Here is a 105,374-nt window from a genome sequence, read left to right as displayed (position 1 = left end):
CTCTGTTGTATAAGCTCCTAGAATCACCACTTCTGACCCTGGCATTGACTGTTTAGGGTAGTTATAATCAAATAAAAAACCACTTACCCAAAATAGCAGCATCTCTGGTGTCATTTGAAAAATGTATGTCCTGCACCTATCAGATTGACTAATGTGACAGAAAAGGAAAATGATATATGGTTAGAGAAGTTGTGGAAAAATTGGAACACTATTGCATTATTGGTGGAGCTGCGAACTGATCCAATCATCTTGGAGAGAAATTTAGGGCTATGGTCAAAGGATTATAAAACTGCTCATACTCCTTTGATCCAATAGTATTACTACTGGGTCTATATTCCAAAGGGATCATAAAAGAGAGAAAAGAATCCATATTTTCAAAAATGTTTCTAGCAGCTCTTTTTATGTTGGTAAAGAATTGAAAGTTAAGGGCATGATCACCAATTGAGGAATGGCTGAACAAACTGTCATATATGAATGTAATGAGATACTATTGTGCTACAAGAATGATGAGCGGGCAGATTTCAGAAAAACTTGGAAAGACTTATATGAACTGATGCTGAGTAAAGTGAGAAGAACCAGGAAAACATTGTACACAATAACAACAACACTGTGCAGTGATCAACTTTGATAGACTTAGCTCTTCTCAGCAAAACCGTGTTCTAAAACAATTCCAAAAGGCTCATGATGATATCATTTTCATGCTCTCCATATCCAGAGAAAGAACTATGGACTCTTAATACAGATCAAAATATACTATTTTCATTTTTTTTTGGTTGTTTTTTCTTTTGGGTTTTTTTCCCTTTTGTTTCAATCTTCTTTAACAACATAAAAACATAACGTTAACAACATAACAACATAATTAATGTGTAAATATGTTTAATATGATTGTATATAAATATCTATATTAGAATGTTTTCCATCTGAGGGAGGAGGGAGAGGAGAAAAGAGGGAGAAAAAATTGGAACTCAAAATCTTATAATAAATAAATAGTAAGTGAATTACGTGCATGTAACTGGGAGAAAATATTATTAAGTAGTAATTCCCCATTAAGTAGGGGGAAATAAATGAAAAATATGTCTCCCTACTTTTTGGTTTTCAGGACAGTTGGGGTTATGACAGGTACCTCATGGAGGACAGACTTTATGCCTTCTCCTACTTTTTCATTTTGAATGGGAGAGAAGGAGTCATAAATAGAATAAACAGGTATAGATGGGCTATGAGTTTTATCATAAATCACATTACATTATTTTCCCTACCCTTCTGCTCTCATATTAGCCAATAAATCTTCTAAACTTCCCCATTTTTTAAATAATAACTTTTTATTGACAGAACATATCCCTACGTAATTTTTTTACAACATTATCCCTTGCACTCACTTCTGTTCCCACTTTTCCCTTCCCTCCCTAAACTTCCCCATTTTTCCTGTGGACACCACCATGCTAGCAGAGATCCAAGTTCACATTTTATTGTCCTCCTCTATGTCCTTTGATGTAGAGAATCCAGTTAATCACTAAGTCTATTTCTACATCACCTCTCCCATCTGTCTCCTTTCTGCTCATACAATCACTGCTGTAGTTCAGGCCCTTATCACGTTTAAACTGGACTATTGCAATCATTTACTATTTGATCTCTCTACTTTCCCTACTCCAATCTATCCTTCTCCCAACTGCCAAAGATTTTCCTAATGTCCAAGTCTGAGCCAGTGGTGGCTGTACTGGAATCAATTGTTAAACTTTTGTTGTGTGTATCAGAAATTAGCAATGCTATGAAATCGGGGCTTGAATTGTTGTTTTGTTAATTGTCTGGACTTAAAAAAGTCATGGAGAAATTGTTAATAATGCAAATTATTAAGGTCATAATATGAGACCCAATTGTTCAATGTTTGCCAGCATATCAATGCTTTATTCTTTTATTTAATAAATGACAGTAACTTCCTATTAATTCTAGGATTAAATATTATTTGAATTTTACCTTATCCTTTTAAAATTCTCATTTTATGTTAGTTTTATAATATATATTATTGTGTGTACATTTATAATATATAACATATATCGTGTAGGATATAATAAAGCATGTATATAATTTATAAGTAAGCTTATATGCATATTGGGATAATATGCTTTAAAAAATTTGCTGATTAGGACACATGACCAAAAAATTTGGGAGATTGCTCTATATCAAGAAAATCTGGTACAAAAACCGAACACTTATACTACTATGAGGAACTTGAATCAGACATATACTTCAAAGCTAAAAATGAGGACTCTATGCCATTAAATATATTTAAGAAACAGCTAGATAGTGGAATGGATAAAGTGCCAAGTGGAACTAGAAGGATCTAAGTCCTTCTTAGATCTAAGATCCCCTTAGAAGGATCCTGGGCAAATCACATAACCCCAATTGCCTCTAAATTAATAATAATAATGTGTCTAGTTTTCCACTTTAGAGGAAATAGCCTGTTGTCTTTATAAATTATATTTATATTCTTTAAAGTTTATAAAGACCTCTAGAAATACAACTCTAAGAGGGGGAGAGAGGCACTATTATTATCCTCATTTTGCAGATAAGGAGACTGGGGCATACAAAGGGTCACACAACTAGCAACTGTCTGAAACAGAATCTGAACTGTCTTCCTGATTCCAATTCCAAGTATAAACTGGATTTTCTAACTACCTCTGTGTACCTTTCTTGAGCCACAGGATGAGGAGTTAACAACAATGAGGAATATGGTTATGCTTTGGGCATTCTCAAAGTGAACTAAAGGCTGGCCGTATCCTTCAGCAACAAGAGAGTTAAGAAGCATTTTAAGTCAAGAAGCATTTTAAAAGCACTTACTATAGACATAATACTGTTCTTTCTGGATCCAGTGCTGCTTTTAAGTAGAAAATGTATTTTGTCAGTAGCTTTAATGATCAAGTATTCAAGAGGAGAAACTTTTTTTTTTTTTTAGGGGAAACTAAGGAATGGGAAGAAGACTTTTTAAAATCACTTCAGCTGAACCAGCTACACCCAGTGAAAGAACTCTGGGAGATGACTATAAACCACTACATAGAATTCCCATTCCCTCTGTTTTTGTCTGCTTGCATTTTAAATTTCCTTCACAGGCTAATTGTACACTATTTCAAAGTCCGATTCTTTTTGTACAGCAAAATAACTGTTTAGACATGTATACATATATTGTATTTAACTTATACTTCAACATATTTAACATATATTGGTCAACCTGTCATCTGGGGGAGGAGGTGGGGGGAAGGAGGGGAATAGTTGGAACAAAAGGTTTTGCAATTGTCAATGCTGAAAAAATACCCATGCATATATCTTGTAAATAAAAAGCTATAATATAATAAAAAATAAATAAAATCACTTCAGCTTGAAATTGAAGCTTTTTAGTCATATAAAAAGGTGCTCTAAATCATTTTTGAGAAATGCAAATTAAGACAACTCTGAGATACCACTGCATACCTCTCAGATTGGCTAAGATGACAGGAAAAGATAATGGCAAATGTTGGAGGGGATGTGGGAAAACTAGGACACTGATACATTATTGGGGGAACTGTGAACAGATCCAACCATTCTGGAGAGCAGTTTGGAACTATGCTCGAAAGCTATCAAACTGTGCGTACCCTTTGATCCGGCAGTATTTCTACTGGACTTATATCCTAAAGAGATCTTAAAGGAGGAAAGGGGACCCACATGTGCAAAAATGTTTGTGGCAGCCCTTTTTGTAGTGGCAAGAAACTGGAAACTGAGTGGATGCCCATCAATTGGAGAATGGCTGAATAAGTTATGGTATATGAATGGTATGGAATATTATTCTGTAAGAAATGATCAGCAGGATGATTTCAGAGAGGCCTGGGGAGACTTACACGAACTGATGCTGAGTGAAATGAACAGAATAAGAAATCACTGTACATGGCATTGGCAAGATTATATGATGATCAATTCTGATGGACGTGGTTCTCTTCAACAATGAAATGATTCAGACCAGTTCTAATGAAGAGATCTCTTTTTATGTTGTCTGCCCATATTTACATCTGCTCACACGCAGCTGTAAGCCACAAGATACTGTTTTATTGAGGCAGTAAGACATGGACTGATGGCTATTGCCCTGATCAATTCTGAATGATTCAGACTAGTTCCAATGGTCTTGTAATGGAGAGCCATCTACACCTAGAGAGAGGACTGTGGGAACTGAATGTGAATCACAACATAGCGTTTTCAATCTTTTTTTTGTTGTTTGCTCGCATTTTATTTTCTTTCTCATTTTTTTCCGGTTTGATTTTTCTTGTGCAGCAAAATAACTGAATAAATATGTTTACATATATTGGATTTAACATATTTCTACCATGTTTAACATATATTGGACTACTTGCCATCTAGGGGAGGGGTTGGGGAAAGGGGGTAAATTGGAACACAAAGTTTTATAAGGGTTAGTGTCAAAGAGTTACCCATGCTTATATTTTGAAAAATAAAAAGCTTTAATAAAAAATTTTAAAAATAAATATACAAGAAAAAAATTTTTAAAAAAATCACTTCAGCTCTTAAATAAGTACATCACCCTCCCAACCTAGTCAATTTTAGGACTATGTATATATATTGAGAGAAAAAAAACAGAAACATACATTATATATCTTTATGTGTATATGTATGGAAGGTCATATTTTTATTTCCTTCTAAAACTTTCAGTCCTCCTAGAATAGGAATCTGTAATTGAATTGATAGTTTCCCTAGAAATCTTACTTGTGTTATGGTGTTATTTTTCCTTCATCTACTTTCCCATAAATTCAGAATTTCCTTGTTCTAAGATATACTTTTTTGTAGCCATTCTAGAGTTCTCTGCTCCATTGTCTGTATCACTATCACCTTTATTGTGTACTTAGAATCATAGAATTTTAGGGTTAGAAAGGCACTAAGGATACACCAAATACCACTGGTATTTTTACAGATGAAGAATATGAGAAGCCTAGTGATTAAAAGAGTTTTTCAAGATCACTCAAGGAGTAGTAGACAGCAGAGTCAAGGAGGAGGACTGATGCTTCCTGATTCCCAATCCAGCACTCCTAAATGGCATGCAACTTGTAAAGGACTCCTGGGCTGTCTGTCCAGTAGACTTTCAAAAGTTCCTTGGTATCCTAGCAACATGCAGAAACTTTCAGCATTGGCTATGACTCACTAACCAAGAGTATGTTATCCTGTCTTTATAGGTCTATTAGAATAGGTAAGAATTAACAGATTCCCACTGAGTCTACTCAGAGTGTTTAGAGTAAGGAGTTCCCTTTAAACCAGTAACAGAATGAACTTTGCCATTAAATTCAAGGATCTTTTGAACCTCGCAATAGGTGACCCAGAGAGAGGGGTGCTGAATTCCAGTGTCCTGTACATCTTGTTGCAGAGCATCATAGAACACCTCAAGCTGGAAGAGCAGATGAAGGTTCTTCCAGGGAGTGAGGAGGACTACCTTTCATCTACTTTCAGTTTGGAAAAGTTGACGAAGGCTCTCCCAGGGAGTGGGGGGGATTCCCTTCCATCTGGCCCCATCCAGCTTAAGTCTGAGGAGAAGTCAGAGGAGAGAGAAGAGAATAAAGTATACCATATACAATTTGATAGCATCAAAATCTTTGACCAGCGATTATCTGCAATGGAAAAACAGATGGCCTTTCTGGAGGCATTGCCCTCCACTGAGCAGCTGCTGGAAAGCAGTCATCTTTTGAAAACACCAGCCAAAGATATGTGGCAGATGTTGAAGCTCAAAAAAAAGGTAGAGGGAAATGAAGAAGGAATGACAAAGGTAAGAACATGTCTGTACTGAATGTTTTCTTCCCTCTCCTTTCTTCCCCTCTTATAATCAGTTAAATGTCCAGGTATCACCTACTGGATGGCATAGTTAGATATAGTGTTGGGATTGGAATTAACAAGATTTGCATTCTAATATGACCTGAGGGATTTATTAGTTGTATGACCCAGTCATTTAACCTCCGTCAACCTCAGTTTCCTCAACTATAAAATGAGAAGAATTATTGTATCTAATCCACAGGATTGTTGTGAGATAAATGAAATAGCATGTGTTGCTTAGTAAACCTGAAAGTATTATATAAATGCCACCAATTATTACTCTGTACAACACATTGAGTATATAGAAATAAACCACACTCTCTACTATTATAGAATTTACAATCTGATAGGAAAGACAGGATAGTATATAAATAATTGTGAACCCAGCAGAGTGTGAAAAGTACAAAGGAAAAGTCCAGAAAGTGCTATTACAATTTTGAGCAAGGAAAAATCGCTTTCAGTTAGGAGGATCAGGGAAGGTTTTGTAGAAGTGGCAACTGAATACAACCTTAGAAAGAAAGAGAGGTAATGTGAACAAAGATGGGTGTGGTGAGTTCATTCCAGGCATGGAGGATAGCATTGAGTCGGGAAAGGATAGAACTTGAAGAAAGAATGGTTTGATAACCTGTTTCAGTTTGATTGGAACAGAGGGCTTGAAGAATTGTGTGAGAAAAACAAGAATGGTAAGTTGGAGTCAGCTTATGTAGAGGTTGTGAAGTTTGTGTTTTATCTGGTAGATGTTGAAATCTCAGCAAGTGAGGGACTGTGGTCAAAGTTATGCTATAGTTCAGTGGTATCAAACTCAAATAGAAACAGGGACTAATGAGATATATAAATATATATGTAACATATATATGTATATGCATAAAATATTTTGGGGTCACATAATGACTTAGTGTTTTTTTTCTTTTTTTTTGCTAAGGCAATTGGGGTTAAGTGACTTGCCTAGGGTCACACAGCTAGGAAGTGTTAAGTGTCTGAGGTCACATTTGAACTCAGGTCCTCCTGACTTCAGGGCTAGTGCTCTATCCGCTGTACTACCTAGCTGCCCCTTTGACTTAATTTTAAAATGTAACATTATCTATATTTTATTATTTTGTTAAATATTCCCCAATTACATTTTAAAATATCTGGTTCCAAGACAAACTGGGATGTTTTCTGGGCTGCATATTGAATACTTCTGTTGCAGCCCAATTACCCTAACTGGCAATGCAGAAGGAGGAAATCCATCCCAGGAGTAAAGGGAGACCAGTTTGGACGTGATTACCATCGTCCAGAAAAGACATAATAAATCCTCATTGGCTCTTGTTTTATGATATCCCCATTGAACCAGCTAATGAGTATTTCTTACATAATATTGTTTTCTGAAATTTGCTGTTTATCTTCTAATTGAATCAATCAGCACTAACAAGCACTGTGCTAAACATTGGAGATTCAAAGAAAGATAGTCCCTCTCTTAAAAAGTCCAGTTTCTACTTGACAGAGATGGCATGTAAACAGTTATGTATAAACATGCTACATACAGGATAAATGGGAAATAATCCACAGAGGGAAGGCACTAGAATTAAGAGGGATTGATAAAGCTTTTTGTAAAAGGCAGGGTTTTAGCTGGAACTTGAAGGAAGCAGAGGGAAGCTAGAAGGTAGAGAGGAAGAGTGAGCACATTCTTTGACAAACTCATTCTCCAATTTGATTTAAAATAACAAATATTTATTGAGTATCTTAATTATTTAAGTAGCATGTTGGGTGTCATGAGGATGTAAAAGAAATACATGGTATATATGAACCCTTATATGAACTTATAATTTTATTGGAAAGCCTCAAATAGCAAACAAAGAATCAGGGAAGAATATAAGGTAAAAGATTAGCCTTTGACTCAGAAGACCTGGTTTAAGTATTGAATCTGATACATACTGACTCTGTGACCATGGGCAAGTCACTTAGGCCCTCCGTGGTCTCAGGCAATTCTTGGAGAATCTAAATCACACATAATTTGTTGAATTTTATCAGAAAAGGGAGTTTCCATACTACAAGTTTCCTACAATAATGAAATCATAGGTCTAATCCCAACCCCCCAAAAAATAAAGGATTGTATATTGTGTGATATTCATAAAGACAGTCATAAAGACACAACTGTTAGTTGTTATGCACACTGCTATCTATAGTTATCCAAAAGAGTTAATAGAAGAAAAAGGACTTGAGGAAAGGACCTCAGAGGTAATTTTTTTTTACAACATCCTCATTTTACTGACAAGAAATCTGAGACCTAAGGAAGCTAAGTAATTTGCCCAGGAATTTGAACCTGGGTTGTCTGAGTTTGAATCAATTCAACCTTCTTTCCCTTGTAAAAAAAAATTGACAGACAAAATCATAATCATAAAACTTCAGAATTCCAGAGTTGGAAGGAGCCTCATTGACCATCAGTCTAAACCAAATATAAAAGGAAATTCCACTATAATCTGACAAATAGTCATCCATTTTCTGCTTAAACAGCCCTCTGAAGATATACTATTTCTCAAGGTAATCTAGTCCACTTTTGAATAGCTTTATATATTAGGAAACTTTTCTTGATATCAAACCTAAACTTTCCTTTTTTTGCCACTTCTACCCAGTTTTCCTGGTACTGTTTCTCTGGAGACAAATAGAATAAAGCTAATCCTTCCATTATAAATTTAAATACTTGAAGACAACTAATATGTTCTTTCAGCTAATCCTCATAGGTCATGGTCAAAATTTTCAGAGTATCCATATATCTTGGAGTTTAAGGCTAGATTTTTTTTTTAGGACTATGCCATAAACCCAAATTGCTCTGATTTTCATTGACTGGCCGACAATGGTTTTCAGCTCAGGCCTCATTTGTTCATCATTTGGGCACAGATGATTCAGAGTGAGTGTAAAGTAACAATTGTTTCTGGACAAAAACTATCTATCTTGGCTGACTGTCTTTGAACACCTTTAAGCTTCTCAATGTCTTTTTAAAAAATGAACTAATGATAAGGAGATTGCAATACTCCAGATGTGTTCTGATTCCTGGAAGTTATGCCACATTTTATGTAGTTAAAGATAACACAGTTAGTTTTGCTGTAACTTAATATGTAATCTTAAAAATCATCATGCTATCCAAAATTGCACAATAAAAACCACAAGAATTATGGGGAAAATGTATATGGGGAAACAATACTCATTCACCAATGGTACATAAAAAATATAGGAGCCTAAAAATGGTAGCACATTCATATATGTTAAAATGTTTAAGAAATACATAAATAGGGCAGATAGGTGGAGCAGTGGATTGAACATCAGACCTGAGTCTAAATCTGGTCTCAGACACTTAACATTTCCTAGCTGTGTGACCCTGGGCAAGTCACTTCACCCCAATTGCCTCGGGGGGAAAAAGAAAAAGAAAAGAAATACATAAATATTCCAATAAATAATGGTGGCCTCAGTCTGCTGCTCAACCTACACCTCAGTTTCCATCGAAGATAGAAGGAAAGGAAAAGTATAAATGAAGAAGACCAATGACATCAGGAAGGTGAGGTCATGACTTGTAAGTGAATTGAATTTAAATAAGAGAGATCTGTGAAAAAAGTTATTTGCCTCACCCTCTCCTCCAGAATCATTAGAATCCAATGGCAAGACACAGGTCAAGGCTACTAGTGATCAACAAGGAAGAAGTCTAAGATCTTGGCCTTTTTAAGCTAAAGTTTTTCTCAGGTCTCAGTTTGTCTAAGACAACATCCATTCAGGGACAATTGGAGCAAAAATGGCCTAGTTTGCATTCATAAAACAATCCATGTGGGAGGGGAAGACCCTCAGAGTTTTTGACCAGAAGAGAAATAATTGCTATTTATTTGTTGAGTTTGCAAGGATACTTAATGGTTGTTGTTATTGATGATGATGATGAAGTGGTTGGTAGTAATATTAGTAATGTAGTTCTGATTTAGAGATTTTTGTCAATTTTTTTACTCAACAACTTTTCTGTATCTTACCAAAATTTACTTCTAGGGAGAAGAGAACAACAATTCTAATATCTAGGTATGTTTCTATTACTGTACTAAGCATTTTGAAGAATATAAAAAAGTATGACATTAAGTTTTTACTTATAAGGAACTTATGTCATTACTGAGAAGGTATCATTTAATTAAAAATATAAAATAAGTGGTATAAGAAGTAAATAACCATAGGAAGTGAAAGTATCTTAAAACACTATCTCTTAAATATATTCCCATGGGTCTTACTGCAGAAGTAGAGTATCAAAAAATTGCTTATCCTGAGGCCAGAGAAACATCTGGAAGTTAGCATGGTTCTGATTCCACTTTGAAGGGATCTATACAGATCACATTATGTTCTTGAGCCAATGGAAGGATAAAACCTACTAGAGTAGAGGGTTTGTGTTGCGGAGTAGAAGATACTGTGGCTCCATAAGTTGAAAAGTTGAGGGATTTATGTTATAAGAGCCTCTGAAAGTCAGTCAGAAGAGCTTACACTTTATATGACTCCAGAAAGCACACTTGTCACACATCTTGAAACGTGCAAAACTTAGTTGGGTAACTTTTAAATATATCTATTATTAAATTGAAGCTGTTCTTAAGATCCTGGGCTGCCTTCCTTCCCCTGCCTTCCTAAAAAGAGCCTTGATCTGCTATGATTGACTAGGTGAGACAGGTAGATTATTTATCCAATGACAACTTAAAACAGAAAAACAGAACAACTTAGGAAAAAGTCAAGTGGACAAGCTTGGACATGGCCGCATAGTCTCAAGAAGGCCATTAGTCAAGAAGAGGAATGCTTTATTGTTAATAAATGTTGCTCCTGTATGTACCTTGGTTGAAGTTGCTAAGATTCAGTTTGAAAGGAGTTGTTGTGGTTGCTAGATTCCACATTTGTTCAACAAGATTGGTTACACATATGTACCTCCTAGCCAATGAGAAAGATTGCTATGTAAATGAACACATTTTCAAAGAATCACAGATTTTTAGAATTGGAAAGTACTTGAGCAGTCGTTCGCTCCTACTGAGACCTGAAAAAGAATAAAATAATTCCATCTACGGCTTTTTTTTTTTTTTAATAGCCTTTTATTTACAGGTTGTATTCATGGGTAACTTTACAGCATTAACAATTGCCAAACCTCTTGTCCCAATTTTCCCCCTCCTTCCCCCTACCCCCTCCCCCAGATGGCAGGATGACCAGTAGATGTTAAATATATTAAAGTATAAATTAGATACACAATAAGTATACATGACCAAACCGTTATTTTGCTGTACAAAAAGAATCAGACTCTGAAATATTGTACAATTAGCTTGTGAAGGAAATCCAAAATGCAGGTGTGCATAAATATAGGGATTGGGAATTCAATGTAATGGTTCTTAGTCATCTCCCAGAGTTCTTTCTCTGGGCGTAGCTGGTTCAGTTCATTACTGCTCCATTGGAACTGATTTGGTTCATCTCATTGCTGAGAATGGCCAGGTCCATCAGAATTGATCATCATATAGTATTGTTGTTGAAGTATATAATGATTTCCTGGTCCTGCTCGTTTCACTCAGCATCAGTTCGTGTAAGTCTTTCCAGGTTCGGCTTTTTTTCAAGTGGTCATCCAGCCTATGCTTTGAGATTACCACTGAGGCAGAATTCATTATCTTCTGAAGAAGCACCCCATACATACACTTAAAATTGTGGCAAGTTCTAATTGTTGGGATGACTGATAACCTAAATTTGCCTCTTTTCAATGTATATCCATTGCTTCTGCCTTCTGGGACCAAGCAGAAAAACATCTAGTCCAATCTCTCTGGGAGTGGGAAAAAGGAAGGAGTTCTAGGGAAATAATTTTGGTAATGTAAAAAAACAAATGATAGCAATGAAAATTTATTTTAAGAAGAAAGAAAAAGTCTAATTCTTCTAGTCTTTTAATTAAAGTTAAGATATTCCTCATATGCCCCCTAAATCTTCTCTTTTCTAAGTTAAACCTCCTGAGTTCCTTCATGTAGCATGAACTTAAAGTCTTTCATCATCTTGAATAGCTTCTTCCAGCTTTTCAGTGTACTTCTTAAAATGTAGCACCCATTGAACCCAACATTTTGCATATGATTTGACTAGAGCAAAATATAGTAGAATTATTAGCTCCTGAATGCTCTGCCTTTTTTAGTACAGCCTGAGATCACAAAAGTTTTTCTTGATTGCCATGTCATATTATTGACACATATTGAGCCTGTAATATGCTAAAGTCCTCAAAACCTTTCAGACAGACTGCTTTTTAACATGCCTCTCCCAATCTATATTTGTGAAGTTGATGTTTAGAGACTTTACATTTATCCCCATACAGTCTCAAATTATTTAATTTAGTCTAAAGCTTTAAACTAATAAAAAACCATTTTGGACTCAGACTCTGTTCATCCAGCTTGTTAGTTTTCTGTCAGCTTCCTGTCATCTACACATTTTCAAGCCTGACTTCTCCCATGTCATTGATTTAAAAACACTAAAAAAAATAAGGTCAAGCATAGATTTCTGGGACATTCCAGTGGAGACCTCCCATTAAGTTGACATGAAAAAGGCCATTCAACCATTCAGGCCTTTCAGTACACAAAGACATATGTAGCACCACACCTGTAATAGATGATCAATTCATCAAAAGGAGTCAGAAGCTTTTTTGCTTTCTACTTATGATGCTTTCTTTCTCCTTACAGTATCAGTGCTCTATTAATCATTTTCGTTCTGAATTTGCCTAAAAGTAACATAATCTAGCACACACTTTCTTCTTTTCCACAGGAATAGCATGAAAGATGTTATAAAATGCTTTGTTAAAATCTCAAATATCTCTATCTTCATCCAATAGTTAAATAACCCTATTAAAATAAAAGATTAATATGACAAGTCCCATTCTTGATGAAGGCTTAATGACTTTTTTTGATGACTCCTTTCTTTTCTAGCTGTTTAAGATTTATTCCTTTTGTAATATTTTTTAATTCTGTCAAGTAAAAGTCACTGTTCTGTAGTTTGCAGCATTTATTTTCTCTCCTTTTTGGAAAATCAGCTCAATGGCCCTATTCCCGTACAATGGTACATCGTCCATTCTCCATGATTTTTCAAAGATTACTGATGGTAGGTCTGCTAGCAAACCATTGCCTCTTTTTAAGCACTAATGAATATAATGCATCTGGGCCAGATGACTTTCTGGCTCTTGCCTAACATTATTAGATGTTGACTCTGTTCCAGACACTAAGTGCTAGGGAATTTTTTTTTTTCTGTTAGTGTCTTCAGAATTTCCTTTTTGATACCCTTTATAATAATTTGAGTTACCCTGATGTGTCCTAGTATCAGAGCTAACGAGCATTGTACTTGTTCCCTCAGGCCTTCCCAGTTCTTTAGATCTCTTTTACAAAGCCTCTGTTGTTGATGTTGGGTAGAGGAATCATGGTTAGCTGGAAGGAAGGTTGAGGCCCATCTCCCCAGGTGTTACAATGCTCCCACTCTCATCTTTCCTCTGATTTGCCTTTCAACATTGTTGAGGTCCAACACACTCTTCAGAAAAAGAATTACAAGTCTGGACATGTAGAGATTCTAGCAATCCCAGACAGGGCTTCTGTGTGTTACTGAAGAAATTCTTAGAGAGGAGGCTCCTTTCTATCATAAAGCATATGGGATATATAGACCCCAAAGCCTATGTGAGAGCCTTGTTGTCAAAGCAGACTTGTAGAATGCTGTGGGAGACACAAAAAGACCCTCTTTACTATTGCTATATGTTGGTCTTTTTATGGAATAAAATATTAGGAGAGTTTTTCTGGGTTTTTTGGTTTCATTTAATTGACCATTTACTACAGGGGTCACTAATCTTTTTGTAAAGAACAAATGGTTTTCTTTTTCCTCAAATAATAATAACAGCTAGCATTTATATGTCATTTTAAGATTTCAAAATGCTTTACATATGTTACCTCATTTGATTTTTACCATAATCTTGGGAAGTAAGTACTATTATTTTCCCCATTTTATAGATGAAGAAACTGAGACAGAAGTCAAATGACTTGTGGAGGCTCACAATATTAGTAAATGTCTGAGGCGGGATTTAACCCAAGTCTTCCTAACCCAAGTCCAGCACTCCATCCTACGTACAACCTAAGTGTCTGAGGTTATGATCCTTTGGAATAAAAAGGAGGGGAGGTTAATATTGAGTGGCCTTGAGTGAATTTGGGGAGAGGATGTGGTTGCTTGCTTTTGGTCCCTCCCCACTAGTGATCCTGATAAATCAAGCGAGATGTGGTAGGCAAAAGGCTTTGAAATCATCTGGTCCATTGGTTGGGGATCCCTAAACAAATTTTACTCTCCAACAAACCACATCTTCCCCTTCCTGCTCCAGTCCAATTTACCTTGATTTGTTTATTATATCACCTTTGAGATAATGACCATACCAATATTGTTGACCATAACAACAATAGCAATAACCCTTAGTTTAAGTTTTACAAACTTAATGTATTTTACATACCTTATCTCATTCAATCCTCACAACAACCCTGTGAAGGAAATGCTAGCCTTATCTCTGTTTTACTTTACAAATGCCAATTCTAGTGTAATAACAAAGAGTCTTTGGGTTGTCTCCCTGCAGTGGGATATGGGACTCTTTCTTTTTCTTGGTTGAGCAAAAAATATCTTGCTCCCAAATGAAGAGCTCATTCACTATATTGTCTGGCATATTTCTCATTCATATATTGATTTTTGTTTGTGAGTACTTGGATAAATGGTTTTATTTGTTGATTCTGTGGTTTTTGTGGAATTGGCATTTGATAGAAAGGGAGTTTTTCCTTTGATATTGCTTTCCTCAATAAGGCATATATGTTAGGAGCCCAGCTTGAGCTTAAAAATTATCTCCCCTAGAATAACAATATTTAGGGAGGACATAAATATGATATTTATTTTTCCCTGAGAAAATCATAGTGATTAGACTTTGATCCCAAACTCCTGCTTTCCTTCCCATAAATTTCTCTTGGACAAGAGTAGGTGAAGGAGATTCTAGAGATGTTCATTTATGCACCTCTGCAAGGTACATCTCATTAGACCTATGCAAAACATAACACACACCATCCCCTATGTACAGATAAAGAAATAGAGACAGGGGTTAAGTAACTTACTCATGAGCTGCTAAGTGGTTCATCTAGAGTTCTCCATCAGTGATCCCTGGGCATTATCCACTGTGGCATCCTAGTGGCTTTGGAGCGGTAAAAACACTTAAGTACTTGCTCTTTCCTCAACAAGCATTTTCCTCATTCTTTGGTCTCCTCCTCTATCTCTCATATCAAGTGGACCCTCTCCCTTTTTTTTTACTTTTGTCATCCTCTTCTTCAGGCTATGGACACGCTACAGGATCTGCTCACCACTATTTGTGGTCTTCAGGCAGATATAAATTTCTTCACGACCAAACTGGAAGAAATGAAGAAAAAGATGGACAAGGTAAAAAATATCCCTTATGTCTTCTGTGCCAATTAAAAGATACCTCCTACTTCATGCAGTAGGACTTTGGTTGTGAGGAGAGCTGCTGTTAAGGAATTTGTCCTCACATACTAACAGAATATTTAGAGGGAACAAAAAGGGAAATCTTGGCCTCAGTCATTAGCCTTTGCCAGAAAGCAAGAGTCCTGTCAGGATGGATCATAGAACAGATAAGTTTTCAATAATGTTATTATAGTTAGTACTGATGTAGAATTGTAAAGTTTCCAAAGCACTTGATACTACCTCATTTTGTACTCACAACAACCTTGGGAGATAAATATTTTATTATCTTCATTTTACTGATGAGGAAACTAAGGGAGAGAGAAGGTAAGTGACATGCCCAAAATCATGTCGATAGTGTCTGTGATAGGATTTGAACTCAGATCTTCCTGACTTCAGCACTAGCCATTGCACCAAAGCTAAGGGAGGAGAATTTTGTTTGACCCAATTTTCACTACAGATCTTTTCCCTACAGTACACTCCTGTGTTCTGAACAGTTATTTCTATTTAGCTGTTCCACATGACAGCATCTGTGTAATCCTGCCCATCTCCTACGGAGCAGTACCTGCCTAAATTTGGCAAAGTTTGCTCAAATCTTTTCTGCCTCCAGTCCATGCCTTAAAACATAGAAAATATTAGTGAGAGACACCTAGACAAAATTGTAAAGTCAGACAAAGTTGAGTGCCTAGCACTCATCTAGACCAAAACTTCTTAAATTCTCCATAGGGTTGTGAAACTGAATGTGGGAATCATAAAATTAGATCTTTCTTGGCTTATATTCTCTTTTTTATTTATTTTTAAAAACATTTCTTTTTTTATATATTCCCTTTCAATGGAAAATAGTCTCCTCTTAAAACAGACTGTTTATTTCTGACTTTGTAACCCCTAAGATATAGTAGGTGCTTAATAAATACTTATTAGTTAATTGAATTTCATGCTTTTATACTACTTTTCTGGCAAGCTAGTACTCCAGGTAACAGACCTTCCCTATATTCCAACAAAATTTCCTTCTCTCCCACTCATCTTATTAAAACTCTGGCTTTCTGCTCCCCAAAGTGACAAAAAGCTGATTCTAGTAGGAGAGGGCTAGAACCCTGCCCCTTCTTTTGTCTCTAATGCAATATGTTGGCATTTAAATGGTGACTTTCTGGACATAATACTTTTTTGTACCTAGTGAGAATTTACAAGTTGCAAATATATTATAATCATATTTTGTTTCTTAGTAGACAAAAAATGTAATCTTATATATGGTTAGTATATGTTAGTGTGAGTTTTAGAATTATTTTTATTATTTTTTGATTTTCAATAGTATTTTATTTTTTCAAATACATGTAAAGATAGTTTTCAATATTCACTTTTGTAAGACTTTTTGTTCCAAGTTCTTCTCCCTCCCCCCTCCCCAGGACAGAAAGCAATTTGATAAAGGTTAAATACGTACTGTAATGCCAGAGAAATTGAGGCAAGATAGAGATTAGAGAGTTTTTAATATTTTATTTATTGGAGAGCTTAGCTGACTGACTGGATCAGACTCTTGTCTCAAAGTCTCCAGTATTGAATGTGAGACTCCAAGGTTTTTTTTAATAGGACTCCAGTGAGAAAAGAAACAAAGGCAGAAGTCAAAGAGCGGGATTTTTTTAAAAATTTTATTTAATAGCCTTTTATTTACAGGTTATATGTATGGGTAACTTTACAGCATTGACAATTGCCAAACCTCTTGTTCCAATTTTTCCCCTCCTTCCTCCCACCCCCTCCCCCAGATGGCAAGATGACCAGTAGATGTTAAATATATTAAAATACAACTTAGATACACAATAAGTGTACATGACCAAACCGTTATTTTGCTGTACAAAAAGAATCAGACTCTGAAATATTGTACAATTAGCCTGTGAAGGAAATCAAAAATGCAGGTGGGCAAAAATAGAGGGATTGGGAATTCAATGTAATGGTTTTTAGTCATCTCCCAGAGTTCTTTCTCTGGGTGTAGCTGGTTCAGTTCATTACTGCTCCATTGGAAATGATTTGGTTGATCTCCTTGCTGAGGATGGCCTGGTCCATCAGAACTGGTCATCATATAGTATTGTTGTTGAAGTATATAATGATCTCCTGGTCCTGCTCATTTCACTCAGCATCAGTTCCTGTAAGTCTCTCCAGGCCTTTCTGAAATCATCCTGTTGGTCATTTCTTACAGAACAATAATATTCCATAATATTCATATACCACAATTTATTCAGCCAAAAAGAGCGGGAATTTTAAGGGATCGAACATAAATTCAGTTCTGACAGGTTGAGAGTGAGAATTATAAATTCTTACTAACTGGGAGGCAAGGAAGTGTCCAGCTAGAGACAAGAAATCTAAGGAAATAGAGTTAAAGATGTCAATTAGGTGTCTGAGAGAACATATGGAGTCTTATCTTCTGGAATGTTAGAGTGGCTAGTACAGCCCCAATTATCTCAGCCCTAATGGACAGAAAAAGGGGAGCAAGTTTGCATACTAACTCAGAGAAGTTAAGATATTATAATTCAGGGAAACAAATGCAGGGAAACTGAGGTAGAACAATTCAAGGAGATTGTGGCATAATAATACAATTTTTTTTCCCTTTTTGTGGCTGAGGCAACTGGGGCTAAATGATTTGCCCAGGGTTACACAACTAGGAAGTATTAAGTGTCTGAGGCCATATTTGAACTTAGCTCCTCCTGACTTCAGGGCTGGTGCTCTATCTACTGCACCACCTAGCTGCCCAAATATGTACAATTCTTTTAGACATGTTTCCATATTTGTCACGTTATGCAAGAAAAGTCCAGCTAAGAAGGGAAAAAATCATGAGAAAGAAAGACAGAAACAAATACGCAAATAAAAAGAGGTGAAAATACTATATTTCAATCAATATCCAGTCTTCATAGTTCTTTCTTTGGATGTGGATGGCATTTTCCATTCCAAGTCTATTAAAAATTGCCTTGGATCACTGAATTGCTGAGAAGAGCCATATTCATCACAATTGATCATCATAGAATCTTTCTGTTACTGTGTATAATGCTCTCCTGTTTCTGTTTGCTTTATTCAACATTAGTTTATGAAAGTCTTTCCAGACTTTTCTGAAATCAGCTGACTCATCATTTCTAATAGAAAAAATAATGTTCTATTACATCCATATACCCACAATTTATTCAGCTATTCTTCAAGTGATGGACAGCCACTCAATTTCCAGATCCTTGCTACTACAAAAAGGGCTGCAAACATTTTTGTACTTGTCGGTCTTTTTCTCTCTTTTATGATCTTTTGGGGATACAGACCCAGTAATGAGACTGTGGGATCTGAGGGTATACAGTTTTATAGCCCTTTGGGCATAGCTCCAAATTGCTCATTTCACAATTGCACCAACAATGCATTGTGTCCCAGTTTTCCCATACCCCCTCCAACATTTGCCATTATCACTTCCTATCATCTTAGCCAGTTTGAGAGGTGTAAAGTGGTATAAGGTATATCTTTTTATAAGATTGATTGATAGGATCACACATTGATAAGATGCAAAATGTAGGACTGGGAGTAATTATAATAAGATAAGAAAATAATATTATAATGATTAACATTGAAAGTGGAAAAGCCAAAATAACTACATCATTTGTATAATAATAATGTGAAATCCAATTGTTTCAACTAAAATATTGATGATTTCAGGATACAAAATTAACACAAAAATTCCACTTTTTACTTATTAATAAAGATTAATAAAACATCAAAAAAAAGACATTGCATTTACAATGCAATAACAAGCTGGGAAATATCTTAGTTTTATATATATATATATATATAGAGAGAGAGAGAGAGAGAACTATAAAATTATAATGATTAAAATAAAGGAAGACCTAAATAGTTGAATTCAGTACTTATGAATGGGTCATGGGTCATATTAATAAAATAAAAATGACAATGTTCTTCAAATTAATCTAAAGCGTCATCATTAAAAAGACAATTTAGTTCTATGATCATTTATTAAGTACCTAATATATGACAGTCATTGGACTAAGCATTGCATGCAAAATGAAGCATTATCCTTGAGGAATAATTCCTGTTATTCATTTGAATGTATTTCAGTAAACATAAAATATTATTACAAAAATTATAATGAAATTTATGTGGAAAAATCAAGAGTTAAGAGTGGTATGATGAAAAAAATGCCAATGAACATTGCCTTACACTAAACCCATTATCTTTAAACTATCTGATGTTGGGAAATACAAATAGATAAGTGGAACAGAATAAGGGTATTCACACAAATATATATGACAATTACTGTTTGAGAAACCTACAGAAAATAAAGATTGGGGAAAAGGTTAGTCAATAAATATATTTGTTAAAATTGGTTAGCCATTTTTTTTCAGGAAGTAGATTTAAACTCCCATTTCATAATATATAGTTCAGTGAAGTCTACATAGATTTTATAACATAAAGAAATTACAAAAATAGGAAAAATATGGAATTGACTTTAATTGTGACTTTTTTCTATTCAATAGAAGGCATTCTTAGAAGCAAGCTAGAAATGCTTGATTCCTGTGACATTTTTTCTGTGAGATTCCCCCAGTTTTCTTTTTTGTTTTGGATCCTTAAAAACTTTAGTAGGAGAAAAAAACTTCTGGGCCTTGTAGTACTGGAGTAGTGAATAGCCTTCTCCACATGTGTTCCCTAAATATATACCTCACTTTGTACCCATTCTTCCCACATATACTGTTGTATATCAATAAGAGAATGGGCACTAGGATTATGGGACAGAATTTTCATAGCCAGTCATTCCTATGCCTTCTGTTATTATTATGCTTTTGAATGGGACTGATTGGATGAAATTTTCTCTGTACTGACATTAGGCCTAAGTCACAAATAAGTCCTATACCCAGAGCAGAAAGATGAGGTCTTGGGGCTCAGGTTGCAGGAAGTCACACGATCCCTATTCCCCGTCTTGAACGCCGAGTTGCAGGGAGTCATGTGGTCTTTGAAAGTCAAACCCTCAAGAAGTCACAACTATAGGAAATGACAAAACCCGCAGGAAGCAGCCAACATTGGTCAATGTTAGTTTATCCAATGAAAAGGCTTGGGTCTTTTCCTATTTAACGGGGTTCTACTTCTTGCTGGCCAGGTTCCAGGAGCACATGGCAGGAGTTGGGATGGATCCCAGCTATGCCTGGGCCTTTCCCTGCAGGAACTAAATAAATTCATTCTCTTTGTACCTGAAGATGCCTCTGATTGGTTGATTTGGGCAAGGGGTCTAGCACTTGTCCTACACACTTTTAATAAAATATAATTATGTCTATTGGCTGATCATTAATTTAAAATTAATTTACACAGTAAAATACTCAATGAAAAAATGCCATCCACCTCTAAACAGAGAACTCAAAATACATATCAAGGCACATTTTTTTTTCTTTCTTCTTTTTAAATTTTTTATTTTTTGCAAAACATGGCTAATAAGGACATTTGTTTTGTATGACTTCATATTTGTAATAGACTTTGTATTTCTTGCTTTTTCAATGAGTAAAAGAGAAAGAGATTTTTGAACTAAATCAAAATAAATATAATGTTCAACCTCAGAAATAACCAAAAAAGGAAAATTAAAGCAAAATCAAAGGTTTAGCTCATATTCATCAAATTGCAAAACTAATAAAAATCTAGAAAGATCAGTGCTGTTAGGGGAATGGAGAAACAAGTATAGTCATTAATTTCTGGGAATTATAATTTCTGGAATTATAAACTTGTAGAATCTTTTTGGAGAGCATATTGACAGCACTTAGTAAATATTAGAATATAATAATATCCTTTGGCCATAATTTCGTTATGGGACCAACATAATTTTTTGGAAATGTACCTTAGATGTGTTAAAAGAGAGTGAGAGAGAGAAAACAAAAGGGAATAGTGACACTTTCATAGTAGCATTGTATGTACTATAAAGAAAAAAAACTAGAAACAATTTAGATATGTAATAATGGGGCAATGATTAGATAAGTTACAATATACTAATATAATGAAATCCTTTAAAGCAATTAAGATGAAAGAAATGAAAAATAAAAGGAATAATAGAAAAACCTTTAACAATACAAAGCAATGAAAGAAAATCAAAAGAACAGAGTATAAACAGAGGAAACTTAAATGATAATGAATGGACCAATAAAAATTTTGGATAGAAATTTAGAGACTGTATTAAAAAATGGTTATGATATTTTTATGGGTTGAATTTAAGTGTAAATAGTTACAAAGTAATTTAAATTGATTGTATTGATTTTTCAACATTATTTATAATCATTTAAAATTTTTTTCTGTAAGTTTAATCAAGTAGACAAAAATAGAGAAAAAAGAAGTTATTTAGAAGGAAGGGACAGTTTGCTCCAGGTTAGAACATCTACTGAGAGTAGCAATGAGAACATCACTGCTGGAGCAGAAAAAAAGACAGCAGGTTCTGAATAAGGATCTTCTCAGCCAGGGAGGTCCTAGGGAAGAAAGATTTTCCGAAGAGTTTCTGAGCAAAGAATACCTGACAACTTCTAGCTCAAGAGTTAAAATGACTATGCAGGGGTCCTCAAACTTTTTAAATAGGGGGCCAGTTCAGTGTCCCTCAGACAGTTGGCGGGCCAGACTATAATAAAAACAAAAACTTTGTTTTGTGGGCTTTTAAATAAAGAAACTTCATAGCCCCGGGTGAGGGGGATAAGTGTCCTCAGCTGCCGCAACTGGCCCGCGGGCCATAGTTTGAGGACCCCTGAGAGGGTGAATTTGCCCTAAAATCTAGGAACTGTTTATCTGTACACCTTGTATCAGAGATTCAGGTATAGTTCGAGAGAGTTCTCACTCTCTTGAATTATAATCCCCACCTAAGAAACTTAGGAAAACATATATGTAGGATACTCCAGAGCGATAGGAGACCTACATCCCTTGTGAGTTTGCAGTTCACAGTGTTGTGATGGGTGGGGAAAGAGAAGGACGTTTTATTTAAAAGAAGACAATGGAATTAGAATGAATAACCTAGCCATCAGTGGCAAAGATATATGTAATAAATTTCCAGAATCATTTTAGGACCTAGTATTAGGGTTTCTCTGGTAGAGGTCCTTTTCTGTAAGTCTCATGGCCTCTTTGTTTACTTGTTACTTTAGAAGTAGGAAGAGGACAACATTTGTCTTTTTATTTTCTTTCTATTTCTCTTCCTTTGTCCACAAAATGACACACTTAGACTTACCAGATTTTTAAGGTTAGACTAATGAATAAATTTTTATCAAGTCCACTAATCTTTTTTACAATCTTCCCATGGCAAAATATGAACAACAATAGTTGTGGAAGTTCTCTAACCAGGTCCTTCTTCCCTTCCTTACTCATTTTCTTAGTTACTTGTCCCATCAGTCACCATTAACATCCTTGGAGGCCACCATACTTTATTTCCCCCTTTATTTACTCAAATGGGAAAAAGGAGAAAGAAAAGTCAAACATCCCAGATGGAATACAGATGAAGATTGAGTTACAGTGAGGTGGGTAACCAAACTGAAGAAAAAGATGAGCACTTTTATCTACCTCTATAACTTTTTTTGTCTCAAGATTTCCTCATAATATGTAAACTGTTCAACTATCCTTTTAACATTTATCATTTGGGAATTTTTCTTTCTTATACAGTTGAATCCATTCTTTATATACCACACCTCAAAAAATCTTAGTGCAATTCTGAGCTCTAATAGCTTTAAGAATATTTAATCAATCTATTAAAGCTTAAATGAGCACTAAAACTTTTGAGACATCCTATACAACTTAGATATCAGCTCATTACTTGCTGCAAACATTTTTGCCTCCCATTAGTGTTTCACTTCTAATTTTAAGTACATTAATTTTGCTTGTGCAAAATATTCTCAATTTTATTTTATCACAATTGTTCACTAATATTCTATGATCCTTTCTATCCTTGTTTCATTATGCATTCTTCCTCTATAGTTGTGATTGATATTTCCTTATTTACTCTTTTAATTTGTTTGTGAGGTGAACTTTTATATCTAAATCATGAATCTATTTGGAATTTCCTTGGTATATGGTCTGAGATATTCCAAACCTAATTTCTTTTAGTGGAATTATTCCAATAGTTGGTGTCTTTAAATTTATCAAATACTATACTACTGTAAAAACTGTTATACACTTCCTCATACTATTGTATTAACAGAGCATCATGTAATATATTTTAAAAGAATCTTGCAATTGGAATCAACAGCAACCTGAATGAGAATTCCAGCTCTAAGGGCAGCTAGATGGCACAGTGGAGAGTACTGGTCTTGAAGTCAGGAGGACCTTATTTCAAATCCAGCCTAAGACACTTAACATTTATTAACTGTATGACCCTAGGCAAGTCACTTAAATTCAATTACAGAGAGAGAGAGAGAGAGAGAGAGAGAGAGAGAGAATTACAGCTCTGATACTAATTGTGTTACATGAGTGAATCTCTTAATGTCTTGGAGCCTGAGTTTCCTCCAATGAACAGTAAATGTTCATTAATTGAGAAATTGCTGAATAAATTGTGATATGTGATTATAAAGGAGTATTATTGTTCTATAAGAAATGATGAGCTGGATGCTCTCAGAAAAACCTGAAAAATTTTCCATGAGCTCATGCAAAGTGAAATATATTGTGTACAAAATAATAGCAATATTATGGAGTGATCATCTATGAATGATTTTGCTGTTCTCAACAATACAATGACCCAAGACCTCTCTGAAGGACTTGTGATAAAAAATGCCATCTGTACCCAGAGAAAGAACTGATTGTGTCTAAGTAGAAATTGAAGCATACTTTTTTAAAGTTTTATTTTTCTTGAGTGGGAAATTTATGTTTTCTTTCACAGCATGACTTTTATGGAAAGGTTTTCTACATCTACACATATGCCTTCTCAATGTGGGGTAGGGAAAATGAGGAAGAGAAAAGAGAGAATCTGGAACTCAAGGTTTTAAAAACAAATGTTAAAATTGTTCTACCTTTAACTGGGGAGAATAAAATATCAAAGAAGAAAGAAGAAAAAAAAAAAAGCAAAGTTCCTGTCCTCAAAGAGCTTGCATTCTACTGGGGATTAAATGACACGTGCACAAAGATACAAGAGAAAAAACCCTGAATTTGGAAGCAGAGGAACTGGGTTCAAATCTTGTTTTTGTCACCTATTTATGTATATATGTGTATATATATATATAATTTTTTGGGGGGGGGGTCCAAATTTGTGAAGTCCCTGAAATCAGGGGAACCCCTCTGCAATGTAAATCACAATTATTCTACAGCTTACAGTCTTAGAGGGAACCATAGGCATTTAGGGGTTGTGTGACTGGCCTGAGACAGCACTTGAACTCATTTTCCAGAATTAGTTATATCTTGCTTCCTTTCCAACAGAATATAAACAGAATAAATAAAAATTAATTTGGGAGTTGGGGTGGGGGATACTAACAATTTGGGGAATCAAGAAAAGTCTTCTGTAGAACATGACCTTAAAGCACCATATTAATAATCAATCAGGGGCAGCTAGATGATGCAGTGGATAGAGCACCACCCCTGAATTCAGGAGGACCTGAATTGAAATCTGGTCTCAGACACTTAATACTTTCTAGCTCTGTGACCCTGGGCAAGTCACTTAACACCAATTGCCTCAGCAAAAAAAAAAAAAAATAAAACAAAACAATCAATCAGTCATTGTTATCATTATTTAATTAGTTAGATGTCATAATGGATAGAGCATTGGACTTGGAGTCAAAGAAACACTTCCTTGGATCCTTACTAGCTCTTGTGAGTCTGGGCAAAATCCCTTAACCCCAGGCTGCCATTGCCCATCCCATAGCTTCCTCATTTATAAAACTGGGACAGTAACTTTTTTTTTTTTAAATCAAGGTTGTTATAAAGATCAAATGAGATTATGTATGTAAAGTGCTCTGCAAACATTAACTATAACTGCTGTTTATTATGTGACTGATGGGGTGGTGATCCATTATAAGAGTAACAGAAGAGAAATGCAGGGGTTGGAGTGGGCAGGTTAGATTGCTCTCTTCAGATTACAGCCAGTTTCTCACTCACTATTCATCTAACTAGTGACAATGCAATAGCAGAGGTAACTGTAGGGTGCCTTCTTTTGAGGGTACTATGGTTAATTTGTCACTGCCAATATTTGGGGGTAAGGCTCGTGCTATCCCTCACATCAGCATACATAAGCAAGCTTTTACTTTTTCTATTTCTAATGCAGGCTACTCAGTCCTTGGCTGGAGTTTAACTGGGAAGAAAGACAGGGTGGAGTCAGAGAAAAGAAAAAGCCTAATGGTAAACTAATAAGTTTCTGGGTAAAGCCAGAAGTGGTAATGTCTGAGGATAGGCTACTATCCCTACTAAAGGGGGCTGCTCTTCTATTTCAAATCCTTAACACTAAAATATAATGTTAAAAGACAAATTCTCCTCCTCCAGGCCAGGAAGCAGGTGGGGCTGGGTGAAAACAAACTCACTCTTGCCTCTCAAGAAAGAAAGATTAGGATGAATCATCCGGAGCTTACTCTTTTGCCTTGTTTAACAGATCAACCCAGAAGAAATAAGTAAAAACTTAGAAGAATTGGAAGATCAACATGAACAGATCAAAAATCTTCAGTTTGACATGGTGAGATCCTATTTCTCACATAATTTTCTCTAGTTCCTTTTTAGAATTCTGAGGAGGTAGGGTGTAGGGGCTTTGGGGTAGAAGGTTCAAGTTCAGGAATGATAGTGTTTGCTATGAAGCCCTGAGTATATTACAGAGAAGATCCTACCACGACAGCTGCCCTTTACAGCACCTTTATTCCCTAATCCTATACAGGAAGAGGTCAAGAATAAGCTTCTCTCCTTTCCTGAAAGAAGTGATATCATGCAGTGGACTACCTTACATGATGCCATGTATTCTCAAGTGAGTGACTTGGACTTGGGACAGGAATATATGTTAGGAAGCAGAGCACAGGGCACAGTGACTTGGGAGGAGGGCTAACTGGCATCAGACTATATGAAATAATATAGAGATTAGGCAAGGCCCAGGGTAGAAAGAAGACAAAAGTCCAGAACTAAATGGGAGAGATATGGGGGATTACAGCATTAAGGTTGAGAGGGATCCACTGGAGACCATTAGCAAAGGGGAATAAAGGGTGACAACTGGGACCAGGGAAAGGAGAGGACAAGGGTGGTTACAGATCTGTCCCCATCCTTTTTCTATCCTGAAGCCCCAGACTGGATTCCACTTAGCCTAGTTTCCCTTGCTACAGATTTATTCCTTTCATTTCCTTTCTTTCTGGATGCACTTTGCTCTGTCCTGTGGTAACACTATTCTAGGCTGACACCAATGAGATTTCTGAGAAGGCTGGGGTTGGGACCCCTGAAGTCACCTCTGAAGTTACCCCTAAAGAGGCTACCTCTAAAATTGCCCCTGAAGTTACCTCTAAAGTTGACCCTAAAGTTACCTCTATAATTGCCCATGGAGTTACCTCTGAAGTTACATCTGAAGAAGCTCCTAAAACTTCAGAGACTAGTGCCCCACCTGTGAAGACTGCCAAACTAAGACCAGATACTAAGTCACAAACATTAAGTGCCCCACTGAATGCTCTTGGTAAGGCCCTTAATGCCATGGGCATCACTGTTAGTAGAGAAACTCTTAATTCCTTGAGCATTGCCATTGATCCAAGCATCCTCTCTGCCTTGGGCATTAGCACTGATCCAAATACCCTTGCTGCTATGGGCATCAAACCTGTCCCTGGTGCTGGCTTTGGTACTGACCAATCATCCATTGGTGCATTATTCGCCGGCCCCCCTGGCCCATCATTCCCTGAAGCCACTGGCCCATCATCTACTGGACTCACTGACCCATCATCTATTGGATACACTGGCCCATCATTCCCTGAACCCACTGGCCCATCATCTACTGGATCCACTGGCTTATCATTCACTGGACTCACTGGCCCATCATTCCCTGGACCCATTGGCCCATCATTCTCTGGAACCACTGACTCATCATTCCCTGGATTCACTGACCCATTATCCACTGGCCTTACTGGCCCATCATTCCCTGGACCTCATGGCCCACCACTCCCTGGCCCCACTGACCCATCATTCCCTGGACCCCCTGGCCCATTATTCCCTGGACCCCCTGGCCAGTTATTCCCTGGACCCACTGGACCATTGTTCCCTGGACCCACTGGACCATTGTTCCCTGGACCCCCTGGCCCATCATTCCCTGGACCCACTGGCCAGTCATTTCCTGGATCCACTGGCCAATCATTTCCTGGACCCACTGGCCCATCATTTCCTGGACCCACTGGCCCATCATTTCCTGGATCCACTGGCCTATCATTCCCTGGATCCACTGGCCAATCATTTTCTGGACTCACTGACCAATCATTCTCTGGACTCACTGGCCAATCATTCCCCAGTACCACTGGTCCATCATCTACCGAGCCCATTGGCCCATTATTCTCTGAACCCACTGGCTCATTCTCTGAACCCACTGGCCCTACCGAACCTGCTGACTCATCATTCCCTGGACCCACTGGCCCATCATTTCCTGGACCCATTGACCCATCATTCCCTGGATCTACTGGTCCATCATCCACTGAACCTACTGGCCCATCATTTCCTGGCCCTACCGGCTCATCATTCCCTGGATCTACTGGCCCATCATCTATCGAACCTGCTGGTTCATCATTCCCTGGACCCATTGGCCCACCATTCCCTGGATCTGCTGGACCATCATTTCCAGGACCTTCTGGCCCATCATTCCCTGGACTTACTGGCCCATCATCCACTGAACCTATTGGCCCATCATTCACCAGACCCACTGGACCATCATCCACCGGACCCACTGGCCCATCATTCCCTGGCCCCACTGGCCCATCATTCCCTGGCCCCACTGGCCCATCATTCCCTGGCCCCACTGGTCCATCATACACCGGACCCACTGGCCCATCATTTCCTGGATCCACTGGCCCATCATTCCCTGGACCCACTGGCCCATCATTCCTTGGACCCACTGGTCCATCATACACTGGACCCACTGGTCCATCATTCCCTGGATCCACTGGCCCATCATTCCCTGGACCCACTGGTTCATCATCTATTGAACCCACTGGTCCATCACTCCCTGCACCCACTGACTGGTCATTCCCTGGACTCACTGGCCCATCATTCACTCAACCCACTGGCCCATTTTCCACCGGCCCTAGTGGCCCATTATTCCCTGTATCCACTGGTCCACCATCCACTGGTCCCATTTTTCCACCATTCACTAGCCCTTCATTACCCCTTAGTCCCTCATTCACTGCAAAACCATTGGCTGTTTCCCCAGGCTTCACTTGGAATCCTTCATCTTTCCTTGCTGCTTTGGGTGTCATTCCTGATGAAGCCACCCTTAATGAATTAGGCATTGATCCTAATGCAGACAGCCTCACTTCTTTGGGTTTAAGGGTTGATCCAGCCACCCTTGTTGCATTAGCAATCCTCACTGGCAAAAGCTTTCCCTCTCGCCTTTATCCCTCAGCTTTATTTTCAACTTTGCCAGAGGCCTCAGATCTCACCACTGGCAAGGCTCCCACTCAGGGGCCCGAAAGAATGTTATCTTCAACCAAATTTTTTAAGCAGCTACCACCAGATCAACCTTTGAGTGTACAGGGAAAAAGACAAACTGCAAAGAAGTCTGTGGGATGCTTGATCAATTTACCAATGGAATGCGATAGCCTAAAGGAACAATTGGCCAAGTTGGACAATAAGGTACAGCAGCTTGCTAACCAAATAGGTGAGTGTCAGCTCTAAGCTGGACTTGAAAGACTCTTCCTTCCAGATTTCCTTTTCTCTCTGTCTTCCTCTGCCCTGCTTTCAAGAGTTATTCCTAATTTGTGCTTTTAGCAAATCTTCACTTTCAAGGTTCTCTTGGACTCATACCCCGGCTAGAGACTGAGATGAGCATCCTGCAGGACAAGATACATACGTTCCAGGAATTAGGACAAAAGGTTAGTAATCAGTAGAGAGAATACTGTCTGATAATATGGTGTGGGGATGGAGATGGGAATAGGGATGGGGATGGGGAAGAAGGAGAAGGAGGAAGAGGAGGAGAAGAGAAGAGGAAAAGGAGAAGAGAAAAGGAGAAGAGAAGAAGAAGAAGAAGAAGAAGAAGAAGAAGAAGAAGAAGAAGAAGAAGAAGAAGAAGAAGAAAAAGAAGAAGAAGAGGAGGAGGAGGAGGAGGAGGAGGAGGAGGAAGAATTTGATAACAACCCCCAGACCTCTTAAAACCCTATCACTGCTTTTTCCAATCTATACCACTCTGGACATATGGCACTGCACTGAGCTGTACCCACCTTGAGTTATTTTTTCTTTCTCTCAGAGTATAACTTGTGAGAAGCATTTGTTAAGGGTGGAGGAACAATGTAATCTGCTGGAAAAGATCATTGAAGCTCTGCAAGATAAAATGGAAGATATCAAGGTAAAATGGGGTCCTAGGAGGAGATGAGTGGGAAGACAGAGCAAATACCCATTTGCTTCTATCACATTGTCCCCAATAACCTCTGGTTCTGAGGAGTTCAGAGGTGACTTAAGAGGAGGACATTAAAATAAGAACACTCAACATTTGATTCTATCCTAAGTTCTGCCATATTCCTTTTGAGGAAATATCCCTACCCTATTTAGCTCCTCAGTTTCTCAGTTTGTCCAAAAAGGAAAACTAACATCTCAGATCCAATATAAGAAGGATATCTGACACTATTTTGTGAAATCTGCTATATATAAAGGTGAAAATCATTTTAATCATTTCAAACAGGCAGCCTTCAAATTAGGCAGTTCTTTACATGGCACATTGAATGGAGTACTAGTCCTGGAGTTAGGAAGACTGATCATTGGGAATTCAAATCTGACCACAGACAGTTACTAGCCATGTGACCCTAGGCAAGTCACTTAATTCTATTTGCCTCAGTTAGTGGAGAAGGAAATGACAAACTGCTCCAGTATCTTTGTCAAGAAAATCCTAATGGAATCATGAAGAGTAGAATATGACTGAAATAATTGGACAAAAAGTAAATGAAACTGGCTTTAAGCAAAACACAAAGGACCTCCTATTTAGCTGGGCTTATTTAAGATTTTAACTTTACTCATTGGTTCCCATGACTTGTCTAGGCAGAGTTTTAACATCCCCAAAGGTCCAAAAGTCAGGATGTGAGAAAGCACTATTAGGGATAGGAGAGAGGGCCAGACTATCTGGGAAGGAATTCCTTGATTTTAAAGCATAAATAAAGTCTTCATAGAAGTAATCTACCTAGAAAAGCGTGGTACAATGGAAAGAACAATGGCTTTAGAGTCAGCAGATCTATCTGTGGCACTTACTACATTGGTAATTGTGGGTAATTACTTTAACCCCTCTGCATTTCAATTTTCTCATTTTTTAAATAAAGGAATTAAACTAGATAATCTCTGAGGTTCCTTCCAATTCTAAAGTCATGATCCTGTGATTTTTTTCCCTAGTAAGCCTTGATACAATGGACTTATTTTAGGAAGTATTCAGAAAATATAGAAATCTTTCTAAAGCCTTGGATCATCCAAGGAATGTGCAGCTGTGCTCCTCCAAAGTTTAGGAGGAGCAGTTACTCTGTAACCTCAACACAACATTTTGATATGAAATCAGATAATAGCAATTACCAAAAGCCAAAGAAGCTATATAGATGTCAGGACATAAGTAGGATGGATTGTCATTAGTTACCTGGAGTCAGTCACTGAATTGACCAAACCTCTTAAGAGTTTCAAAGTTTTATCTTTAGAATATTACTCTTATTATATAAATTATTCTCTTAGTTCTGTTCACTTCACTCCTTATTTAATCATAAAAGTTTTCCCAGTTTCTCTGAACCTGCTGCACCTTACATAATTTTTTATACACAAGAGTATTTTGTTACATTCATCTACTATAATTTGTTCACTTGTTCATCAATTTCCAAACTGATGGACATTCCCTAGTTTTCTAGTTCTTTGATACCATAGAAAGTTTATGGTGAAAATAATCACTCACCTCTACTCTCTGGCCCAAATTTTATTGTAGTAGTTACTGATACTGAACACCTAAAACCAGGCTTTTTTCTCAGGTTTCAGTATCCCTGACAACCATTTCTACTGATGATTATTCTCAATGACCTTTTTAAGGGCTGAAATGAAGAACTTAACATACTCCTTGCTCTTCACTCCCTTTTTCAGCTTTTATTCTGTCTCCATCCTTCAACTCCTTTGAATTTTATTCCTTCCAAAGATATTACCCTGCCCCCACCCTTGCCTCAATCATTTCATAGTCTCCAGAACACCAATATGCCTTTCTTAATTCATTTATTCATATTCAACAAATATTTACAAAGCAACTACCACATGGAAAACATTTCTAGCCACCAAGGAAAATAAAAAATTAAGGTATAATTCTAGCCCTAGTAGAGCTTACATTCTAAAAGGGAGCATCTGACATATTCCAATGTTATTATGATACCAAATAATATGTGAGAAAAGCATGAGTCCCAAGCAAAGTATTATATAAGGTGTTGAGATAAGCATTGTTATTTATTTGGAGGATCAGGAATGACTTCCTGAAGGTCATGACATATAAACCAAACCTTAGCGGACCAACAGGATTTTAAGAAAGAGAGTGTTTGGGAAAGATATTCCATAACCTTTGCTAATCCTCAGAGGCAGGAAAAAAGGAAAGAATAGAATCTAGTTGATCAAACTGTGTTCTCTGACATTACCAAAATACTCAGTGTCATCAGTAGATTTGGGTTTTGGCAACTACAAAACTAACTGGGAAAAGTTGCTAGCATGCTAAGAATGCTTCACTATGACTACCTCAGACCAAATGGTACCTTAAAATAGACTAACCAAGAGGAGAGGGTGGGCCTCCATGTTAAATATTGCCTTAGAAAAGGGGAAGGAAAAAAAAAAAAGCCAAGTTCTGTCCTGGCCTTCTTACTTTTCCTTTTTACTTTCTTATTTTGTGAAATCCTCAGCTACTATGATTTAATTATCATCTTTATTCCAGTGACTCCCAGTTCTAAACAACCAGCTCTATTCTTTCTCCTAACCTCTATTCCATGACATTTTCTAAATAATTCTTTTAATCACTGAAAATTCACTTTTCCTCCCTCCTTCTTCATCCTCCTCCCCAAGTGAGAATGTCAAACAAATAACCCCCTGTTACAAATATGGGTAATCAAGTAAAACAAATTCCCAGATTGGCTATCTTCAAAAAATATGTCAACTCATAACCCTGTTACAAATATGTGTAATAAAGTAAAACAAATTCCCAGATTGGCCATCTCCAAAAAATATGTCAACTTGCATTCTAAGTTGAGAAGATTAAATTGACACTGTGCAATTTTTATTGATCCTATTTATAGTTCATTGATTCTATCCTGTAACTGCCTAAAGTCACAATTATTTGCCTCTGAATTTAGTTCAGAAATTCAGCTGGCCTGTAATGAGTTAAATTTAGAAATCCAGTTCTCCTTTTAATCACTGTTCTATTCTTGCTTCAAGGAAATCTGCTGTCCTTAGGGGATGCAGGTGGACATGGAGTGGGATCTGGTGTACTATCTTTACTTCACAAAACTATTCTTCAAGGATGTCAGATATTTTTATCCCACTCTCTATCCTGTCCTTGCAAATGGATTAAACAATGAATATTTCTTAGTTATAAGAAGAAAGGAGAGGGTTATTGCTAGCTCTTCACCCCCAGTTTCCATGAAGGAGAATAATAATATTGTTTCCTACACCTCAGCTATGTAACCCGTCATATTGTCTGTAAAACCAATTGTATTCTTTCCCCATTTATGAAGTCCTCTTTTTCTTAGGTCTTTGACCTAAAGTAAGACTGCTTTTGATCTGCTTTAACAGGTAGTGCCCTGGAGGGAAAGTATAATACATACACTTATCCAAGGTGTAGATGATGTAAGCATAAGATTGAGCCAAGTACTCCAGGAAAATTTGAGGAGGGAAAAAACTGGTGAAGGAAGTCAAGGTGGTTGGCTAGGAAAAGTTTCACAAAAGAATTATATTTAAGTTAAGCCTTAAAGAAACAGATATTTTAAAAGTATGGGGCAGTGGGGGGAATGTGAAAATGAGATAGAAATGCCCCAGATAAGGGATGTTGCTTGGAAAAATCTTGAGAGACTAACCAAGAGGACAGGGTGGGCCTCCATGTTAAATATTGCCTTAGAAAAGGGAAAGGAAAAAAGTGCCAAGATTCTGTCCTGGCCTTCTTTGTTTTTCTCTCTGCTTGCTTTCTTCATGAACTCATCAGCTTCCAGTCATTTAGGTTCATAATCTTATGTCCTCCTTGACTCTACACTGTTCCTCAACACATATGTCCAAGTGAAGGTTGTAGTTTATTTGTTTTTTTCAAGGATAAGGGAGGCCTGGGCATGTTTGTGAGTAGTATAGAAGGAACCAGTAATTAGAAGATTGAAGATTAGAGAAAGAGGAAACATAATTAATGGGGCAATCTCCCCAAAGAAGCAAGAAGTAATATAATCAAAGACATAAGAAGATGGGTTATATTTGCAGGAAGAAGGAGAGCCTCCTCAAACTCTGAAGTTAGGGTGAAATGTAGAGGAAGAAAGATTAATTTATGATGAATTGTCTCATTTTTTATTTTTTTTTTATTATAGCTTTTTATTGACAGACATATGCATGGGTAATTCTTCAAATTGAATTTTGGAGTTACAAAGCCAATAAAAGGCCAGGATGAGACATTTTCCAGCCTAAGACAACTCAGCAGAATAGGTCTCTGACACCAGAGTAGGGTAACCAGAACATACACAGCATTACCAGTGGTGGGCCTTGGAGGGAACTGCAGCAAAGGCAGCAACAGCAGCTTTGGGAGCTCTCAGCCCAGAAAGTAATGGGATCAGACAACTGATCAGACAGGGGACTTTTTGCTGGGACTGATAGAGCTGGCACTAAATGGCAATTCATTGCCCCTATGCAGTTCTGGGGTTCAGTTTTCAGGGCAGAGAGGAACATTTGTGATTGGTCAAAAGGGAGCAGGGACCCTGGTTATATTTCAAGGCAGAGAGGAGTACTAGTGCTTGTGGCTGCAGGAAAGCAGGGGACCTGGTCACATTTTCAGGGACAAGAGAAGCACTAGCACTTGCAGCTGAAGAAAAACAAGAGCCCTTCCTGGGTAAAGATAGACTAGGGACCAGAAGATCAGTAATCACACCTCTCCCCAAATTACACCACCTTGGAAGCACTGAAAACTTGCAACATCCCCAAACTACCCCTGAAAACAGCAACACCAAAAATCCTGAAGGTTAGAACAGGGTCCTAGGTGAACAAAGGCCAAATTTAATGTAAAGCTCAAAATCAAGAAATAGGCTAGAAAAATGAACAAACAACTATAAAGAGAACGAGAGAGAGGGAGACAGAGAGACAGAGACAGAGACAGAGACAGAAAGAGAGAGACACAGAGAGAGAGAGAGAGAGAGAGAGCACTTGACCATAAAAAATACTATGATGACATGTAAGACCAAAACATAAACTCAGAAGACAGTATGAAAATATCTTTAACCAAAGTTTCAAAGAAAAAATGCTAACTGAATAGAAGCCCAATAAGAGTTCCTGGAAGAGTTAAGGAGCTAAGAGTGGGAAAGAAAAAAATAAGGAAAAAAAGTAAGAATGATACAAGAAAATTACGAAAAGACTACAGTTGAGCCAAAGAGATACAGAGCAGCTAAGTGGTACAGTGAATAGAGGGCCAAGGCAAGAATGAGAAACTCATCTTCCCGAGTTCAAATTTGGTCTCATATTTGTGTCTCCTTAGGCAAGTCACTTAACCCTATTTGCCTCAGTTTTCACATTTGTAAAATCAGCTGGAGAAAGAAATGGTAAACCACTATAGTATGTCTGCCAGGAAAACCCCAAATGCATCACAGAGAGTTGGACATGACTAAAAAATGACTTAACAACAGGCACACACACATACATACTTGAAGAAAATACCTTAAAAACACAATGGATCTAATTACAAAAGAGACACAAAAATTCACTGGGGAAAAAAAGAACTCCTTAAAAAGCAGAATTGACCAAATGGAAAAAGCTTACTGAGGAAAATAATTACTTAAAAAATTAGAATTGGCAATTGGAAACTGACTGAATGAGACATCAAGAAACAATGTTAACAAAATCAAAAGAATGAAATAATAGAAGAAAATGTGAAATATTTTACTGGAAAATTACTGATCTGGAAAATAGAGTGAAGAGAGAGAATTTTAAAATTGTTGTACTACCTGAAAGCCATGATAAAAAAAAAAAAAAAAAAAAAAAAAAAAAAAAAAAAAAATCATCCTAAAAAAAAAAAAAAAAAAAAAAAAAGAACCTAGACATCATCTTTCAAGATATTATCAAGGAAAACTAAACTTTCCTGGTATCTTAGATGCAGAAGAAATTAAAATCACAAGAATCCACTAATCACTACCTGAAAAAGATTCAAAAGTTCAAAACTATCAGGAATATTATAGCTAAATTCCAGAGCTCCTGGTCCAGTAAAAAATATTGCAAACAGCCAGAATCAATTTAAACATTGTGGAGCCAGAGTCAGAATCACACTTCATGTTAAAGAAGAGGATCGCTTAGAATATGATATTCCAGAAGGCAAAGAAGCTAGGATTGCAACTAAGAAAAACCCATTCAATAAAACTGAGTATAAAACTTCAAGGGGAAAAATGGATATTTAGTGGAATAGAAAACTTTCAAGCATTCCTGATGAAAAGGACAGAACTTAATAAAGAAATTGACATTTAAACACAAGACTCAGGGGAAACACAAAAAAGTAAACACGAGAAAGAAATCATAAGAGACTCATTAAAGTTAAACTGTTTACATTCCTATATTGGAAAATGATACATGTAATTCCTAAGAACTTTGTCATTATGAGAGAAGTTAGAAGCAGTCCAAATAGAGAAGAGAGTATGAGTCAATTATGTTAGGAGGAACTAAAAAAAAATGTGAAAAAGAGGGATGCATTGGGAAAAGGGGGAAGGAAGCAACAGCAATATTGTAATGATGATCAACTGTGAAAAACTTAGCTGCTCTGATCAGTACAATGATGTAAGAAAATTTCACAGGATGCATGATGAAAAATGCTATCTCCAGAAAAAGAACTGATAAATTCTGAGTACAAATTGAACGATAGTTTTTTTTTTTTCCCTTTTCTTTATTTTGAATGAGGAAAATTATCTCACACACAAAAAAAAGGTATACAAGGAAGATTTTTTTTTTTTTATAGTAGAAAGAGATATGGGACAGGGACAATGCTTCTCATCACAGTTGGTTCAAAGAGGAAAGAATATATGCATACATACATACATACTGGATAAAATAGATTTCTATACCCAATTGAATGGGTATAGAAATCTATTTTATCCATTAGAGAAATAGGAGGGGAAGGATTTAAGAGAAAGTGTGTGTGTGGGAATAATAAAAGAGCAGATAAAGGGAGGCAGTAGTCAGAAACAAATTAGACTTTTGAAGAGGGACTGGATAAAAAGATAAAATCCTTTCCACAGTTGTTACTATACATATCTATATATGTAATTATATAAATGTACAAATAATTTAAATAACAAATATAGATATATTAAGTATATATCTATATCTATCTATCCATCTACCTCATACTCTCCTGGTTCTGTTCACTTTATTTTGTATCAATTCATAAAAGACCCCGAATTTTTCTGAAACCATCTTGATTGTCTTTTCTTTTCTTTTTTTTTGCTGAGGCAATTAGAGTTAAGTAACTTGCTCAGGATCACACAGCCAAGAATAGTTAAGTGTCTGAGACTAGATTTGAACTCAGGTCCTTCTGATTTCAAGGCTGGTGCTCTATCTACTGCACTACTTAGCTGCCTCTTTGCTTGTCATTTCTTAGAGGACAAATAGTATCACATTCATATACTATATTTTGTTCAATCATTCCCCAATTGATACACATTACCTCAGTTTTCAGCTTTTTGTCTCCATAAAAAAGTTACTATAAATATTTTTGTATGCACGAGCCCTTTTCCTATTTATTTGATCTCTTTGGAGTATAGGTCTAACAGAGTAATTGCTGTAGCTTAAATTTTTAGATTTTGTCAGCTCATCACAAGTTGTGTCTTGCTGGAAAGGTTTCAGTTAAGGGCTCATATATTGATTTATATACTTTCTGAGGACTAACCTATGTAAATATAGAGAGGATCCTTTGCTAGTAGACTAGCCACTAGGGAGTTAATTATTGGACCACTGAGACCCGTAAAACAAAAAATACAAAGTAGTTCTTGTTTTTTTATAGCTCTCTTTTGCCCTCACGAGGTAATGAAATAGCAGAAAAGGAAGCCAGGGTCATTTGAATTATGTAATCTTTAGTTTTTAGAATATTAACTTCTCTGCCATATCACTGGCAGGGAGGGTCTAAATGTAAAGTCCTTGTTCACTAGGCATATTATGGGAAACATTATATTGACGTTTACTTTCTCCACAGAAATGAAAATGGAAGTGTAAAGCCCCTAGTTGGTGACATAGCACACAGAGCAATGGGACTAGTCTCGGCTACTAGATATTGTGACTGCACATTGGGGATAAGAATACCTCCCAGCATTGTTGTGAGGATCAAATGAGATAATATTTGTTTAGCACAGTGTTTGGCATATAGTGGGTGCTTCCAATCCCCAGATAAGGAAGCTGTTTGCTGAATTCTTCTCTCAACTCTGAGATTGCTAGGTGACACTATAGTGCATAGAGTGCTGGGTCACATCTTCCAGATTTTAATGTGGCCTCAGACACTAGCTATGTGACCCTGGGTCATTTAACCATGTTTGCCTCAGTTTCCTTCTCTGTAAAATGAGCTAGAGAAGGAAGTGGCAAACCACTCCAGTATCTTTGCCAAGAAAACTTCCATAGGGTCACAAAGAGTCAAACCCAACTGAACAATAGCAACAACAATCTCTCAACTGTGCTTTTGACTCTCTAATCTTTGTCACCCATCTCAGCTACCTTTGCATCCTAGAAGTTCCCTCTGCCCCAGTGACCTTTTCAGTCTGGAACATCCCACCATTCTGCAGCCCCCCTTTCCCCTTGGTGAATTCCTCCTAAAACCTCCATTTTCTTTCTTTCTTTTTTATTATGAAAGCTTTTTATTTACAAAACATATGCATGGATAATTTTTCAACACTGATTCTTGCAAAACCTTCTGTCCCAAATTTTCCCTTCCTTCCCCCCACCCCCTCCCCTAGATGGCAAGTAGTCCAATACACGTTGAATATGTTAAAATAAATGTTAAATCTAATATATGTATACATATTTATACAGTTATCTTGCTGCACAAGAAAAATCGGATCAAGAAGGGAAAAAAAAAAAGTACAAAAGAAAACAAAATGCAAGCAGACAACAACAGAAAGAGTGAAAATGTTATGTTGTGGCTAACACTCAGTTCCCACAGTCCTCTCTCTGGGTGTAGATGGCTCTCTTCATCATTGAACAATTGGAACTGGTAAAACCTCCATTTTTAGGAAAAGCTCAGACCTCCATCCTGTAGTCTTCTCCTGATTGACCACCATACTCCCCAATACCTACTCATCTATCCCATCTCCTCTCTCCCCTCCCCTCCTTTTTCAGTTTCCTTTTATATGTAGTCTTCCCCTTTTAGAATGTAAGCTCCTTAAGGGAAAGAATGTGCCTAATACAGGGCCTAGCCTATAAGAAAGCACTTAATAAATACTTGTTGACTGACTGTAATGAATGACATTCTGATCGAGCCCCAAAACATTGCCTACTAAATGAGATCCTTAATTATGTAGAACATTTTAGTTTAATCCAGAAGGCTGATGATAAAGTATTCTTCCTAGAATTTGGCAGAGAACTTTTGCTCTTCAAATACAGAATGAGACACATTTTCAGGCAGAACCAGTGAATTTGTTTTAAGTGATTATACTTATTTGTTATCAGAAAAGGCATTTTTCTGGAAGAGGAATTATGAAGATGGGAGATAGTGATAATTATACCAAAAAAAAGAAGAAAAAAATTATGAGTGGAACAACAACAACAACAACAAAAAAAAAAAAACTAAGAAGAAAGCAGAAGGAAATTCAGAAAGAAACAAATAGGGCAATGTTGCAACTATCATTTTAAATTTAATACATACTTTAAAAAAGTTATACATTATATTCATAACATTGTATATAATTCTTTTTTTAATAAGAGGAAATGTCCATATTTATTGATGCTTATCAAGTTCATAACAATAAAAATTATTTAAACACTTCATCTTAGCTATGTGTAAACAAAAAGCCACACGAATGAAGAATGGCTATTATTAGCTCTAATATGAAGTTGAATGGGGAGCCCATAGAGCAGTCCAAACCTTGGTTAAGACATTGCAGATAAGAAATAAACTAGGCCCAAAATTGAATATGAGGAAGAGAATGGTCTGAATTGTATTGTGTAAATTACTCAGTGTTTTTCTTTTTTTTTCTTTTCCCGGTCAGCATTTAATTTTATCGTTTTCAATTATCTTTGCCAAATTAGTGAATGTAAATAAATTGGTATTTCTTAGTTTTTTTATTTATACTTATCCACTTATTATAGTCTGAATGATTTTTTCAGGAATGTTTTTTATTTATTGTGGAATGGATCTTTTCATATATTCTTTTTTCTTTTTTTAAATTTTTTTTCAGCAAAGAAAATATAAAGTATTTATTTACCCTCTATAGTATTTTATTTTTTCAAATAAATATAAAGGTAGTTCTCAACATTCATTTCTGAAAGAATCTATGTTTAAATATTTTTCCCCAAGTTCATTTGAGTATAGAGAGTTTTAATTCCTTTATCTGAAAACAGAGACTCTTATCTTTTGACCTTTATCAATTGAGAAATGGCTCTTATTTTTATAAGTTGACTTCTCTACATATTTAAGATATGGGGCTTTTATCAGAAAAAATTGATAATAAATTTTTTTCATAGTTATATTTATTGTGTATCTTCTCCATCCAATTTTTTTTTTTCTGTTTAGATTACTCTCTCCTTTCACCCTGTCCATTCTCAAAGGTGGTTTTTTTCTGATTCCCACCCCCTCCAATCTACCCTTAATTCTTTTATTGTCCTCTCTCACTTTATCCCTTTCCCCTTCTACTTTCCTGTGGTATAAGACAAATTTTTCCCTTTTTGAGCCATTTCTGATGAGTAATAGGTTCAAGTGCTCCCCTCTAACTCCACAATCTTTTTCTCCATTGTAAAGGTTCTTTCCTATCTCTTTTATGTCAAATAATTTACCCCATTCTACTTCTCCCTTTCTGCTTCTCTTAGTGCTTTTCTCTTTCTCACCTCATTTATTTTTAGATAATCTTCTTATCATATTCAGCATATATTCTTGTCCTCTGCCTATATATACTCCTTCTAATGATTCTAATAATGAGGAGTTAAAGTATAATTTTTCCACATAGGAATGTAAACAATTTAATCCCTTATTGAATCTCTTATGATTTCTTGTTTCTTTTTACTTTTTTATGCTTCTCTTGAGTCTTGTATTTAAAAGTCAAATTTTCTATCCAGCTCTGGTCTTTCCATCAGGGATGCTTAAAAGTCTTTTTACTTCATCTTTTTTTTTTTTTTTTTCTCCTAAAGGATTGTACTTCATCTTGCTGGGTGGATAATTCTTGTTTGTAATCCTAACTCCTTTGCCTTCTGGAATAACATATTCCAAATTCTCTTTAAAGTAGAATCTTTAAAGTAGATCCTTTAAAGTAGAATCTACTAAACTTTGTGTTATCCTGACTATGCTCCATGATTTGCAAACTGTTTCTTTCTGTCTGTATGCAATATTTTCTCCTTGACCTGGAAGCTCTGGAATTTGGCTATAATTATTTAAAGTTTTCAACCTAGGATCTCTTTCAGGAACTGACCAGTGGATTCTTTCAATTTCTATTTTACCTTCTAGTTCTACAATATCAGAGTAGTTTTTCTTGATAATTTCTTGACATTATTTTGAAATCTTTGAAAGATTATGTCTAGGCTGGGTTTTAAAAATTATTATAATTTTGGATTTTTTTAAGTCATGGCTTTTAGATAACCCAATAATTTTTTTTAAACAAATCAAACATTTACTGATAATAAACCATAATTTTGTGACTCCCATATTCAGTTACAAAGCACCATATGGGGTCACATAAACCCCATGTTTAAGAAACTTTGGTCTAAGCATATACAAAATACAAACATAGCCAAATCCTATTAAGCTGTCAGTAACATTTGCAGAGGTATTAAATAAATGAATAGTATCCATTGAAGTTGGACTATTTCCGATTGTTTAAATTTACCCTTGATTTTTTCAACCTGCAGATATTTTGTTATTGTAACTTGTCTTGTAACTTGCTGCTACTTCTTTTTAAATTTCAATAGCATTTTACTGTTTCAATATTTTCAATATTCCTTTTTGTAAGATTTTGAGTTTCAAATATTTTTTCTCCTTCCCTCTCTTCCCTCCCCCTCCACACCCAAGTATGTATAGATATACATGATCTATATCAGATTGTGTATAATCTGAAATAGATTATACATGTATAATCATTATAAACATATTTCTATATTAGTCATGCTGTGGAAGAAAAATCAGAACAAAAGGGAAAAACCATGAGGGGAAAAAAAGGCAAATCCAAAAAAAAGTGAAAATGGTGAAAATATTATGCTTCAATCTGCATTCAGTCTCCATATATGGATGTGGATGGCATTTTCCACCCCACGTCTATTGGAATTGTCTCCTAGTCCAGTAATTTTTAAATGATCTTTCCTGAATCTATTTTTCAGGTCAGTTGTTTTTCCAATGATATAATTTACATTTTCTCCAATTTTTTCAGTCTTGATTTTGTTTTATTGTAATTATTAGCTTCTACTTGCCCAATTCTAATGTTTACAGAATTATTTTCTTCCATGAACTTTTGTATCTCCCTTTCCCTTTGGCCAATTTTGCTTTTAAAGATGTTATCTTGAGCAAATTTTTGTATATGTTTTTTCTTTGGCCAATTCTGCTTTTTAAGGTATTTTTCTCTTTATTGGATTTTTGTGACTTTAAAAAACATTAACTACTTGGACTATTTTGTTTTTTAAAGTGTTATTTTCTTCATTATTTTTTGTGTTTCCTTTACCAAGCTGATGACAAGGATGACCCAAAGATAGTCTGCATCTTTCAGATGATGGCAGCCCCCCAATACCTCTTCCATTTTGAACTACGTCCCCAGTTTTGCAGAGTTGAACTTGATTTAGTTTTATAGTTATATATAATTATTCAAATTTGTTATATTGATCTTGTTTTTTCCAAATCATAAAATCATAAATTTAAAGATGGAGAGGTCCTGTTATAACTGAAGCATGAAGAGGTTAAGTTATCTGCCTATTGTCACACAGCTATTTAATGCCTGAGGTGGGATTTGAACTTAGCCTTCCTAGGTGTAAGTACAGCACTCCATTCACTGTGCCATCTGACTTTCATCCTGATATGGGGCCACCCAAATATCAGGTACTTTTGTTTAACTATTTTTATTATAATGAAAGTTTCAGTTTTGAGGTGGGTAGAGGAAGGGGAATATTTCAAAAAATGACTTATATAAAACAAAAATCAGCATCAACAAGATATGTTGAATTCTGAAGTAATATAGAAATTTCTGATTTATTTCTATGCCTAAGGCTTGTGTCAAAAAGTATTGACCACTAAGTGTCATGGGTGATTTGGAGCTATTTTATCCTTCATGAGAGGTAAAGACAACTTTGTTGGACTTCTCCAAGAAGCAATACACTTGCAGGAAAGAGCGCAAGAATTTCTGACCACTCTTGCTCCCTTAGTCAAAAATGTACATTTCTTAGGATTACTTATTAGTGACCTGGGCTCAGGAAAAGAAATATAAAAAAGAGGCAGCTAGAGATTTGGAGTCCAGTTATAAGGACTCACTTAGGCAATTATACATTTCTGGGGCATATGTTGCTGCTATGGCTGTTGAGATGAGGGAATAATACACCACCTTGCTGGAAGCTACATGGAGAGCTGGCAGAGTCCCTCCCCAAAGGCATGCTCAAAAGAGGAAGGAACCTTTCTCCTTGATTTATTTTTTTTTTTATAGCCTACCAAATGGACAACACTTCCTGACTCAGTCACAAATCATCTGTGACACAATTCTTTCCACTCTTACCCCACTCCCTATTTATAGGCTCAACAAAGCCAATCAGGAGTCATTTTATCCCCTTGTCTTTTAGCAAGGGACCACATTGCATACACCATGAGATCTTCCCTGTTACATAATGAATGATCTTCAGGGTTCTTCATTTCCTCCAGTATCTGGGGACCATGAGCCCTCTGAGTCCAAGCTTTTAATAAGCAGACCCTCTAAAATCTCTCAAAAAGAATAACCAGATTTTTCCTTTGAAATTAGGGCCTCAAACTAGCAGTGCTACAACTAGAAAAAGAAAAGGCAGATAAAATTTGGATGGAAGAACAAATGAGAGAGGTGAGTAGATGATGACACTTTCTCTATGCCCACCTTGCCCTACCTCCAAAGCCTGAGGACTATATCTAGGAATAGAGGCAATCACATTATTGAGTCTTAAATAGAATGATGATAAAATTCAGGAGATAGAGGGTAAATTGTCTTACCAAATATGGAAAGTTTGGGAAAAAATGGTTTTTGTTGTTTTGTTTTAGTTTTTATTTTGGCTTAAGTAGATTTACACACCATTCATAGCACAATGCAAATTAATTCTATACATTCTTTCATAGAAATCTTGCTTTAATACAGCAACTGTTTTGGGACTAATCTGCCTTTTTAGCCAGTTGATGCTAGAAGTAGTTCAGAGTGAGTTTACTCTAATGAATTTACTGTAAATGAATTTTTTTTTTTTGTCTCCCCGACCTCCCTTCAGGTCAGGGATCTCAATGTCCCATCCCAGCCCCAGATCCTGAAGATCTGGGAAGTAAGCATAGAGCACTTATGAAGTGAATTTATGGAGCAAACTGGAACTTCACTCCAGTTTAGTCTAGTCTTTCCCAAACCAAGGATAACAGACTCTCCCTTCACTTTTACTTGTGTTATAGATCTGCAATTGTGAGAAAAAGCAGGAACCTTTAACAAATTTACCTAAAAGTGATTGCTTAAAACCATTTCATGACAATTCATTAAATCCTGGAGTAATTTTTGCATTATTGTTGGTATATTTTACATTTGAGGTAAAAGATCCATAAAGCATTTCTACTTGGTTGATGTTTTTTTTAATTTCACCAGCATTTTGACCATTTAATGAATTTTTTAGCTAAAAAAAAATTAAAATATTAAAAACTTCAAATCAAAAAATTCCATCCAATCTTTAAGGTTCTGTTCTAAGAGAAACAAAATCAACATAATCCAGCCAGCATTGGGTCATAAAGGGCGTTCAGAACTGGTTAAGCAGGATCACAATCAACAAACATAGTCAAGGTCTGGTAGGCATGGCAAAGAATTCAGGGTGAAACTACTTTCAATGCAATCTTATTCAGATAGGGTCTAGGTGTGGCTTTAGTGCAAGTTTTCAGCATGGTAATAATGTCCCAAATACCTTTTAAGTACAAGAATACTCAAAGTGCTCAAAAGCAGATAAGATGTTTCAAAAACACAAATAGTGAAGTAAAAATGTTCAGTTGGGAGACCAAAACCATCTTATCATATATCCATATATAACTTGACAAGATTTAACATCTATAAATTAAATAAATGATGCTTATATTAGAAACTCTAGGTAAGTTTACTATTATGTAAACTGGTTTTTGGCAAATTGATTTTAGGTAATTTAATTTTTATCAAATAGGTCATTATTGGCCTTAAGTAAAATACCCTAGGTCCATTTGAAGGACCCTTAATGTGTGTCTGAATTGGCATGGGCAATCTAATTTGGATTTTGGGTTGTTTTTTGTTTTAATTATTTTTTTAAATTTTATATTTAATAAATTATATATTTTAAATTTAATAAAATTTTTAAAAATAATACTATGGTGACTCCAAAACCAGTATTCCTAACTCTTGAGTTTCCTCACTCCCCTTTGCCAATTTGTGACTAGGAGGATGGGCTTTATAGAAATTATGCTCGAGAAATAAGTGTGGATGTATGTGTTGGTGTCTGTGAGTATATCAGTGTGTGCTATGAGAAAGAAGGGATGAGTAGAGAAAAACCAGGGTTGGACTGGGATGGGATGAGAAAAGCACCTCAGTGTATTTTAGAGAGTTCTTAGGTGCCCCATAAATTATAACAAGTTGAAGAGCATGGTTCAGTCCCTTTAGTCTTAGTAGATGAGACAAAGAAGACAACTTTCTTTCACTCTCTCCCATCTCTCCTTTCTCTCTCTGATATTTCCCTCTCATCAGAAAGCAGACAAGAGTGCCCTAGCCTTCAAAGCAAACCAGGAGGACTTGGAGTTTGCAAAAATTCACTTAAATGACATGATGTTTGACATATTGCAGAAGATATCTATCCATGAGAAGGACTGGCGTAAGGTGCTGGAGAAGCTTTTCTTTGACATGGACTCCAAGGTCAGAAATTTTTCCTTTGAAAGAGTCAAACCAGCTGGGCTCAGACCAGCAGAAGCTGATATTGTGACTTTTCCAGGCAAATAAGCAACTACGTACTAGAAAAACTGGATTCTCTCCCCTTATCAGGCTCTCATATCAGGAATTGTAGGAAGCTAATAGCAACAACAGAGGTTATAGAAGAAATTGGGATCAGGACTTGGAGGAAGAGAATGTTAGAGCCAGCCCAAATAGTCTGGAGAGAACCAGTTGTTCAGTCATTGTATGGGGGCATTTTTACACCTCAAAAATTGGCAAATCAAGATGAGTTACTTTGTTAATTGGCTAGACTTTAAAAATGATAAAGAAAATATTAATAAGGCAGATTAAAATTTAAAATTTGTGTCATGTGAAATGCCCCTACTTTCATCTCTCAAACTGGTTGTTAACCAATGGTTAGGAAGAAAGTTATGACAGTCATGAAAGTAGGGAGAACCCAAATCATAGGCCCTGTTCTAATACTAAGCACAGTGAAAAGAAAATCAATCCCCTTTAATACTAGTGTCTTCCCCTTGAAATTATCTCCCAATTTATCTTGTATAAATTTTGTTTATATGTAGTTGTTTACAAAGTCTCTCATTAAGTGATGAGTTTCTGGAGAACAGGGGGCACATAGTAGGAGCTTAATAAATGCTTATTATCTGACTAGAAGCATTAGAACTGAATACTAATGTTAGCTTTGCCACTGACAAATTGTGTGATCTCGGGCAAATAATGTCATATTCTCTGCTATATTTTCCTCATCTGTAAACTGAGAAATTGGGCTAATTTCAGGCCTCTTTTAATGCTAGAGTTCTATAAATTATGACTTTCCATCCTCCTTCCTCTCATCTGTTCTAATACCTCATAGAATTTTATAGCTGAAAAATGCCTTGGAAGTCATCCAATCTGGGGCAGTTAGGTGGCACAGTGGATAGAGCACCAGTCCTGAACTCAGGAGGACCTGAGTTCAAATCTGGTCTCAGACACTTAACACTTCCTAGCTGTGTGACCCTGGGTAAGTCACTTAACCCCAATAGCCTCAGGGAAAAAGAAAGAAAAGATATCGTCCAATCTGACCTGATTATCTGACAGATGAAGAAAATAACGCTCAGAGAAATGATGCTTGTAAGTTCAGATCAATGATATATTGTGAATATGGAGCAGATATCAGCAGATGAACAGGATTGGACAAAAGGTGCTGGAGAAGTTTTTCTGCTCTCTTCAAAAATCTCCAATGACTCCCTGTCATCCTGGAGAGATAAACCTCTCAACCTAGAACCCAAAGCCCCTCCCAGTCTGGCTCATTTTTAATCCCCAAAAGGACAAATAATAAATGTATACTGTGTTGGGCTGGCATGGGGGAGGAGAGGGGAAGTATTCTTTCTTAACTTTCCAAGCATTTGTTTAGCAATGTCCTTGTTTTTCCGCCTTCTGTACCTGCTTGGATGTGGTATGTCTGAGGCAAGCCCCATCTGTTGTGTCTGGCAGGGATACAAAGCTGCTGTTACTTAGTTACTCACATAAAGGGGGTGAGGGTGGAGAATTTAGTGGGAAGTTTTATAGCTCTAACTATACCAGGCTGCAGATCAGCAATATGACCAGGTCCAAGTATCTTAAGCTGGAACAGAATTCAAGTTAATTGAAATGGTATTTTTGTTTGTTGTTGAGGCAATTGGGGTTAAGTGACTTGCCCAGGATCACAGAGCCAATAAGTGTATCTGAGGCTGTATCTGAACTCGGGTCCTCTTGGCTGGGCCATCTAGCTCCAATTCAAAGGTTTTAATGAGTACTGCCATGTCCTGAGCATTGGACTAAAGCACTCCTTGGGCAGGCATCGAAGGCCCTCCACAATCTAACACCAATCTACCCTTGTACCTTTATTAGAGGTACAACTCCTTTATAGGAAGGTATTCAGCTTCCTATCTGACCTAACTAGATAATCACTGCCCCCATTTTCCTGACTTTTAGCCTTTCCTGACTTATCCCTATGCCTGGGATGCCCTCCAATGCCCTATTTCTTTTTAAAAATCCTTATTCCTTAACCAAAACCCAAACTGTATCCTTTGTGATTCCTTCCTTGATGCTTCAGGAAGCATGGTGTTGTGGGTAAAGTGCCAGACTTAGTGTCAAGATGACTTGAATTCACATGTGATCTCAGGTACTGTGAAGATCTTGGGCCATTCATTTAATCTCTTAAATGTCTTAGTTTATCTGCAGAATGAAAAGGATGGATTTAATGACTGCAGTCTAGTAACTTCACCAAGTTATCATTAAGTTCCATTGAAATAATGGAAATAATGTATGGAATACACTTGGCAAATTTTGAAGTTTTACATAAATGGCAACTATTATACATTTTTGTATTCTAAATTTAACAAACATTTAATAAAAAGTATTTTATATACATAATAGAAACTATAAATATTATGCAATCAACTATTATTTATCTTTAGTGCCTCTTGTATATAGTAGGTATTTAACAACAAATTTTTGTTGAGAGAATAAATGAACACATAATGAATGAAGTATGTGATCAAAGTACTTATCTATTTGGATGGAAAATCCAAATCCTGCATTTAGAGAGAAAACTATGGAGACTGAATGAAGACCAAAGCATACTGTTTTTGGTTTTTTTTTCTCATGGTTTTCCCTTTTGTTCTGATTTTTCTCTCCCGACATGACTCATATAGAAATATGTTTAAAAAATTAAATTTTAAAAAAGTTTTTGTTTAAAGGAGTTCCTACCCTCAAATAGATTAAAGTATAGCAGGTATAATTAAAAATATTTATTAATTAAATAACTACTATCAAGTCCAAACATCCAAAGCTAAATCTCTGTACCTTTCTTTATCCCCCCATAGCTGAACCACATGGACTTAGATCCTGTGAAGAAACAGATGGAGCATATGTGGAAATTTATAAAAAAGAGCCTAATGGAAGGCCCTCGCTTTGATGCAGAAACTGCTGCTGGCTTTAGGAAGTGAGCTTCCAAAACTAGCTCCCCTTCAATGATCTAAACTCCCTTCCCTGAGCTTTTCTATTGTCACTTTGGGGAAAAGGATTCCAGATCCTCCTGTCCTTGAGTTCTTCCCCACAGTAGGTTTGAAGACTGAGAGAGGACCAGAGGTAAATAAAAGAAGAGACTGAAGACACTGGAGAGGAAAGGTTAGGGGTCACTGTAGAGGAGAAGGGCTCCCTATCAGGACAGGAAGAAGACTTGGCCAGTTATATAGTTCCTTTGCCTCTACATTTTAGCTCTGTCTCCAGCCAGCCATCAGAATCATTTCTAACGATTAAGGCATCTTATTTCCAAAAAGTTCTTGTTAAAACCCAGATATGCTTTTCCTCAGTGTTCCTCAAATAAGATACTCTACTCTTCTGGGCAATTTTAATGTCTGTCCCCTATACCTGGAATACATACTTACTCTCTCTGTCTCTGTCTCTCTCTCTCTCTCTCTCTCTTTCTCTCTGTCTGTCTGTCTGTATCTCTTTCTCTGTCTGTCTCTGTCTCTCTCTGTCTCTCTGTCTGTCTATCTCTCTCTCTCTCTCTGTCTCTTTTTCTCTGTCTGTCTGCCTCTTTCTGTAGTCTGTTTGTCTCTCTCTCCTTTAAGTCCCAACTAAAATCCCTTCATAGGAAGTCTTTTTCCATCCTTCTTAGCCCTAGTGCCTTCCCTTTGTTTATTATTTCCAATTTGTCCTTGTTTGTATGTAAGTTATTTGTGCATTGCCTGCCCCATTAGAGTATGAGCTTCTTGAGAGCAGAAACTGTCTTTCCCTTTTGTCACATCTTCAGCACTTGACACATGGCCTAGCATGTTTGCAGAAGATAAGTAGAAAGAAGCATCCTTGACCTACTTATATAAGTTGGCTTTGCTCTGTCAGATTAACTAGCCCATATACTCAAGAATAGTGAGGTGAGGATTTTTAAGTTTTGATGAAGTAAAGGTCGGTTCAGTGCCTCGCTTCATTCCCTTAAAACAGTAGCCAGAGGACAATAGGTACCTATTGATCTTTAGATCCCAAACAGAGCCTCCTTTGGGTCTTTGGGTCTGACCTACAATGTAGCCATCTCTTAAGGAGACCCCGAAGAACACTAACTCTTCCTCCCAATTATCTTCTCTGGGACACCTTTCTTAGTGGGTTCGTGAAGCTGATCACAACTTGCTTGGGGTGGGGTGTCTCTTTCAGGCAACTCTTTGATCGGATGAAATGCATTTCTTGTGACAGGCCTGTGAACGTCATGACAAGTCCGTGAGTATCACCCTCCAAGGTTTGCTGCAATTCAATATTTCCAACTGTGTCTTATTAAACCCTGCTGTTCCATGTAATGTGAATAGGGTTTCTGTGAGAAAATGCCTTTACTAGCAATATTTTCCAATCCAAAATGCCAAATAGGAAATTAAATATGCATAAAATGTCACCTTTTTTGACCATAAAAATAAAATTCAACTCCTCTGCTTTGCATCAGTCTTGACCAGATCCTCTCCCTCTTTAATCCCTATCCTCCAGACCTCCAGAAACACTAATTTATTTTGTCAATAGATTTCAAGCTCAGACATGTTTTAGCTCAATTAGTTTGTAAGTCATAATTCCTCCTTCATGAAAGTCCCTTCCCACCAGAGGGCACCATTTCACATGGTTTTCTCTGCTGATTAACAGATAGCTTTTCCCTGAAGACCTAGTTATCAATAATAATACCTTGCTTTTGTAGGATACTCTTTATTTCCAAAGAACTTAATTCTCATTCCAATGCTCTGAGTTAAATCCCACAGAGATGATCATCTGAGGCACTGAAGAACCCAGTCCCAGAGAAGTTAAATGATTTACCAGCTAATTAGTGACAAAGCTGGAACAAGGTCTGGGTCTTTCAACTTCTGGGTCCCTGCTTTCCAGTATACTATTCAAAGTCATGTCTCTTGAGTAATTTTAGCTTCTAGGAATTAACATAAAAGATAGAAAAAAAATAAATGCTCCCCGGCCTCATAGCGTTTTTGTTGTGGTTTTGTCATTTTTTTGGTCATATCTGACTCTTTATGACCCCATTTTGGGGTTTTCTTGGTAGAGATACTGAATTGGTTTGCCGTTTCCTTCTCCAGCTCATTTCACAGTTGTGAAAACTGAGGCAAACAGAATTGAGAGACCTGCCCAGGGTCGTACATCTAGTAAGTGATGCCAGAAATGAACTCATGAATGAGTGCTCCTGATTTCATGCCCAATGCTCCATTGACTGCACCACCTAGCTGCTCTATTTACAGCACAGAGAAATCTTATTCTGGGAAAGCTGTCAATAGGACTTTTGGTTACTCATCAAATGGACATCTTAAATTGAACAGGATTGTAAAAATCTAATCAGATCTGATTATGAATTTATTATTTTCTCCGTTCTAATCTATGAAATCTTCATTGAAAAAATGGACTCCCAACACTATTTCTCTCCCTCCCCATCTCTTTCTCATAATGATATGTATTTTGCTGAGGATTCCCGTTTATTTCTCTGTTCTCCTCTTTAACAGACAGTTGATTAGTGTCCGGAACTTAGACATAAGCCACCATGCCCGGCCAGTCAGTGCAAACAGCTACGAATATCTAAAACAGCTAAAATTAAGGTAAGTGGTAGTAAGTTCTGGTACCCCACACCCCCATTTCCCCAGACCTCTGGGACATGGATAGGACTTATTGGGTCCTCAGGCCTTACTCTTCCTTCTAATCAGTCACCCCTGGAAGAATCCTGGGTACCTAATCTTACTCTATAGAGCTTAAGGAGAACACTATCTCTATGCAGTCTATAGGACTCAAGGTTGAACTATCCCTAGAAGGTGTGTGGCCCACAAATGACTCAGAAACTTATGCTTTTCTGGGGAGGGGGGAGGAAGAAAGGAAAGTGTGTGAGTGAATGAATGAAATGTGGGGACTGAACACTGACTTCTGCCTCCAATTCTATTTCCACCCCACACTATTGCCAGATACCCAAATCACTAAGAATCCAAAGTCCCATCGAGTGGCCTGACACCACTGGAATTTTTCACCATTTGGGTGAAGATGTCTGATCCTGCTGGGACATAATTTGATAACAATAACCCTGTGCTTTCTGTCTTGGAGAAAAAAAACCCAACAACAACATACTTTGACTTGTTTGAACATGCCAAACCCCACACAATCTGGTTTCCACGTCTATTGCTCTAATGAAGCTGCCCTCTGGAAGGTCAATATTAGCTACCCAATCACCAGATTTCTGTTTACATTCTTCAGCCTCCTTAACCTCATGCCGATTTAATACTGCCAATCATCTCTCCTCTAAGGAGGAGAATATTCTCTCCTCCTTAGCTTCATAAACACTGCACTTTTCTTTCTCCTACATCCTTTTAAATTATTATAAACTTAACATTTTCATGTACAAAGAACAATAAAAAGAGATATGCTATCATGAACCCCTATTATATACAACTTGACTTTTTATCACAGTAATATCAATGTTGTGCTACTTGTCTGACCTTCTGCTCTTTTCTGTGTATTTAAAAAATTGATTGACATTGTTCCTTCTTTTTTGTATTACAAACACTATTCCCCTCAAAATTTTTTTTTTATTCTTCTACCACAAAGAGAAATCCTCCCTGGTAACAAAAAAGTATAGCCAAGCAAAACAAATCAACATATTGACTGGGTCTGAAAATGTATGTTTTGTTCTGTATCATCTCTTTGTTGAGCTCCTCTGACTCTTCTAAATATGTTTCTATCTCCTTAAGATCATAAGTTTAGAACTTTGGAGATCATCTTTTTCAACTCCTTCATTTTACAAATAAGGAAACTGAGACTCAAAGAAGTCCATTGACTAAATCACACAGGTTGCAAAGTTGGGATTTGAACCCAGGTTTCCAATGCCTGTTTCACTCTGCCATACTGCCATTTATTGGTTCCTCATCCTTTCCCTTGCCTTTCAAAGTGTTTCCCAAGATTCCATCCTTGACTTTGTTGAGAACAACAGTTTTTTCCTTGGGAATTTATTTATACATTTATACAGAATGTCCCAAATCTCTATCGCCAGCTCTTTTCTGAATTCCACACTCACATCACCAGTTGACTCCAGCACAGTTCCATTTGGATTTTATGTGTTTGAAACCAAGTTTATGATTATTTTTCCAAGTAAACTTTCTCCCCTTTATGTCTTCATTATTTCTGCATCACCATTCATCAGTCTCATGTTCTGAGCGTTAGAATTCTTTTGATGCTTCCTTATTCCCTCATCTCCCCTATCCATTCCTCTATAAATCTTATTGATGTTACCTCTACCACATCACTTATAAATGTCTCCTCTTTATTTCCCCTGTCACTATCCTGGCTCAGAATCTCATTAAAATTATAGACTTAATGATGAATGGGAACTTGAAAGCTGCTGAGGCCAAATCCCTCATTTGACAGATAAGGAAATGTGACTGAGAAATATTAAGTTATTTGCTCAAGATTATACAGAGAGTAAATAGCAGGACCATAATTCAGTCTTAGGATCTCTGACTCCATACCCCACTATTTCTTCCACCCATTTCCTTCTCTCACTGGCTTCCTACTACTTACAAAGTAAATTTCAGTCTCCTTTGCCCGATGTCCTGGGCTCTCCACAATCTGGCAGCATCCTACTTCTCCAGTCTTATTTCATCTTACTGCTCCTGAAGCATTCCTTCCTGAGTAAACTGAGACCTTTTGTCTGTCTCACAAATACATTCTACACTAGGGGCAGCTAGGTGGTACAGTGGATAGAGCACTAGCCCTGAGTTCAAATTTTGCCTCAGCCACTTATAATCTGGGTGACCCTGGGCAAATCACTTAATCCTAATTGCCTCTCTAAAAAAACAAACAAAACAGCAACAATTAATACATGCATATTAACACTCATATATTCTGGACTTTCCCTCTTCTCTACTTTAGTTCTTTCTGTTCCAGACATCAAAAATGTCTGCTTGTTGAATTCCAACCCACTCTTGAGAGCATAACATAAATGTTCTCTTCTTTGGGAAATCCTCCTTGACTTCCTAATTTCGCATATAGTGTTTCCCTTTACACTTTTTTAAAATTAAATTTTATTTCTTTCAATCACTGAAGATCTACCTTCTACAGGCAGCTAGGTGGCGCAGTGGATAGAGCACCAGCCCTAAAGTCAGGAGGATCTGAGTTCAAATGTGATTCAGATACTTAAGAATTCCTGTGTGACCCTGGGGAAGTCACTTAACTCCAATTGCATGAGCAAAAAAGAAGAAAAAAGAAGAAGAAGAAGAAGAAGAAGAAGAAGACGGCTTATCAAAAATTAAATGTTATTTCTTTCAGTCAATGATAAACTATCTTCTCTCCCACTGAGAAAAAAAGAAAAATAATCCTTGTTACAAAGATGTATAGTCAAGCAAAACAAATTCCCAAATTGTTTATCTCCTCCCCCCAAAAAAACCCCAAAACCCACTAACATCCTATGTCTTAATCTCTGTTCTGGATCCATCTCCGTCTATCATGAAGAGTATAGTATATTTCATCCTGAATCCTCTGAAATCATTGCTAGCTGTTGCATAATCAAAGTTCCCAAGTCTTTCACAGCTATTTGTCTTTAGAGTATTGTTGTTACTGTATAAATTGTTCTCCTAATTGTGTTCACTGCACTCTGTATCAGTTCAATCAAGTTTTCGTAGGTTTCTCTGAAACCCTCCTCTTCGTCATTTCTTACAGCATAGCATTATTTCATCACATTCATGTACTCTAAATTGCTCAGCAACATATAGTGCTTTGTTTCAATATAATATATTTGGAATACATTATTGGGTGTTCTAGATATATGTATATGTTTCTCATACCCCTAGTAGATTTTAAGCTTCATAAAAGCAGGGACCATGTCTTATGTCCCTCCCCAGATCTCTAGTATACCATCCTACATACAACAGAAATTTAATTAATCCTTTTAAAATTGAATTGAACAACAATGGACTTGTGTTTTGAACTGAGTAATCTATATCCCTGGTATGGTCCCCACTGTGACCAAACATTCAAGTGTGAGACAGCTTTGTGAAATGGTGAATCAGGGATGGGAGTACAGCTTGTAACCATAGAACATCTATTTTTTCTCCATTGTACAACATTAACTGACCCCCATGAATAACCTGAGCAGCAATTTATTTACCCAACTGAGTTCACTGATCCATTCCTGGTTCCCAACTAGAGAAGAAACTAAAACTATCCATATCCTTGTTATACTTTACCACTCTATACTTTCCTTTCTTCTTTTCCTGCCTTGTGGTTCCCTCCTCCCCCAAATCTCCATATGATAATGTGAAAATGATGATGATATAATCACTTATATTTATTTAGCTCTTTACAGTTGGCAAAAAGACTACTTTGTCAGGTAGGTAGTGCAAATATTATTATCTCCATTTTACAGATGAGAAATGTGTCTATGGTCACACAACAAGTAAGTGTCAGAAGTAAAACTCAAAACCATGTTTTCTGATTCACAAACACAGTGCTTTTCCCAATATACCATAGTGGAGAAGAAAAAGCAGAGATCCCAAACAAAAAGCATGAGAGGCAGCCAAATAACATCTCCCCAACTATCACCTCCAAAAACATCCTTCCCTACAGTAACTCTGATGAACATATCTCCAAAGACTGAGAGCTGCAGCTTGAAGAAAAGCAAACCTTTCTGTTTTGGTCCAGTTACTTTTATACCAGAGACTTTTATAAGCCAGTCTAATAATTTTCTCAAAAATCCTGAACCACCAACCTGAGTGGTTCTAATCTCCATTAGCCCTTCCCATGTCAGGCTGCCTGATGCATCAGGACCCAATATGACCTCCTGAGGTGCAGTCTGAGTTGGGAAGGAACTTGGTCTCCTCCTCACGTCACCCACCTTTTCCCAGGGAAATGCAACAGCTGCAATCAATGACTAATGCACCTGAAAGGGGGGACATGCCCACAGATGGCCAAGCACGTTTGGATAACAATTCAAGCCTGAGGCGAATCGTGAAGATGCCCAACCTCACCACTATTCACCCATATGGGGATCCATCGGTATTTCCTCCTCCGAATGTGAGTACAGCCTGCTTTTGGTTCATCAGTTTCCAGATGGGAGATTTCTATTTGGGATCCTGGGATGGGGATGGGTGCATGGCTCAATCCCTCTTCTCCTGTACTTAGACTTATCCCAGCCTTAGTAGCAAATAGAAAGAAGGTTCCATTCCAGGGCCTGTGAGGGAACTTGGGTAGTAGGAGAGGAGGAAATAAGTTGGAATTGGGAGTAAAGTATCTCTGGAAAGAGGAAAACTGAGCAGCCTTTGAAGGCAAAAGGAAAACAGTAAGGAAATCATCCCCTTTCTCTCTTCCCCTAAAGGGATTGAGTTATAACCTAGGGTCCGGGAACGGGCTGTTTCTTTCTCCCCAGAGTGAAGTGAACATACTGGGAGTGGATGGGAATTTGTATAAAGGCAGAATGGGGCTTCGTGGTACTCCACGTTCCTTTATGACTGAGAAGGACCTGGCAGGTAGGACTTGTGAAATCTCACCTTCCTTTTCACTCATGTACTTTTGGGCCAATCAGCTCCAAACAACTCTGTTAAACTCTGATATCTGTAATAAGGAAGTAACTTGGCATAGGTCCTTCCATCTAGAGCCCCCAATCTGTGGCGTTATCAAAGATGCAATATTGGTGCGATTTTCACGTCCAGGTTTGTCCCCACAGAGCAGAGGTGGAGAACAATGGGTATTACATAGACTATCAGTTGATATGTGGTTTTGTCATGCTGATGGATTTCTTTTCTTTCTTTTTAATTCTTTGTTAGAAGGGATGACATGTTGGAGAGGAGAAGGGGAAGGCAAATGTTAAGAAATGAAGATGATATAAATATTGAAGCTACTAATAAAAATAATAAATAAATAAAGAGATGGCATGCTATAGTAGAGAGAGCATTCTGCTTTAACTCAAGAGTAATTTGGATCAAATCTGCCATATTTGCTATTTATTGTCTCTATTAACTTGGGAAACTCAGAATTTTTCTCAGCCCTTTTTTTCCCTCACTTATAAAATGTAAAGTGCTTTGAAGACCTTAAAACATTATATAAATATTATTTATAGGGTAATGCAGTACTTGAATACAGTACCAGGGTATCAACATCTTTAAGCATTAGAGATTTTTCCCATCTTGCCAAGGACCCAAGCCTCAGGAGGAGCACATTAAGATTCACTGATAGACAGCATGGTACGATAGATGGAGCACTGAGTTTTAATTTGGAGGTCCTAGGTTCAGATTGCAGCCTCTGCCTCTGCTGTTTAGATTTATGTGATTTAGAGCTAGAGAAGACATTTAAGGCCAAATAGTTCAACACTTCCATTTGAGCATATCATTTAACTTCTCTGGATCACTCACTAACTTAAATTTAATTTGTAAAATGAGTGGGATGGGACTAGAATGTCCTCTAAGATCCTTTCCAACATTAAATCTTTGATCCTCTGGATGCAGACAAAAGGAAATGTTTTCATAAGCTTTTGAGCTATTAAAGTATAAAACTGCACTAAAGATTTTTGGGGCACCCAGTATAAAGCTTCCTTGGAGGCTGGATTTCCAAGTGATGTTACTCTGGTGGCAGTTGAGGTTTGCCCCATTTAGTGGTGACCCATGGCTAGCTCCATTTTGGTTGGGAAGTGGGTGATCACCAACACTCCCAACTCAAACCAGTACCAAATACTTTGCTTTATTGCTTCAGTCATTGAGCCACTAGTTGGTCCTCGGTCTAGTAGTAGGTAATGTGGAAACTACAAAGAAGTATAAGCTATGATTCCTGCCCTCCAGAAGTTTACAGTTTAGTTGGGAATTAAAACCAGATACACAGGAAACAATTTAGTGGCAGAGAAAGCAATGTATGATGGAGATATGATGGCAGAGTAAAAATGCACTGGACTTGGAGACACAGGAAATAGGTTTAAGCCTCACCTTTGTTATTACCTGTCTAGCCTTAGACAAGTTATTTAACCCCTCTGGGTATCAACTCCCCCCTTTGGAAAATGAGGGCAATTAGACAAAGTAATCTCTACAATACTTTCAAGCTGCAAATCTAGCTGATTTTATGGTCAGTTAAATTAGTGATACAGTAAGTGCCAAAGAACTCTGGAAAAGACCACACATTCCTGATAGACTGAGGAAGCCTTTAAGAAAGAGGATGATTGGATTTGGATCAGCTGAGAGCAGTGGGGAGGATAACAAAAGATGGATAGAATGGAGTGAGCAAAGATAGAGAGTAGGAAATAAATATTTCTTGTGTAGGAAACCCCTTTGATTCAAGGCAAGAGCACATGTAGGGAGGAAATAGGAGATGCAGTTGTGATCTGTCATCTCAGACCTCCGACAGGGGAGCAACTAAGCAAAAGTCTAGGGCAACACATGGCCTTGTTAAATATTGCTTTGGCCACGCCCTGGGAGAGGGGGAAGGGACTTCCATGGACAGGAAGAAATCAGAGAAATCTCACCAAACTCTCATTTGCTTACCCCTTCCTTCACTTCTCTCCCCTTAGGATTAAAGGTTCCAAAACCACCACCATCCCGCAAAGTACCTGAGTATTCCAGTATCTCTAATGTCCTCTACCCTGGTAAGTATTCACCTAATCCCTTCTCTCCTAGGTCCCCAGTCTCTGGACTGTTCTTTCTAGTTCCAAATCTATTCCTCATTACACCTCTTATCCAGAGGGCTTCTTTTGAGGTTCTAGCTTCTCCTATTCTCCTCCTACCCCAACCTTCTCTCCAGAGGAGAGGAACCACTTTCCATATACCTTGGAAGGGACACAGAATGTCTCCTTGATTTTGGTTTCCTTCTGGGAGTATAATTCCAGGACAGTTTTGGAGTGCTGAGGAAAATAAGTGGACCTCTCAAATTCCCTGTCTCACTCTTCCCTAAAAATAGGGCCATTCCCATTCTTCTTCAGGACATTCCAAACAATCTTTAACTATCCCAAAGGTGCTATGATTCTCTCCTTCATCTATGAGTAAACCTAAGGGAGAAGAGTCAGGAAAAAAAAGCACAAAATAGCCTAAGGTCAAGGGCTGAAGTGCTTGAAAGGCATATTCCATGATGGAAAGTGATTCAGATTTTATTGTATATAATGAAAAGTGGCAGGGCAGGTAGGTGGTGAAGAGGAGAGAGGGCTGGACCGAGAATCGAGAAGACTCCTCTTCCTGAGTTCAAATCTGGCCTCAGACACTAGCTGTGTGACCCTGGGTCATTTAACCTTGTTTGCCTCAGTTTCCTCATCTGTAAAATGAGCTGAAAAAGGAAATGGGAAACCATTCCAGTACCTTTGCAAAGAAAATACTAAATGGGGTCCTGAAGAGTCAGTCACAACTGAAATATGGAATAACACCAAGAGTTTCCCTATCTGGGAAACAAACACACTGACTTCCTAGCCCCAAGCAGATCATTTAACCTTTTAATGATCTAAACTAGTGATATCAAATTTATAGAGAAACTGTGTCCATAACACTATACATAAGGATTCTTGGGGAAGGCATATTGACTTAGAAAACCACATATAAACATTAACTACATTCTACTGTATTTTTATTATTTTGTTAACGATTTCCCACTTAGACTTTAATCTGGATGGGCCACTTGGACTTGTCTGCAAGAATGTGTGTTTGATCCCTCTGTTCTATGCAATTCTCTGATTCTGACTTGCATTGGGTGAGTTTCCTGAATATAGGAAGTTCCCTATACCAGTGAAATCACAGGTCCTCTCCCTATCTCCCAATCTTATATGCAGCTAGGTGCTGTAGTATATAGAGCTCTGGACTTGGAATTCAGAAGTCCTGATTTGAATATTATCTCAGACACTCTGGCTATATGATCCTAAGTAGATCACTTAGGCACTTCTCAGCCAAAATTTTCTCATCTATTAAATAGGGATAATAATAGGATTACTCTTAAAGGGTCACTGTGAGAGTCACATGAAATATTGTGTGTAAAGTGCTTTGTACACTTAAAATATACAAGCATTGTCATCATTATTATCAATTTACCTGTAGTTCATTTAACAGGAAAAAGTCTAGAACCCCTCAGCTTTTCTGCTGTCCTTGGTACCATCATCCTGCAATAGCAGATTGGATGAGGTTCTCCTTGAAAATTTAGGCAGGGGGCAGCTAAGTGGCGTGATGCATAGAGAACTGGTCTTGGAATCAGGAGAGTCTGAGGCCAAATTCAGCTTAGATATTTACTAGCTGTGTGACCCTGGGCAAAATCACTTAACCTGATTGCCTTAAAAAACAAAAAGCTTGGACAGGACTCACTTTAACAACAGCACAAGCTAGAAAGGGGGCCCTTACTTTTCCACTCCTGACTGTTTGAGCCTAAACATTGCTTCCCAGAATACCAGGAGGAGGATCATGAAGTAACTAACAGAAAGAACCTCAAACCAAGGGTCAGGAGATGTAGCAGATCCCTCAGGTTGCCTTGGACAAGCCAGCCATTCTTTCTGGCACTCAGGTTCTTCCCTGATGAAAAAGAGCTAATAATCCATCCCACTGGCCTCACAGGATACTGTGATGATCAGCTGAGAAAATATATGTGGAAACACTCTGGAGAAAAGCAAGCTTTCAGGGGCTAGGGAAATCTTTTGTTCCGTTACAGCCTCAAGCCCTAGAACCAGCCTGACTGCCCAGGTCCTGCAGCAGTTTTCGCAACCCATGATGCCTTCAGGAATTCTCCAGCATTCACCATCTTCTGCCAACTTATCTCCAAAAATACCCAGCACCAATAACAGGCCTACTACCAAAGCAACCACTAGTGGTGGCCCGTTCACCAGGAAGTTCGGCAAATCCAGCAAGTCCCGCTCTGCTTCTTTGCCTACCGGCGGTCTCAATCCCAATTCACGAGAAGAGGGAACCAACATGTGAGCCCTTTCTACTCCCCCTTTCCACTGGTGTGCCCCTCCCTCTCCCATTCAGAAGCCCTTCACTCATAGCTCATCCCCTAAAAAAACTCGTTCTGATAATGGATTCCATGGCCAAACATGGATGGATTTGAAATCAAAGAACCTGGGTTTAAAACTCAACCCTGCCAATTATTACCCTATGATTTTAGGCAGATGATTTGGTCTCTTTGAGCTTTAATTTCCTCATCTGTGAAATAAGGAAGTTGGATTAGCTGGGAGGGATCTTAAGATCTGGAAGGGAACTCAAAAGCCTTTTAGTGCAATCCCCTCCTTTTACAGATGAGGAAGCTGAGGTCCAGAAAGCTTCACTGACATAAACAATGTTTTTTTCAGGGGTAAAATTGGAACTTGGGCCCTTTGACTTCCAATCTAGTGTTTTTTCGCACTGTTCCAGCTCTCTTAAGGTTTTTCAGAGCATTTTACACATATTTTCTCTTTTGATCCAACCTCTGTGGCCTACCAGCCAGCCAGGGGCTTCCAAACCCCTTCCAAGGCTCAGCTCTCTTATTTAGTGGCCCCGGGGGATTACGGCTCATTCTGACCCTGCCTTGAACAGCTTTTCCTTTCATTCTAGCCAAGACCCTATTCCTTCTTACAAAGTTTAGTTTCCTGTCTAAATTGTCTTGCAAGCCAGTGACTCCTGGATTCCTGGTCCCTCCTCCCCTTGCTCCTACCACAGATGAATATTTTTGGAAACTTCTACTCAGAATAAAATGTAACTTTTTTTTTTCACTCTGGATGAAAAGAAAGTATCTTGGGACCACACACTGAGGGTGTGGTTTTGCCTTCCACGATTCATGGATAGAAGAAGGCTTCCTTCTTCCCCAGAGAGTTGGGGGAGAAAAAAAGGAAGAGCCCAACAAGAGACTGGCTTCTACCCTCTCTTCAGGGCCCACCATTCTCACTGCTGCGCTCTGCTTTCCTGCCTGCCTAGAGTTGGCAATTATTAGAGTCCCTCTGTCACCATGGCTTGAGGTCACTCCCCTCCCAACCCCATAGCAGATGAAAAGGCAGTCTCATCATGGCCACTGGTGGGTCAAGTAAGGACATTGGTTAGAGAGTATTGTACCAAGTGGAATACTTGCTTCTTAGTACACCTTAGGAAGGTATTGCTCTCTCAAGTCCCTCTATGTCTCTGACTAGCTGGAAAGAATAGAGGGCAAATCATCTTGAAAAAGAATAATGGGCGATAGTAGAGTATGATAGAGGTTTGACAATGGAGACCCAAAACTATCCAACCTTGCCAAATACTACCTGAATTAACTTTGAACAGGTCACTTCACCTCTCCATGGAAATGATAGTTTGAATTAGACAACTTCTCACGTCCTTTCAGCTTAAAAATCTATGATCCTCTTACAAGAAGAGTATTTCTCTCCCCCCCCCCCCCCCTCCCCCCACCACAATTGAGACTCACATAGAGGAACCAAGGTTGAATTTCATAAGGACTAGAATTCTGCATCCACTCTTTTTTTCCTACCTAGACACATGGTTCATTCTTAGGAGCCTCGCCTCTAATGAGAGAATGGCAAGGCTCCCTTTTCTCATGTTCATCATCTTAGCAAACCTCAACTCTGGTGATCAAGGGACAAATTTATGTACAGTTTAAGATTATAATTCACACTTAGGATTTCTCCCAAAGGAACAAAATTATACCCAATATACAATATGAATCAGAGGATATGTAATTTATTTCTATACACAAACAGAATTTCAGACATAGGACACTAATATCTGACAAATAACAAGATTTTAAAATTTACAAGTATAATTACAATCTATTAGGAGATTGATTTTTAAATTTCATCAAACATAAGACTGATGATTACACATTATGCATTTCACCTCATCTCTTTGACTATTTGAAATTCTCCTAATGCATATCTGCTGGTAAAATAGTCAGACTTGGACCAACTAAAAATGAAGTATTTGTTGGGGACTCCTCTCCTGCTGCCATTCAGCTCTGATGTGATAGGACTTCCAAATCTGTCCATTAGGTTGCATTTGCACCTGGATACATCCATTTTATTTTTTATTTTCAATAGTATTTTGTTTTTCTAAATACATGTAGAGTTTTCAACATTCATTTTTGTAAGACTTTGTGTTCCAATTTTTCTCCTTCCCTTCCTCCTCTTCCCTCCTTCCCAAGGCAGCAAGTAATAGCAAGTATAGGTTAAAGATATGCAATTCTTTTAAAGATATTTCCATATTTGTCATGTGCAAGAAAAAATCAAACTAAAAAACACAAGAAAACAAGGTGAAAATAGTATGCTTTGATCCACATGCTGTCTCCAAAGTTCTCTCTCTGGATGTGCATGGCATTTTCCATCCCACGACATTTCAAGACTAATACCCATTTTTCCTAAGATCAGGAAAGAACAAACATAAAAAAGCAACCCAAATCCAATTTCAGACTTGCCTGAGCAGGACGTGTGCTTAGATGCCAAGTGCTCACATCCACATGGATGCCAAGGTTGTGATTGGGACAAGCTGCTCCTTTCCCCAACCCCATCTTGGGAGGCAGCTTAAATTAGTCCTGACACAATTCACAGCCAGAAAAGTTGAGAGTTAGTCACTCCTTTTCATTTATCCATTAAATCATCAGCTCTTCTGGCTCCATTGTCAGTCAATAAACATTAAGCATCTACTATGTGCCAGACACTGCTATATACTGAAGAATTAAAAATCAGTCCCTGCTCTCAAGGAATTTATGATCAGATGGAGCTACAGCCAATATTGTATTTTTTATCTCAGAATGCAAGCTTTTTAGTACTGAGATACACATCACCTGAAGAAGGCCCCTAAACTCCTATATGATCTGAACTGGAACCAGGAATGGCAAATGTATGCACTCTTCATGGAAATAGCCCCTTTAGACCAAATCAATCTCACTACATTATGAGCCTTAATCCTTATTAGAATTACCATTCTATTAAATATCTATACAACAATCCTTTAAATCAAACAAGGCAGGAATGGATGTTATGCCCATTTCATAACTGAAGAAAATGACCTTTGTGTTGACCAAACTGAGGGAAGCAAAGGAGCTATGGAGAGGTAGGAAGCATCATGAAGTGTGAGTCCAATACTGGGGGTCATCAGTCAGATGGCAAAGGTTCAAGTGAAGTGAAGAGTATAATAGCAAACCTTCATTCAGCAGCCTGGCTGTTGTAACCCATCAATTCTAAAGAGCATTTATCCACTGATGAAAGGTGAAAGGAAAAGGATGCTATGATTATTTTATCACTGTTTTTGCTGCCAGGATCAATTTGTTTTCTACCTCCTTCCATATTTCCCTCTCTCATTTAGAAACTGACCCCTCCCCTCTTTACCCTCCACCAACAAGTGCCCTAATGCTGCCCTTAACCAACTAAAACTATTCTATCTCATTTCTCTTTATGTATGTGCACTTTCTTTTCCTTTCCCCTATGCCCATCTAAATTCTCAGTCTTATATATCATTCTTTCACTTTCTTGCTTGGTAGTGAGTTCTTTCATCTTTTATGGCCACTAGTAAGTTAATGAATTACCTTTTTCCAATAACATGTGTATTTTGTCAAGGTCTTAAAGCCTTAATCTATTTATGTGGGGAATGTGGGAATGAATTTCAAGGACTATTGTTTATTTTGTAATCCCACTCCAATCTCAAGCATGGTGCATTTTCCTATAGGACAATCCTGAGTGCTAAGGTATCTGGAGGGAAATATGACCCCCCCAGTCGGCTAAATAATCTCCAGCCATCAGTGCTCTACAAGCATGGAAATACTCTGGGGAAAAAGAGTTTACAAATCAGGCAGACAATGCACAGACTTTTGAATCTTGAGGGAGATCTCCCACAGTATTAAGTATTACAGGGCTATTCATGAAAACACCCTACGTTTGTGGATGAAGTAAAGTTAACTTGGGGGTAGGGATTATTACATGGACCTCTCAAATTCAACTATGAAGATAGCCACCTACTTTACTATAGCTATTGAGATAATATGCATAAATTTTTTTTAAGTGATAACATATGTAAAGTATTTTATAAACCTTACAATTCTATATAAGCAACAAGTCAAGGCAAAAGCCTTTATTAAACATTGTTGGCGGAACTATGAATGGATCCAACCATTCTGGAGAGCAATTTGGAACTATGCTCAAAAAGTTATCAAACTGTCCAAACTCTTTGACCCAGCAGTATTTCTACTGGACTTATATCCCAAAGAGATCTTTTTTTTTAAAAAAAAATTTATTATAACTTTTTATTGACAAAATCCATGCCTGGGTAATTTTTTTTATAATATTATCCCTTGCACTCACTTCTGTTCCAACTTTTTTCCTCCTCCCTCCACCCTCTCCCCTAGATGGCAAGCAGTCCTGTACATGTTGAATATGTCACTGTATAGCCTAGATACAATATATGTGTGCAGAACCGAACAGTTCTCTTGTTGCACAGGAAGAATTGGATTCAGAAGGTAAAAAATAACCTGGGAAGAAAAACAAAAATGTAAACAGTTCACACTCATTTCCCAGTGTTCTTTCTTTGGGTGTAGCTGCTTCTGTCCATCTTTGATCCATTGAAACTGAGTTAGATCTCTTTGTCAAAGAAATCCACTTCCATCAGGTTACATCTTCATACAGTATCATTGTTGACGTATATAATGATCTCTTGGTTCTACTCATTTCACTTAGCATCAGTTCACGTAAGTCTCTCCAAGACTCTGTATTCCTCCTGCTGGTCATTTCTTTTCTTTTTTTTTTTTTTTTTAATTTAATAGCCTTTTATTTACAGGATATATACATGGGTAACTTTACAGGATTAACAATTGCCAAACCTCTTGTTCCAATTTTTCACCTCTTACCCCCCCACCTCCCCCTCCCCTAGATGGCAGGATGACCAGTAGATGTTAAATATATTAAAATATAACTTAGATACACAATAAGTATACATGACTGAAACATTATTTTGCTGTACAAAAGAATCAGACTCTAATTATTGTACAATTAGCTTGTGAAGGAAATCAAAAATCAGTGTGCATAAATATAGGGATTGGAATTCAATGTAATGGTTTTAGTCATCTCCCAGAGTTCTTTTCTGGGCATAGCTAGTTCAGTTCATTACTGCTCCATTAGAAATGATTTGTTGATCTCATTGCTGAGGATGGCCTGATCCATCAGAACTGGTCATCATATAGTATTGTTGTTGAAGTATATAATGATCCTCCTGGTCCTGCTCATTTCACTCAGCATCAGTTCGTGTAAGTCTCTCCAGGCCTTTCTGAAATCATCCTGTTGGTCATTTCTACAGAACAGTAATATTCCATAATTTTCATATACCACAATTTATTCAGCCATTCTCCAACTGATGGACATCCATTCAGTTTCCAGTTTCTAGCGACTACAAAAGGGCTGCCACAAACATTCGTGCATACAGGTCCCTTTCCTTCTTTATAATCTCTTTGGGATATAATCCCAGTAGTACACTGCTGGATCAAAGGGTATGCACAGTTTGATAACTTTTGAGCATAGTTCCAAACTACTCTCAAAATGGTTGGATTGCTTCACAACTCCACCAACAATGCATCAATGTCCCAGTTTTCCGCATCCCTCAACAATCATCATTATTTTCCTGTCATCTTAGCCAATCTGACAGGTGTGTGTAGTGGTGTCTTGGAGTTGTCTTAATTTGCATTTCTGTGATTAATAATGACTTGGAGCATCTTTTCATATGACTAGAAATAGTTTCAATTTCTTCATCTGAGAATTGTCTGTTCATATCCTTTGACCATTTTTCAATTGAGAATGGCTTGATTTTTATAAATTAGAATTAATTTCATATATTTTGGAAATGAGGCCTTTATCAGAACCTTTGACTGTAAAAATATTTTCCCAGTTTATTGCTTCCTTCTAATCTTGTCTGCATTAGTTTTGTTTGTGCAAAAACTTTTCAGTTTGGTATAATCGAAATTTTCTATTTTGTGATCAGTAATGATCTCTAGTTCTGCTTTGGTCATAAAGCTGCTGGTCATTTCTTACAGAACAATAATATTCCATAACATTCATATACCACAATTTACCCAACCATTCTCCAATTGATGGGCATCCACTCAGTTTCCATTTTCTTGCCATTACAAAAAGGGCTGCCACAAACATTTTTGCACATGTGGGTCCCTTTCCCTCCTTTAAGATCTCTTTGGAGATACTAAAGAAAAGAAAGGGGCCTGTATGTGTCAAAATGTTTGTGGGAGCCCTTTTTGTAGTGGCTAGAAACTGGAAAATGAATGGATGCCCATCAATTGGAGAATGGCATAAATTATAGTATATGAATGCTATGGAATAATATTATTCTGTAAGAAACAACCAGTAGGATAATTTCAGAGAAGCCTGGAGAGACTTACATGAACTGATGCTAAATGAAATGAGCAGAACCAGGAGATCATTATATATGGCAAGAAGACTATATGATGAGCAATTCTGATGGACATGGCCATCTTCAACAATGAGATGATTCAAACCAGTTCCAGTTGTTCAGTGACGAAGAGAGCCATCTACACCCAGAGGGAGGACTGTGGGAACTGAGTGTGATTCACAACATAGCATTTTCACTCTCTTTGTTGTTGTTTGCTTGCATTTTATTTTGCTTCACTTTTTCTCTTGTGTGGCACAATAATTGTATAAATATGTGTGCATATACTGGATTTAACATATATTTCTACCATGTTTAACATATATTGGACTATTTGCCATCTAGGGGAGGGCATGGGGAAAGGGGGGAAAATTGGAACACAGGGCTTTGCAAAGGCTAATGTTGAAGAATTCTCCACGCATATGTTTTAAAAAATAAAAAAGCTCTAATTTTTAAAAAGGGAATGTTAAAAACTATATATTTGGAAAAATAAAATACTATTGAAAAAAATCTAGGATGTCAAAAGTAGTGCTAGGAAGGTGTGAAGATTGATTGGTCCCATTGTTATTTAGTTCCAGTCATGTCCAACTCTTCATGATCTCATTTGAGATTTTTCTTGGCAAAAATGCTGGAGTGGCTTACCATTTCCTTCTGCATCTCATCTTACAAACAAGAAATTGAGGCAAACAGGGTTAAGTGACTTGCCCAGAGTCACACAGCTAATAAATGTCTGAGGCTGGATTTGAACTCAGTCAGTCTGCCTGACTTTAAGGCTAGCTCCACTGTACCACTTAGCCACCCCTGCCTGACTTGGGTCCTTCCCCAAAATGGAGACTCTAGGAGTAACTCACCAAGGGATAAAAGGGACCAGGATAGAGGAGGGATATTCCAGGGTGAGAACACAAATCAGAAGTTCCAATGTGAGGAGAGTCATGGGGATAAAGTCCAGAAAGTCAGAAGCACATCTGGGAACAAAATGAAGGTTGGTCAAAATGGAAGTCCTAGGAGGAATTTTGCAATGGGAGAAGGGGACTAGTATAGTAAGCAGAGAAATATAAATGCTGTCTTTTAGTTCTAGTGGCAGTGGTTAGATGCTTTGTTGAGTGCTGGCCAGAGTGCCCCATTTATGGAGACAAAGTTGAATGGCTATATGATACTGGAGATACAAACACAAAATAGTCATCTTCAAAGACCTTACATATATGTACATGCATGGGAAATACATCATATACACAACTAAATAATTCACTAAGCATTTATTAAGCACTTATGATGGACACTGTTTTAGACCCTAGGAGTACAAAAATAAAAACAAAATAATCCTTGCCCTCAAAAACCTTGTATTCTACTAGAAGGAAATACAGCATTTACACAAGTACAATTCCATACTGGGACAATATTGGAAGGGATATGGGAAAACTGGGACACCGATATATTGTTGGTGGAGTTGTGAACTGATCCAACCCTTCTGGAGAGCAATTTGGAACTATGCCCAAAGGGCTATCAAATTGTACATAACCTTTGATCCAGTAGTGTCTCTATTGGGTCTGTATCCGAAAGAGATTATAAAAAGGGAAAAGAACTCACATGTGCAAAAAATGTTTGTAGCAGCTCTTTTTGTGGTAACAAGGAACTGAAAACTGAGTCCATCAGCTTGGGAATACCTGAATAAGTTATGGTATATGAATGTAATGGAATAGTATTGTTCTATAAGAAACAATCAGCAAGATGATTTCAGAAAAGCCTGAAGAGACTAACATGAACTGATGCTAAGTGAAGTGAGTAGAACCAAAAGAACATTGGACACAAGATCATGTGATGATCAACTGTGATGGATTTAGTTCTTTTCAACAATAAGGTAATTTAGGCCCTAATTACAATAGACTTGTGATGGAAAGAGCCATTTGCAGCCAGAGAGAAGACCATAGGGATTGAAAATGGATCACAATTTTCACTTTTTTTTTGTTGATGTTTGCGTGATTTTTTTTTTACATATTTTTTCCCTTTTTGATCTGATTCTTCTTGTGCAGCATGAAAAATATAGAAATATGTTTAGAAGAATTGCATGTTTAACCTATCTATACTGCATTATTTGCTGTCTAGGGAAGGGAATGGAGGAAAGAGAGGGAGAAAAATTTGGAACACAAAGTTTTGCAAGGATGGATCTTGAAAGCTGTCCTTACATGTATTTGAAAATAAAAGGCTATTATTAAAAAATTAAACTTGGGATGTTTTCTAATAAGTAAAAATCAAAACCTGTATTAAGTGCCTACTGTATACCAGGCAGGCATCTAAGTGGTACAGTAGCTAGAATTCTGAGTCTTGAGTCAGGAGGGCTCCTCATTGTGAATTCAAATCTGACTTCAGACATTTAATAATTGTGTGACCCTAGATAAATCATTTACCTCACTCCTTTGCCTCAGTTTTCTCATCTGTAAAAAAAAAAAAAAAAAAAAAAATAGAGAAGGGAATGATAAATCTTCTAAAATCTTTGCCAAAATAACTCCAAAAATGATGACATAGAGTTGGACATGACTGAAAAAAAAATTACTGACAACAGATGTATCTGTTACTATGCTACAAAAGATAGGCCCTGCCCTTAAGGAGTTTACAATCCAATAATGATCCTACACACAGACAAGGTTGACAGGTACCCCTCATTCTCCAGTAGATCTGCAAATTAGTCCAATGTTGTCTCGACTTTTGCCTAACAGAGGTTTAATGAGTCATAGTGTGTTGAAGGAATTAGAAGAAACATTTTAGACATTTCTTAGGGAGATGACTTAAGGACATTTCCTCCTCTTTTCATTCACCATGCTTCTCTTGTGGGAGAAATGACCCAGTTTCCAAAGGAGCTGCAGGGTGGAGAAGGGACTCAGTTTCAGGGGCCATGCTGGTAGTCATAGATCCAGCAGGAGGATTCTTCTTGAAATGAGCCAATGGACTCTCCTTGAAAACTAAAAGACTGATTCTTTTTGACACATACATGATTAAAGTAGTGGCGGGGAGTGGGGGGAGAGGAGGAAGGCTAAAAGCTGATATATGGTCTTATTGCTCAGAATGAGAAAGGAAAATAAAGAACTCTTCTGCCCCAAGTTCATCCCTTCAAAAGTTTACAAGTTCCAAAGCAATTCCAAAAGACTTTGGACAGAAAATGTCATCTGCATCCAGAAAACTTTTTGGAGTCTGAGTGTAAATCAACACATACTACATTCACTTCTTTTTTCCGCTTTTCTATCTCTCCCATAGTTTTTCCCTTTTGCTCTAATTCTTCTCTTCCAACATGATTCATAAAGTAATGTGTATTAAAAATAAATTATAATGGCAGATCAAAAAAAAAAGTTTATGTGTTTTCCTCAATATGGATAGGAAAATTGTTCTGACTGAATTGGTAATAATTGCCCACTCCACCCAGTAGCACAATATCATTAAGACCTAGGATGTCCTAAGGTCCCCCTGAAAAAAAAATTACACAATAATAAAAGAATTGAAAATAATCATTCTCAGTTTCAACTAGCGTAATTGGAAACAGTCAAGCAAAATAAAGTTCCCAAATTGACTGGCCCACATACTTTTTTCAGCAGCCTATATACAATTCCTTCACTTCCTTGCCACAAGGAAGTAGAAAGGGATTAAAATAAATTCAATCAGGATCCTGTAGTTTTGACTCTGGAGAAATCAAGATTACTCCCCAAAGTAGATTTCCATCCTCACCCCCACCCCCAGATTTAAATATCTTTAAGATATCAGCCCTGAAATAACTTGAATTTTTAGGTGTAGTACCCCCACAGCAAGCTACCAAGATAGTGGCATTTCCTGTAACTAAAAAGTCAATTTAGAGCTCCAAAGGAACACACACATTTTGGCAATACCACCTGGAAAACCCACAAAGACCACACTCAGAGAACCATTAGTCCTTTGGGCCTATTCCCCTGCATCCAACCAAGGAGACTCAGACAGAAGAAATCTGGTCTATTTTTAATGATCTCCAGAAGAAGAGAGATCATAATCTCCTTCCAGGACTATTCCAATGTCTAATGTCCCTCACAATTGGTAAATTATTCCTCACATCCAGTCAGATCTCTCTTGTACCCCTCCCCAATCTCATTGTGTAAATCTATTTCTCTTTGTTTTTCAATGGAATTGAACAGCTGGATCTTTTTATAAATAAAGTGAGGTTAAACAACTGTGCCAAATTCCATACTTGACAACAGAGACACATGACATTCAAGAAGATCAATGCCATCTTAGGCTGTATTAAGACAAGTGTAATAATGTCTAAGAGAAGAGAGATGATAATCCTTCTTCCATGATCAGCTCAATTCAGGATTATTATGTTCAGCTGTGGATATCACAATTTAGGGAATAGGAATGAAGGAATAATTATTTAAAGTATCTACCATTTTTAAGGCACTGTGCCTTAACAGATATTATTTGTTCTTCACAACAGCTCTGGGAGGTAAGTGCAATTTTTATTGTTATTTGAAGAAACTTAAGCAGAAAGAAGTTAAGAAGAGTCCCACATAAATATCTTAGGCTGGATTTGAATTCGAATCTTTCTGATTCCAAGCCTTCTGTACCATAAAGCTGCCTCCATGAATGAGTAATTAACAAGCATTAGCACCTATTTTGTACCAGGCATTGGGCTAAGCACTGGGGATACAAAAATTGACAAAAGACAGTCTCTGACCTTAAAGAGCTCACATTCAAATGGTGAAAACAACAAGCAATCCAGTATGCACAAACAAGCTATATGTGGAATAAAAAGGAAATCAAAGAGAGAAGATATTAGAACTAAGGGTTGGGAAAAGCTTTCTATAGATAATGAAATTAAATTATATTTGTAAAACACTTTGCAAAAATTAAAATGCATATTAATGCTAGCTTTTATTATTATTATTATCTACTAGGCACTGTGTAAAGTGCTGAGCATACTAATAAAGGTGATGAGACAATACCTGCCCTCAAAGAAGAGGCAGAATGGGAGCCAGCTTGTTGGAAAAGTTCCAGGAGAAGAACAACTAGGATGGTTGATAATTGTACTAAGGATGGGGCAGGAAGGAAGAGAGACAGACAGATAGACAGACAAAGAGAGAGAGAAAAAGAGTCAGAGAGACATGGAGAGATACAGAGACACAGACAGAGACAGAGAGAGACACAGAGACACAGAGACAGAGAGACAGAGAGAGACAAAGACAGAGACAGAGACAAAGAGAAAGAGAGACAGAGAGAAAAAGTCAGAGAGACACAGAGAGAGACAGAGACAGAGACAAAGATAGAGAGAGACAGAGACAAAGAGAGAGACAGAGAGGAAAAGGAGAAAGAGCTTGAGGGAAGAGAGCTTAGTCTTGTTTACAGCTTGGCCTGAAAGAGCAAACTCTGGGGATATAGCTTGATGCTTTGGAAAGAACATTATGGGCTCTGGAGTAAGAAAATGTGATTTTAAATCCTGCTTCTGATATGGAAAAAACTGATTCCCAGAGAAATCTGAAAAAGAATTGATTGTGTCTGAATAAAGATTGAAGCATACTTTTTCTTTTTTCTTTTGGAAAAGGGTACGTCTATGTTTTTCTTTCACAACATGACTTTTATGGAAATGTTTTGCAAAAACATTTCTTTTCTTCTTTTCTTCCCCAAGTTTCAAAAAAAAAAAAAAAAAGAGCAATGATGGCATCCTTGGAATAAGTGCATGACTTCCTATGATGACTAATCTGAAGTATAATATTCATTTGGCAGCTAGGTAGTTCAATGGATAGTGTACCAGTTCTGGAGTCAGGAAGTCCTGTGTTCAAATCTAGCCTCAGATACTTACTATTTGTTCTGACATTAGGTAAATCACTTAACCTCTATTTGCCTTAGTTTCCCTATTTGTAAAGTGAGAATAGTAATAGTACCCATTTCCTAGGGTTATTATGAGAATCCAAGTAGATTATAAATATAAAGTGCCTGGCCCACAGCTAATACACATTAGCTATTGTTATTTAGACAGTCATTTCTGGTGTTTTTTTTTTTTTTTTAAGTCAGTTTTAATTACAATCGCATGAAATTCTTGAATATTTTAAAGATCCTCTCAGATAATTGTTTCTTTGACTCTACCTTCCTAGTTCTTATTTCCCAAGAGTGTAGAGGATTTATAAGATACATTGTTTGTGAAGGATTTACAAGATACAAAGTTTTTAGTAGTCTGTTCTGGAGAACATAGGTAGGTATCTCTCTAATCCCCATCTTTGAGTTTCATTTTGTTTTGGTTTTGGTCTAGTCTAAATAATTTTATCAACTCTCCCAGATTTCCTTAGGGTCTCCTCCAATTCCCTGGAGTGCTGTGAGCTCCATGAGGGTAAAGATTGTCTTTTGCTTCTTTATGTAACCTCAACCTTTAGCATAGTATCTGGTACCTACAGAGCAGGCTAGGTGTTTTAAAAGTGCTTATTGGCTTGATGTCATCCTGCCAGCACATTTTTTTTTAAAGTTCAGAACTGATTTTGTTTGTGTAAGTAACACACAGTGTGGAAACTCATCTGCAACTTATTGTCTTAGAGAACTTCTAGAGAGCTTTGAAAAGCTAAGAAATGAAGCATCCTGGAAGCCATATTGCTGGTATGAGTCAGAGACAAGGCTTGAACATAAACATTTCTGGTTTTTTCTTCCTGACACCCAAAGAAGCCCTCTATGACTTACACCAGTGCATTGATAGGTCAGGATACTGAGGAAGTATTAAGTATTTAATACTTGGTGAAATAGTGGATACAGTGCTAGATTTGGAGGAAGATTAGAGTGCAAATTCAAACTCTTCTTACTAGCAACATGACCCTGTGTAAAGTGCTGAAACTCTTTTTGCCTCAAGTTCCTTAACTGCATCTAGCTATAATTATCTTTCTTTAATATCAGGGGATGGGGAGGATAAACAGAAGAAGCATGAGATAATAGAAAGAGCACTGAAGTGACAACATGGATTCTAACCTTGATTCTGCCTTTAACTATCTTGATCTTGGGCAAATCATTTAATGTCTTTGGGCTTCAGTTTCCTCAATTTTAAAGTGAGAGAGTTAGAGTAGAAGTAAGACTAGAAGATCTCTGAGCTCTCTTAATCCTTTAACATCTTCTGAAGGTGGGTTTAGAGGGAGCTAGGCAGCCTAGCAGATAAAATGCCAAACCTGGAATCTGGAAGACTTGAGTTCAAATGCGATCTTCGGACATGTATTAGCTATACAGTCCTGGACAAGTCACTTAACCCTGTTTGCCTTCATTTCCTTATCTGGAAAAAGAAATAGGAAACCACTCTATATCTTTGCCAAGAAAACTCCAAATGGGATCATGAAGAATTGGACACAACTGAACAATATTGTACACACTAGCACTTAATAGAAACTTAATAAATGCCTGTTTTTTTTTCCTTGCTTCTTTCCTGCCTTAATACCACTGCACTTCAGAACCTAAAAATTATAATGAACGTAAAAGGCAAAACTCATTCCAGACTTTGCAACAACAAACTGAGAAGGCCAAATATACCATATTACAGAACCTGGCAGTCTTTCTGAAGGTAAGAGCACTCTCTTACTACAAAGTCAGGTATAGATCAGCAGGATGATTTTAGAGACCTGGAGAGACTTATATGAACTGATGCTAAGTGAAATTAGCAGAACCAGGAGATCATTGTACATGACAACAATAATATTATATGCCAATCAATTCTGACAGACATGACTCTTCCCAACACTGAGATAATTGAGGCTAGTTTCAATGATCTTAAAATGAAGAGAGCCATCTACACCCAGAGAGAGGACTGTGGGAACTGAGTGTGGATTACAATATAACATTCTCACTCTTTTTGTTGTTGTTCACTTGCATTTTGTTTTCTTATTTATTTTCTTTTCTTTTTGATCTGATTTTTTTTTTGTGCAGCAAGATAATTGTGTAAATGTTTACATGTATTGGATTTAACATATATTTTAACATGTATAACTTATATTGGATTGCTTGCGATCTAAGGGGGGAAGAGAGAATAATTTGGAACACAAGACTATGCAAGGGTCAATGTTGAAAAATTACTCAGGCATATGTTTTGAAAGTAAAAAGCTTTTAAAAAATAGTTAGGTATAAGGCAGCCCAACTGGTACTTCAAAAGCCATGTTTTCTAGCATGGTTCATAATATGAAACAAGATCGAAAAAGTCTGGAGAAAATATATATCAGCACACATGCACATATAGAGATGTATGCACGTGCATCTGTGCATGTGCATGGGTGCATACATAAACCTGCATGCATGCTTATATACATATATTTGTATATCTGTGGATATAGGAAATCACATGTATGTGTAGTGTGTACATACATATATTTATACAATACAAATGTTTACATACAGTGAAGGTAGAGAGGAAAGAGAGAGATAGAGAAGCAACAGAGAGGAAAAAAGAGATTGAGAGAGAGAGAGAGAGAGAGACAGAGGGAGGGAGGGGGGAAGAGAGAGAGAAAGAGAGAGAAACAGAGAGAGAGAAGAGGAGAAGAGGGGAGGAAAGGGGAGAGAGAAGGAAAGGAGAGAATTATTACAAGTAGAGAATTATAGGCTCTGATCTTGGAGGCATGAAAAATGCAAACCATGAATGATTCCCTAAATAGTAAATCATGATATCACACTTACCTAAAGCTTCATGAAATGCTTTCATCTAAATTATCTCATTTGAACCTCACCACAGCCCTCTACCCTTATATAGAGGTATATAGGAGGATTCTGAGGCTCCTCAAAGTTACAAGTGATCCACTGAAAGTCACTCTGCTAGTAAGTAGTGGACTCAAACCCAAGTTTTCTGTTTTCAAATTCAGGGGTCTTTCCAGGCAATAAAAAGTTATTTTGTGTTTGCCTTGCTGCTGTCAGGTCCCACTTTTCAAGTTACTCTTTTAATACTCTTGATGTGTCACTTTAAATGGTCAGGGGTACTTTGGGAAGAGCACTGGATTTTGGTGGTAGAGATCCCTGACTTCAAATCCTGGCTTTGCTACTTACTAGCTATATGATTGTGGATAAATTACTCAACTTGTTTGAGACTCAGTTTCCCCATTCCTAAAATAAAGTTGGATTAGATGCACTCTAACTTGCTTTTTAGCTCTAAATCTCTGACCTTCTCCAATCTATTCCCTGACATCATCTTCCAATTTGAAATTTTCCCATTGGAAGTGCTTCTAACACCTTGATCTCACTGCTTCTAAATCTCAAAGGACTCTTTCCATCCCTATTTCCATTCTACTTCAGCCACACTTGAGTATGGCCTCACTTGAGATCTTATTATTAGTGGTAATAATGGAGTTCTTTCAGTTAGGCAGAGCTATTTAGAAAAATTACTTTATTTTATTCTTACAACAATATGTGAAATATCATCATTCCCATTTTATAAATGAGGAAACCCAAGTTAATTCAGATCAAATAACTACATCAGTATCTGATACAGGATTTAAAGCCCAGTTTTCTGACACCAAAATCCATTGGTCTTTTCATGGTATCAACAGACTCCAGAACATCCTGTAGCCAGATCTTTTAGAGAGAGAAGTGAATCTCTTCCAGAATCTTGACATTTGAAATTCTACAGTTTAGCTACAATCTACTGTCTTACCTTTCCCACCCCTTTGGTACTAAGTTTATTTTTTGCTCCTGGAGGCCTTCCAGCTCCCTAGTTCCCTTCTCCCAGGCTCACTCCTCTTCTTTTGCCTCCTTACCTAGTTTTGACCTATGGTCAGCTATTTCAATGGCTTCATCCTTACTCCCACTGTTACTTTTCTTATCCAAATACTTAAAAACAGAACAAAATAAAACAAAACAAAAAATCACAATGCATTTTGACTTGATTGAGCAGCAGTGCTGACTGCTGACAGAGTTACAAATAGCAAAGGTTATATTTCATGAGAATAAACTGTCCTTAATGTGCTTGACATTGTGTAAAGCAGAAACTCATGCTGGAACAGCTCTGCCTTTGTTCTCCAGAAAACATATTTATAGAGTGCCTTGTTGAAACTCCCCCCCCCTCTGAAAGTTTCTTCTGATGCCTCCTCATGACTAAGAGGTGACCCTGAGCTTTCAAAGATTTAACAAGAGGCCTGGCAGATTGGAGATCCTTATTACCTCTCACCTTGAGTGCTGCAACTGCCTTCTAACTGGAGATCGTCCCCCATCTCCACTCTCTCTCTCCCTGAAATCTGGCTGTTACCTCACTAACAGAAAGATCTTCCTGATTGCAGACATTGAATATGTCACTCCTCTGCTCTAAACTCCTCAATAGCTCACTACTGTTTGTGGCTGTTGTTCAATAGCTTCAGTCTCGTCTGATTCTCTGTGACTCTGTGACTATTTCTAAAGAGTTTGGGGTTTTCTTGGCAAAGATATCAAAGTGGTAGTAACAGGAACATTGTGTAATGATCAGCTATGAATAACTTAGCTTTTCTCAGCAAAACAATGATCCAAGACAATGACAAAGGACTCATGATGGAAAGTGCTATCCACCTCCAGAGAAAGAACTGATAGAATCTGAACGGAGATCAAAGCATACTACTTTCACTTTCATTTGTGTGTGTGTGTGGTTTTGTCCTTTTGGTCTGTTTCTTCTTTCACAACTATGACTAATATGGAAATGTTTTATATGATTGCATGTATCAAATTGTTTTAGGGAGAGAAGGGGGAGGGAGAAAAATTTAGAACACAAAATTTTGTAAAAACAAATGCTAAAAATTGTCTTTACACATGATTGGGGGAAAATAAAATCCTATTGCATGATTTTTAAAAAAAAGATACTGAAGTGGTTTACAATTTCCTTTACTAGCTCCAGCTTTTTTATAGATGAGGAAACTGTGACTTATTCAGAGTCACACTCCTAGTAAGTGTCCAAGGACAGATTTGAACTCAGGAAGATGAGTTTTCCCCACTCCAAGTTCAGCACTCTGACCACAGTACACCTAGCTGACCATTATGCTTATAACTTCTCAAATAAAAATCCATTGGGCTTTCAAGGCCTTCTATGGCTTCCTACTTTTAGCAAATACTATTACTTTCTACATGGGCTATACTGGACCACTCACCACAACCCTGGTTCATGTCTTGTGTTTTCCTATCTTTGCATCTATGCTAATGGTATTCCAGGTGTCTAGAATGTTTACCTTCTCTCCCAACCATTTCCAGTTTTTTAGAGATTACCATCCTTTGAAGGTTCTCTTTACTCACTTCTACTTCTTAGAATCCTTGCTCTTTTTTTGTGGTGGCAAGGAATTGGAAACTGAGTTGGAGAATGCCTGAATAAGTTATAGTCTAGGAATGTTATTGAATATTATTGTTCTGTAAGAAATGTTCAGAATTATACATGGCAACAAGAAGATTATACGATGATCAATTCTGATGGACGTGGCTCTCTTCAACAATGAGATGATTCAAACCAGTTCCAATTGTTCAGTGATGAAGAGAGCCATCTACACCCAGAGAGAAGACTGTGGGAACTGAGTGTGGTTCACAACATAGCATTTTCACCCTTTTTGTTGTTGTTTGCTTGCATTTTATTTTGTTTCTCTTTTTTTTTTTCCCTGTGGCGAGATTTTATTTGTGTGGCAAGATAATTGTATAAATATGTACACATATATTGGGTTTTACATATATTTCTACCATGTTTAAATATATTGGACTATTTGTCATCTAGGAGAGGAGGTGGAGGGAATTGGAACACAAGATTTTGCAAGGGTTAATGTTGGAGAATTGTCCATGCATATGTTTTGGAAAATAAAAAGCTTAATAATAAAAAAATAAATTTAATTTAAAAAAATAAAAAAGAAATAAAAGATCAACAGGATGATTTCAAAGGCCTAGAGAGACTTACATGAACTGATGCTAAGTAAAATGAACCAAGAGAACATTGTATACACAACAAGAAGATTATGTGATGATCAATTGTGATAGATTTGGCTCTTTGTGATGGAGAGAACCATCCATATATCTAGAGAGAGGACTGTGGGAACTGAGTGTGGTTCACAACATAGCATTTTCACCCTTTTTGTTGTTGTTTGCTTGCATTTTATTTTGTTTCTCTTTTTTTTTTTCCCTGTGGCGAGATGTTATTTGTGTGGCAAGATAATTGTATAAATATGTACACATATATTGGGTTTTACATATATTTCTACCATGTTTAAATATATTGGACTATTTGTCATCTAGGAGAGGAGGTGGAGGGAATTGGAACACAAGATTTTGCAAGGGTTAATGTTGGAGAATTGTCCATGCATATGTTTTGGAAAATAAAAAGCTTAATAATAAAAAAATAAATTTAATTTAAAAAAATAAAAAAGAAATAAAAGATCAACAGGATGATTTCAAAGGCCTAGAGAGACTTACATGAACTGATGCTAAGTAAAATGAACCAAGAGAACATTGTATACACAACAAGAAGATTATGTGATGATCAATTGTGATAGATTTGGCTCTTTGTGATAGAGAGAACCATCCATATATCTAGAGAGAGGACTGTGGGAACTGAGTGTGGATCACAACATAGTATTTTCACCTTTGTTCTTGCTATTGTTTGCTTGCTTTTTGTTTTCTTTCTCATTTTTTTCCCTTTTTGCCCTGATTTTTCTTGTGTAGTATAATTGTGGAATTATGTACAGAAGAATTGCACATGTTTAACATATATTGGATTACTTGCTGTCTAAGGGATGGAGTGGGGGGAGAAGGGAGAGAGAACAAAATTTGGAACACACGGTTTTGAAAGGGTGAATGCTGAAAACTATCTATACATATATTTTTGGGGAAAAAAATCTAACAAAAAAATCCTGTCTCCCTTCAAGACTGAGCCCCTGGGCCATGGTTCCTTCAAGAAGCATTTCCTGGTTCCTCCAGTTTTTAGTATGATCCATCCCACCTCACTATGTTTTTATTTTATATTACATGTATACACGTGTGTTTGTGTATATGAGTGTATACACCTATTATGTATATATGTGCATATATCTATATCTATCTATCTATATACATTTGTGTACGCACACACATACCTATATAAATCCTGCATTTTCTTATCTGTGAATATATTGTGTATCTTCCAGTAGAATCTATAGAATGGAAGCTTCTTGAGAGACAGGACTAATTTTTAAATTTGTATACCCATTGCCTAGTTTAGTACCTAGCATTTTGACTAGGGATTGGGTAAACAGGACAGACCTGCTTTCGTGGTTAATATAATGAGGAAATTTCCTGGATCAATGCAGATAAGCACCTGCTTAGCAATTTATTGACTTAGAAAGCTACTGAGAGGTAGCTTATTATAGTAGATAGAACTGGTTTTGAAATCGCTAAGGACTGGACGCTTGAACTCTTATACTCATAGATCTTGCCCTCTCGGGCAAATCATTTAATATTTCAGTTCCCCAATCTCCCTCTCCCCTTTAATATTTGGCACATAGTGGATGCTTGGTAAATGCTAATTTACACATCACCTCCATGAAACTTTTTTTTTTAGTGAACTCTATCCCTTTTTTCCCCTTTCCTATGATTTCACATCTTTCACTTTATGCCTCTTTAATGTGTTCTTATTATAACCCATTTTGTATTGTATTTATCATAGTGTTGCATATTTGTGTATATCTAAGTGGCTCAGTGCATAAAGCACTGGGCTGGAGTCAGAAATACTCAACATTCAAATCCAAGTTCAGACACTTAGCTGTGTGACCTTCAGCAAGGCACTTAACTTCTGCTGGCCTTATCCACTGGGGAAGGAAATGATAGACCATTACAGTACCTATGCCCCCAAATCCTCATGGACAGTATGGTCCATGGAGTAACCAAAAGTTGGCCATGACTGAACATTTGTATGTATTCCTATATCCTTGTAGTTAGATCAAAAAATGCCATGAGTGTAAGGACCATGTCTTAATCATCTTTTTATTCTTTTATCTTCTTAACATATATCTTAAATGTCTCCTTCAGGCAAATATCAAAGTGCTTTGTATCTAGTAGAAGTTTAATAGTTGTGGAATGAATGAATTAATGAACGAATGGGGTTTTAGTAAATGGAACTGGAGATACTTAAAAGTTGGTATAATTCACTTGAATTAGGGGGTCAGTGGGGAAGATATTCGTTTTTCTCATCCTGACCTCTGTTCATCTCCTCCCTATCTATTCCTTACAACTTTCCTCCCCCCGTTTCCCCTCCAAAGATCAGACAAAGCATGGATTAAAGTAGAGCTGTCTCCTAACCTTTCCAATCAAGTGAGAGTGATTGAAGTGCTGGGATTCCCAAGGCTTTCTCAGCAGTCTGGCTTAAGACAAGCAGAAGTGATCTATGACACAGGTAATTAACCTTGAATTAGGGTTTGGCTGTCAGTGAAAAGCCGTGAGTATCGACTGAGCAAGTGATTAAAGAAGGATGCCTGGAGCAAAATGGGAGGTTAAAAAAGCACAAACCAACAACAGGCACGTGAAGAGAGGAACTGGGAACCGTGAATTTATTCTTATTCAGAAAGGGTATTGACTGTTAGGGATCGCTATATGTGCAAAGATCTCGGTGTGTGTTTTTGTTGTTAATCAACATTGAAGATGGTTCTGATAAACCAGTTACCGGAGGGAGACAAAGGTTCTCAATGTGACCATAAGAGAGGCAGGCAAGTGGATGGAGCCGGCTCCCTGAATCCTGCTCATTCACCTAGGATAGGATCCAATGGCCCCTCTCTCATTTCTACCAACAAATTGTGAGTTGGAGATTTGACGAAAATGAGAATTTAGGAGGAACGACAGGGGATTTTCCCCTTGGGGACCTCTGCAGTGGATGGAATGAGAAAGCTTGGCTCACTATAGTGGCAGCTATACTAAGTAGTCCATTGGTCTCTAGATCTGACAAAAATCATTAGAACAGGGAAAGCAGAGTACCCTGGAATATCAGGTGGGAGTTTGAACTGTCAGAAGGCAGACAGATAGCCTGCACAGAAGGTGAGGGAGCTAAGATCAAAAAGCATAATAGTAATCTTTTATGTGTATAATGATTTACATTTATAGAGCATTTTCATGTTATCTCATGTGATCATCATAGCAATTGGCAAAATGGATGACCATTTTGTAGACCAACAAATGGGCTTAAGGTGGATTTAAGAGAGCTGGACCCAGTCAGAAAGATTCCATATCTGAGTTCAAATATAGCCTCAGACACTTAACTGAATATGACCCTGAGTATATCATGACCTCTGCTTGACTTAAGTTTCCTAATCTATAAAATGATGATATACCTATCCCTCCTCAGAATTATTGTAAGGATGAGGTAATGTTTATAAAGCACCTTGCAAACCTTCAAGTGTTCTATAAATAATACTGTTACCTTATTATTTTACAATAAATGAAAGCACTGGGTCAAAAATACAAAATCTCCTGATTGAAAAGATAAATATACTATTTTGTTGATAAATATATTGTTGATCAGATTTGTGGGTAATAAGTAGTGATGATGTTCTTCAAACCAACCAAGTAGGGCAAGTAGGGCCAAGGTCAAGTTAGAACTTCCGAGCTTCAGGATCAGAGATCTAGGCAGGAACATTGTATCTTGTTAGTTCATGACTGCCTGAGAAAGCCTCCTATACATTGTTAAAATAAATTCGAGAAAATTATTTTTGTGTTTGAGGACTGAATTTCAAGGATCCAAAGTGACTAAAATATTCAGAAGGAAAAGAAAGTTAATTACTAAGTTCATATGAGATAGTGTGGAATCCATGGAAATAAGTTTGGAGAAGGCAGAGAGTTATCAACTACAATTCAACATCATATATACTGCTATTGTTGATATGTTGATTAATTTTGCTGATTGGTTTTTTTTTCCCTTTTAAATTTTATTACAAGGGATGCCTCTCTGGGGAGATGGAAGGGAAAGTTAAGAAAAAAGATAATATAAAAACAAAAAATATTAAGATTGAAGGTTGACATATAAAATTATATCCTTTTCCAAAGTAGAATTTTGATGCCTTTGATTTTTAGATCTTTTAGATTGCCTCAGTATTTTTCCTCTTCCCTTTCTTAGAGTGCCATCCTTTATAACATTTTTCTTTAAAGAGAAGAAAAATTCATCAAAACTGATTAGCACATCAAATAAATGACATTTTACATGCAATATTCCCTGTCTGTGCATCTTCACCTCTGCATGAGTGAAGTTTTCTCTTCTCTCTGCTTTGGGTTCAAAGTTGTTCTCCATAATTTCAAAACAACTATTTCCAATTATTTTGTGGTGGTTTTTCTTTCCATTTATATATCCCAGACTCATAAGAGGACAAGGAATTGGATTCATAAAAGAGGTTGAAAACCTCACAGTTCTGGTAAATTCCAAATAGCTCAGTTTGAAAATCTAATGGAATTTGGAACTCAAAATTATTTTTTAAAAATGGTTTTAAGAATTTTTAACATGTCACTGGGGAAAAAAAAACATTTTAAAAAAGAAAACTTAATGTCTCAGGACTGGACTGACTGAATCCAGGAACAGGAGCTAAAAGAACATTTAGAAAAAAAAAGAGAACAGATTCAGATCCAATAAGAGCTACTTCTTTGTACATGTGAATGGGAGAACAGAGCTACTTTTAAGACACGCATGACTTTCTATTATAGGAACTACTGCTTGCCCTTTGAGGGAGTTGGCAAAGACCCAGATGATCAGGGTTTCCTTTCTTCTGGGTCAGAAGACATTTGGTCATTAAACAGGGCTTGCTGAACCAGGTAATACAATATTTCCATTCATCCAGATTCTGCAGCATGGAAAGTCTTGGAATGTCAGACCTTTGAATGATATATTTTTACTTCAGGGATCTGTGAGGATATTTCTTTAACCAACGTAGATCCTGACTTCTTGAGATGGTCTTCCTGAGGTTTGCTGATCCCATCTCTGTGAATCACATAGTAGGTCAATTCTGGTGAAAAGCTTCCCAAAATAGAGCTAGTGGACTTGGACCACGCTGCCCAAGGTGGGGAATGTGACCCTAAGCAGTGGCTGCTTTGTTTTGGATTTTTTTTTTTTTTTGTAGTTTTCCTGGGGGATCATACATTTGGACCTCTTTTCTCTCATGTGGCTTCCCAGTCTAGGTCTCAAATGTTCTTAAATGCCTCTCTATTCCCTGTCCATGTCTCCCAGGCATTTGTCCCTGAGACTCCACATGACTATCTCAGGATCTAAGACCTACATGTAAAAATAAAATGACATATACAAAGTACTTGGAGAATATAAAAGCCAGCTGCTGTAGTTAACCAGAGGAATGTTTCTGGAGTATCTGGCTTCCCTCTCCCAGGTTAAGGGACTACACCTCTCCTTCCACCTTTTCCTCTGAAGTTTACTGGACTCCCTCCTTCCCCAGACTTCATGGTCAGTGTGTGTGTCCCCCAGGGTATGTCTGTACTTCAATGTAGACACACTCAAGAGCCAGATTGCTGTTTTGGCTTTAACTCTCCTTTCTCTTAAGCACTGAGCTTACAGCCACTCAGTGTTTATCTTTAGGTAAAACAGGATTAGAAAGGAAAAAAATCAAGCCTTGGACCCAGGGGATGCATAGCCCAAACTTTTGCATTTAGATTAGGATTGGCCAAAAGCCAGTAGAGAGAAACAAACTGAGGTAGGATAGTGATTTTCTGGTCTTATTCTTCACCCTAGGGTGAGGGAGAAAATAGGGGTGAATGAGTAAATAGAGTGGGGTGCAGGAAACAGAGGAGTTACCTCCAGTCACAATTTCAGCTCATAAGTTGAAAACCAATATTGCTGAAGACTGAAGAGGGAGGAGAGGAAATCTCTTCATTCTTTAGAGAATGAAGGGAAAATTGTAGCTTAAAAAAATATACAGAGAAACACTCCAGATGCTTTTGAATGGCCTAAAAGACCTCAAAAGGATTCACATTTCCTCTGCTCAGATATTAAACACAGGCTGAAAGATAGAGAGGCCTCAGAAGCCATCTAGCCCTATCCCCTAACTACACATATTAGGGCCCTCAGGGACAGGATTTGAACCCAGGCCCTTTGGCTCCTGACTTCTCTCTCTGGCCTTTCCCCGCCCCCCCACCCCCCCTTCTGACCCGCTCACACACAGCAACATGCAAAGGTTATCAGAAAACAATGCAAAACCACAGAGTCTGGTGGGTTTGGAATTTCTTCTTCTTGTTTGTTAAAATGGGGAAAGGAGATGGGGACCCCATCCCCCTGGGCTCTGGGGAAGGCATGCAGGTGATCCCAGGGGGGAGGAGGGGGCTGGGGTGGGGAAGCCGAGAGTCCTGGAGTTTCCCACAGTCCATTTCTATGCAGGTGAGGCAGCGCTGGACAGGAGAACAGAAGACGAAGGGGGGCCGGGGGGGGGGGGGGGAGGGAAGTAGGGCAAAAGGCGAGGGTAGGGAAGCCTTTGGGAATCAGTTATTCACATGCAAAATCCAGCTGCCCTGAAAACCTACATGGAGTTTTGAGTAGAGACATACACATAAATACATTTTTATACACGCGCACACGCACACACACACACGCACACACACAGATGGGGCCCTGTGTTCCCGTGTTTGTACGCATGCATGTGTGTGTGTGCATAGAAGTACATGGAACCCGAAATCAGAAGCTGACTTTGTAGTGATTCTCTAGGGTAAGTAGGGAAGGGGAGGGAGGGCGGGCAGGTCGGGGGAGCTGTTTAGTCTTTGAGAAGGTCCCTCAGTCTCTAATATGAACCCAGCTTCAAATTAAATCTAGGCAGAGGAGAGTGTGTGAGAGTGTGTGTGTGTGTGTGTGTGTGTGTGTGTGTGTGTGAGAGAGAGAGAGAGAGAGAGAGAGAGAGAGAGAGATAGAGAGAGAGAGAGAGAAGACACAATCCCTGCCTGGCTACCAAGTCCTGTCTCTCCCCCTCCAGGTCTCCAGGGGAAAGGGGAAAGAAATCACCATGGGGGTGCAGAGGAGGAGGAGGAAGGGGCCCGCGGGAGAGGTCCTCTCCCCTGCCCCCGGCCCTGGGAGCTGGGCCCTGGGGAGGGGAGGGGGGAGGCCTCCCTTATCTCTCCGCCTCCATGGTCGAGTTGGCCTTCTGTTCTGAGGTGGCCTGCTGGGAGGCCGGGGGAGGCCAGTCCGAGGGCTGGGAAGAAGGGGCAGGAGTCCATGAGTATTGCTGCGGCTGCAGGGGCTGCTGCTGTGGGCCCGGAGGTGAGGCAGTAGGCCAGCCGGGGGTGGGGAAGCTCCCAAAGTGGGGGGGATGCGGAAGGGGTGGGGGCGAGGTGGCCGAGGAAGCCATGGGGCTGCTGCTGTGGAAGCTCTCGGAGGCCTTGAGGCGGGAGAGCATGGTGAGGGCGTCGGGGAAGTTGGGGGGCGTGGCGGGGGTGTTGGCAGGAGTGCACATCTGTGGAGAGAAAAGAGAGAGGGCCAGGTTAGAGCAAGTCCACCTCTGCCGCCCAGAAAGAAGGCGGAGGCCCAGCAAGGGCTCCGCCAGCCCCTGCCCCCGGCCGAGGAGCCAGCATGGACCTTCCTTCCTTCCCTAACCCTCGGAGCCCTAGCAAAAGGCCCGTCTCTGCTCACCTATTAGAAGAAGAATCCATAGAATCTTAGGATAAAATCACGCAGCCCAACACTCTGACCCGAAGTCACGGGCCGGTCAGTTCTTGCTTGCTATTTGAACTGTCCAAATGATTTCTCCGTGTTCCTCCTGGGATCCCCTCCTGTCTCACCTGGACACAACCTGAACACTCACCTCCGCCCTGGCCCAGGGCCCTTCCAGAATTTCACCTCAAGCACTGTCACAGCTACTTCTACGGGCAAATATATATTCATAAAAAAGACTGGATCTTTCAGGTTCTTCCTGATCCTAAGGAGTGGCATTTAGAACTTTCTAAGCCCTGCCTTTCTACCTGCCTCTTTCTCCTTATCTCACATCATTCCCCTTCACACACTCCACATTCCAGCCAAACGGGACTGACTGTTACCTGAACTCAGCGTGCCATCCCTGCCTCTCTGCTTGGCACAAGCCTGGAATGCATTTCCTCCTCATTTTATTTGTTCAGGTTTTTTTGCAATTATCTTCCTTCATGGCTTAGCTCAGCCGGTATCTTCTTCATAAATCCTCCCCGATCTCCAATCCCCAATTAATACAGTCTACTCTGAAGAGTCACTAATGGCTCAATCAAAGGCCTAACTGATTCCCCTCTGTACAGTTTCTAATTCTCAAATCTTGGCTCTCAACTACGTAAGCCATGACTTGCTCCATCTTCCATGAAACTAGTGTTCAAAGAGGTTTGGCAATTGTCAATGCTGTAAAGTTACCCATGCATATAACCTGTAAATAAAAGGCTATTAAATTAAAAAAAAAATAAATAAAAGAAACTAGTGTTTAGTACTTCACCCTGTGCCCCCAACAATCTAATTAGGTGCTTTTATAGGCCTGGTAGGGTCTGGAGGACTAGGAATCAGCCCAGGGGAGTAGGAGGCCAAACAAGGACCAGGAAACTATCTAGATTCAAGCCCCATTGAACATCAATAGGATGGGGGAAACAACCAAAAGAGCTTCTTCCTTCCCCTTTGGTCCTTTCCTTTTCCAGATGTTGTACTCTGGTCAGGAGACATTGCATCTGAGCCTGGGGGAGGAAGAGCACAGTAAAAAGAAAGGAGGGTTTTAACAACAAGGTCGGTTAGGAGGAAGGAGAATGAACAAAGGAGAAGGAATGATATTGGGAAATAATATCTAGAAGACTCCAGAAGGAGTAGCATAACTCTGTAGGGTTAAGGCCCTGAGGATTTTCTTATTCTAACATATTATCCTAGGAGATAGATCTTTCTAAGGGCATCTGTCTCCGTCCTGTCTCCTCCCCTCCTCCTCTTCAGAATGGGATGTAAGACCTTGGGTAAGACCCCCATGCCCCTCATCCAACTAACTAGGTATGCCCTGTTTTTCCCCACAATATGTTGATAGTCAAGCAGGGCTGAGAGGGAAGTGAGAGGTCAAGGATTTACTGGGCCTGGCCCTGTATGGAAACAGACTTTCCACCTCATCCCCCACCCCCAGCATCCTCCTTTATGGGAAGAAAGAACGCCCAGTATAGGTCTGAGTTCTAATTATGGCTGCAACAATAACTCGAGTGCTTTTGGGGAAATCCCCTCATTTCTTCTGCCCTCAGTTCCCTCCTCTGTGACGTTTGTTGCAAAACTTGTCAACTGATCAAAGTGACGAGACTGGACTGGAGTATCTCTAAAAGTCTCTTTTAGTGTTAACATTCTGTGATCTCTGGAATGATCACTAAGGACTCTAGCCAGCTCTAAATTTGTATGATGAGTGCCATGTTTTCCATTCTCCTTCTATTAGTAACATAGCACTGATCACCCCAAAGAAGGCTCCCCAGTTCCTTGAGGCTCAGCTCAGAACCTACATGTTTCAGTACTCTAGACTAGAAGTCTTTTTCTTTTTCTTTTCTTTTCTTTCTTTCTTTTTTTTTTTTTTTTAAAGGCAATCAGGATTAAGTGACTCAGGTTTTCCTGACTCCAGGTCCAGTGCTCTACCTACTACACCACTTGTCCCAAGACTAGGGGTTCTTAATTTAAAGGTTAATAAAAATAAAGATGTATATTTTTCCTAACCAGATTCATGGACACCTGTGAAATGTATTCATGGTCCCTAGATTCTAGGTTAAAAACCTTTGCTCTAAGCAGAAAGAAAATTTGTCTATCCCATTACACTCTAGGAACAGCAAATCATAATCCCTCTGTCCAGGTCACTTTTAGGAAACTTATCAAGCGTTAAAGTCTCCCCCTAAATTTCAGCACCCACCTATGGCCAAAAGCCTCTATACCAGAGGTTCTTAACTTTTTGTATGTGTCATGAATTCCACTTTAACAGCCTGGTGAATCCTCTAAATCCCTCCAGAACAATGTCTTTCAATGAGTAAATAAATGGAAGAAAATGGAAGATTTCAGTGGAAGATTATTAGTGAAAATTAGTGAATAATGTAATTTTTTTTCCATCCAAATTTATGAACTTGGATTCTAGGGGTAAATAAGCACCCTAAGTCTAGAACAGGGCTTCTTAAACTTTTTCACCAGAAAAATTTTCAAGCAATCCTGGGGTGTATGAAATATCTAAATCAATATTAACTGATAATAAATCATAATTTTGTGACCTCCCCCACATTCAGTTACATAACCCCATATGGGGACATGACCCACAGTTTAAGAAGCTTTGCTGTAGAGCATATCCTGCTTGAGGACATAGAACCACAGAACCTCATGGATTCTTCCCAGGACTATAGAAGACTGCTTAAGTTTTGCCAGACTGAGGCCAGAGGCTCAGAAACTGCAGGCAGTACATAGAAGCTGGCAGAACTTGTCATCAGCTACATTTCTTAACCCTCCAGACCTGGACCCATGGAGGTGCTATTGTGCCATAAAAAGAATATGGGATTAGAAATTAAGGGACAGAGCAGCTAGTTGGTATAAGAGATAGAGCACTAACCCTGAAGTCAGGAAGATCTGAGTTCAAATCTGCCCTCAGACATTTAACACTTCCTGGACGTGTGACCCTGGACAAGTCACTTAGCCCCAATTGCCTCAGCAAAAAAAAAAAAAAAAAAAAGAAAAGAAAAGAAAAGAAAAAAAAAAGAAAAAAGAAAAACAGAAAAGAAATTAAGGGACAATCTAACCCTGACTCTGTCACCAATTAGCTGCATGAGTTTGAACAAATTGCTTCCACAAAATTTTTTCTCATCTATAAAGTGAAGTAGTTCACCTACATGGATGATGAAGTTCTCCTAATTCTAACATTCTAAGTATCATTTCCCTTTTCAAGTCCAGTGATTAGTGCTAGGGTTCCCAGGCATGGCAGTTGCTTATTGGGGAGAGACTTCTGAGGCATCCTTTTGGCAACTCTGAAATCATCCCTTTCATGCATGCACAAGGTTAATGTTAGTTGGGAACCCTATTTTAGGATTCAGATACCTTGGAGACCATCTATTTCAATTCTGTCATTTTACAGGTAAAAAAAATCAAGCTCTACAGAGATTACAGGTGGCTTTCTGAAGGCCACAGAAATAATAATCATAAAAGATGATATATTTTAGGAGAGTATGCTTCTGGGAAAGTGTTGAGGAACAAATTCTGGACTTGGAGTCAAGGATTTGAATTCTGGCTGTGGCATTTATCAATTGTGTAACCTCAGACAAGCGACAATTTCTGAGCTTAAATTTCTTTATCTTTAAAATAAGAGGGCAGGACTAGATGACCTCTAAGGTCTCTTTGGACTCTAAAGCTGCAATCTTTTAAAGATGATTTAGCCCCTCACTTTCTGTGAGTAGGTACCAGCTTCTTTTGGGCTCAGAGGCAAATGGATTTCCCCCATCTCTCACTGTCTCAATAGCACTATCCCATATTGGAACTTGACCTATAAAAGAAGAAAAACAACTTGGCAAACAGAACACTTAAGAGACTTATCCCTCCCAAAGAACTTGATAATGATGTAAAAAAAATGGAAAGAAACTTACCATCTGATGATGGTGGTGGCTATAAGGGATATTGGTCTCTTGGAAAAAAGCACTGAGGGCTATCTGCAGAAAAGAAGAAAAACATTAACCCTCCAACATTCATTAAACACAATCTATCTCTCCATCCACCCATTACCCCTCCATCCCATCTCACTTATCCAGCTTAGTAGTCAACAAAGCTTTATTCCATACCATTAACATCCAACCTTGTGCTAAAATGCTCTAAAGCATATGAATTTAAGACAGTTCCTGCCCTCAAATGTTTAATATCTGGCAGGGAGACAAATTAATACACAGGCAAAGATGCTAGAATATGTTGTTATTTCCTTTTCTAATGTGATCCCCATTTTACAGATGGGAAACTGAGGCAAAGAGGAATCCAGTGACTTGTCTAAGGTCATACAGCTAGTATCTGAGGCTAAATTTGAACTCAGATCTTCCTGACACTAGACCCAGTGCTCTATCCATTGCACTGCCTAGCTTTATTGAAGAATTATATTGAAAACAAAGCAGTAGTTTAGTGTTTTTTTTTTCATTCAAGAAGTTCTTATGGAACACAAGATTTGTCAAGGGTGAACGTTGAAAATTATCCTTGCATGTTTTGAAAATAAAAAGCTTTACTAAAAAAAAGGAAAAAAAAAGAAGTTCTTATTCACATCACTCCTAAATGCTCATCCCAAAGTAGCAAAGACCGGAGTTCAAATTCAGCCTCAGATATCTACTACCTATGTTAACTTCTGTTTGCCTCAGTATCTTCAACTGCAAAATTATATTTACAATAGCATTTAAACCCCAAGATTGTTGTGAGGATCAAATAAGAGTATATTTTAAAAAAGTGCTTAGTGAAAAAAAAAAAAGGTAAAAAGAAAAAAGAAATGTGCTTATTAGCATAGTGCCTGGAACATATGAGGTGCTTTATAAGAAATGCTTGTTTCTTTTCCTTTCTCAACTGTAAAATGATACTTAGAGTTAAAGATGCAATGGGGTATGAGAATCACAAAAGACCTCATATAGAAGGTAGTACTTGAGTTAAGCTTTAATAAAACACTCATATGTTGTAAAGTACCATGTAAATGAAAGCAAGTTAGCTGCGGTTATTATCATTATTTATTAAATGCCTATTCTGTGTTTATACTTGAGCTAGGGGCCGTAAGGAGAAAAGGAAGAATAAGAGAGAGTCCCTGCAAGGCATTCATGATCTAGTGGTATTATCATCAGAGAATCTCATAAGTCATGGAGATGAAACAGTTGGGCAGAACCTAAGTTCAGATTTGGGTTCAGACATTTGCTATAGCTGTGATCCTGGGCAAGTCATTTGTTTTCTTCATGCCTCAGTTTCCTTATCTGTAATATTCTCTATCTCTAGGGATATTGAGAGGACCAAAAGAGATAATATTTATAAAGTACTCTTCAAACTTTAAAGATCTACAGAAATGGCTGTTACTATTATTACTACTAACTTGACACATGTACCCCTCTCTTCAACATGTCTAATCCAAAACAAACTCCAGCTTGTGTTAGAATCCATTCAGTAAAGAACTCACTGCTTCATGAGACAGACTATTCCCTCTTCTCCAGCTCTAGTGAAGATACCTTTTCAGCATGTTGAACATAAGACAATTCATTGGCTGTCCACCATGCCTGGAATTTTGTTGCTCCTCATCTCTGTCTCCTAACTTACTTTTAAATCCCAGATAAAATCCTACCTTCTAAAAGAAGCCTTCCACAGTCTCCTTTAATACTAGTGCCTTCTCTCTGTTGATTATCTTCAATTTCTTTCTTTATTTTTTTTCCTTGCCTTTCTTTGCATCAGTAGTTTGGCTGGCACATTGGGGGTTCTTAATAGATAAATGTTTATTGACTGATTATTACACATTTGCCTCCCCTATTATTTCCATCTATTTGTCCTAGGTCTATCCTCCTATATCACATAAAAAGAGAACACTATAACACATGCTTAACAATCTCAGAAACCAAATCTCTGCAGAAAAAAAAAAAAAAGATTATAAAGTTACCTTAAATAATGTGTGGATGCAAGGATAATTTTTCAAACCTTTGTTCCAATTTTCCCCCTCTTCCCTCCACCCCCCTCCAGATGGGAAGTAATCCAATGTATTTTAAACATGGTAAAAAATATAGTAAATCCAATACAGGTATACATATTTATATAATTTCCTTGCTGCACAAAAAAAATTAGATCAAAAAGGGAAAAAAAGAGAAATAAAATAAAGTTCAAGCAAACAACAACAAAAGAAGTGAAAATGCTATGTTGTGATCCATACCCAGTTCCCATAGTCTTCTCTCTGGGTAGCTCTCTTCATCACAATGTCATTGGAACTGGCTTGAATCATCTCATTGTTGAAGTGAGCCATGTCCATCAGAATTGATCATCATATAATCTTCTTGTTGCCATGTATAAAGATCTCCTAGTTCTGCTCATTTCACTTAGCATCAGTTCATGTAAGTTTTTCCAAACCTTTCTCAAATCATCCTGATTTCATTTCTTACAGAAAAATAATATGAAGCATTATTGTTCTATAAGAAATGATGAGCAGCCATTTTAGAAAAACCTACATACTTGCCTCTTTTCAACAGTGAGGTGATTCAAGGCAATTCCAATACATTTGTGATGGAAAGAGCCATCCAAATCCAGAGAGAGAGAGAACTATGGAGACTTGAATGTGGATCAAAGAATAGTATTTTTACCTTTTTGTTGCTGTTGGGTTTTTTCTCTTTTTGATCTGATTTGTCTTGCACAGCGTGACGAATATGGAATTAATGTTTAGAAGAATTGCACGTTTAACCTATATTGAATTGCTTGCTGTCTTGGGGAAGGCAAAGGTGAGGAGAGAGGAAGAAAAATTTGGTGAGGTTTTGCAAAGGTGAATGTTGAAAACTATCTCTGCATGTATTTGGAAAAATAAAATATGATTAAAAAAGTAAATGCTAAATTTTATGGTCTGAGCAGTAATTGGAGATCAGTGTGGGTGGGAGTCATCAAGGAAAACTTCTTTAGTGAATATACATAACAAGTCTCTTCTTACCTCCAGGTAGAGATGAGGAGATAAATTAGATTAATTGAGACTAAATGTGATCACTAAGGTCCCTTGTAGCTTTAATGATCTAAAGGAATATGACCTCATTTCATCAGTTCACTAAACAGCTTCAGTCCCCTGGCTTCCAGCAAACAAAATTCACCAAAATGCTTTCATTTGATAGAATGAAACTTTAATGATAGAAAATCTGGCAGTATGATAAGATGGTGAAGGAGGCATAAGGGAAGTAGATGGGCATAGGGAAGGAGAGAATGTCTCCAGCCAATCTCAAATCTGACAACCTCACAGGAAGGACCTGGTAATGAACTTTGGGGGAGCCAGATGGCACAGTGGATAGAGTGCCAGACCTGGAGTCCAGCCTGAGTTCAAATCTTGCACTTACTGGCTGTGGGACCCTGGACAAGTCACTTTGCCTGTTTGTTTGCCTTGGTTTCCTTACCTGTAAAATGAGCTAGAGAAAGACATGATGAGCCACTCCAGTATCTTTGCCCCCCCCAAAAAAAAAAACCAATGGAGTTACAAAAAGTCAGAGAGGACTGGAATTACTGAACAACAAATAAACTTTCCCCACTTTATCATTCTGTTAAGGGCATTTGATCTCTTAAAACTGTTTTGTTATTTGTTATATCAGTTAACATTCATAATAACCCTGTGATACAGGTTCTATCATTATCCCCATTTTACTGATGAAGAAACAGAGGCTGAACAGATGAAGTGCCCAGATTAGGGTCACAGAGTTGATAAGCCTGATATAAAATCTCCTTTATGCCAAATCCAGTGCTCTATCCACTAAGATCTAACTGCCTAATTTGCAATTTTCCCCCCCTAGATAACACAAAAAACCACACTGTCTCTATGAAGGAAATCTCATCCAAAGGGTCCCTGGTGAGGCTGGAAGTTAGGTGGGAGGAGGGGGAGAGGAATTAAAAAACCTGTTCATCTCACAGTGAACAAAGGGAAAAAGTGATTCTAAAATTTGTTCTCAGCGACCCAGGAATTGATTGAGCAGTCAGATGAGTAGGAAAGCATCCCAGAGATAAAAGGGGATTTCTAGACTTTGACTCTCCATTGTGATTTAAGAGACTTTGCAGAGAACAGAATGAAGGCGAAGGAAGATGCTTATCCCTTCTTGCATCTGGAGAGGGAGTATTCCTACACTTCAGTTTGATTGGTATGTCTCCCAGCATCCTGAGAAAAGATCTCCCTGCTTAAGAGTATGGAGCTCCTTGGAAAATTTTAGGAGACTCTTAACAATTTCAGTAGAGAAACATCAGTCCTCTCTCTGTTTCTGTCTCTCTCTGTCTCTCTGTCTCTGTCTCTGTCTCTGTCTCTCTCTCTCTCTCTCGTCTAAAGCTAACATCCAAAAGAAGGGGAAGGGAGGGGGGGGGAGGGAGAGTAGTAGTTAAGGAGCCAGCTGGAATGGCTAAAGGCCAGAACTAAGAAGGAAGGTCTCCTGGGCTTTCTTTGACATTTGCTATTTTCTGGCTCTGAACCATTTTCTGGGGCCTTTGCAGGAGGTTGGTAGACCCGAGAAATGGATGAAAATAAGGAAAGTCTGTCGGCTGTTGCGAAAGGATTGCAATATGGAGCAGGGAAACTGTGTGAAGGGTCTGCCTCTTGGCTTCATCAAATCCCCAAGCTCAGCAAAAGCCCCAAGAACAGGAGCCAACAGGTCCCAGCTCCTCCTTCCGCTCACCCCTGGGGGTTCCTTCCATCTTCTTGGAACCTTTTGGGTAGCGCTTCCTTGTTCAAGGGAGTGGCAGAATCCAACCCGCCCTCCCCCACAAGCCTCCTCCACAACAAAATGGTATGTCGTTTTTTAATTAAAGTGAATTAAAATTAATTATTCTGAAGATTTCACAATGCTTCCCAGAGATAATTGGAGATGCCCTGGAGTATCCCTGACCCACAGTGGGGGAAATCATTGGTCTCCAGAACCTTTTAAATGTTCCCATCTATTCTTTCTTTGCCCTAAAATCTCCCCCAAACCCCTTCTTTTCTCCCACTGAGCCTCTTCACCTTGCTCTGGGAGAGAGGTTCTGAGATATGAGTCTAGGCCCAGGGTATGTAATTCTTGAAATGGGGTCTTGAGAGACTGTCCTAAGAGTGGTGAGATCCAAAACCTTTATTCTTCAGATACTGGGAGCCTCACCCAAACCTGCGCAATGTCAATAAACATCACAAGAACACACCCTCTCCAGTCTCCAGGTTCCCCCTCCCCAATCTGACCTAGAGCCTCCTGAGCCTCCTGAGGGCTACACCTGCAACAATGCTCAATTCTTATTCTCAGGTTTCATTTCCCAGTTCTGGCAGAGAAATCTGATAGCTGTACTGGAAGCAGGGTGGCCGCACAATACTGTCCTGCCTCCTGACATCCGTGGGAATCCTTTAGAGGAGGCTCCCAGGGTCACACCCTAACCCTCACAGGCTATTCCACAGTCCCACCCAGAGCTGAAGTTCTTTATAAGCAGAGTAGGAGTGAAGTTAAGGGGTGCCAATAGATCCACCCTTAATAGAATTCTCTCTACAGACTTGCCCTTAGCTTCTACGCTAGCTTGAAATTCCTGCCCTTGAAGTTACTAATAGGTTAGATGACAAAGGAAGGGTCCCTCTCTCCATAAGGCTTCAGTTAAAATATATGTGCTGCTTTTTTTTAGAGAGGCACTAATAAAAGCATTGCCCACTGATTACAAAATGGACAGATAAAATGTAGCATGTGGATAGAGTGGGACCTTATTATTTTGTAACAATAATAGGAATTCAGGGATACATGGAAAGATATAGAAACTATTATGTGAAGAAATAAAACCAAAAGACTCATGATGAGAATAACGTAGATGAAAAGAAGGAAGCTGTAATGACCCATCCTGAGTAACTGTAATGACTAATCTAGGTCTCAGAAAACAGATAATGAAATGTCTCTTTCTCCTTCCAGCAAAGTGGCAGCTATGGCCATAGAATATTGCATGTGTTCTCAGATGTAGTCACCTGGTTTTGCTTAACCATTTTCCTTTATTACAAGGGGAAGGCTGTGTGTGTGTGTGTGTGTGTGTGTGTGTGTGTGTGTGAGAGAGAGAGAGAGAGAGATAGAGAGAGAGAGATGGGATAACCAGAATAGACTTAAATGTAAAAAACAAAATTCATCCATAAAATTTTCTTTTTAAAATTAACAGTAAAATAAATAACATTAATGTATTAGTTGAGATTTATGGCTCATTAAGCCTATTTTATTAGCATACAAACCTCTGGTCTAAATGTGTCAGATTAGTTAAGGCCACAAGGGAAATTATTACATGAAAAGCATTTGTGTAAAGTTCATGTTGGTGACTGAGAAGAACCTTCAGGATCATCTAATTCCCTCATTTTGTTGCTGTTGTTTCAGTCGTTTTTTAATTCTATATGACTCTTTGTGACCCTATTTGGGGTTTTCTTGCTAGATATTGGAGAGGACTTCCATTTCCTTCTCCAGATCATTTTACAGATGAGGAAACTGAGGCAAACAGAGTGAAGTGGTTTGCCCAAGGTCACACAGCCAGTAAATGTCTGAGAATAAGTCCAGGCCCAAGACTCTAAACATTTCCCCTCATAGCTGCCTCCCTCATTTTACAGATGTGGAAACTAAGTCCCAGAGAAGCAAAATGAGAAGTTACCTATGGTCACACAGCTAGTTTATGGCTGTGTTTGTTTTTTGCCAAGTTCTTTCTCCCACCCCATCTGTGAGACGGCCTGAGAAGGTGATCTGCGCTAGCTAGGAATGAAATGGATGAGGTCCAGCGATAGCGCCATAGTGCACGAAACGCTGAACCTAGAGTCAGAAAAACCCAAGCTCAAATGCAGCCTCAGACACTACATGTGTTGCTAACCTCTCTTTGCCTGTTTCCTCATCCATAAAATGGGTATAATAATAGCTCCTACCTCCTAGGGCTGTTCTGAGGACCAAATAATTGCAAGGTGCTTAACAGTGACTGATACATAGTATACGTTAAATAAATATTTACTACTACTACTACTACTACTACTACTACTACTACTACTACTACTACTACTACTACTACTACTACCACAAGACTTGATCCCAGAATCTTAGGGTCAATGATTTAGAATCAGAAGAGATCTTAGACATCATTTAGTCCAAGGCTCCGCCCCTCTTTTTTTTTTTTTTTTTTTTTTTTTTTTCCCTGCTGAGGCAATTAGGGTTAAGTGACTTGCCCAGGGTGGGTTTCACAGTTAGTAAGTGTAAAGTGTCTGAGGCTAAATTTGAATGCAGGTCCTCCTAACTCCAGGTCCAGTGCTCTATTCACTTTGCCATCTGGCTGCCCCCACAGTTGCCATTTTAAAATTAAGGAAACCAAACCCTAAAAGTTCAGTGACTTGGCCAGGATCATTCTGCCCACAGTCACACATCCAGAAAGAGATGGGATTTCAAAGCCCCAAAGATCAACGCTTTCCTTCCACTTCATCAGAGGTATCAACAGTAAAATTCCATTAGTCTAATAAGCAAAAATGTTTTTATTAAATTTTATTAAGTTTTAATTTGCCATGGCTCAGCAAAAGCTAAGATCAGAAATAGAACCCATAAACAGAATGGCAGCACTAGCATCTAATCCCATGCCCTTGGGCTCCAAATCAGTCTTCTTTCAACCAGGTCATTTCACCTCAACACTGGCCTTTCTTGATTCCTTGAGACAAGGCTGTCCTAGGCTCACTAACCTTGGTGGCTGTGAATGACAATTCCCAAGCAGGCTGATAGGGACAGCTGTTTGCAAGCAATCAAAGACTTTGGAGCTCTTTGGAATTAAGCTCCTAGAACCTTAAGGATCAGAGCTTTGGACAGATCCAGAAGGATCAGAGCTTTGGACAGATCCAGCAAGACTCGTTAGCTGATATAGTAGAAAGAGAACAAGACTGGAATTACCAGAAGGCCAGGTTCTAATCCCAGGTGGACCAATAGAATTAACTGTGTGACCCAGGGTTACTAAACTCCTTCTGTGGGCCTCTGTAAACTGATTTTTCTCCTGTTAATTCTAATAATCTATAAATATGATGGTAAACAAATCAATATTGAAACTGTCATCTTCACAGAACCCACTTAATGCTATTCTTCCAATCAATCAATAAACATTTATTAAGAACCTACTATGTGCCAGATATTATACTAAGTTCTGGGGATACAAAAAGAGCTAGAAGGCAGTAACTGTCCTCAAGGACCTTACATTCTAATGGGGGAGACAACATGCAAATAAATGTATCCTACAGGATAAATCAGAAGTGACTAAAAGAAGGAAGGCATTGGAATTCAGAGAGGTTGGAAAAGGCTTCCTAAAGAAAGTGAAATTTTAGTTGGGACTTAAAGGGAACCAGGAAGATTGGTAATTGAAGGGAAGGAGAGAGAGCATTTTAGACAAGAGAGATATCCATAGAAAATGCTTGGAGAGGAGAGATGGAGTGTCTTGTTTATGGGACATTTAAGAGGCAAGAATCATTGAATTAAAGACTGTATTAGGGATTAAGGAAAAGAAGCAGAAAGGTAGAAGAGGATTTGTTGCTGGATGTAATAGAAAGTCACTGGAGTTTATTAAATGGGGGGGTGGGTGGGTGATGGTGAGAGAGTAAGGAAGTCATATAGTCTTGAGAAAAAGAGAATGGGAAGACACAACCATTGTGTTGTCCAGAGGAAAGACTAACATGGAGATGAGCTTGATTTGATAGGAGGGGCAAACTGAGGAATTCTGAAGATACCAGGATTCCTGTTGCTTCAATTCTTCAGAATAAATCTATCCTTTTCTATTTCTATGAAATTTAATCACTTATACTTATAATCACTTTACAAATAACAAAACCAACTTCTTACATATTCTTCTGACCCTCACATCTACTCTGAGAAGTAAGTTTCACAAGTATTATCATCCCCTTTTTACAAATGAGAAAACTGAGTCTTAGTTTAGACAAGTCAAATGACTTTGTCCATAATTACACAGCTACTAAGATGATTCCAAGTGTTGGAATTTCAAAGTCCAGAGCAATGCTTTTCTTCTACTTCACCACATGAAAATTAATCCAATTAATATGACTCTTTTAATTAACTAAAGTTCTAATTTGATGTGGTTTAGATCAAAAGCTAAGATCAAGAATACAGCCCCAAAATTAAATGCCCAAGGTTGTCCATGAGAGGTGTCCATGAGGGGTTCTACACTCAGTCCAATCTCAATAATCAATGTTGACATTTCTATAGCACTTTATGGCTTGCAGAACACTTTGCATATATATTATCTCTCTCTCTTTTTTTTTTAATAGCCTTTTATTTACAGGTGCATATATATTATCTCATTCAATCTTCATAACAGCCTTGTGAGGTCAGTAGTGAATGTGTCACTAGACCCAATTTTCAGATAAAGAAATTAAGGGCACAGAAAAGTTAGTTAAGCAGCTTAGCCTGACATATACCGACGAAGTATCACGGTAGAGACTGAATCTAAGTTCTCATTCAAATTCACTGTGCCATAATTGTTCCTAAACTTTCCTTAAGTTCATCTCCAAGCTCGACAATATTCAAAACAGTCTGAAGCAGGGACTGTAGAATACTCCCTTAGCAAACAAATATTCTATTCTGGTCACCAGATTTTGCTCATTAAGACAGGAAGGGAGACTTAGGCAAGTTAGATTCTTAACAATAAGGGTTGGAACAGAAAGGATTTTGGGGTCACTCTGCAGTTACTCAGGAAATTCAATTCACTGTACATGTATATAAGTGGGTGGAGGGTGGGGTTGAACAGATGGTTAGCTGAGAAGGCTGAGATCTTTCTTCCTTCCCCTATCCATCTCTGCAATGTCCCCTTACTAAGCTGAACAAGGTTGAGAAACCATCTTTCTGGGCTGAGAGGATTAATAAACCTTCTGTCTTCAGCCCCAAACACAGCCCCTGGGAGAAAAATATGGTATTTGCATGTGGAAGTACATTGGGGGAGGTTAGGGGTGGGGGTGGTTCCATTATTTGTGATTGGCCAGTTATCCTGCCAATCAGGATTAAAGGGCTAGCTAGTATTTTGCCTTTCTTGACAGACAGCTCTCAAAGACATTTTAAGTATTACCTCTGTTCTCATGTTGTCTGCCTATGGAGGTTAAATTCTCCATCTGTGTCCAACACGCCATCTATTCAGGTACACTGAAGGAGATGAAATTTTCCCAGGATTTCCTTCAGGTCTCTTTTTAAAGTAAGAGCAGACTCCTTCCAAAATGGAGCAGCACTGAGGCTTCAAATTATGAACTGCTGTGAAGAATTATGTTGCCATTTTTTTATACCTAACTTTTTTTTCTTAGTATCTTTATCTCCATTTTACAGAGGCACAGGGTAGTTCTAAAGGCACCTAGCTAATTTCAAAGCTAGTTCAGGAATTTCTCTTCACTTTCAGAATGTGAGTTCCTGACCACTGTTCTCTCCTGGAGCTTGGGAGGGCAGGGAATTTATGCAACAATCTATATGAAATATCCACTTTGAATGGGACACTGTCATAACTCCTCCTCCCCCAACATGCTACAATGTTTCTAATCCAAACATTAGACACAAGATTCATTTTAAATAAAACATCTTGAGTTCTTAAACCAAAAGGGTCCTGGAATTAAGAAGAATTTAGGACATGGATGAAATCACAGACCCCAGTTTAACCCAAAAGTCAGGTAGTTTATCCCAGTCCCCATCAGTCTATGTTAAATAATAATCCCCTTAACTGATCCAGCGCCCAGTCCTGGTAGTAGAGCCAATAACAATTGGCTTGGGAAGTACCACTTGGGAAAGGGCCAGGTTTCCCTTTGGCCAGAAAGACAATGGCAGCATTAACAAGAGAGACCCATCAAGACCAGCTCGCTCTAGGGCTCAGGTTTTGAAGAACATTAAGACCACAGACAGAGCCAAATGATCAATGAGCTCCATCCCCAAGTATCCCAGACTACCAAGATCGGTGTTCATACTCTGGATTCAACGCACGGTAATACTGGCGCCCCTCCCCCCACCACTGCACTACTTATGTAAACACAACAGACTACACTGTGGTCCATGTAGCTACAAATGCATTCACTGTATCTTACTGCATCTGAATGCAGACACTCAGAGACACTGCACGACACAAGTCATGTACACACGGAAGTACACGGTACTGTATGTGTACAAACAGACACCAGGTGGCACTCCCGCTGCCACACTGCCTGGGACTCCTTTCCCCCAGCCTCCCAAAGAAGCTCCCTAGCCTGGGGGTTTACCACTTGGTTAGCGACACTCCTAGTACAGCTAGGTTCAGGCTAGCAAGGGCCAGGGCCAGGGACACAGTACCCAGAATTTTGGAAGGTGGAAGAAAGAAAAAAATCTCAATTCAAGACAGTTGGAGCTTCCTAGCACATATCACTCCCCCAGCCCCATCTTTCCATCCCTCCCCTTCCCTAATGCGCTCGCAGGCCCCCCGGGGCTCCTGGACCCAAGCATGCTCTGCCTCCTGCCTCCTTCCTCCTTCTCCGGTGGCTGCATTTCCGCACCCAGACCCAAGTCTGCGAAGCTGGAGGGGGAGGGTCACGCTGGAGTGTCACCCTCCCCAGAGAGCCAGTGTAACCCACTTGGCACCAGATTCCCACTTCCGCCGGCCCTGTCCATCCGCCGGCGTTGGCCCTTAGCCCTCTGGCTCACCCTGACAGCTGCGCCGAAGGGGATAGGGCCCGTTAGCCTTAAGTGAACAAAAGAAGCATGTTTGGGGTGATGTTGATGATGATGGTGGCAGTGATGGGGGTAACCTCAAATCCCTCCACCGCCCTCGGCCGCAGAGCCATCTGCCCTCGGGCTGCACAGCAAACGCCTCCCGAAGCAGGAGCCCTGGCCCTGGCATGTCAGTCTGCACGACGAGGCCTTGTGGAGCGAGCCGCTCTGACTCACAGGGGAAAAGGAAGAAACCAACGGCCTCACCTCCCCCTGGACATGGCGGAGCCTCGGGCCGAGGGGGCCAGCTTAGACACCATTTCCCCGGGGAAGTCGGGGGAAGTCCAGGATTTTTCCCTCCCTACGCGGGGACCAGGGGTTCTCTCCCTGGGTCACGATCACAGACCTGGGGCTGAAAGGAACCTCGGTGTCCATTTATCCCACTCCTCCCCGGCTCCCTCCATTTTCAAAGGCGTAAACTGAGGCCAGAACCGTCCCCTCCCTCCCGCCCCTTCCTGCTCCCGAATCCGCAGCGGGGGAGACAGGGTTCTCGGTGGGTGCCGTCGAGGAGGGCTCCTGGGGCCGCTGCTACCCGCGGGTTCTACCACCCCGGATCATCTGCTCCGAGCCCAGGTGTCCCCCTGACGGATGTGCAAATAAACGGTGCACCGGAGGGAGGCGGGGGTGGGGGAGGGGGCCTGGCGGCAGACAGCTCGGTGCGCGGCTCGCAGACAACGGGCGCGCGGACCCCGCAGACAGACAGACAGGCAGGCAGACGGACTGACGGACAGACGGAGACGTTAGTGCTACAAGCCGCGGCGTGTGCCGTGGGCACCCGGCTGCAAAACCCGGCGGCCTCGCCGCAGTGGCGAGCCGCACCATTTTATAAAGGCTGTTGGCGTCGATGCGGTGTGTGTGTGCACAAATGTGCAGCAGCCTACTGGAAAACGTGGCTGAGTGTGTTGGATGCAAAACATGGCAGTTCTCACACACACACACACACACACACACACACACACCGGTCTCAGCTTGTGCAAGCACACGCATGCAGGAAGCGCGCACACACACACACACACACACACACACACGCACGCACGAGGACTCACCTCGAATTGCCAATGTGCCGCCTGGAGAAGCTGCTTCGCCTGGTCCGCGGCGCACCCCGCAGTCAACACGAACTGATTGATCATCACCTGGTGCTTCAGCTCATCCATGTTCACCGACATGGTGCCGAGTGGGCTTCGCTCGCTCCCCGGCCAGACAACGGGAGGGATTTCTGGGCGAAGGCTGGGCTCTCCGGCTCTCCTTTACAGATCCACCATTACAGAGCCGGCTCTTGCTAATACAAATATTTACTGTAGGGTACTGACTCACCGAGCCTTGCCTCTCTGATGGACAGAAACGGGGAGGAGACCGAGCAGGAATGCTGGGAGCTGTAGTCTTCTCCGCGGACCCCCGCCCCCTCTCTTAGCCCAGATAAACACACGGAGCCCCACTCTGCTCTGTTGCAGGGTTGTTGGGCCGCCTCTCCAGAGGCGCCCCGAAATCCTCGACCTCTGATCTGGGTCACCCCCTAACTAGACAAAGGAATGATTTACGTCCGAAACGGCTGCGCTAGGACTTGAAATCCCGGAGAGGTTTCCGTCTTCCTTTGAAATTACCATTTTTCTCGGGGTTGGGTTTGAGTGACAGAATTGCCCGGGAGAATTTATTTGCCTGATGAATTTGGACCTCAGAAAAAAAACTACGAACGGCTGAACGCTCGAGGCCAGGATTATCCATCTTTACTAGTCAATGTCCCTCACCCACGCCATCCCCTTAAACTCGTACCCTGGGTACTCTTTCCCCCTTTCCCCCCTTCATCGACCCTGTTTTCTTATATAATATCTTTTGTGTGGGGGGAAAAATGTCATTGTTTCTGAGAATCCAAACTCCGCTTCCTTTTTCACCCTGGCCCTCCCACCATTGCAGTGCCTAAAGCGAGGCTGCAAACCCATGGGTAGCAATTACAAGAGCAATTTCCCTAGACTACACATCCCAGAAACCCTTTGTTTATTTGCATAGTTCTGTTAGAAATGATGTCAGATGAGTGAGCGTGGATTCCTCCAATGAAAGGCAACGGGGTGTTAGTACCTTACCATATAAGGTAAACAAATCTGGTGGCCCCAATGAATTTATGGTAGAGGTGGGAACCGGGCTGGGGGCCGTGGGGGTTGTCGTCACGTGGTCCTGGTTCTGGGACTCCAGCCAGCATGGCAGAAACGCTGAGAAAGGCGCACAGTGTTTACAATCAAGCACATGCGATTTCCTGTTTATGTGGAACGGAGAGATTCCATGGGCAGCATTGCTTCAGCGCAATAACAAAGAGAGGAGGTGGGAGAACGGATCCAGAAGATGACGGATGTAGCAGATGCTCTAGCCCCATTACTCTGCCTTTGTCCTCATTTGAAACTGGGGCAGTGCAGTGAGGCTCTTAAGTGTTCAGGAATGATTCCCTGTATCCAGAGGGTGCCAGGAAAATGAGGACTTCCTACCTCCTTCTGGCCAACTCGGCTAAGGCAGGAAGCATCTAATCATTTTCCATTACAGAGGTGGCGGAATTTAAGATGGGGAAGTCACAAACCAGGAAACACAGGTCTTTGGACCAACAGGAACAGTGTTCTTAGGTGATTTAGTCTGACTAAACTGGATGATGGAACAACAGAAAAAGGGTAACAGTGGAAAGAAAATATTATCCTGAAAGGTTGGAAGATTTATGTTGCAGACTTATTCTTTGTGTGACCTTGTGCCAATTATTAAAGACAACTTCTTCCTATGTACTCATCTACGAAATGTAAATAATAATGCCTTTTCTGGCGTTTTCACAAAGCTTTAAAATGGAAATTAAAGTATTTTCTAACCGGTAGTATGCTATACAAATGTTATATATGTATGTGCATATGTGGGT

At 38.5% G+C, this 105,374-nt stretch overlaps 2 protein-coding genes across 2 annotated transcripts; one reads left to right on the top strand and one right to left on the bottom strand.

The window, feature by feature from the left end:
- The first annotated feature begins 5,071 nt into the window (after window positions 1-5,071).
- Window positions 5,072-62,213, top strand: C1H16orf96 (chromosome 1 C16orf96 homolog). The gene is made up of 16 exons (XM_031945499.1): window positions 5,072-5,788; window positions 15,163-15,267; window positions 25,856-25,936; window positions 26,132-26,275; window positions 26,635-29,086; window positions 29,197-29,300; window positions 29,672-29,770; window positions 43,761-43,835; window positions 45,720-45,884; window positions 48,764-48,882; window positions 50,091-50,153; window positions 51,416-51,508; window positions 55,793-55,961; window positions 56,314-56,413; window positions 58,438-58,512; window positions 60,543-62,213. Exons 1-16 carry the CDS (start codon window positions 5,294-5,296, stop codon window positions 60,806-60,808), a joined length of 4,605 nt encoding a protein of 1,534 aa, XP_031801359.1. The 5' UTR covers window positions 5,072-5,293; the 3' UTR covers window positions 60,809-62,213.
- Window positions 62,214-84,230: 22,017 nt separating this feature from the next.
- Window positions 84,231-104,395, bottom strand: UBALD1 (UBA like domain containing 1). Its single transcript, XM_031945250.1, has 3 exons — window positions 103,534-104,395; window positions 90,695-90,757; window positions 84,231-86,574 (listed from the first exon to the last, which is right to left on the bottom strand). The coding sequence occupies exons 1-3, from the start codon at window positions 103,651-103,653 to the stop codon at window positions 86,233-86,235; spliced, it is 525 nt and encodes a 174-aa protein (XP_031801110.1). The 5' UTR covers window positions 103,654-104,395; the 3' UTR covers window positions 84,231-86,232.
- Between the last annotated feature and the right edge of the window lie 979 nt (window positions 104,396-105,374).

Source organism: Sarcophilus harrisii, chromosome 1, assembly GCF_902635505.1.
Source record: "Sarcophilus harrisii chromosome 1, mSarHar1.11, whole genome shotgun sequence".
In the NCBI taxonomy this organism is placed as follows: domain Eukaryota; kingdom Metazoa; phylum Chordata; class Mammalia; order Dasyuromorphia; family Dasyuridae; genus Sarcophilus; species Sarcophilus harrisii.
This window is presented reverse-complemented; position numbering and strand designations above follow the sequence as displayed.

Bases quoted from the DNA above. Each gene is read 5' to 3' on its own strand.
- UBALD1 (XM_031945250.1), bottom strand. From the start codon at position 103,653: ATGTCGGTGAACATGGATGAGCTGAAGCACCAGGTGATGATCAATCAG. The intron at 90,758-103,533 runs GTGAGTCCTCGT...TCTTTTCTGCAG, and splicing joins CGGCACATTGGCAATTCGAG to ATAGCCCTCAGTGCTTTTTT. The intron at 86,575-90,694 runs GTAAGTTTCTTT...TTCTCTCCACAG, and splicing joins GCCACCACCATCATCAGATG to ATGTGCACTCCTGCCAACAC.
- C1H16orf96 (XM_031945499.1), top strand. From the start codon at position 5,294: ATGAACTTTGCCATTAAATTCAAGGATCTTTTGAACCTCGCAATAGGT. The intron at 48,883-50,090 runs GTGAGCTTCCAA...TGTCTCTTTCAG, and splicing joins ACTGCTGCTGGCTTTAGGAA to GCAACTCTTTGATCGGATGA. The intron at 50,154-51,415 runs GTGAGTATCACC...CCTCTTTAACAG, and splicing joins GTGAACGTCATGACAAGTCC to ACAGTTGATTAGTGTCCGGA.